The sequence below is a fragment of the Mytilus trossulus genome, chromosome 4 (genome assembly GCF_036588685.1).
Source record: "Mytilus trossulus isolate FHL-02 chromosome 4, PNRI_Mtr1.1.1.hap1, whole genome shotgun sequence".
Classification (NCBI taxonomy): Eukaryota; Metazoa; Mollusca; class Bivalvia; order Mytilida; family Mytilidae; genus Mytilus; species Mytilus trossulus.
Genome location: NC_086376.1, coordinates 39,009,627 through 39,153,805, shown reverse-complemented (window position 1 = coordinate 39,153,805; position 144,179 = coordinate 39,009,627). Strand labels below are relative to the sequence as shown.

Genomic DNA, 144,179 nt, shown 5'->3' with positions numbered 1-144,179 from the left:
ACCTCCATATTTCATTCAATGATTTGAATTTTCCCTAGAAGAACATATTTTTAAATAAAAGATTTTAGGACTTTAACACATATGTACAAGGAGACAGAAATATTACTGTGATAATTTTACTTATCATTATATTCCAATTTAGGGGACCAATGTTTACTAAAACTACAAATTAGAAAAAAAAAGATACTCGTCCAATTACAATTAGTCACAATTTTCTTGATGTCTTTGGTTTTGATGTTGTTAAATGCATACCCCATATCTCTATTGGTCATTCTAACAGCCAACTGTTGTACAAATAAGATGGTCCATATATTTTTTTGTTTTACTTGTACTTGTATACTTTTAAGGTCTTATGCTACCCCACTTCAATAATTAGCAAGAAGTAACGTAGATATTTCGAATGGCGTAAATCATATTCGTAAACTTTGTCAATTTCTTTGAAAATTTAGAGGCAATGATTTAAATTTTAACAAATGAAGTTTCAAGTGACGAATGAAAATTGAAGGATTGATTTTTGGTTGCTTAACCATGTTAACGTCCAGTGGCAAATGTTGCATGCATGTTCAGGAAGAGAACAAGTTTACACCATTTACAATACTAGATAGATTTTGTAATAGGGGCGATCCAGGAAGATGGTTGAGAAAATTTGGACTGACACTGAAAGATGAGGGTATAGTATGCTGTCTGTCCCGTGTAGACTTAGTCTAAAATATTACAAAGCTAGCAGTTTATTTTTAAAATGTTTCCGAAACTATATCGGATTTACTCTGTACAGACCAATGAGATTGTTTACACTTGCATGGAATGTGATTCGGCAACAAAACTAAGTTAAACCACTTTTTTTTTACATTCTATACGTGTTTAAGGCCGTACTTTAACCTATAATGGTTTACTTTTTAAATTGTTATTTGGATGGAGAGTTGTCTCATTGGCACTCACACCACATCTTCCTATATCTATTTACAAACTTTGTTTTTGTATATACAGCCCGTAACAGAGAAGTGATCGAATTCGCGTCTCTTTACCGTCAGAATAAGTTACGTTATCGACAAACTTATTTCAGAAGTGACATAATTTAATTTTCTTCATCGACTAAATATTTCATGTCCAATGTGTAAGTTTTCATTGTTTAGGTCGAAGTTTTTTTTCTTTATATCGTCTATAATCTATACTTTCGTTTCCATGAAAAGGCAAATATAGCTTACGTTTACATACAACAAGAACGATTAGCACTGTACATGCTGTAGTTTTTACATTGTTTCTTTGAAAGTTGTTACTAGTATAAAGAATTATTTGCATCACTTTATCCAGGTTCATTTAATTTTAGAAATCACCGATTACTTATTATACACTGCTTGCACTGTGAATATTTATGGGATTCAACCCTGTAATAGTTTTTCTTTCGTCTGATACAGAATACCCCATATCTTTTCTTTTTCATACCTATTTGTTTATTATGTCCCTGGGATTATGTCAATCATACATTGTTGCAATACCGACATATAAAAAAGAAGATGTGGTATTGATGCCAAGGAGACAACTATCCACAAAAAGACCCAAATGACACAAACATTTACAACTATAGGTATTAACCGTACGGTTATGCTTGTACTTTGTCACAGAAAAAACTGAAATAAATTTCTTTCAAATCGAAGCAAAAAATAAAATGTACCCTTTAACATTCGAAAATTGCTCTTTTTGAAATTTAAACTTCTATAAGATGTGATGTACGGCATTTCATTTTATCATTGGTAATGACCCATATCTGACAGAGAAGAAATATTCATAATTCTCAGAAGGTTTTCGTAAATATTGTTAGATACCACTAATCGTTCTAACAATCAAGACAACAGAGACAAACAGGGAAACAAATATGAAAATGAAAAGATATGACTTAGCATGTTCAGGGAGACGGTATCCAATTTACAAAAAAATAATTGATGTTTTAAGGAACTGTAGAGAACTCCACAGGTTTTCAACAAGGGTAGAATTCAAAACCTTGAATATGAAAGCCTCGAAATCCATGATACTTTTTCTGTGCGGTAGTTATATCTACAAAATCCAATCATGTACACGACATATAATACCTGTATATTCATACATGTATATTTATATATTGGGAATTTATTTTTGTTTCCAAACATAATTATAAGGTTATGTATAAGTGCCTCCGTTCACTATAAATTGTAAATTGTCTTCCTAAAGAACAGCAAAAATAAATGGCACAAGTTCACGTTGTCATAAAAAAAGTCGTATAATTTACATTATCGAACAAAAAATCAGAAATACGGAATATTATAAATGAATGGTTAGGAAATCCGTTTCCCCTACACGTTTTAAAAGTCAAAGAAAAATGTTTTACCTGATACAAACGTTTTAAGAACTAGCTTTGTGTAACCTATAGACAAATTCGACTGTATATAAGGAAGTTAATATGCTTACTCTGATTTGAAACTATCTTATAGAACTTTTTTTAGTAATTGAGAACCTATGTTTATGGGTAATAGGTGAAATGTTGCATGGTCCATCAAAATGACAGCAAGCGCAGTTTTGCAGACGATTTTTATTTGTACACTGCTAAAAACTGTCAGGTCCTGGCCATGGTATATTTTGGAAAAAATATTTATACTGATTTTTACAAAAAAAATATTCTCTGTGTGTGCCATTGCAAGAAATAGTTTTGCTAGTTATTTTGTCATATTAAAAAAAATTCTCAACAAAATTTTCCCGTTAAGACTGTACTAGAAAAAAGTTTGGCATGTGAAACGGACGAAGAAATATTCTAACAGAAGTACAGATACCAGTCATCCCTTTTGTGTCACTGATACATATGAGAAAACATTTCAAAGTTATTGATTGAATTCAAATCCATCACACATAATAAAGGACTTCATTCCTATCAAACACCTTTTTAATTGTTTACCAGTATATTTCTTTTAGTTTTGGGTAAAATTGTAAAGAAAATAATACTATCAAGACGTCCTTCCATAAACCTGTTTTTTTCTGTTCTGACTTTAAAGAAATGACTACTTTTCGCCCAATCGAAATGATGCATGGACATATTTTGTTTCATATTATTAGAATTATTTTCAATATTATCGGTATAAGGCTTGATTATCGACACATGAAAGTTTGTCAGCATTGTCAATCTTTTTAACGTTAAAGTACCAATAGTTCGGTCACTACTCAATTAAGTTTCTCGATAACGTAGCTAATTTTGACGGTAAAGAAACACCGATCCGATCACTTCTCTGTTACGGGCTGTATGTCGTGTACACGTTGCGATTTTGTACAGGTTATAACATGTACAAAAATATTGTACATGTTATAACTTGTATGATGCAAAAATAATAGTTATAACATGTACAAAAGTACCCCATACATGTTATAACCTGTACAAAATATTGCTTAAAAATGGTTTTAACTTGTACAATATTTCAAATAAATCTTAAAGAAGTAAAATATACATTTAAATTCACCAATGCATAAAGAACAACAATAAATAGGCCAGAACGTGTCTTTTTCTGTTGAGGACAATGACCACAAAGTTTCAGAAATATATGTTTCTTGAATAATGTTGGCAAAATGTGTTTTCATGTAATTGTATGTTTTATGCAGTCCATCATAGTTGAAATAAGTGTGAAACTATTTATTAAAAGCTTGCATTCCTCAATGACAATTACATTAGATACTAGTTTCTAAATTCTTCCAACAAATTTAAGAACGATTCTTTATAATTTTGGGAAATACTCCCCCCTCTGATGTTTATAACACGCAAAGACTAAAACAATGTCGTATATGCTTACTCTGTAAAAGCAAGAGAGAGCTGAAATAGTTTTCATTGGACCAGGCTTCATAATCAATATCTTTGGATCTATTCTTCAACATTGTTGGCCTTCAGCATGACTTATGTAAATTAATAACTCTCTTTTTGTTTATAAACTATCATATCATTGCATGAGGCGAATATCATTTTGATGTTTTAAATATATATCTTTACTTTGAAAGCATTTATTTGTAGTCACTTTAAAAGTCAATAAAACCGCATATTTACCTCATCAACAGACAGTAATTCTATATCATTCTTAAAGATTACTTTGTACTTTTGAGATCAACACTGACTGATTCAATATTCATAGGGAGAATAATTTAACGGCTGATTTAAGTAGCGGTAAGTTAACAGGAAAGACATGAACCTCCTGTACGCAGATTCGATTTAGTTTGTAGATAATATGTTTTATACAATGATATAGAAGCTACGATTTTTCGTCATATTTAAGGTTCTTAAAAAGTACCTTTTGCAGATATCAAGCCGATCAGAAAATCGCAAAAAAAACATTTGAATTGTGATTTTCTGACACTGTACGCAGACAAATACCCCCAAAATGGGTCTTAAAACAGTTTAATCTTATCAAAATAGATGTAAGGTGTGTTTATTATTAATGTTCTGAATCACAAATCGACAAGCTTTCATTTAAACCATTACAACTGAAATTTCCATTAGAAATAAAAAAAGTTAGCCTGGGTGTACTGAAAATTCGACATTTTTTTAAAACGACCCATATATCTTAGGACATGTCTTATGATCCTCTTATGCCTATCTATGGACTTATCTTTATTTGATGAATTATAATTGTGAGTGTCCACTTTGAAGGCAATAGTAACATACTTTCATTCTAGTTGACACTCAAAGACATAAGAGGATATCCAGGATAGATGTGTCTACAAATTAAATTAAAAATTGAAATTGGGTATGTGTCTAACGACAACAACCCGCAAATGCAGCAGACAACATCCAAAGACTACAAATAAATGCTTTCAAAGTAAATGATATGTATTTAAAACATCAAAATGACATTCGCCTCATGCAATGATATTATAGTTTAAAAACAAAAAGTGAGTTATAAATTTACATAAGTCATGCTGAAGGCCAACAATGTTGAAGAATAGATCCAAAGATATTGATATAAAGATATATTAGCCTATTTATTGTTGTTCTTTATGCATTGGTGAATTTAAATGTATATTTTACTTCTTTAAGATTTATTTTAGATTTTGTACAAGTTAAAACCATTTTTAAGCAATATTTTGTACAGGTTATAACATGTATGGGGTACTTTTGTACATGTTATAAATTGTATTTTTGCATCATACAAGTTATAACATGTACAATATTTTTGTACATGTTATAACCTGTACAAAATCGCAACTTGTACACGACATATATATATATGAGTTTCAAAGTCTGCTTGTATTGTGCTATCATCCAGATAAATTTCCTTTTTTCATTTTGCCCGAGCATTTTCACACGAATTAATAGTTGGACAAGTCCACGTTTTTTCACACATCATCTTAAGTTTTTTTTAGATAAGATTTCTATTTTCAAAACAAAATTTCGTGGGAATACGGCGTGCAGCATGCAAAAGTATTTATTGCATAACTAGACTAAGAATAAAATAAATGTGATATAACTCAGTCTATTTTGCATAAGAACATAACTTTATAGATGAATCGTGCAGATGCTGAAATATTAAAGAACCAGAATATAAATTAAAAGTAAAGTAATACATTTTTTAAATGGTTAACAATGAGTAGAAAAATTGCCGGAAAACGATGAAAGCAATCTATGATGATCATCTGTCATCATCATCATCGAAAAGTTAAACGTAACGTGCTGCATTAAAACTCTCGCCAAATGTTACCGTTTTAAAAAATGTCACATAGTTAATTTTTATTATTATTTAATCACTTTGTGATTGCAGTCAGAACCTGCTGCGTTGACTTGTAAGTGTGAACGGTATTCGATAACGTCAGGAACGATAACTCGTGGCGTAACGTCATTCGGTATCGTGTTACGGTTGCCGTGAATTATTTCTTTATCTTCTGCTATTAATTTACCTACCAGATATTTTCAATTTTCAACATCAAAATCCCAGTTTTACGTAGGCCAAGATTGAAATACAATATATTTATCTATTCTACTGACTTACATACTTTCTTCCAATGTAATTTTATCCGCTCTGAGGCGTACTAGAAGCTTTAAAAGTTTCGTTGCCATGTCAAGACAACTACATCATTTCGCGGGATTTTCGTTTTGAAAGAAATTTTACCACGAAAAATTGTTTGAAATGGACCGAATTAATTTTTTTTTGCTGTAGGATAGAGATAAATATATTTTATCCGAATCTTGGCCTACGTAAATTGGGTATTTGATGACGAAACTTGAGAATATCTGGTAGTATAAACAGGTTGGTCGTTACGCGGAACAGCCGTTTTTGTGTATTACTGCGTTTGTGCTAAAGGTAGATATATTGTGATTGTACTAGTTGACGATAAAAGAATAATCGAATATAAATGACCAACCCACGGTTAAATGAAAACAAATCTACGGTTGCCGTGAATTATTTCTTTATTTTCTGCTATTAATTGACCTAAAACAAAACCAGTTTGATCAAAATCAATCAAATTTCCAAAAAGTTGTTCTAATCGATTTTGATTAGCAATCACCCCGGATGTTTTGATCCTTTTTAAACTCTTTTTCCCGCCAGATATGAACAAGTCTTTCATGCTAGACAAGTTGCTGGCCATGTTTAACTATCAAACTTACTCGAGTAAGTCATTCTAGCCATGTGAATAGTCAGATTTATTTGTTTTAAAAAGCGTTTGCATTGAAAGTTTGCAACCAATTTGATCAATAAAAAGTTATATGGTACGAATCGATGAAGTTATTAAAAACCAATAGTTCAGAGAACAATTAAAGGTCTTTCCACATAAATTTTCTAAATTATTGATGATAAGCCTCTTCCAGTTTACTCAAAGTTACTTTTGGAATCCAAGGTTAGGTTTCTTCATACTGATTGAATTAATACATGGTTTCTATATAATTTTGGCTGAAGTAAGAGAGATAATTGTCAACTTCCGGTCTCAAATGGTAGGTTAATGAATCACCATTCGAATGTCTATGGTCTCTGTACTTTTTGTGTACTTTTTCATGAAATAAGTACATAATAACTACTTCCGGTTCACTCAATGTCATTTCAGCTGACATTTTTCTGGGTAATATTTCACCCATCATTTTGCAAGGGATCTTATTTACTATATAATAAAGCATTTCAGGTGTTATCACCACTTTAAGATGTCACTGGATTGTTTCAGACCAAATTTAACATATCTTCTAAGTATAACAAACATTCTGCACGAGTTCTTGCATATGTAGCATTAAAAATATCGGAGAAAATGCAAAAACAAGCAAAAGACAAAATTCCGAACATGACCTTAACCTTTGACCTTCACCTCATTTTCTCAGATAGGACCAAATGATCTCAAATAAAAAGACTATAGGTTAATACGGCTTACGGTTTACGAGTTACAAAAACTTTACGACAAATTCATTTCATAAAGGCAGATAACTGCTATATAATTTCACTAGATTGCTTCGATCCAAATCAGTAAAAAAATCCTAAGGATGTAACTAACAAATATGAAAAAAAATTGTCGTTAACTTTTAGGTTACATAGGAGACCCACAAACAAGAAAAACACTGTTGGGGGAGATATAACACTTACAATAAAAAGACTTCGTCTCCACATAAAATATCCAAAAAATCTGAGCGACATCTTGTGAAACAACTTTATACCACAAGAAAAGGGTTTTACAGAAGAAGACAAAAACATAAGAATGATAATTAAAAGCCTATTGTTCAGAGCACAATTGAAGGTTTTTCCACGTCAATATTCAAACTTCTTGATAAGAAGTTAGTTCCGGTTTACTGTTAGTTAAAATTGGCACCAAACCATCAAGTTTCTTCATATTCGCGCGATAAATAAATGGTTTCTATGTTCTTTTTAATGAATTAAGGTTAATGTGCTACCTCCGGTAAAGAAATGTCAATTCCGGTCTCATATAATAGATTGTTTCACAAACAAAACAATGTTTCTATATACTTTTGTTGTAAACCAGTAGATAATTAGCCACCTCCGGTTTATCAAAAGTCATGTTAAGTCTTTAGTATTTAAATTACAAAATATATGGATTCCGAGTATTTTACCATGAAAAAAAGTAATGGTTACTTACGGTTTTCTCAAGGTCAATTCTGGTTGTCATTTCCAAGGTCGTTTATCACACAACCTTTATAAAAGGTCATATTGCTTTATAATGATCCAAGTTGAAGTAATAATCAAAGGCACTTACACCTATAAGATGCATTAAGATTGTTTCAGACCAATTGTAACATATCTTCATAACTAACATGAATATCAACAATGTGGTCATTTTTATAAATTTCCTGTTTACAAAACTTTGAATTTTTCGAAAAAATAAGGATTTTCTTATCCCAGGCATAGATTACCTTAGCCGTATTTGGCACAACTTTTTTGGAATTTTGGATCCTCAATGCTCTTTAACTTTGTACTTGTTTGGGTTTATAAATATTTTTTGATTTGAGCGTCACTGATGAGTCTCATGTAGACGAAACGCGCGTCTGGCGTACTAAATTATATTCCTGGTACCTTTGATAACTATTTACACCACTGGGTCGATGCCACTGCTGGTGGACGTTTCGTCACCGAGGGTATCACCAACCCAGTAGTCAACACTTCGGTACTGACATGAATATCAACAATGTGGTCATTTTTATAAATTTCCTGTTTACAAAACTTTGAATTTTTCGAAAAAATAAGGATTTTCTTATCCCAGGCATAGATTACCTTAGCCGTATTTGGCACAACTTTTTTGGAATTTTGGATCCTCAATGCTCTTTAACTTTGTACTTGTTTGGGTTTATAAATATTTTTTGATTTGAGCGTCACTGATGAGTCTCATGTAGACGAAACGCGCGTCTGGCGTACTAAATTATATTCCTGGTACCGTTGATAACTATTTACACCACTGGGTCGATGCCACTGCTGGTGGACGTTTCGTCACCGAGGGTATCACCAACCCAGTAGTCAACACTTCGGTACTGACATGAATATCAACAATGTGGTCATTTTTATAAATTTCCTGTTCACAAAACTTAGAATTTCTCGAAAAACTAAGGATTTTCTTATCCCAGGCATAGATTACCTTAGCCGTATTTGGCACAACTTTTTGGAATTTTGGATCCGCAATGCTCTTCAACTTTGTACTTGTTTGGGTTTATAAACATTTTTGATTTGAGCGTCACTGATGAGTCTTATGTAGACGAAACGCGCGTCTGGCGTACTAAATTATAATCCTGGTACCTTTGATAACTATGAGTCTTATGTAGACGAAACGCGCGTCTGGCGTACTAAATTATGATCCTGGTACCTTTGATAACTATTTACAATGAAGCAAACATTTTTTACTTGTTCTTATAGATATATATTTAAAAGTGTCGGAGAAAATGCAAAATCAAGAAAAAGTCAAAATTGAAAACTTGACCTTAACCTTTGACCGTGACCTTATTTTCTAAGTTAGGACCTATGGACCTCAAAAAAATATTCCAGGGTTATCCAGTTTTAACGGTTAATGAGTTAAAAATAAACATACCTTCAAATTTATTTAGTAAAGGTAGATAACTCTTATTCAATTTCATTAAACGCGTAGATCTAAATTAGCCAAAATTTTCTGAGGATTGAACGAACAACTTAGTAAAAGAATTTTGTCGATTACTTTTTTGGTAAAAAAGAAGATGCACACACTTGATAAGCAGTTAAAAAGGAGATAACTCTAACAAAACAAATTGTTCGGCTTAACAGGGTAAAATTTAAAAGTGTATAAACTATAAATGTAACAATATGAAAAGTATCTGAACGACATATTGCGAAACAAATATTTATCGCAAGAAAAAAAAAATATTATATTCAACTAGGCTTAGTTTAGCGGCGTTTGACTTATTAATGAATTATGTTTTCATTCCATATATCCCAACAGCGTTTTTAACAAATCTGAGTAACACATAGGTTTAACTGAGATAATGAGATAATGTGCGTATTCATTTGAAAATGCCTGTACCAAGTCAGGAATATGACAGTTGTCCAGTCGTTTTGTATGTGTTTTGTCATTTGAATTTGCCATTTGATTAGGGACTTTTCGATTTGATTTCCTCTGAGTTCTCTCAGTTTTTTTGTGATTTTACTTTTTCTATCTTTTGACAACCACCTCGATTCACATGTATGATGTAAGAAGATCGAAATCGGACATTCAGAATTCTAAAGCCGATGAATATAGACACAAACCACGGATAAAACATTTTTGTTAGTTTAAGGACAATAAACAGCAGAATAATGATTTTCGAAAGAAACATTTACAGGGTTGAAAAAGTAAATTAACGACTAAAAAAGCACAAAAAGACTTGAATTCAAAGTAATACGACGTAATTAATGGAGAAGAGAAGAGTAAACAATTTACTTTCAGAATTCAGAATTGTTAGATACTTCTCCGATTGATACGATTAAAGAAAGCAATGCATCTTACACTTAACTAAACATTTAACTGAAGATACATCTAAAACAGAAACCAGATCTTTAAAATTACTGCAATTTGTTCATCATAGATATTACATATGCAAACAAAAGTTGAACATGAAATGTTGAGTGCCAAAGGTGCTTCTTTGAAATCAACGTTCAAACCTTAGGTGTTATTAGAGGTTTCACGATTTGCTACATATCAGGTAAGGTTTGATTTAACTAGCAACTGCCTCGTATAAAAACACAATCTAACTCGCAACTTTTTTTCAACTCGCAACTTGACTTTTATTTAACTCGACTCGAATGTTATAATTGATCCTCGACTTTTTCACTCGAAATTCTACTTTCACAACTCGTAACTTGAAACTCAACAATAAAAAAGTCAATTTATCTGACAATATATATGATTATTTTGCAGGTTAAATTACATGTCCATCGTTTTTATGTTTTCCTGATTTGAGAACCATGAACATGAAAGTCTCCACAGAATTTTCAATTGATGTCTTTGCAAAGATGTCCGAAGCCGACTTTTTGAGCAATGAATATTTAAAAAAAAAAAAAAAAAAATAGCGTCGGGTCAAAAGAAATTTGAAACATGTTTTTTTTTTTCGAAATAGGAACTATCAAAAAAGAAAAATTATCTTTAATAGCAAAGTGAATATGAATTAACAAGGATAGAGGTAAAGTTTGTAATCTTTCTTTTTAATACTCTTTTGGTTGAGTCGGGGTTTTGGGGTAGGTGTTATCTGTTATTATGTTCAAAATTTTTCAATGTTCCTGTGTTTTAAAAAGACTATTGAATTTATTTTGCAGGTTTGATTGTAAATTTTGAGTTATCGGCACAATGAAAAGACAGGACCTCGAATTAGTATTAAAACAATTTGGACTTACCGATTTTTTTCACGACAAAATAACCTTAAATGATGTTATAAAGAAGTCAATAAAACTTAAGAAATTAGATAAACTAGAAGACATACCATGGGAATACCTGTCACAAATTCTAATGGCTAACCCCGATTCCCGTGACATAGGAATTCAAAAGCAGTATTCTATTTGTAAGCTTAAGGAGCAGGAAAAGAGACTTTCAGTGAGGTTGCCCAGTTGTAAAAGTACAAATACCTCAGATTTAGGTGAAACCGAAAATTCAAGTGATGCCTATGATCCACTGTTTAGCATTGTGTGTAAATCTAGTCAACAAGAAGATCCTGAAAGCTCTGACGAAGTAAGTCCACAAGATATTGTGTTTGCAACTATTTTATGTTGTAGTCCATTTCTCCAACGACTGATTGTCAATAAAATGAATTTATGTCGTCTCGCTCTTCCCTTTATCTTTCGTACACATGAAGAAATCGTAATGTATCTTTTATGGCCATATAGAAGTCTTTTATGCGAGCGTATAGATGGAAATGGATTGAAATATGAGGATACGTTAGTTGATCAACCTAATAAAATTATAACTTTTTTGCGCTTTGGATATTCATCGACATCAAAATCAGAAACAATCAATCGGATTCTTTCCGACAAAACTCAAAACACATTCTATCATCGAAATTGTCCACTAGGATACTCTAAGCGTGTCCTTTGTAATGATGCGGTAGAAATATCTTGGTTCTGTCCAACAGGTCGAGAAATTGATGTTCTCAAAGAAACTTTAGCATTTCTCAATGTAAGAGGGGATGGTTTAAAAAATGAACCGCACATACAGGCTGTGATGGGAGTTTCTAATGTTGTAATTGCATTTATAGACTCTTGTGTTCTACAAAATAATGATGAGATAATAAAAATAATGAGCGTTATTCATGAGAAAAACGTTCCAGTAGTCTTCGCTTTGGATGCAACTAGCCATTCTACCAATGCATTAAAGAATATCATGAAACGCTATAAAGAACAGACTAATGTTAATGATAATTTACTCAGAATAATAAGACTTTCGTCAAAGAAAACTAAAAGAAGTCTTGCTGATATATTGCAGAATTTCAGAGAGATTATATCTGATTTGCTCCAATTAACCAAAATGGGAAAATCAATGATAGATTGCGTGTCTATATTCACAGACTTTAAAATCGAATGTGATGAAGATACCACACACTGTAAAAATGCAGAACAGAAAACATGTCAAATAATGAAAAATGTAGAAAAATTACCAAAAAAAGAAATTCTCCAATTGCAAGATAAATTGTGGACGGAATGGTCTTTAAAACAAAAGGAGTACAACAGAGCAGGAACAAATTTACTGTATAAAGACAAAAATAAAGTAGAAAAAGAAATGCGAAAACTAAGGGAACAACAGAATATTATTCTAAGCAAGATGTCACCAGTATTGGAGAACATTTTTGATAACATTATTAACATATTTGAAGCAAAACAGAAAGACAGTATAAACTATTTTCTATATTATCTCCAACAAAAGCTAGATAAATACTCAAACAAAGTGCTGCCACAACTCAGTAGAGATTATCATTTTAAATGGAATGAATGGAAAACTGCTTGTGAAAATGGAATAAAAAACAATACAATAGAATCACTTAAACAATCAGTTGATAAAGCTGAAATGAAGCTTTCACAGTCAGCTTTCGGAATAGAACACATCATTAGAGAGTTTGGACAAATGTATGAGGCCTCAGAAGAAATCAACAATGCAAATATCCGATGTAAAGCAAATTTTAAAATACAAAAATTACCTGAGGTAGTAGCGCATCTGATATTACAAGGTCTTGCATTTGAGATAATGGATGGCGATGCTGCAAATATTCCCATTTCGTGGATATCCTCCGTGTTTTTGCATCTCCAAAAAATAACTATTAATAAAAAGTTGTTGACAATATCTATTCTTGGAATACAAAGTTCAGGAAAATCAACGTTGTTGAATTGTATGTTTGGTCTTGAGTTCCCTGTTAGAGCTGGTAGATGTACCCGAGGGGTATTCATGCGGTTGATTCCAGCTCCGGAAGATGATTATCCTTTTGATCATATACTTGTTGTTGACACAGAAGGCCTAAGAGCTCCTGAACTAGGAATGCAAAAATACGATCATGACAATGAGCTAGCAACGTTTGTTATTGGTATAGGAGATATAACTATCATAAATATCAAAGGCGAAAACACCAGTGAAGTTCAAGATGTTTTACAAATCGCGGTGCATGCATTTATGAAGTTGGTTTTAGTAAATAGTAGAATACAGCTTCAACAATCTTGTATTTTTGTTCATCAAAATGTATCTGTCACTGATACAAAAAGTAAGTTAGTTCATTCGACACAAAAAACCGTTGAAAGACTGGATAAAATTACTAAAGAAGCCGCTGAAACACTTCATATATCAAATATACAAACTTTCAACCAGGTTATTCAATTTGAAAGCAAAAATGATATATGGTACTTCCCAGACCTATGGTATGGAGATCCTCCCATGGCCTCAACAAATTCAGGATATAGTAAAAAAGTAGAAGATCTACGTTATGCAATTTTAACAAAAGCAGCTAAAAGAAGTGGCCATTTGAATATTTCAGAAACGAGCCAGCGTATACACGATCTTTGGAAAGGAATATTTTCGGAGGATTTCGTGTTTTACTTCAGAAATACTCTTGAAATTAAAGCTTACATCATAGTTGACACTAAATTTCAAGAATTTTCTTCAAAACTCAGAACGATCATGTTTAACTATTATCAAAATGAGGTCAAAGGAAAACTTGCTACATGTCAGGAAACTCATGAACTTGATCTAACGTGCAGGAAATGTATACACGAATTTCGTAAGGTAGTTTTGCATGAACTTCAAATGAATAAGGATGAGCTTGAATCTTATTTTGATAAGAGTCCTCAAAGGGATATTTTAGTTAAGTGGAAAAACACAACACTGAACAAATTGGAAAATTTCACTGAAACTTGTATTTTCAATGAAACTAAAGATATAGAAAAGAAAAAAGAAATGTATCGATTAGATTTGCTTGGTACTAAAACTTCACTTGAAAATGATAAAAAAGAAATCAATCAACGAGCTAAAGAACTCGCTGTGGAGATGAAAGGAAAAATGTTGAAGAAATATCAACTTAAAAAGGAGTTTGACTCGATGATGAAAAAATGGAAAGAAAGACATATTCCCCCAACTGATGAAAATGAGTTAACATTAAATGATCAAGTGAAAGAAATAATGTTTCAGCGATTAAGTACAATAGGGGCATATTTAAAAGAGGTTGACATTATTAAAACAATTTCTTATAAAACCATGGGGTCTTTATCTGAAAGCATCAAACTCGAACATATCCTTGATAAGCACATCAGTATATCAAGCTTTCTGCATAATGGTAGTATGAAAAATAAAGACTTTTCAATTTGCGCAAAGAAAACACTACAAGTTACAGAGAATATTTTTCTTAAGGCTGATGTTTCGGTTGAGAAAAAGGTCGGACTAGATGAAAAGTTCAATGGTGTTTTCATAACTGAACTTTTAGATATCATTGTTGGTGAAATAGATACATTCAACAGTCGTAAAAACAAACACTTTAACATTCTTGATACATACAAAGCGTTCATAGCGGTGCACGTGTGTAACTATGCAAAAACCGTGTACAATCAAATGAACGATAGATATGAAGTAAGGCATGGCTGGAAAGCAAAATTTGAAGAGCACGAAAAAGTTGTCTGGGGTATATTTCAACATACTTTTGATGAGAAAGCCACAGAGTATATTTCCTCTACACTCTTAAAAGACGATCTGGTACAAACAGCAATCAATCAAATATCAGAGGTTATATCAGAAGACGTAAAAAAAATTATTCGAGGTGAAATCGGATCAACAAAGCATGCTTTAATAACCTTAATTCTAGATTCTCTTGCTAACACGGATTCTTTTACATCTATTCGTTCTTATATTCAATCATCAAAAGATTTTGCACAAAAGTGGCTGTTCAACTTTGCAAAAACTAAACTGTTTGAAACAAAATTTGGAAGTGAGAATGGGTATTGTAAAATTGCAAATGAGCATATTCAAAGAATAATGAGAAATTTCTCTGAAAGTATAATATTTGCTACTGAAAACACCAAAAACAACAATGCACATACATGGCTTGCACATTTTTCAAGTAATATGTGTTCCTCGTTACCATCGATCGATCCAGGTTTAAGAAATGTATACGCAGAGCTTTGTCCAAAAAGTAATATAGCAGACTTCGTCGACTTTGTTAAGACAGAGACCAAAACAATGGAAAGGATGATTTTAGCTGAATTCAAGTCTAAAACTCCTAAAAACATTTCATGGTGTGGCGGCAATCCGATAGAGAAATTGTTTACGGAGCTCTGGGGATGTGACAAACATTGTCCGTTTTGTCACGAACCATGTCAGTTTACCATGATAGACCATTTAGATCATACACCACATAAATGTCTTCAGCATAGGCCTCCGGCTCTTGTTGATGTGTACGATGAAGAATCAAAAGAGCTTTTTCTTGAGGTGTGCAATTTTACAATTAAGGATGGAACGAGAACGTTCAATTGCCACACTTGTGAAAAAGAATGTCGAAAATCTGGTCAATGCATAGCAAAAGATGAAGATGACGACGTTTACCATTCATTCAGAGACTACAAAAAGTATATACCTAATTGGGATATTGCACCTGATAGTACATTGCGTTCCTCGGACTATTGGTCATGGGTTATAGCAACTTTTAAAGACAAAATAAACAAACTTGATGACGATTTCAAATTACCAGAAATACCAGAAGCATGGACAAGGTTAACAAAAAAACAAGCGAAAGATTCTCTACGGTATTAATTACGCCTGTTATCTGTTTGCTTGGGATATTTTCTTAACTTGTAAAATGTAACATTGAATGGTCCTCGGGAAATTATTTCTTGAGAAAGGGGAAAAAATATGAAAATGTCTTGATTCTCGTTTTTGAACCTACAAAACAAAAAACCGAAGATGCAAGATTTTCCGTTTTTCGTCTTTAAAATATTTAAAAAAAAAAAAAAAAAAAAATGAGAAACGACTTAAATAGTATTAATCATCTTATCATATTACTAACTAATTAAACTGGGAAAATACTTCTCTTCCCGATTTGAAGTTATATTCAATGCCATATCTGATTCATTAACTTGCTTTTAAATTAGATTTTCCTGAAATTTAATTGGTATATTGAAGGGATTGCAACGTTTGTTTGAAGTTGCAAAAAAAACCTTTTGATTAAGAATATAATTATACACATATATCAAGATGAAACGCACTGAATTAACTGTCTCCTTATTTTTTTATAAGAATGTGCTACACATTATGTATTTATATCCGTGGGGCTTAGAGGTTAAATATTTTATGGGAAAATGTAGGGGAAACATCACAATATACCTGTTTTACAAAAAAAACCATTTCTTCCGTGAGCTTGTTTTACAGTTACAATAGCATTATGATGCTTTGGTTAAATCGTATCAACACCATTAAATTAAGATGATATCCTTAAATGTTACTTTATAAATACTGCTCAATATCTATCATGAAATTTATCCTAAATTTTTTTTTTCATAATAACTTATCCTGATAAATGTATTTCTTTGTTTATTGCCGTGATAATAGAGCTGGTTGAAAAAGGGGCATTATTTCGAGGTGCACTGTATGACTTTCTGACAATTTTTGCTGTAACCCTATTTTTGACACTTTATGTCTAGTTTAGTTCGCACATCGTTGTCAATATAATGGAATTTGATGTGACTATCGTACAAGTGTAAGGTTAAGCTAGCTTGAAAACCAGGTTTAATCCACTATTTCCTACAAAGGAAAATGCCTGTACTATAAACAGGAATATGACAGTTGTTATACATTCGTGTGATGTACTAGAGATTTTTTTTAGATTTGATTAGGAACTTTCCGTTTAGAATTATCCTCGGAGTTCAGTATTGACCAGTATTGTTGTGATTTTACTTTACAATACTTATAACTATTTTTTTTGGGCTGGGTATCTATCTGTTGCGGAAGCTCGTATGACGTCATTATGATTATGGATGTTACAATTCTTTTGAAATGGATGTTTTATTAACATTTCTGAGTGACTCGAGACTGCCGCAAGCCAATTAAAATAACAACGTATTGTAATGAAACATACTTATTTTCTTTCTCAATTTTCTTTTAATATTATTGTCGTTATTTAAAATGTCATGTAGAAATTGGGCATGTAAATTATCTCTGTAAAAAGTTGAATATTATAGCGTAAAGTGGTCGAAAAAGACAAAACTGCGCCTTCATCAAGTTTTTCTCATTTCTTATTCACTTATTAAATGAAACCCTTGTCAATACATTTTATCATACAATAAATGTTTAAGTGTTAGTTTCACTCTGGATAAATACAATATACATGTAACACTGAAATGAGCTGATGAGAGATGCATGTACATGAACAGTTAAGATGGGGTCAGCAACTTTAATTCAATTGTATATATAGATGGTTGTTTGTGTATCAGGATTTAAAGGTGCATGTTTATGGCATATGTATGTGTATATGTGTATGTGTTTTTTTTCTCTCCTTTTTTCTTCAATTGTATTATTGCATGCACCTGTGTTGATAAAAATGCTCTGTTGTTATTATGTTTTTTTGTTTCTTTTTTTTCGTTACTTTACTTTCTTTTATTCAGCATGGGCGTGCTGGGGATTATAAATTAGCATGTTGACTTTTATTATTACACATGTATATGTTATTCTTTGGTATACATTGTCTGAGAATTTGTCTCTCTTAAAAACGAACAATACACAAATTTTAAATTAAAACGTGCAAATTGAGGTACAAATGAAGTTTCACAGAACTTTTTTGATTTATCTTTTAGTTTTACTTTAGCACAAAAATATTTGCTCATTTTATTTTTACTATGATGCTCTCGACACTTTTTTTTTTGGGGGGGGGGGGGGTAGGGGGTAACTCTAAGTAAAAAATTGAAACATTGGGAAAACACTTTTACATATAGATGCACATGTGTATGGTTTGTTGATACTGCTTGGATATATTGGGCTTATAGATATTTATATTTATTATTATTTAAGCTATTTTTGTTTAACCACTTGATAATATTATGTCGACTATAACTATTGGTAGTGTAAACTGCAGGGGTTTATCAGAAACAGTTCAAAGAATTGATATATTTACAAAATATAAGGACTTATATGATATAATCATATTAGTAGACACCCATAGCACATCTGAAAAAGAAAAACAATGGCTGCATGAATGGGGATATGTGGGGAAATTTAGTTCTTTTTCTAGTAAAAGTAGAGGGGTAGCTGTTCTTTTCAGAAATACTTTTGAATTTAAAATCCATGGAGAAACCATAGACTTGTCTGGTAATTTTGTTATATTAGATATCACCATTCAGGACTACCTTATAACTTTGGCAGCAATATATGGAACGAATAATGATGAAACAGCCTTTTTTGACAACATAAAAAACAAAATGTCGCACTTTGGCAACTCGTCAATTGTAGTCGTCTGTGATTGGAATGTTGTTCAAGATTATGAGATGGAGACATTATATTATAGAAATGAAAATAACCCCCAGTCAAAAGCTAAGATACATGAGGTTATGCATGACCTTGATTTATTAGATATATGGCGCCTGCAACACCCTTTTGAAAAGAGGTACTCATGGAGGGGTCCAAATCGCAAACAAAGTCGTTTGGACTACTTAATTCATGATTACCTCTGATATAGAAGCATTTGTAATTTCATCAGATATAGGACTTAGTTATAGATCGGATCATTCTCCAGTACTTATTGATTTAAAATTTTTAAGCCAGATTAGAGGGAAGGGTACATGGAAATTTAATAACAGTCTTTTGAAGGAAACTGAGTTTATTGAAAAGGTTAAAGGGGATATCAAAACTGTCATTGAAGAATATGAGTCTGATCCATCTATTGATATTGAGACAGAGGACAAACAGTTTAATATAAGCTATCAGCTTTTATGGGATATGATTAAGATGAAAGTTCGTGGATCTGCAATCTCGTCTTTTTTTCGTCTTTCCGGAAGAAGGAACAAAATAATAAAGAAAAAGAATTATGATACAAGATATCATTATTAGATAAAAAAAAAAAAAAAACTCATAGAGAATAACTTGCCATCAGTACAACAAGAAAGGGAAGGGTTGGAACTAGAATTAAAAGTAATAAGAAAAACAAAATGTTAAAGGGATAATTACAAGAGCAAAGGCAAGATGGCAAGTAGAGGGGGGGAAGGGAAGTAACTATTTTTGTAATTTGGAAAAAAAACATCATACAGAAAAAATTATTCCCAAACTTATTCTGGAGGACGAATCTGAGATAACGAATCCATGTATTATTAGAAATGAACAAAAACAATTTTATAAAAAATTGTATACTAGTTCTAACCCATTGTTACTTGAAACTCACAGGAGCACATTTCTTCAGCATGATAATCCTTTTATTACAAAACCTATTGAGGAAGAGGTGAAATCATGTGAAGGACCTTTATCAGTACAGGAATGTCTGTCTTCTCTTAAACATATGAAGAACTCTAAATCACCTGGTATAGATGGATTCACTGTTGAGTTTTATAAAAAATTCTGGAATGATATTGAATTTCCACTAGTAAGATGTTTAAATGAGGCTTTAGAGTATGGAAAGTTCTCTATCACTCAAAGACAGGGACTCATTACCTGTATACCAAAGGAGGGTAAGTCAAAGTTTTATCTTAAGAACTGGCAACCTATCACACTGCTGTGTGTAGACTATAAGATAGCTACAGCCAGTCTAGCAAATAGATTTAAAAAGGTCCTGATAAATATAATCAGTCAAACACAAAAAGGGTTTCTTAAAGGTAGGTATATTGGCGAATGTACTATATTTATTTATGATCTGATGGAAAAGATGGAAAAAGACGACATTCCTGGACTTTTACTTTTAGTCGATTTTGAAAAAGCTTTCGACACAGTCGAATGGTCTTTCATATGTGAGGCTTTGTAGTTTTATGGATTTGACCATACATTTATAAATTGGATTAAGGCTTGCTACTGTGATGCTTCTAGTGCTGTGTTGAATAATGGTGCCGCTATTAAAAATGACCCTGAGGTTGCGGGTGTCACAATTAATGACTCTGAATTTCTGTTGAGTCAATACGCTGATGATTCTTCCATAGTCCTAGATGGTGACCAAAAATCCCTAAATCAGTATTTATACTTGTTTGATAAATTTTCAGAATGTGCTGGACTAAGGTGTAATGTTGACAAAACCGAAGCCGTATGGATTGGGTAAAAAAGGGTAGTATGGAAAAACTTTTGCCAGAAAAAAATCTTGTTTGGAACCATTCTGGGAGGTTTAAACTACTAGGTATATGGTTTGAACTTGCTAAAATGGATAAAACTCTATGTAATTTTACAGCCAAGATAAACAGTATCAAGTCATTACTCAATACTTGGGCTTATAGAGAACTGACATATATTGGGAGGGTTGTAGTTATTAAGACTTGAGCACTTCCCATTTTGGTTCAAGTTCTGACTGTCCTTCCTAACCCCCCAGAAGGGGTTTTGAGGGAGATTCAGAATATATTTTTTAACTTTTTATGGAAAGGAAAACCTGATAAAGTGAAAAGGGCAGTGATAATGTCCGAACACTGTGATGGTGGTCTTAAAATGTCCAATATCTATTATTTTTGCTATAGTGTAAAAATGTCTTGGCTGTATAAATTATTAGATCCCCAAAACTACTCTCCTTGGAAAGTCTTGCTACTTAGTTATATACACAAATTTGGGGGGACAAGATTTTACACTTAAGTCAGGAAGGTTTACTTTATTTAGCAGAAAAGGTTAATCCATTTTGGCATGATATCCTGGTAAATTTTTCCAAGTTAAAAAATAAGCTTAAAGCTGAAAACAATACTGAAATTTTGACCAAGTCCATATGGCTGAATCCAAACATCAAAATAGATGGCAAGATGATTTTGAGGTTCAAATATGTTGAAAATAGTATATTCTTCATTAATGAATGATCTTATGTCAGATAATAATACATTATTCTCATATGATGAATTTAAAAAAAAAGTACGATATCAATACTAATTTTGTAGAATTTTATAGTATTTTAAGTGCGATTCCAAAGAGATGGAAAAGTATAATAGAAGGTAGTTCAAAACTGGAAATTATTGAAAATGAATTAATAGATAAAGTTAAAAAGGAACCAAAATCTTGTAAATTTTTCTATACATTATTTTTGGAGGATAATGAAGTGTTATCTTTATCTTCCTGTGAAAAATGGGATAGAGATTTAGATATGCAGATTGAGGATTGGAATGCTATTTATTCCATGCCCTTCATCATAACCAGAAACTCTTTTTTGCAAAACTTCCAATTTAAGATTGTTCATAGGATTCTACCATGTAGTTCATTTTTATTGAAATGTAAATTAAAAGAAACTGAACTTTGTATTTTTTGTTCAGAAATCAAAGAAAATATTTTTCACATTCTTTGGGAATGTAATGTATCACAAAACGTCTTGCTATCCGTTATCGATTGGATTAAAAATTATAGCATTCTCCTGTCTTTCAGTGCAAAAGAAGTCATTTTAGGTGTGTCTGAGGATTTTGTCAACAGTAAAATAGTTAACAATATTTTGTTGTATTTCAAATATTATATATACAAATGTAGCATATACCCCAAAAAATGTGGTGGGTAGAATATTTAAAATATTGGATTAATATAGAAAAATACTCTGTATGTTTCTTAACCTCTGTACAGAAAGTAAAAATGGATCAGAAATGGCAATTGTTAGAAGCAGCTTTTATTTAATTTATTTGATTAATTAACAAAATCTTTTTGTTATATTTTATATATATATCTTATTATATCCATATGACTTAATTGATTTATCAAGTATTACTTTATTTTTAAAATGTGTATCGAATACTGTAGTATGTAATTTCACATGTTTCATCATCAAAAATAAAACAATGACAAAAAAAAAGTTTTTCTATTAGAATGTTTTCAAAATTTCATTAAGATATAGGAAGATGTGGTGTGAGTGCCAATAAGACAACTCGCCTTCCAAATAACAACTTATCAAAGCAAACCATGATAGGTCAATGTACGGCCTTAATTTCAACACGGAGCCTTGGTTCACACCGAACCTAAAGGGCCCCAAAATTAATAGTGTACAACAATTCAAACGAGAAAACTAACGGTATAATACAATGAAAATATTTGTGTAACAGCTATACTTTTCCAATTGCAACCATTGATTTAGATTTCTTTTCAGGGGAAAGTTCGGCAACAGGGTCATGTTCTTTCGAAAGTATTATAAGACGACAAGTCGTTAGATATATCATATAACAGACTTTATGACTTTCTGAGGATTAGTGTTGTTTGTTTTATGTCAGAGGCAAATATATCATGCATATTCAGGACGTGAAGACATTTACAATAAATATATATAAGAAGGGTCTGTGGTCTGTGTATATTATAAAGTTCATTCGTTTTGAGAAAATTAAATACTAAAAAACTAAAAAATGTATCGTGTTAAGCTCACATGGCCCAAAATACGTTTCTTGCATAACAATGTGGAGAAAAGAAAGTTCAAGACATTTAGACAGAAAAAAGGGCGTTCCCTTATATCCCGGTCAACAATACCATACTTGTAAAAGTGGAATTACGTGTTGGAACACAGAAGAAAATATATTATCACTGCATAAAAGAGAAGTAATTATTTCACAACAGCATTCATATATATATATATAAAAACGCGCCTTTGCTGTTTCTATATTTACAGTAGAGATGACAAAATTTAAACAATATGCGAGGGAATGACCTGGTGTTAGGTGACACACCATCTATCAATACACAAAATGAATATATACAGAAGTTTTACTCTTGAAAACCACCTCACTGGTAATGAAAAACAAGCTTTAAATGTTATCAATAAAATTGAGAATGGAAATGGGGAATGTGTCAAACAGACAACAACCCGACCAAATAAAAAACAACAGCAGAAGGTCATCAACAGGTCTTCAATGTAGCGAGAAATTGCCGCACCCGGAGGCGTCCTTCAGCTGGCCCCTAAACAATTATATACTAGTTCAGTGATAATGAACGCCATACTAATTTCCAAATTGTACACAAGAAACTAAAATTAAAATAATACAAGACTAACAAAGGCCAGAGGCTCCTGACATGGGACAGGCGCAAAAATGCGGCGGGGTTATACATGTTTGTGAGTTCTCAAACCTCCCCCTATACCTCTAACCAATGTAGAAAAGTAAACGCATAACAATACGCCCCTTAAAATTCAGTTCAAGAGAAGTCCGAGTCTGATGTCAGAAGATGTAACCAAAGAAAATAAACAAAATGACAATAATACATAAATAACAACCGACTACTAGCAGCTAACTGACATGCCAGCTCCAGACTTCAATTAAACTGACTGAAAGATTATGATTTCATCATATAAACATCAGGCACAATCCTTCCCGTTTGGGGTTTAGTATCATACCATCATAACATATACGAGAAGAACATAACCCGTTTCATACCAACAACTGTTTTTAGAATAAATGTGTTTAGTTCCTTTTTCATTAGCCAAAAAGTACTCCTATTGAACATGATAACAGGAGAGGAAAAATGTGGCACCACCTGTCTAAAAAATACTTCAACATATTTTTGTATGACATTATCAAGATTGCATTTCTTGATATGCTGTTCCAAAAGTATTTACTGTTTTGATTAGGTTAAAAAGTGGATAGTTTAACTTTAACTGGTAACTTTTATTCAATTTTGCAATTTACAAATTCGACATTTTTTTCTAATCCATTACACTACGTTATACTCGAGATATACAAGTTGAATTGCTATATTCAAATTAATACACAGTGAATGCCATCAACCCCAAAGAACGCATATTGGGTTGATGGCATACATGAAAGTAACAAACATAAAACAGAACATCGATTTTATGTTGAAAAACTCAAAGATCAAGGTTTTACTGAACGGACACTTAAAATTTTAAAGATCTATGACAATGAGGTCAAGGTAAGATAAATCGTGTCAGACAGATATATACACCTTACAATTTGTGAATACACAAAATAAAGCTCTTCTATTGTTTATGCTTATTGAAAAACAGACCAAAACAAAAAAACTTAACATTGGCCATTAAACAATAAGAATGAGGTCAAGGTCAAATGATACTTGCCAGACAGAAATGTAGCCTACATCTTAAAATTTAATGTGTTATTTGCGTAAAGGTTGGAAACTTATGAAATCTCTGACTCTAAGATCACATTTCTTGACACTGCAACGCAAGTAAGTAAGAATGGAACCATGTTTACAGATCAGTATTGCAAGCCAACAAACAAACAATCAATATCTGTCTCCTTTGAGTTATCATCCTAAACATTGCACCAAGAGCATTCCATAAACCTATTGACATATTGCTTATACTATAGTACTTGAAAAACAGGCCAAAACACTAAAATATAACATTGACCAAAACACCACGAAAATGGTGTCAAGGTCAGATGAAACCTACCAGACTTGTACCCATTACAATCACTTCATACACTCAATATAGTTGACCTACTGCTTATAGTATTTGAGAAACGGACCTAATCACGTAACTTGAACCTTGATCACTGATCCATGAAATGAGATCGAGGTCAAGTGAATTTTGTCTGGCGGATATGAAGACATCGCAAGGAAGCATTATAACAAATGAAGTTAACCTATTACTCATTATAAGGGAGAAATTCATATGACAAACAAATCTCTTTTTTTTAAGCAGTCGCTGAAAATAAAATCAAGGACAATGGACATAGGATTTACGGAAACTTCGTAGCATAAGGTATCTGCATACAAGATACAAAGCACCTAGTTTTTCTACCTTTCAGAAATATAAAACTTTTAAAAAATAAAGTTTAAACCACCGGCGCCGCCTTCCAAAAACGAATCCTTTCAGTGAACTTGAAGATTTTAATTTCTTTATCAGTATGAATAAATGGAGATGGATATGGGTTATACGTTTAATGGAACAGTAAAACAAAGGACGACATACTACGGGGCGCCGAATGGGACTCTTGTGGTTTTGTACTCAAAATTCAATTTTGTACGGACAAAAGTGACTTTTGTTCAACAAAAATAAGTTCAGTTTATCAAAATTTGTATCATACTACAAATTTAAAATTTTGTCATACAAAATTATCTATCAGCGGACAAAAGTCACTTTTGTCATGACAAAATTCATTTTTGTTACACAGACTTGACTTTTGTTACCTAATTTGAAAAGTGGGCGACAAAAGTCAATTTTGTATTCAAATTAGTTCAGTTTGGTTTCTGTGAACTAATTTGCATACAAAATCGACTTTTGTTACACAAAATTGACTTTTGTCTCAACAAAATTGACTTTTGTCTCAACAAAATTGACAAAATTGACTTTTGTCTCAACAAAATTGACTTTTGTGAGACAAAATTGACCAAGGTGATCAACAAAATTAACAAAATTGACTTTTGTGAGACAAAATTGACCAACGTGAGACAAAATTGATTTTTTACCCAACAAAATTTACAAAATCGAATTTTGTCTCAACAAAATTGACAAAATTGAATTTTGTCTCAACAAAATTGACAAAATTGAATTTTGTCTAACAAAATTGACAAAATTGATTTTTGTCTCACGAAAGTCAATTTTGTCTCATAAAAGTAAATTTTGTTGTTACAAAATTGAATTTTGTTGTCACAAAAATGAATTTTGTCGTTACAAAATTGACTTTTGTCTCAACAAAATTGACAAAATTGACTTTTGTCTCAACAAAATTGACAAAATTGACTTTTGTTTCAACAAAATTAACAAAATTGACTTTTGTCTCAACAAAATTGACAAAATTGATTTTTGTCTCAACAAACTTGACAAAATTGACTTTTGTCTCAAAAAAATTAACAAAATTGACAAAATTGAATTTTGTCTCACAAAAGTCAATTTTGTCTCACAAAAGTCAATTTTGTCTCACAAAAGTCAATTTTGTCTCACAAAAGTCAATTTTGTCTCACAAAAGTCAATTTTGTCTCACAAAAGTTAATTTTGTCTCACAAAAGTCAATTTTGTCTCACAAAATTGAATCTTACCTCACACAATTGACTTTTGTGATTTAATTTCCATATCAGGTAACAAAAGTCAATTTTGTATGCAAATATGTTTATATTTGCATACCTTTTAGACAAAATTGACTTTTGTCATGACAAATATGAATTTTGTCTACACAAATGAATTTTGTCAACACAAAATTGAAGTTCTCACAAAACAAGTCTGTAGCACATAGTTTTGTAAGACAAAACTGATTTTGTTATGACAGAATTAAATTTTGTACAAAACCACAAGATTCCCATTCGGCGCCCCGTACATACGGTCTAAAACAAAAGACATGTGTCTTTACAATGTGTCAACTTTAACAGACAAGCTCCGAGGTTTCTCGTTGAAGGTCTCATATTATGGAAAGCCAACGGGGTCAAAATTCTTAATTCGTAACTTGTCAATTCCGCGTTAATTACTTGTAACTGTGAAATTCATAATGCTTAATTCGTAAATTGTCAATTTGTAACTTGCACCTTTGTAGTTTCAACATTCTTAATCGGTAAATTGTCAGTTTGTTACTTGTAACTGTGCAATTTCATAATGCTTCATTCGTTAATTGTCAATTTGTAACTTGTATCTTTGTATCAAAATTCTTCATTTGTTAATTGTCAATTTGTAACTTGTAGCTTTCATAATTCTTTATTGGTAAATTGTTCTTTTGTATATTGAGGTTTTGTAACTTGTAACATGTGATTTGTCGATTCGTGAATTGTCGATGTGTGAAATGTCGAAGTGTTAAATGTCCTCGTTGTATTATGCTAACGATCATTATGACGACAGATGGCGCTCGGGTTCTTCTTCGATGTATAATCCTCTTGTAAGTAGGAGCACCGCCATATGGAATATATACCAAAGGAGTTTAATTCAATTATGTACAGTGCATACCTATAAAAGATAACAAATAAATAAATACATTGTTTGTTTTATATGGCATGTATAACAGGGACTCGGTTTTATATTTAGGTAACCTCGTATAAACATATTTATTTTTAAAATGTACTGGTCACCAAACATGCAATGAGGTATGTCACTTCCTTCATGAAGGTATACATGGTATATATATAGATGTGTCGCTGGAACGCGCTTCTTTATCAACTTCGCAAATATATGACTGTCACTTGGCAAGAAATTTCTAATTAATATTTAACCGGGTCAAAACAAGACTCAAAACATGAAATATAAGACGGTGCTGGAAAAATACTAATATTGTCCTGGGCCCGCAAATTTTGGACTCAATGTATAATGGCAGAAATGGTTTAACAACCATCATTCATTAATATTATAATCTCAATATTGCAATTTCAGAAAAGAATGTAAATATCTAATGATATGTTTTAATACAAGAAACAAATGAACAGTCTTTATTTAGCTCCTTAGTAATGAACCATGATAGATCAGGAATCTGATGTACAGTAATTGTCGTTTGTTTATGTAATTTATACGTGTTTCTCGTTTCTTGGTGGTTTTTTTATATAGATAAGACTGTTGGTTTTCCCGTTTGAATGGTTTTGCATTGGTAATTTTAGGGCCCTTTATAGCCTTTTGCTCGGTGTGAGCCAAGGCTCCGTGTACAAATCCAGAGAAGTTGGTTGCGTCTCAAACACACTCACCAATCTGAAACTACAAAACATACAGACAAGACGCTCAAATCAAAAGCTAATATTTCTGTACGAGGTGGTCGCAGTGATATAGAACCAGACAATTTGGAAAAAAAAACTCGTCCAAAAAGAACACTAAATTACTGTCAAGGACCCGATTTAACAATAATCAGTCAAAAAATATTGTGAACAAACATGCAGATTAAAAACTACACGAAACGTTTTGAGATCTCAACGAGTAAAATACAACAATATTTACAGATCTATACTAGGAGGTGTGACAATGATCGAGATGAGATGAGAATGGAGATGGGGAATGTGTCAAAGAGACACCAACCCGACCATGGAGCATACAAGAAACGAAGGACGCCAATGGGTATTCAATGCAACGAGAAACTCCCGCACCCGGAGGAGTCCTTCCGCTGGCCCCTAAACAAATATGTATACTAGTTCTGTGATACCGGACGTCATACTGAACTCCGAATTAAACCAAAAAATAAAATTTAAAATAAAAATCATACCAGACTAACAAAGGCCAGTGTTTTTTGGAAATCTCAAACCCCTTCCTAATACTCCCACTTTTAAACAAATTGACGCCCTCTCCCCCTGACTTGTCAGAGAAAAGATCTTGCCATATCGCCGTTTGCATGAAATGGGCAATTATCTCTTATATGCTTACACTAATTATACCCCCACGCAACGAAGTTGCGGAGGGTGTAATGTTTTGACCCGTCCGTAAGAACGTACGTACGTCATTCTATCGGTAGATGTAGATGTATATATCGACAAGAAAGTATAATTTTTTTTTTCTTATACAACTTTTTTTCTAAAAGTTATTTTATTTCTCCAGTGCCATTGTGGGGACGTGGGGCATGTGAGCGCGCTCACTAAGGTTCTTAGAATTTATTACTCCACGAAAATATTTGCACATTATTTGGAGTTTGGCCAAAGGAGTATGTTTTTGGTCATTTTTAGAGTAAAATGATAGCATGGGATTCTGGCTGACTGCTTGACAGAAGAGGCAGGCGGAATACAACCTGGTTTGTCAATAGGATATTAGGATTTTATTGTTACGAATTCATTGCAAATGATTTTTTGTCGAGCCTGCAACTTTTGTTGCAGAAAGCTCGACATAGGGATAGTGATCCGGCGGCGGCGGCGTTAGCTTACTCCTTAAAAGCTTTATATTTTACAATTGCAAGGTCCTCATGCCCATCAGACAGTTTTCACTTGACCTCGACCTTATTTCATGGATCAGTGAATAAGGTTAAGTTTTGGTGGTCAAGTCCATATCTCAGATACTATAAGCAATAGGGCTGGTATATTCGGTGTATGGAAGGACTGTAAGGTGTACATGTCCAACTGGCAGGTGTCATCTGACCTTGACCTCAATTTCATGGTTCAGTGGTTATAGTTAAGTTTTTGTGTTTTCGTCTGTTTTTCTTATAATTTATGCAATAGGTCTACTATATTTGTTGTATGGAATGATTGTAAGATGTACATGTCGAGCAGGCAAATGTCATCTGACCGTGACCTCATTTTCATGGTTCAGTGGTCAAAGTTAAGTTTTTGAGTTTTGGTCTCTTTATCTAATACTATAAACCATTTGTCAACTATATTTGGTGTATAGAAATATTTTATGTATTATGCCAGTGGCGCAGGTTTTTTGACATTGAACTCCGTTTCACGGTTTATTGATCAGTGTTAAGTTTTTGTGTTTTGGCCTATTTTTCTTAAACTTTAAGTAATAGGTCAACTATAATTGTTGTATGGAATCATTGTTAGCTGTATATGTCTGCCTGGCATGGTTCGTCTGACCTTGACCTCATTCTCATGGTTCATTGGTCTTTATTTAGTTATCTTGGTTAAAGTTTAGTTTATGTGACAGTTAAAATTGTAATAAAGCTTTATACTTAGGACTATCAACATAATATCAATGATTTGTAAAGAAGGCGAGACATTTCAGTGTGCACTCTTGTTATTTTATATTTGACATGCAAGTTTAAAAAAAAATAGATTTATTGATTAAAATCGTAAATCATTTCAGTTGATTAACGATTGACAACATGCTAGATTTAGTAAGATTGCCGGGCTATAAGGAGGTGCGGCACCAGGTGGGGTTCATATCGGGAGTACGGGGCATTCAGCAGCTGTTGAGATCGAGGGACTCGTGAATATTTTAGTCTTTTTGGTTGTACATTTTAATTAGGAAATCTGGCAGCGGCAATTTTTAAGCTTCTTGACCAGAAAAATTCAGAAGGCATATATATTAATACATAAAATTGAGAATGGAAATGGGGATTGAGTCAACATGAGAGACAACAACCCGACCATAGAACCGACAACAGCATAAAATATGTCAGCCCTTTCCTGTCAGAATAAAATGGTTCGATATCAGCATTTTATGATTAATAGAAATCGTTTATTACTAGCACCTGGGTTTTCCAGTAATGATGTAGCCTTTAAAGCCGACTATATGGTATTAGGTTTTGTCATTGATGAAGGCCGTAGCCAGGTTGCCTATAGATGCTTACATCGACTTTATTTGTACTTCGCGTTTGTGGATAGCTGTCTCATTGGTAATCATACGGTTTATTAACACATCTCCTTATTGTATATACCTGAATAATCCAGTCGTAATATTCCACTGACCAACGACTATTACATTAACCTCGTAATTAGGAGAGATCAATTACGTTGAGGGACTGAACTAGTCGGGATGGTTTTTTTTCTAAAGTTTACGTTCTCAAACAAAAGTCCACGTTAGTAAACAAAATAAAACTGGGATCCTGTACATTTTTGTTTTACTTTTTTTAGACGCATTTGCTGTAATTAACACATGCCCACCTAAAGCTCTTTTTTTGAGAGCCCAGGTGGTCGTGTGGTCTAGCGGGACGGCTGCAGTGCAGGCGATTTGGTGTCACGATATCACAGTAGCATGGGTTCGAATCCATGGCGAGGGAAGAACCAAAAATTTGCAAAAGCAAATTTACAGATCTAACATTGTTGGGTTGATGTTTAGACGAGTTGTATAATAAGATATAGATATAAATATTACAAAAATATTTTGTTAATTAATCAAATAAATTAAATAATAGCTGCTTCTAACAAATGCCATTTCTGATCCATTTTTACTTTTTGTACAGGTGTTAAGAAACATACAGAGCATTTTTCTCTATAATCCAATATTTTAAACATTATACCCCACCGCATTTTGTGAGGGATATGTTCTTACATCTACATTTGTATATGTTATATTTGAATAGCACCAAAATATTGTTAACTGTTTTACTGTTGACAAAATCCTCAGACACACCTAAAACGACTTCTTTTGCACTGAAAGGCAGGAGAATGCCATAATTTCTAATTCAATCTATAACGGGTAGCCGGAAGTTTTGTGAAACATTACATTCCAAAAAAATGTGAAAAATATTTTCTTTGATTTCTGAACAAAAAGTACAAAGTTCAGTTTCTTGTAATTTACATTTTAATAAAAATGAATTACATGGTAGAATCCTATGAACAGTCTTAAATTGGAAGTTTTGCAAAAAAGAGTTTCTGGTTATAATGAAGGGCATGGAATAAATAGCATTCCAATCCTCAATCTGCATATTTAAATCTCTTTTCCATTTTTCACGGGAAGATAAAGATAACACTTTATTAGCCTCCAAATATAATGTATAGAAAAGTTTACAAGATTTTGGTTCCTTTATAACTTTATCTATCAATTTATTTTCAATAATTTCCAGTTTTGAACTACCTAATATTGTACTTTTACATCTCTTTGGAATCGAACTTAAAATACTATAAAATTCTACAAAATTAGTATTGATATCAAACTTTTTTTTGAATTCATCATATGAAAATAATGTATTATTATCTGACATCAGATCATTAATGAAGAATATATTATTTTCAACATATTTGAACCTCAAAATCATCTTGCCATCCATTTTGATGTTCGGATTCAGCCATATGGACTGGGTCAAAATTTCAGTATTGTTTTCAGCTTTAAGCTTATTTTTTAACTTGGAAACATTTACCAGGATATCATGCCAAAATGGATTAACTTTTTCTGCTTAATAAAGTAAACCTTCTTGACTTAAGTGTAAAATCTCCAAATTCGTATGTTTCTTTAATAAATTCGTTGGACAGGATTAATCAAAAAGGGATCATATTGAAAGCATTTAATTACAGTCAATTTGATTCCACGAAAGGTTCCAAATCTAACATTTAATAAATCCAGCTTATTTAATATTGGTAACATTGATTTGATTCTTTAACAATGAAAAGTTTCGTATAGTAAGCCACCAAAACTATGGCTTTTGATCTTTTAAATTTGATGTTGCATTCACAATCTTTCGTTTTATATTTCTGTATAATTACATTAGATGTAAGTTTCATTATAATACTTTATTTTGATTGGCTAACTGCACATCACGTGTTATTCCGTAAGCAATTGCATCACTCAATAAAACTTTTCATTCGTGATACACGTGGTCCCACAATAAAGTGCACAGGTGAATAAAATTCAAAAAATATAAAATTCGTGTTTTTGTGGTCATAGCTAAAAAAATGTAATTATAAGTATTGAATGCTTCTTTTTGTAACGTTATAGGGTTGTAAAAGCGTTGACCGTGCGCACATTTTTAGTATGAAGCGCTTCCGCGCTTTATACTAAATGTACTTCGGTCAACGCTTTTACACCCCAATAAATTGACAAAAAGAAGCATTCAATTCTTAAATAGAAAAGGGTTCCTCACAAAGATCCTTCCATGCATTACCAATAACGATATCTCTAATTCCTTTTAAAAATCTTAAAACGCTTCTTTAATATATAAATGACACAAAACAATTTAAGTACAGGTTAGGGATTGTAAATGATTTGACAATGCATGGAAATGGATTGATTGATTGGACAGAGGTGTTAGTTTTAACGTCTCTTGTCGCATTATTGCCTAAGTCGATGCGGTCAGTTTTGATTGATGGCGGAAGCATAATATAAAGACTTTCAGAATAAACTGAACAGGGACGTGCCAATTCTAATACGATTAACTTTATATATTATTCCGTTTATATCATTTTGATCAGCAGCGGAACACAATTATTTAAAGTGAGGAGGGGAACTCATATCAAATTTAATTGTTTTAATCAATTTATTAGAACTAGTATGTTGTAAATCTTTGTGTGGGTTCATTATATCCATTTCAAATTTCTTTATATATATTGTAATGTTAAAATTTCGCTGAAGATAAGTTTGAAAATTGACAATTTTGAAACAAAGTGTTTTGACCTCCAGGGACATGTGGTTCTCGTCATCTTCAATAATGATATTATTTTATATAAGCAAAAGTTAATGTAGAATTGTAGAATTGATGTGTAATTCAGTAGCTAATGCTTCTTTGTACAATTAAACGCCAATAGTAAGCCGTCGCAATAAGTTTTATAAAATAATACAATTATTCATTTAAATAGCGTCCGAAAGTTCACTGTTATCACAGAAACTCCTCCACTTTAGCATTTGAAAATCTCCACTGAGGGTTTTTTATTGATGTTAATGGATAGATTGTCCACTCTCTTTCATAAACACTTCGATTTGACACCTGGTAAGTATAATCATCAGTTGATGGTGGAACTTGCCATGTAATTCTGATTGTATATAGTTTGGTTTCTATTACTGACGGTTTGCATGGTATAAGTGGTACTTACGGTTGGTCTGGTCTTAGCTGTCCTGACGCTTGGGCTTGAATTAGCAAATTTGAAAGTTCAACATCTGTTTGTTTGACGTAGGATTGTTAAGTGTAATTCTCTCGTAAGTCATTATTTTTTAGAAATAACATATTGTTCTCCATTTGAAATGTCTTTGTCTTCTTTCGTTCTTCTTATTGGTAAAATATTATTCACCAGGCCTTGTATTTGCAGTGCAGCTGTACAATTATAATCTACTTGTAGGTCTTTTTTTTTAAATTGGGGGAAATCCAAGTTGTGCATCATCATGAAACACTGGATAATTAATGTTCTCTCATATATTTTGATTACTTTCTTTATGGGAAAATAAGATTTTTGTTAACGCATGTGTCAAGATCTTTTATAACTGTTCTCATTTCTAATAAAAGAGAGAAGAATGATGCCAGAGGACAGTCAAACTCATAAATCGAAAATAAACTTATAACGCCATGGCTAAAAATGAAAAAGACAAACAGACAAACAATAGTACACATGACACAACATAGAAAACTAAAGAATAAGCAACACCAACCCCACCAAAAACTAGTAGTGATCTCAGGTGCTCTTATAAGTTGTTTTTCAACTTTTCATTTCTTTTGAAAGACTTGGCGTGGTAATCTACGTGGTTTTGTTCGTTTTCTTTTACGAAATATATTGGTGTAATTGCACGACACTTTCAAAGAGCTGATTATTACGGTTCTGTTCAATTGTTTCAATAATCGTTTGAATTCACTGACGTTTTGACGACAAAATCTCACAACAGATTTCAACACCTGCATCCTGTTTGACGTTTGTTCAATATTGTTGTTTCCTTTTTCAGTACATCTTAAAACGAACTTGTCATTTTTCATAATTATACTTTCAGTATTGTTCCTTAGAGATTCTTCGCGGTGTGCATCTGTTCGACCATTTATACATGTACTTCCTTTTTGAGTGTCACCAACAAAGTTTTCATTAGTGGTAACTCAGCTTCTCCAAAATGCTGAGACACTTTATTTGTTTCGTCCACTTGGGTATTCGACTGACTTTTTTTTTATTGGAAGATGGAATTGTTGTGATGCTTGCGTCAAGAACATTTTTAGTTTTCTCATTTCTAATAAGTTGTTACCTAACTTTTCAGGGCATTTTGATGACTTGTGGTATTCATCTAAGAAATTATCTTCGTTTTCTTGACCTAAATACATTTTGAAATTTTTAGGTTTAAATGTGTTTTATGAATTTATTTCCATCTTAATCCTTAATTTCTTCGTCTGTTCAAATCTTTTAGATTTTTTCTCTGTACCGTTAGTTTTAATAAAGGGGAAATAATACCACTACTAACCGTGTATGAAATAAGTCCCGTCTACCTTCTTACCTACTATGGAATATAAAAGAACGTAACTCCACTACAAACCGTGTTTGAAGTAAGCCCCTCCTCCCTACTAACCTAATTTGAAATATACACGGTTTCTAAGAGGACGCTTTTAACCAAGCATATTCCTTGAAATGTATAGGAGGTAAGATAAATAACAATACATTCATTGGAACACATTTTTCATTTCTTTGTCTAATTTTGTGAGGTAAAGTTTTAAAACCTGTTGCAGTTGTTCTTAAGATTTCAATCAATGTTCAGCACTTGGACTGGAGGAATTTTGAAAACAAGAAAAAATACAGAATATTACAAATTATCTAACCTCTTGTGTAGTAATACACAGTTAGGAAAAAAACTTGAAATTGAAACTCATAATTTTTAATCACCCTCTTTCCCCTCGTTTCTAACAAGTAGGGCTAAATATTTGTGGTATGCATGTATATATTCATAGAAATAGAATCTTCCATAGATTTGATTTCGAATGGTCATAATGGTGAAATATAATCCCTTTTGGGTGTAACCATTTCAACAATATACATTTCTTTGATACAAAATAAAGCAAAAAAGGGGGATGAACACTTCACAAAAGTCTCTAAAATTTGGTCCAACGGAAAATTACACTAACTACAGTGATACCTTTCATGAAACCATAGTTTATATCTATCAAATGGACCAAAAAAATCATATGCATTTCTACTCGTTTTTTCCATAAAATTTAATTGAAAAGATCGAGCGCAAATCTTTGTTGATAAACACCACACTAATTTATGGACCTATGGGCGGTACGGATAGGAAAATACGGACTGTCAAACAGATAAAAGGCCTATAAAACATGCTAAAACAATCTAAATGTTCATTAAAACCCACTACGAAGGTTATATTATTCTTCAATTATCTAAAAAATCATTTTTTTTGCACAAAAACCTTCATATTTAAAAAATTCACCATGACCATAATGCAAAACTAAACTTCTAACTGTGTATTGCTACATTATACATTTCTATGAATATTATTTGCTAAAAACAACTGCGTGGAGACCGTGTATATTCCGTAGAAGCAAGTAGGTTTGTTTCAATACACGGTAAGTCGTGGTGTTACGTCTCTTTATCAAAACAATGCGGTGCTGAAGAAATATCTAACAGGTTTCAACAGACGAAAAACTTGATGATGAACGATTGAAATTAATTCTTAATACACACTTTAAGCAAGCAATTTTTTTTATTTTCGGCATTATTTTTTGTATAGACCAATGAAAGTAGGTTCTTAATACTAACGGCATTAAAGATTTGATCACTTTCAGTTTGAGAAGAACACTAGTCTAAATACCACATGTTAATAGTTATCAAAAATACCAGGATTATAATTTTATACGCCAGACGCGCGTTTCGTCTACATAAGACTCATCCGTGACGCTCAGATCAAAATAGTTAAAAAGCCAAACAAATACAAATTTGAAGAGCATTGAGGACCCAAAATTCCAAAAAGTTGTGCCAAATACGGCTAAGGTAATCTACTCCTGGGGTAAGAAAATCCTTAGTTTTTCGAAAAATTTGTATACAGAAAATTTATAAAAATGACCACAAAATTGATATTCATGTCAACACCGAAGTGCTGTCTACTGGGCTGGTGATAGATAGTCTGTAGGACAAATTCGCTACTTAGTGTGTTAGTGACCTAATACGATATATATATGAGGTCAGTAAATTTAAATTAGCAAAAGGATTTTGAAATGGAATATAGAAGTATGCCACAAAAAAAGAGAAGAATAAGAGGCAAGTTGTGTACAATTTTTACTTCCGACCTGTTTGAAACTCTTATTTAATGGTAAAACTTTTAAATCTAAATGAGAATATGATATCGCTTCAGATTCCATTATTTTTATTTTTCAAACTTAATTTTGGTTTAGAAGCTTTGAGAATTCATCGTTTAGAGATAAATATATCAGTCAAATAAAATGAAGAAGTAATGATCGTGCATTTGATTACCGGTAAGTGAACTAAATATCCCTTCTTTCAAGTTTATTGTCTAAGAAATCATCCCAAATGTGATAAAAAAATATGTAAAGAATTGGTATAGAAGTTTGTGCTAATTTTGAATAGCATCTATTCCAACAAAGTGTGTATTTTCAACGAGCCAAAAAAAATCATTCCGTCGCCCTTCACTGCAATATCCTGAGATAGTACGGTCAGATAGGATTGGTATGTCAGGTAATGTCATTATATTGGAAATCCCTATTACACATATATGAGTCGTACAATTAACTCTTTCTGCGATGGAAGTTTTTAACGACCTTGACTGGTTATTTAACCATTTCAAGGTCGGTAACTTTACGTAAGCCTGGTATATTAAATTATTTACTTCATACTGTTTATTGTTAAATGATCCTATTTTTATTGAAACGTGTGTCAAGTGTTGTCAAATTGGATTTTGATTAAAATGATAAATGTCTGTTTCTCAACATTTTTTACATTTTAAGTTGGAATATTATCTCTATCTTTATTATCATTAAACTCTATCTACTGAGAATTGTGATAAAGTTTTACAAATATTTAGTTAATGTCTCTGAACAATGGCACAAACAAATTAATATCGTTTTAAATAAGTGCCTATTTGGTCTGACATATTGATTCAGAACAACAAAGACACAAATAGCGGTTCTTTTGATCCATTGGTGCATACTTTAAATGATGCTTGAACAGAATTTCCTTAAATTTCGCTTTTCTATCAAATCATGTGGTGAATAAGATTAACTAAACATTATGGTATTTGACTTGCTTAGTACACTGCTACGTTATCGTGTGAAATGTTTTTTTTTTAAATAATCGCAATTAAAGATAGTGGGTTATTTATTATATTTTAACAAATACATGAAGTTTTTCAGGATTTGCAACCACTGGGTCGATGCAACTGCTGGTGGAGATTTATTTCCCCGAGGGTATCACCAGCCCAGTAGTCAGCACTTCTGTGTTGACTTGAGTTATCATTGATATGTTCATAATTATAAATTAACTCTTGAATTTAAAAAAAAAAGGCTTTTCTACCTCAGGCATAGATTACCTTAGCTGTTTTTGGCAAAACTTTTAGAAATATTTGGTCCTCAATGCTCTTCAACTTCGTACTTTATTTGGCCTTTTAAAAATTTGTGAATTCGAGAGTCACAGGTGAGTCTTGTAGACAAAACGTCTGGCATAAATATAAAATTTTAATCCTGGTATCTATGATGAGTTTATCTGAAGTATTTATCTTTTTGTTCAGGGGTTACTGAAACTGAATTCATGGAACTGTGCATAAAGGTGCGTGATTAAAGTTCCATGTTATGGCAATTATACTGATTATGGATTCGTTATGCGTTTGGTACATCCATGGCAGAATACGTTTACCATGTCGACACACCCTGTCTCAATCCCGTTAAAGTGCATGTGGATTTCCGCAGTTTTTGTCAGTACATAATACTGGATCGCTTTATGAGATTTTAACCGCAGATAAACTGTCATAAACGATAAAAAAAAATTAAAAAAACACAAGGAGTGTATTTCTGATTCAAAACCCAGCTTTTATCCGTTGGGAAAAGTTCCAAATAGAAGAAAGAATTAAGTTTAATTCGAAACGTAGCCGGATGAACGTGTCAAAAATTTGATCGACATTTCGAATTTTTCAACTTTTTTATATCGCTGTTATTCCTAACTACCAATGGCTCTTTAACTATCAGACGTCAGTTCCAGATTATTCCATAGTGTTCAGATAATTCTACAAAATAGAAACAAAAAATATTCTCTAGTTAAACTTGAAACGTGCAAATATAATCGTGTATCATGTTTATAAAGAACTTAAAGATTTAACATCTATTCTCGGTAAGAATCAACCAACAGGTGGCCACTTGAAAAATACTGCAACTTGATTTTTTTCTATTTGTACAAGCGCTAGTCGTGTTATATCTAAAAATGGAAAGAAATTTGGCTTTTCCTGGCAACAAGAGCAAAAATCAACTCCAACCTGACACTCTAAGTATGGTTAAACATACGTTTTAATGCAATCAAAGTTATATAAAAACAATTAATATCGATAAATAAGATACCAGATGTTTAGTAAAGGAATACCAAGATACTTTGCAATATGGGATATCTTATTTTAGTAAACATGGCACGAAGTCAGGTTTCGCAGACATAATCCTACACTTTCTGTAAGTAAAAAGTTAAATCACAAAAACAAGGAACTCTGAGTAAACAGTTGAAAATGGGTAGTAAAAATTCAAAAGCTTAATTTATCGAACGAATGAATAACAACTGTCATATTTACTTATTATAATTACAAGCATTTTCTGATGTAGAAAATGGTTGATTACATCTGGTTTAATAGCTTCATTGCATATATTGTTATAATATTGAAGACAGATGTTATGAAAGCATGGAAAACCTCCTCAAATTCTCTGGCTTAACCAATTACTTATTTTGGGAACCTATCAATTATACATTGAACAGTGTCAAAGATGTAAAATACTAAGACTTATCAAGAGAGAAGCAGCTTTTAAATGTTAATATGTCCGACCCTGAACTGATTCATTTTACATATGAACTTCCTCAAAGGAAGTTTCTTTGGTTATTTATAGTTTATGCCATGTCAACTGTACATGTAACAATATCTGACTGTTAATTATTGTCTGCGCCAATGTCAGAACTTAATGGTTTTCACATAACATGCAGAAAGAGCCTGGTGTTATAAAACAAGAACTTTGAAAATATGCATAGTTTTGTAGTGACTATCAGCGTCTATTACATTAAAAAAAATGAATGTAATAATAATAATGAAAAAAGTCATTTAAAATGTTTTCAAAAACAATACAGCTTATAGAATTTACATACAAAAATACAATATCTTATAATATATTTATAATAGCAAAAAGTTTATATCATCGGCGGAGAATGACAACAAATAATATAAATAATGAAATATGAGCATTATATTATGAATAATGATTCCTATCAGCTAAATAAAGATATTAACCTAGATTTTTACGCTCTTTAATGTTATGAACAGACAATACTTATATAAATTTAGAACAAAGATGGTTTTCCAATTAAAATGTTTTATATATGTTTTCCTTATATCAAAATATCTGTCACATACTAAACTATCCTTATTACATGTGTCTTTGATTATTAGAGCGTCCATTGATATACCGGTATTGACAATTATCTTCAATTAGCCAAAAACAAACCCTGTAAGATGCATTATCAAATTAGGTCATCTGACAGGCGTTTAAAAAACACAAAAATATGAAGCACTACAATTGGGACATACCAAATCTATAACGACCAAAATATCTGAAATACAAATTTTGGTGAGTAAATAAACTCATCATAGATACCAGGACTTAATTTAGTATATACGCCAGACGCACGTTTCGTCTACAAAAGACTCATCAGTGACGCTGGAATCCAAAAAAGTTAAAGAGGCCAAAAAAAGTACGAAGTTGAAGAGCATTGATGATCAAAATTCCTAAAAACTTTGCCATATACAGCTAAGGTAATCTATGCCTGAGGTAGTAAAACCTTAGTATTTCAAAATTTCTAAAATTTGTTAAATATAACTATATCAATGACAATTCATGTCAGCACAAAAAGTGCTGACTACTGGGTTTGTGATACCCTCGGGATATAAATCTCCACCAGTAGTGGCATCGACCCAGTGGAGTGGATAAATAATCAAAGATACCAGGACTTAATTTAGTATATACACTAGACTACAAAAGACTCATATGTGACGCTCGAATCCAAAAAAGTTTAAAAGGCCAAATAAAGTACGAAGTTGAAGAGCATTGAGGATCAAAATTCCTAAAAGTTTTGCCAAATACAGCTAAAATAATCTATGCCTGAGGTAGAAAAGCCTTAGTATTTCCTAAATTTTCAAAATTTGTAAACAGTAAATTTATTAATATAACCATATCAATGACAATTCATGTCAGCACAAAAGTGCTGACTACTGGGCTTGTGAACACCATGGAAATTAAACAAGATCCAACAATATAAAGACACACAAGCTCTGTACTATTCTATCAACTGAGAGAGATGAATATTCAATATACAGTCGCTCCTAAAACTTTACTACATTAACATGGAAAGTTTATAATTGAAGGACAGAAACATTTTTTTTTTGTCGTATGATACTGTTCTTTTTTTCCATGATTTGCTTATTGTCCGGTGTTACTTTTTATCCGATAATTTTGGATTTTGTCCGACTCTTTTTGCTTTTTGTCCATTGTTTTTGGTCCGTTTTGATTTTTGTTTCATAATTTTGCCTTCCGTCTGATACTTTTAGTACGGCGGCTTTGTGAAAAATTGTGCACATCCTGCTACAAGCATGAAAATTGGCATAGACCTTCCTCAACTGTTACTCTTTGATTTCAGATAGGGAGGCATTTGAAAAAAATGTCTCACTTCCGGTAAAATTCAAAATGGCGGACATCATACTTAAATCAGCCCAATATCGAAGGCTAGTATGCGAATAGGTGTTATTATCATGCTACTATCATAATATTTAGTAAAAACCTTCGTTTGTTACTACTTTTGGATATATTATATAGATTAGATGTTTTTAAAAACCCTACTTCCTGTGAGATCCAACATGGTTCTAAAATAATCTTATGTTTTAGGGAGGGTAATTACAGTGTGTTTAACGTATTGCTACTATCATTACATTGTACAGGAACCTTTCTTTATTGCTTCTCGTGGATACAATGTTTAAGACGTATATCTTTAAAAGTCTTACTTCCGTTAATATAAAAAAAATTGCGGACATAGAAATATCAATTTATTATTTAAATATTTAACTTTTTTGAACATGTAAAGAAAAAGATGCTTTTGGTGCCTGTCATTAACTTTTGGCTTTAAGTTATCCCAAACCCCACTAATTCTATTTAGCTTTTTGACCGTCGCATTTTGTCCGTTTTGCTCTTTATCCAATTATTTGTCTTAGCGTCCTACACTTCTGCTCTTTGACCGTTGCTATTGGTCCGTTTTGTCTTTTGCCTGTTGCTTTGTGCGATTAACTGTGTTTTAAATGTTTCTGGGTTATATAGATATAAGAAGATGTGGTATGAGTGACAACGAGATTACTTTCAATTCAAGTCACCATTTCTAAAAGTAAACCAGTATTGGTGAAAGTACGGTCTTCAACACGGAGCCTTGACTCACATCGATCAGTAATATTTGCTTAAGTTCCATTTGAACTTCGAAATTTCATGACATCTTTGAAATTTTTTCTCCCTGTAAATGAGTGGTACAAGGAGTATTTGCTTTTCATACTAATCTAATCAATATTTTCTCTTTTTAACGCTGGTTTCTCTTTTTAGACTAATTTTTTTCCTTACATTAATGTCATTCAGACTCTCTCTGGACATAACGTATGAAATGGGAAAAAATCAGGTGTCTCCTAGAAATATTTAAACCTTTCTATAAAATTTTATCAATCGGAAACATGGGTATATAAAGAAAGTGGGAAGATACTTTTTACTTCGAATCATATGTTTCCGATCTGGAGTACGTAGACAAGATAATTAGGATTGGCATATTTGGATAGGCCTTGTACTGATGATTCCGACAACAAAAGCAACCGTGTTATACACCATTGTGTATGCAAATCAGTTTAGATTTTCGGCCTTACAAGTTTTAGTGGGGTTGACATCCGAGAAATCGGCATACAATGAAATTTTGCGAACGGGTGACATTTTTCAAAAATGCAAGTAAAGTACCTAGTGTTATATTAATGTATAATAAAAAAAAATGTTCTGAGACAAGTGCCTGTGGTCTAGACGAGTATTTGTACATCAAAATGAAACATCCAAGATCCAATAAATTTAGTATTAACACGTCATAAACAGACAGCGAAAACATGATCTTGTGCAATAGCAAGATACAGGTATCGAAAGACAGAAGAGCCATGAATGTGCATATGTAAATAACAATAATATCTAGTTTGATTTTAATTCACTGATAACAACATCAATATTAATATCCAATAAATACAATATTAAAAGATCTGATTACAGTATTGAAATTATCATCTTTTCGAATATTTTTATCAGAAATAATGTACATTTTAGTGAATTAAACTATAGAGATGAGATACGATTGCTTAGTTGACAACTTTCAAATAGAGCACACATAACGTTGACTTAAACAATTATATATGTCCGTACGACCTACATTTAAATGAAATTTAAATAAGAAAAGTTAAGTTAGATTAGTGAATAGAACCAAAGGTGGATAACAATAAAAATAAAAGAAATTGAACTGGAAATTGAATTAAAATAGATTATCTGCAAGATTTCAAATAAAGTCGTTCACTAAATATAACTTTTAAAACATAACTGATTACATTGTTGAACTGATTGTGTTTACTCTAATCTCTGAATATAAAAAGACTTGAAAGTCAATTACATTGTACTCTATAAACATCGATAAAAAGGACGGAAACAATTCAATCAATATTTAATATGCGATACACATATCTAACAACCTTTTCAATACAGCATAATGGATCATAACGTACAGGAATTTGTCACTGTTGCATCAAACGTTATTATATTTAGAACCTTTTCAAACTAAGTATTACTAAATACACTCAGTATAGCGCTTTAATCCCTGTTTTCAGAATGGTATTAATCAGTGTTTTTTTTATCATTTTCATTTTACTCTTCTTTTATAATTATTCTAACGTAAGTTAAGTTAATATTGAATGTAAAACTGAAAGTTTGCAAGATTTCAATAAACATTATATTTTATGATGATCTTTGTGATGATAGGGAATAAAAATTAAAATGCACATTTGTTACACAAATTGTGATGACTGTTAAATATATTAGTAATGCTTTGTATTTGTTTATAGTTGTATGTTTTTGTGTGTGCGAAATGAATAAAAACGTATTGAAACACAGACCACAAAACAATCATCTTTTACCATAGAGTTTTGCATTTATGAGTTTTTCAGTTCCAAATGATTTTATGCATGTGCGTTAATCCTCATGAAATGATACAATGCTCTGTCTTAAATGGATCCGAAATTTCGCTGTATTGTCCGAATACACCGTCACTTATGCACCTAACTCTAAAAAAGTAGTTAGTTTCAGAAAACCAACCGTGCTTGGGCCATCTAACGTAAGGATTGCTTAACCGATATGGCCAGACTTTCCAATCTTCGTGGTAACAAGTTTGATATGACACCTCGTAAGAATAATCATTGAGTACATTCGGCGGAACCAGCCATGAAACTTCGATTGTATCATCGTGTCTTCTTATTACTGACGGTTTGCCTGGTCTCAGTGGTATTGAAAGTTCAAAATGATTACTTTCTTTGTCAGTAATTTTTGAAACGAACGTATTTATGTCCTTTTTCACGGTTTTTCTTATACTTGAGATGTTACTCCTTATAGATTGTTTACGCCGTGCAGCAGTACAACTATTATTTTCTTTTATGTCACCAAAAAATTTTTCAATTGGTGGTAATTCAAATTTTCCAATATTCTGTGTATTCGTCTGACCATCGACACTGGAAGATGAAATTTTTCTAACGCATGTGTCAAGAAAACTTATAACTGTTTCCGTTTCTGATAAGTTGTTTTCTAACTTCTCGGGGCTTTTTGGTGAATTGTCGTATTCATCTAAGAGGTTCCTGACGTTTTCCTTCACTAAATCTGTTGATGCTTCAGCGATTACTTCACAAGCGAGCTGACTCTTGAGCATCTGTTCAGAATTTTCAACAGTGGCTTTCATTTCATTTATTTTTTGTCGATATGTCTCATCGTATTCACATGTAGGTCTGACCGTAAGATCGTTGCATTTCATTTTTAGGACTTCTATTTTCTCAAATCTATCCTGAATTTGATTGACAAGTGTCACGCCAATAGGCTTGTTCAAGGTAACTGTCTTATTTGTAAGCTTGTGTAATGGATATAACATTACACTCATGGGAACACAGTTTCCGTTCTTTTTTCTAATTCTTTTAGGTAAAGTTTTAAAAGCTTCAAAAGCTTCTTCATATGATTTAGGTTCGGAATCAAGTGGAATATCGCCATGATAGGTGAAATTTACATTATCCAATAATTTAGTTTTTCCTGTTTCTATATTTGATGCGACTGAAGCTTTCGAGAGAAACTTTACCATTGTTTCGAGTTTTCTGTGAATTTGCAGTTCATCTTCTTCATTAGAAAAGTTTCTGTCAAATATGAATATGGCATCTACCCCGTATAGAATACCAGCTACCACGTGCGTAGCATTTTCTGAATCGAGTACTCCTTGATGCACTTGCTGCTCAGACATTATTTCTTTTATTTGAAGTTCTTTGAAATGAGTTCTACATCTATATTTGAATGTAACTCTCGATTGTTGTGTGAATTTTCGGTGATTTTCTAAGTATTTAGCTGACCCATTGACTTCAATCCAACCACATAGAAGACTTAGCTTAAGATCTGCATTTACATCTAAAAATGATGTTTTCGCAGATATCGTATCCTCTGCAGTAAAGTCAAAATCACATCTAAAAGGGGAAATGGTACAATCAGTATTAAAAATCTTCTATACATTCATTTTAGCCGTCTTTAATGTAAGTCAGAATACATGACATATTGATTTATACAGATAATATTATGATTTAATACACACATATTTAAACTGACCTTGTCAATTGTTAAAGTATGTCTATTCCTAGTCGGGTATATCATTGATGGTTGTGTTTAAAGTTTCTTACTCCCTTTTTTGTATAAAAATGCTAATACTGGTGTAGTCATTCATTTATGGTATTTAGAGTTATCATATAATATCGGCACTTTTTATCATAAAATGCCGTATATAGACATAAGAAGACACAACATACTCGCATTTATAAGAAATGTAGGAGAGTACTTTTTAAACATGAACTGTTTCAATTAAAGAAAAACACTGAAAATAAGATATTTAAGAATTATAGCATTAACTTTAATCTTTTTTTATAACAAAACCACGGATACCTTCTGTTTGTTAAGATTGAAATAAATTCATAAAACATATTTAGATCTAACAAGTTATTTGTGTTGGAAACTGTTTTTGGTAGGATCCATGGAAGTAGTTTCTTAATGCTAACAGCGTTGAAGACTTGTTTATTTTGATAGGTCACTAGCCTTTTCACACGTTAAGATAGTCGGTAAGATAAATTCGTTACATAATGTGCTTGTGACGTAATATGGTATATATGGGATAAGTAAATGTCATATGGGGATTCGAGCTTCGATCTCACCCCATATGGAATTCAATGACCCCATATATACCGTATTAGATCACTTGCACACTATGTAACTAATAATACATATATAGTTATGATACTAGTGAGTAAATTTCAAACATGATTTATGAACTGAATTTTACAAATATCTGTGATACAAGTTATTAGCAAAAATAAACTAATTAACATATTGCTCGAGTTGTAAATATGTGATAAATGTGATAGTCAGTGAAAAAAGTGCTTAAAGTAATATCGCTCCTTATTTCACGGTATACACCTTTCTATACACTAGCCAAATCAAGTAAATGAAAATAAGTACAAAATCATATTTGCTTACAGTATTTGTAATATGATTCAGAAATGTGTCATTTATTAGCAAAGTAAAGCATAAACTTAGTAATTTCACAGAAAAATTATACTAAGTCTTGAAAAAAATAGTGGAAATCCCATTTTTTATTAACACTTTTCATACAATACTCAAATGTAAAAACAAGCATTGAATAAGATTTAGGTGAATTCGGCGTCTTAAAAAAATCCACAGAAATTTTTAATTATTGGCCAAAATTAATTGTATCATGCTTTTTTCCAATAACATAACAAAAAACGGGTCACCGGACTTTTTTTTCACGCTACAGTTTATGCAAAATTGTCAGATGTTGTATACATTAAGCATGGACTATGTAAGTTTGTTTTTAATACAAAGAAATCTACCCTATAGAATTTTAAGACAAAATGTGAGAAGATAGCTCTTATAACATGCTTTCAGATACGAAAATGAAAAAAATGGGGTCACCGTAATTCCACTATTTTGGTCTTTTTTGAACAATTTCTTTCCAGGTTTTTGATTATATCAAGTCCAGAATAAGGTAAAGGTATATTATAGCGAAATCCCTATGGACTTGTTGTACAGTATCATATTGATATATGTGTGATCGACATTTGAATATCACACAATCGGTTATGGTGAAGATTCTTTGATGAGTAAGTGAACAATGACATATAGTATACTCCAAGGACAAAAGTCTTAGGTATTTCTTTTAAAATTCTAGCTGTCGGCCGTATACCTAAAAAGTTGTGTTTAAACCGCGAATTTTCTCAGATTACAGACAATTCTGTACATCTGGGATTGTTTACATTAAATCTTCGGAACCGTTTATCTCCACTTTTAAGTCTTATATTAGTGGTCTTGTACAATTGTATATTTAATATCAAACATGTTCTTGAATTATTTGGAAGAATTGGTTCGACAAAGAATGAAATAGTGAGGTTTTAAGAATACTTTCAATAAATATATTGAAGCTTAAAGTACTTCAGGCCTTGAAGTCATAAAACTTTAGAGTCAGTGTTTTGTACTCATACTCTAAAATCAACCAATCAAAATGCTGGATTTCATGTTTCGAGCATGTTTTTTGTGCTCCGAGCACTGTTCAAAGTCTTATGACTTTAACCCTGGATTTTGGCTAATACTTTTCATACATAATGGGTTTTTCCCTAATCAAGTGCACGATTGCTCTCAATTGGTAGAACGTTAAACCAACTAAATCAGTTTAGAAATCAGTTAAAGTTTACTTACTGAGGCTGAGGATGTGAAGCAGTGTGTAACTCTATGTTTTTTTCATCCGATATTCTGCTATTTATTATCAAATTGTTCGTTCGACAGTCATAGAGCATTCCCAGCTCAAATGGTCTACCTAAGGCCGGAATTTCTTTTCCTTCCATGTTCGTTTATTTCAGCAACTGTTTAGCGCCTACATTAAAAAGAAACTGAATGGGTTTTTTTCAAATTTGTTAACAAGAAAATGTTCATTGTATTTCATACAATGACGAAAAACAATTGTAAAGCATATTTGTACAATATAAATTCAATAAGACTTTGAAAACTTAAATTATGTACAATACTTAATGATAATTTCTGTACAATGAAAGGACGTCATAGCCAGTTTGTTCATATCATATGATCATATATATCATCGAACAATACGACATACCAAGTAATGTTAACCCATAAATAAACTCATCATAGATGCCAGGACTAAATTTAGTATACGCCAGACGCGCGTTTCGTCTACAAAAGACAACTACATATTTAAAAGTTGCAAAGAACACTCTCTAGTAGACGTAGAAATGTCTTATTATTTCTTATTATTTTATTAATGTCTTATATATCTTATTTTATATGCAATAAATTTTATTTCTGTTTTATATAAATATAATGTAGAAAAATCGCGCAAGTAGCATATGAAATGCATTTCGATATCTTCTAAAAAGAGGAATCTTAATGAACTTACAGTGGAGTGCGTAACATTCTTTAAGTGTGCTGTATAAAGGAAGTTTCTTATTCCCTTTTATTTATCTTGAACTTACAAAGAAGTGTCTCATTCCTGTGGTTCAATTTTTCTCTGTGTTAGTATAATTTGTTTTTGGTATTTAAAATATTTGGTTGATTATCTTTCTTTTTAGCGTGCTGTTTGGGGGCCTTAGTTATTTCTTTTGTGCCAGCTTTATGCAGTTTATTTGTATGTGTTTCTTTTGTGCTGTGTTATGTCTTTTGTAATGTATTATATCCATATCTTTTTTTATACAATATGTGCGTATATTATACCTATTTTTTTTATACATATATGTTAACTAAAGCTGCAAAATTATACCATTACTGTTTGATGTTTTCTTTATTTGACAGTCCCCGTAAATTTTCAAGATGTGTACAGCAAGTGTAAGTTTTAAAATCTGGATATCTAAGATAAAAGATATCTTAAACAAAGGCAACAGTAGTATACCGCTGTTCAAAATTCATAAATCGAAAGAGAAAAAAAACAAATCCGGGTTACCGACTTAAACAAAGGTATCAAATAAAAATGTATTTATGATAAAAAGCTTTTTCGTAGAGAAGATAATTTAAGACCAACTGTACTGTACTTAAGAATTAAAACGACCGCACCGGTTATTACGAGATTTAGCAAAATTATAATTTTATCGTTTATAGCTCCGGTGTTAAAAACAAATCTTCTCTATCTATTTTGAAAGTGAGAAAAAAAAGTTTAACATATATGTGGTTGAAATACAATCTGCAACTTAAAAGGCATTATTAAAGATTACAAAATAATGATATATAGATATTCCTCGGTACACACGATTCAATCAAAAATTAAGAACGTTATGGTGGTAATAGTTATCTAAAGTACCAGGCTTAGAATTTCATTCGACAGGCGCTCAGATTAAAATAGGTATATAAAGCCAAACAAGCCAAACGGCTAAGGTAATCTATGCCTGGAAAAAGAAAAGCCTTAGTACTTCGTAAAACTGGTGTTTACCGACATGTGGTTCTTTGTTATTTATAGCCGATAGACATACATGTAACATAAAAATTGCATTAAAATATTGAATACAACACAGTATATTTTTGAATAAAAAAACTGTATTTCATTGCCTAAAACAGTTTGACAATCAACTGCAATTTTTTTTTAATCAACAAAACTATCGTTTGCAATTTCGAACAATACGAATAATTAAAGGTGAATTACTGACATCTAAATTAAAACAAATGGTGGATTATATTTGGTTTTTTAGTTAGCTAAACCTGTCACTTCAGTCGTTAATTTCCATAGTATTGACTACAATGTGTGAAGAAAACAGACATAAGAGATAAACATGTAAATATGTAAATAGGGATTTACAGCAGTCAGATATGTAACATTATCTTCATCACTATAAAAGCAAACAAATAAACCAAAATTGAAAAACAGACAAAGCACAATAACAAAAAAGGAAAAGACAAGAATACAAACATTTGACAAAAACACAATATGAGTGTAAAATTAATCGAAAATATAAACTTTCTTTGCATATATAAAAAATCAAAAATCGCACGGACTTGCGTTTATAATATGACACCAAGTCTTCTTTTCATTTAAAAAAGTCAGATATATTGGCAAAAGTTTTGTTTTTATAGTAAATTTCGATGTCATTCACTGCTTTATTATTTCCTCATTGATTATAATTAAATGTACGCTTAAAACTTACCAACAGGCACACACAGTCAATTTAAAAAAACGCTTTTAAAAGGTAAACATTTAATTTTAATATAATTGTATCCGAAGTATAAAGATTAAATCTTGATAACATATTTCATGCATAATAACAATAGAACTACATATCAACTGTTTTCGTCTGCCATAATTAAGTTTATGTCAAGGATAAAAGCGGGTTCAAAGGTACGTTGTAGTTTGTTAAACATGACGTTGCTAAAGGTACTTGGTCGACAAAACTTTTTATTTGAAAGGTATGCTATGTTATGTTGTGATCATTTATTAATTGAAATCTAAAAATAATATTTTCGTCGTAAAAGATGAAATAAGAAATATTTGGTAAAATATTAGCTAAATTAGATCGGTTCTGTTCAAAAAAAATGTTGACACAAACTGCTCTACTAATTACACATATTGCATTATATAATTAAATAACATCAATTTATCCTAACTTTGTCACATATCCATCATTACAAAATATCATTATCATATTCACTTTGTCAAACATTGTTAAACTTTACTGAAAATTACATTATATATATTATCCCCTTTAGAAATAATTCCGAAACGTTATGTTTTCCCACAATTCTTATGATAAAAAAGTTGGTAGTAAACTAATAAGTAGTCAGCCACAAAAGAAAACGTAATTTCAACTCATTGTCTTCATCAATTTATATGTGCTCATATGATGCATTAAGATATACATTTGTACAGAGCATAGAGCCTAGTATACAAAATATGGGGAAAACAAAATACTATTAAAACAAACCCATTTAAAAGGCAATTATTGCTAAAATATAACTAATAACATTTACTGAGAATGTCATCGACAGTCATGTGACAAACACATTATAAGTGGCGTTGTGTATCTAGTCTTTTTGGACCAAAACTCTCCAGGTTTATCATTGGGAAAAGAAAAAGACTTATTCCTGAAACAATATTTATCACTGCATCATCGGAATTTCAGATTTCACAACAGAATTGCAAGCAAAACTAACTTGATGATACTATAAAAAGTAACAATCACAAAAATACCAAACTCAGAGGAAAATCCAATCGGAAAGTCCATAATCACATGGCGAAATCAAATGACAAAACACATCAAAAACAAATGGCCAAGAACTGTCATATTCCTGACTTGGTACAGGCATTTTTCAATGTAGAAAATGGTGGATTTAACCTGGTTTTAAATCGTTAAACCTCTCAGTTTGATGACAGTCTCATCAAATTCCGTTTTATACATACAACAACTTTATATAAACAGCAGAAAAAAAATAGAATGTTTTCCAATGCCCAAAGTGTCTTTTTGTTTAGAGTTTTTCGGGGTTTTTTTTTAAATTTTAGGTTTTTTTTATAATACTAAATAAATTACAAAATACCAAGCTCGAATAAAGGCAACAGTAGTATACCGCTGTACGAAAGTCATATCAAGCAGGCAAAAACACTAAAGATATTGTCGGATAAGTTCGGACAAGCGAGTTAGAATAATAAACTTTATTCAATTTTGTTGTGTAGGGTATACAAATTCGAATTTATCCTTTTATTCCATATAATTACAGACAATGGATATACTTTTAGTTTTCCCATTGTGAATTTTTCTTTTTGATGTAGGAATATTTCTGTAGAATATTTATTTCGAGCTATTATGATATTAATAGGTGATTACTTCGTTAATTTTCTTGAAAGATACAGCTATTGATGAACGAGTATTGGTGCTTTACGCCACCTACGTACTATTGAATAAACAGTCTATGTTTTGTTTGTTGAAGGTGTCATAGTTCCCAAGGAGAAACACCGACCTCCGACAAAACACTTTAAATATTTGTGTCAGTTGAGGTTGATATTAAACGAATTTGCCACCTAAAGGGGTTCGAAATAACAACATCAGTTTAAAAATCAAAACAACACGTTGTAATTACATGCGTCTGAAACTTGGGTGATAGTTAATGCACTTTTTTCATCGTTTGCCCACCAAAGATTCTTCGGGGCTATTTTAACAAGGGTTCTGAATAGTTACAAATGTTAAATATGGTTCTCTTATAAACTATCTTATCCACTTTGCACTTAGTTGGTTTTTTAACTGTTTTGTTCTGAGCTCCTGAGATACTATGAAACTGTATTGTGATCGTAGGAAACGATCTTAATCATTTTTTTGTAAATCACAGAGTCTTTGTGTGACAAAGGAAGCAAAGTTACATATATTTTAATTTCATTTAGGTATCTATTTTAACCTGAGTATGAATGTATGTATGTGATGAATTCCGAAACAAAGCCTTGTTTTCTGAATTTTCTATTGAAGATGTTATCAAACGATTAAACATGTTTGTTTCTATTCCTGATAATACTCTTTAAATTTTATCATTGTTCAACAGTGCACTATGTAATTATTCGATTTACCAAACTGAAAAATGTCAGTGCAATAAAAAGTTGTATTTGTATAACTATAATAAAGGCATCACACGTTTATTCTTTCATCTTAAGACCTACTGCTTTATACATTAGTGTTGTCCTCTTAATCGCTCTCGTGAGATTGCAATACACTTCCTTGAAAATATTAATTATTTCATTGTATTTCCGAGTGAGGTAAATTTGTGTGCTGTAAATAAATGAGAAACAGCGTTTTTGTTTTACTTTTGGTTATTTCTTCGTTTACCCTTTTAGGGTATAGTCTTCACCTGTTTCACGTATCGTTCTTGGCTTTATGTTTTTTAGTGTGAAATGTAAAATACATTTTGATTTATCAGAAGTACACAAAAAGTAAAATTTGATTCAATCATAATTTTGAAATACTTAATTAAAATCCCAAGTATAGATCCAATGGTTTTTTATACTTGTAGGTGAGGATTTCAAACATGGTGCTGCTTTGAAATAAATTGTATTCAAAATCATAATATGAAGAGTTTCAGATTAAATATGATAAAATGACATTAAACCTTTTTTTATATGACGGACTAAACGTTATGGATGGTTGAGCAAAATAAGAAACACAAACGGTTCGATAAACAAAAAGATTACTTTGTCAACCTTTTATTTGAAGTTTAATAAGTATTAGTTCTGTGTTCCCATATGCATTGTTGTATTACGTTCCAAGCTCAAACAGCCATTGCTGGGCGTCTGCCACATGTAAACAAGTTTATTTGGGGTCTTTCCGGCACGAAAAATATCAATGATCATAAGTATCTTGGAGATATGTTTGTTAATATATTTCCTACATAATGGTTGGTATTTTCAGTTTCTTACTACACAATATTTGGTTATTTATCTACTCAGAATTATTTTCTATAAGGTCGTACATAATTATATCACTATGCGCAGTCAGTTGTGATGCGTTTTGATCTTGCATTGTAAAAACAAATAAACTTTAATAAGTTGAGATATAATTACTTCACCTTATGAATTCGTCTTTATCCTTTCATCATTATTAAATTATTTTACAACATTCTACCTACCATCAAGAAGGTCGGTTTGTTTTACTTTCGCATTTGAGGAAACATATTTCTATATTTAGAGCGCATGTATTTACCAGGTTTTGCTAACATTTAGAAAATATAAGATAAGACAATTTCATATCAGAGAATCGAGTTAAAACTGCTGATTAAGACAGCTGAGTGGTATTGAGTTTTATTTTCATCGCAACTTATGGTTTTTTTATTAGTTAATGACTATAATTGATTATGTAAGTTGTTTTTATTAACCAGATCCTGTTTCGATTTCAACGGAGTATTGACTTCTAAATTTAAATACTTTGATATTTAAAGTTGATATTTACAGAACAGTTGCCAACTTTAATATCGATTGGTTCTTCACAAATGTCTTTGAATATATCAGGTAGTTGTATATTCCGACTTGCTACAATCTAATTATAACAATTGTAAGATCATTATGATCACTTTGCTTTTGTTGGATTATTTGCAATTTATAAAATTTAAAAAAAAAAATTTTTTTCGGTTGTTTCTATTTCCCGTTTAGAGTTGCGTACCCATTTCGAAGATGAATAGAAAAAATATATTTAAAGTGCTCTGCAAGTTTTCTTTCCAATTTTCAGAAAATATGTCGAAGGTTGTTCAGCTAGGTTAAATTGAACCAATCACAGCGCTCGCAAATAGCACGCACACTCATATTCAACTGTCTGTCCGGTTTTAAAACTCCGATAAATATTGAATGCAAGTCCCGTTTTAGTGGAACATGGTTACCAAAAAACTAAATTTGAATAATTTCATAAGATAGTTACTCGGATTAAACAAAAAATTATTGATACTAGGCATACGCACACTCAGGTAAGGAAAATTCATGAAGAAATGGAATTCATTAAATTACAGAATAAGAATTGACGTCATTCACACTGGTGATATTTCAATAATAAACATAACAGATAGAATACGAAAGATTCATTAATGAACAAATGAATCAATGGGTTACTTTTGAAGAAAAAAGTATTCTATTGGACAGCTTACCAAAACTGATAAATAATCTTCTAACTTATACAAATATATCAATCACATATTGATCTCAGCATTCATAATATTATGTTAATGAACCTACCCGTAAAATGGTAAAAGAAATATGATATAATTATGTCAATACTATATATTTTCTAAAATACAGTGACGCCTTTGTAACATTGTCAATATGAGCGTTCATAGGAAGTGGGATGTTAACATGTCGAAATGTAAAATCATATTATTTATTAATGTATTTCTCTTATTATCTTGCCTGAATGTTCTTGCATTAATTTGTTCTGTATTCCTGTCATGTAATGTTGTCAATTCAGTGGTATATTCAACATTGCCACTTTTTTGTTTTCTGGATGCCAAATAAAAGAGCAGTTTTTTCCCATGTTTGCTTTATAATTCTATTGTTTTGTTCTTTTTTTATTCCTTCAAAAGTGCTTTGTCTAATATCAACTTGATGAAAATGATGCTCGAGAAAATCTTCATGAAAAGGCATGATAATAACAATCTTTGATATACCTTAATGCGGTATTATTAACAATAAGACAACTTTCTACAAGATACCAAATGACATAAAATATAATAACTACTAGTATATGTCACCGTATGGCCTTTAACAATGGGCAAAAATTATACTGCATAGTCAGCTATAAATATCCATAGCTTTCACCATGGACATATAAAATGTGACGGGTTAATCATTGTAGCGGGCGCTCAATCCTTCCCTAACCTGGGACAGTGGTGTAACGGTACAACATATGAACAAAATTTAAAAAAAAGTTGAATTGGGTTTTAGCATAATTAGCTTATTGAAAAGTTAGGAATGTTCAATCTGATTCGGAATACTAAAACAAAGTGTAGTTGAGAAAACAGCTAATAAGTTAATGAAGACATTTCACTAAACTCCCGTGATATAACATGAGAATTGTTAAAACAATTATACTGATATAGAATATAACGATGGCATGAACAATGAAAACATTGTAGAATTCGACACAAAGATTCACGTTCAAATAATAAGTTTACATTCCCTTCCTTTGAGTTCAAGTCCCAGAAAATAAATATATTTGAAAATATGAAAATATAGTCCCTAAACTTCTTTCAAAAATATACTTTCTGATTTTACTTCAGAATCTTAAACTTCATCTTAAAATAGAAAAAAAATAAGATCACTGTCTCATTCTGGATTGTTGCTGATCTCAGAAAGATCTATGAACTCGAGTTTTTAATCCGTAAGTGACCATTAGATTTATGAGTTTCACTGTCACTTTGGAATCTTTCGTCCCTCTTTTCTATCAAATGTAGGGTTGTCATAAAAATCTATATAAGACACTAGTCTGGAGGTATTCAATTTCGTTATCGCCCTTGTGTTAACATTCACCGACAAGAAGCGAGCGTCATTTTCTTTAGTGCATAATGCTTAGAATTTGCATAATCCTTCTTACCAACAGGCTCATATAACAGTGAGTCTTTATCACATGGCTTCAGGAACTTTTGATCATTGGTGTACTCAATCAAATCTAAAAATATTCTGCTTGCGGGATTTATATTTTCTGTAAAAGTATTACACTATTTTCATTATCAATGCCGTGTCCATCGACAGCTCGTATTGTACTCGACTTCGTTTATAGTTGTAAATGATATTGTAGTATTGCAAATCCTTTTGAGGGGATTTTACCGCGCACATTTTAACTTCTCCAATTTTGTTACGTCGTTCATTTTCAATTATTGTAGTTAAAGAGTGCGCTTCATACTTCAACGTTTGATCAGATGAAGAACTGATTTTTGTTATTGTTCGAATCATCTAAACTCTTTAAGAATAACAAAAAGTGTCTTTTTTTCGGTTTTGAGTGTGAATTTGCATTGCTATTGGCTCTATATTTGTACATTTAACATTCATGTACTTAAATCTGATGGTTGTTTGTAATTCTGATTGTATATTGTTTTATGTCTTATCGTTTGTGGTTTTATTTCGTGATTACACTGATATAACACCTAATTAAATGCACAATGTGGGTATTCTTTTACCTTTTCTCAATGATTAGATATGATCATCTGTTAGATTTGTGATTCATATAGCATCCGTAGTTTTTTATATATATAATAATTTACATTACCACAAAATCTCGTTCTCATTTTTTCTAACATTTATTAATCTTTTTGAACTTTGTTTTACTGTTAATTATAAATATCGTGGCGGTGTTAGTAGTACTGCTCTCTTGACCATTGTTTAGAATTTGTTTGTATATTTCTATATAAGTATTTAATACCGGAACTGAAATACGATCGCTTATTATCGACATTTTCATCCAGTATTTAGGCTTACACCTGTTCCTTAAGATCTGGTTTAGTTTGCGTGTCGCTAATCGGTGTACTACCTGCAAGTATAATGATTTATTATTTTCTAAAAGTATTCTCACTTTACTGCAATGATCATTTTCATATTTTTTTGCAGCGTTAACATATTCTCCAGTATTGTGATTTTAAGGTTTTACGTTGTTGGATTTAACCTTCATTCTTAAAAATATATTGAAGACCATTGCATCTAGTACTTGTTCCTTTAATAATTTTGATATTTTTGCTTTGTTCTTTTATTACTATGATTCATGTTCCAACACACATTTCAATGCTTGCAAGTATCATGTAGACAATGAAGACTCTTTGGCCGTCGATACCATCTGATATTTGTAAAATATTGGTAATATAAATGAAATTTTGAAAATCGGTAATGTTATGTACGTAGTTCTAATCAAATTACTACATCGTGGTTGACTACTGATTATTATACAAATTAACACTAATATTAAAACCATAAAGACCACCTATTACTATGATTCATGTTCCAACAAATATTTCAATGCCTGCAAGTATCATGTAGACAATGAAGACTCTTTGGCGGTCGATACAGTCGTATTTCTCTTATTTTAAAAGAAGACTAGCCGTCTTAAAATTTTATCAAAATGACGCTCTTCAGAAGACCTTATTTCTTTTAAACGCATTGCCCCTTTTGAGTCTCCTTTATTCTCGATTGAGGATAGCTTGTTTGATTGTGTTTCCAAATTATCAAATTGTTTTTCATCGAACTATTTTTTCCTATAACCAGATTTATTTAGTTGAAGTTAATGCATGTTAATGTATTAAGTTACTAGTAAAGGGCACTTGTACGCGAATCAATGAATGTGTTTGTAGATAGATGTTTTTGTGTTCTGTTGAATTGTTCCTTTTAAAATTGTTACACGATGATGACTGCTGTACCCATATTTTGACTATTTTATTTATTGTGTACCATGTCAGGAATATGACAGTTCTTGTCCATTCGTTTTTGATGTGTTTTGTCATTTGATTTTACCATGTGATTATGGATTTTCCGATTAGATTTTCTTCTGAGTTCAGTATCTTTGTGATTTTACTTTAGCATATGCTGTTAAAGTACAAATAGCAAAAAAAAAAACAGAAATCAAGTAAAAAAGTGGAGCATGTGGATCTAATTTAAGAAAATCAATAAACACTATAACAATGAATTATCTTTAATATATGGTGCCTAGTTAAGGCCATTTTTCGTTTTCGCCCTTCATATTCTATAGGGCGAAAACGCGAAAACGCAAAATCGAAAAGGCAAAAACGCGAATTGCCCGAAATGAACGTGTGTATATAGTTCATCGAAAAAATGCATCTAGAGTATCAGCATCCGCGAAAAGGCGTAGTCGAAGCGGCGAAAAGGCGAAAACGAGTAGTCGAAAAGCGAAAACACACAATATTTTTTCTTCCCGATTTCTCGTTTTCGACTTCGCGATTTTGCCTTTTCAACTTTTCGCGATTTTGCGTTTTCGTCTTTTCACCTTTTCGCGGATGCTGATATTTCTAGATGCATTTTTTCGATGAACTATATACAAACGTTCATTTCGGGCAATTTATTAAATAAATAGTTGTTGGCATTTCATTTTCGGAATGTAATAAACAATTGACTTCTCATTTTTCCTTTTAAGTATCGAGGCATAAATTTCTGGCTCACTGGGAATATACATTAATTTTCATAAATAAAAAGGATTACTTTCAAGCACAAAAGCACATTATCAGTAAACAAGAAAAGGTGAAAACGCGAGATCGCGAAATTAAAAGAAAACGCGGTATCGCGAATTCGCAAAATCTCGAAAACACAAAATTGCAAATAGGCGAAAGAGCGAAAAGGCAAAATCGAGAAAAAGGTGAAAGCGCGAAATCGCGAAATCGTGCAAACGCAAAATTGTAAAAAGGTGAAATCACGAAACGGAGAAATCGCAACATCGCGAAAAAACGAAAACGCGAAGAGGCAAACACGCAAAAAGCGTTTTCGAGTTTCGACTTCGCGTTTTTGCGTTTTCGACTAAGCGATTTCGCGTTTTCGTGTTTTCGCCGTATAAAATATGAAGGGCGAAAACACGAAATGGCCTTACAGTGACCTATAGTTGTCTGTGTCATTTGGTCTCTTCTGGACTGTTGTCTCATTGGCAATCATACCGCATTTTCTTTTTTATATCAACCGGCCACCATAATAATAGCAAATCTATGTACTTTTAACATTACCATCATATTTGTACTGTAATGCCATATCATATTTGTCTATTGTATTTTAAATTGTATATAATCTTTATTTATCATTATTATTTATGCATTGTTTATTTTTATATATAAAGGTGTCGTATAACTTTGAGTGAGACACAATAGACAACAGACAAAATGAAGTGGAAGATGGCAACAGTACATCACCCTATGAAATTCAACAATGAAAACACCCCAACTATATAGCAACCTATAAAAGACCCCAAAACAAATATTGTAATACAACTTAAAAGCCACTTTTCAACGGGCTAATTTATATTTCATCAATAAATAAAAACGTATGTCTATATTGTTGTATATTTCAGAAATAAGCGTCCATCATATAGTTGCTTGTTATTTTTGTCATGCTGTCGACGACACCAATGTGAATCTGGATCCTTCTTTGCAAAAAGCCATTTGTTATGATTTAACATTTCTTATTTAAAGTCCATACAAAGACACAATGGTTACCATATATGTGAGTTTACATAGAATAAAAATATGTCAGTTACATGTACCAACCACTATCACCATAACATATTTGACCACCTAATGTTAATGTTGAAATTATCGCCAATTGACTAACTACTTATCTGTTCAATTTTGCAACAACAAAAAAATTATTTGATTAAGCTCATGAAAATTACATTGATTATAATTAATTAATTGATGAAAACACAGATCAAATTAATCTATAACTTACCATCACAATCTTTAAAAGCAACGTTCACAGATTGAGCAAAATATACAATATGTACATTAATCTCATTGTCAAAACATACTCTTAAAATAAAATGAATATGCAAAAGATAATTTGTGTCTTAACAAATTGCGAAAAAAAAAAGCAATAAAATTTTAACGAAGTGAAGTTTAGAAAAAACTGAAATTGGTTATTCAAATATTATTCTAAAGATAGTAACAAGGACAGGAGATTGGTTAGATATATTTCTATAGATCGTTTGTGTTTACAATGTAGTTTTTGTTTTGCAGAATTGAATGAATATATATCTCCTTCGTGAAAATTACGTTGCCATTTTAAAGACAATTAGAAAAAAATCTATATCATGGATTTTTTTTCAACTAGCAAAATGTTACACGAACCAATTTTCCTGTAATATTTGTATTCGTCTACCCGTCATAAAAACATTAGTCTTTCGATCAAAATATACGTTTACCCTAATTATTTAATACATGTATTCCTTTACGAGAGTTTATCAACCGCATTTACACATGCGAAACATGATAAAATGATAAAAACATTTCCGTATAACTTATGATACATTTGTATGGCTTTAAGATTTTTTGTTAAAAGAGCTCCTAGTATGATTACATACCTTAAACTAAATAATGTGTTTTAGTTTTAGTGTTCACAATGTATAAAATCATGGAAATCGGGCAACTGTTTTACATTGAATTATTTTATGCATTCGTGTGTTTCTATGAAGATAGTAAAAAAGTTACCTGTAGATTGTTTAACTATAAGATACATTTCACTGCTCAGTTTCGCTAGTATGCGTATCATGCATTAATTGTTTTGATTTCTTTACGATTTATTTGCTAGGGGCTAATCAGTGATATTAGTGCTGATGAGTTTAAAGGGAAATTTCGCGATTTTTTACTTGTCATCTAATTATGTTCATCTTAACATAAAAAACACATTTGCAAAGTTTTAAATTTATATTCCTTCTAATAACGGAGAAAATCAAGTATTTGTAACTTTTTTTGGTTGAAATTCTCGAGTGGGTCGTGACGTATTAGCCCGATTTGTTGAATTCTGGAAAAAAATAAAATCTGTTTAACTCTTATAGCTTATCGACAATATACGTAATTAAAAGCGCACAGCTGACGAATGGTCGTAGTTATTAACCACAATATAAAAATGAACGAAAATGAATATGCATATACCATTTTGTATTGATTGAATTGAACTCCTATAAAATTATCTCTAGTAAATGTTTTCGAATACATTTCATTTATTATTGTTGAGATTTTTTCATAAAATATTTATTGAACATTTTTACTGATATTGAACTGAAAATATTTCCGTTCTATTTACCGTTATTGTTTTCATAATCATTTTAATGCAACTAATGTGTGAGCAAAGTGTATATATTATTTTGTAAAGGTCGCTGTATATGTCTCGGCTTGAGGTCAATTCGTTTACCTTGTAGCTATTTAGCCGCAGGTGTGAGTTCAAGCGTACACAGGTATGAAGTTGTTATTTGGAAAGGATAAACAGAAAGGATTAGAAAGCCTGAGTATACACTAAGATTTAATACACGATGAGAATAAAGATACAATAATTAAATTGTGTAAATATTTAAAAAGAAAATAGAATTCAGATTCGTAATTCCGAAAGTGTATAAAAATGAAATGAAACATTTCTTTATTACTTTCTTAGCGGCAATTGGCGTAAAGATTCAAATATGAAGTAAAAAATAGTAGTTTTAATCTTTAATAAAAACTAAATGCAATATTACCCAATTTGATAAGGATATACCATTGCACATCTGTTTGATATCATTGACTTTACCGGAATTTCTTAACATGTATTCAAATCTGACTGTGTTTAAATGCTCGTAAAACTATCGCAATTTTAAAGTTTTTAATTGAAAAAAAATACAACATACAACATGCATGATTTTTTTTTAGTTTCTTTTTAACATTTCATTCTTACATAATTAAATTCATTGAACAATAATTTACACGAACTTTTTGTGAGAAGAATACCAATTATCTAAGCTAAGACATTATTTGGGGGGGGGGGATTTTTGTACATTTTTTTTTAAAATTCTATGATAATATTTGTGAATGTTGAACATGATAGCCGTCATTAATCCAAATAAGTTATACAGTAGATGTATTTAAACTTATATTTTAGTCATCCATAACTGATATTGACGAATTTAGAATAGTTCGTCCCTACATCGTTGTTCTTGAAACAATCATTATTAGTATACATATAAGTTTCCTTACGTATAAGCGCTATTGAGGATGAGCTCCAGATAAAAGCAGACTAGTAGCGTTTCGTAAGTTTGTTTGTTGGGAAAGGAGAGGAAATACAACCACTTGTACAGATAAACGACAGAATTACCATACAAGCATTTAAAGCCAACACAACCAGAAAGAATTCCCATCATTGGACGGGAAATATGAAGGCTTCCAAGAATGAACAAGTGACATGTCTAACTCTGAACAGTTAGAAAACGAAACTATCGACATCGACCGCTTGTTCTTGATATTTGAAACTGCATGCATATATACGTATACGTTTATGATAGTGACGAGTTCTTGCGTCTGACAAAAACTAAATTCCTTCATGGTCATATCTTGCCATACGTTTATATTGGTTTGCTAGGTTATTACTTAAAATCGTTATTTAAACATCCTGTTTGTGATATGTAGATTCATTTCAATACCGAAATTTCGTCTATATATTAAGTTTCACAAGTGTATAACACGGAGAAGCTCTGAAGGTACATTACTCCCATTTTGTTTGGGTGTGAACCATCGATGTTTACAGCAATACCAAAGAATGAGATGATGATGGTAGAAAGAACTATGGGCGTCATGTGGCAAATATATATATTACATGCATATCAAAGATTTCCAATACAACCATATTATTAAGAAGGAATGTTTACATGCTATACTCTCATACTAGTATTACAGGATTCTTGTGGCGTTCACCTGAGACACACATTTTTTTTAACGATGTTTAAAAAAAAAACAGAACCAATTTAATGTCATATTTCCCTATTTTTTTAATATAACTTAAAGTCTTTTATCTGACAAAAATACCCCTATTTAGCGGACAAGCAATTTATTCTTTTTTCTGGTATTGAATACCAAGAAAAAAAATAATCCCGAAATTAATTTGGAACTTTGATATTCAATAGTTTCCCACCAAATATTCACATCCCTTGGGGATAATTAGTGTTCGTCCAGTGGCATATATAACAATTGTGATGACGAATTCCCTCCTTTGTTCGAGAACAATCTTATTGAAATATAAATCTGTGATTTTACTATTTCCACAACTTCGATGAACCAAAGCAAGTTAAACATCGACCTGTATTTAATTCAAATTGGTTCTCTTAATTCTTCTTCTTCGGTCGTCTTCTGCTTTTGGTATACAATAGTTTATCGACATTCGATGATTACATACTGCTGGCATACGTGGACTAGTCTATTTACAAAACTTTTACCTTATTTATTCAAAATATATGTTGTTTTCTTATGTTCAATGTATACATGTATATATTTTAAACTGCGCTATAGTTCCGTAACTTTCTACCACGTCGTATAAACGAGTCGTCGACAAGTGCGTTCATTTTTTTAAATCAATATTTCTGGTATGTTCCAATCTGTCCTTCACTATTTACAACGAGTATATATTACATTTTCCCAAATTCTCCCTTGGAAAAAATATTTAAATAGATTTTAATTTCATCAAATCTTATTTTTTGGGGTATTATTTATATTTTTATGAATTATATTCTTTACACCAGAAATGTTATTTATAAACAAGCGTACGAGGTTAGTAATGACACGTAAGACAGAGTTGTATATTATACACCTGATAGTTCAAAATGGAAAGTTATAAGTTATTGGCCGTGTACAGTCATCATACACTAGTCAATACCTGCAGAAGTGAAACGATGCATGAACCTGCAAGCCTGACAGGAAATCGCTTGAATACCTGGACGTGTCATCTCATACCCCTCACAATACCTTTGGAAGTAATACCTTTAGGCATGCTGGTGATCAGATGAGGGAAGATCAGAATTTATTTGAAAAAGGTTTATTACTTTAAAGAATTATGAACAAATTAGATTTTCGAAAACAATTTTCACGGAACACTTATTTATGATTTCAACTTTGACTTTTTACCTAATTCCAATATTAACAGTTTAAAAACAACAGACCATGGTAATTTAAAAAAAAAAATATTTTCCGTATCAAGTTAGTTAGTCGGATAAAACAACCGTACGATTGACAAGATATCGACACGCAATTACGACTGCATCGGTTACTGTAGTTTTGTTTCTTTGTGGTTTATAGACATATCGTTGTCAGTTATCGGGGAAAGAAGACAAAATGGCTGATCGCAGAGAATTGATACTCTAAATTTAAAATCGATGGTGAACGCTTATCTAACGGAATAAAACTTTAATATCTATGAATTTGAGCATTTTTATACAGGATGAACATAATATCAATTTTTGATTTTTTTGCGAATTTCCCTTTAACATTGATAAAGCCAATAAATAAATAATTTGTTCAGTAAAGTGTCACATATTGATTGCAATAAAAATAATTCCTACAAAATATGCATACATATTAAAACACAATCAATATCCAGCCAAATACAAACTTACGAGAGACTATGTTATACATAATATTTACAAATTAAGATAGCGTAAAAATAAAATATTACAAATAATATACGTCTTTTCTGCAAATAAATAATTCTGAGCTTGAATCTCTAATAATTAGTTATATAAAACATATACTCATTTCACCAAAAAAAATGATATGAAATTCTCAAAGATTTCGATGTATAATGAAATATCAAATTATAAATCACATTGTATAATAAATAGAATAAAAATTTAACTTTTTATAGAATATAAACTTTTAAAAATGTAAAACCCTTTTATTTGTCTTAACTAGGCATAAAAAAAGAAGTTGAATCATTATAAAAAAAAGTTTCTACTGATAAAATATTTGTGTAGACTTTAAGACGCTGGATTTAAGTGCCATTCATTATACTTAAAACTTTGTCATTAATGTTAAGATTGTCAAAATTCGTAATGTGTTGAGAACATTCGTAAAATAAGTCATATCTTAGATCACTATACAAAGGACATTCCAGTAGGATTTTTTTTTTATCTTCAATGGCTCTTGAATCACACAATACACATTATCGTTCCTCTGTAGGCATAGGCGGCCTGGAGTATCTCCCTACTTCAATTGCGAATGGAAGAGAGCCTGAGCGGAAAAGGGCCATAGTTCGTCTTTCCATTCTAGAAATGTTTAATTTAACATATGTTTCAGTTTTCACAGAGTTTTTATACATACGAAACGTCCGAAGCTTATTCCCATTTCGTGTGTTGGGACTGTCATTAAAAAGTTCTGTATACCTTTCTGTATTGCCAAGGTCGACATGTTTATCACTAACCAATCGCATGGCACATTTTGTTGATATAGATAAGTCATTAACCGTATCTTAAACATACAACTGATTAATGGCCTTTTCAACTTCGGAAGTCCACCATTATTTTCGACGTGAAATCCACTTGAAAATTTTATATGATTTTCTCATTTCATCAATACGTGAAAGTCTGCATAAAAGTCGACAAAAGTGTATGCGTTGTTTAGTCCAATACGTGATACAAATTACCGCTTCCGTACATCAATCTCGGTTCTACTGTAGAGGAGTATAGTTTGGTGTATACTTTATGCGTCATACCTCCCGTCTCTACTACTTTTGCAAATAACGTTCCTAGCCCACGACAAGCAGCTTTTGACAATTCTTTTGCGTTTTTTAAAACAGTCAAATGTTCATCAAACCAGACTCCAAGATACTTGTAACTGTCACTATAATCGATTACTTTATCAGAGCATTGGAACACAACATCTGATTTACTGAAGGATTGTGGTCGAAAATGAACAATTTCCACTCTGAACACCAATCTGTCACCACATTGAGAATACTTTGTAAACTTTTCTCATCTGGTACCATCAAAGCTATATCGTCTGCGGACAAGAGAATACTCAATTTGAAAACATCTTTATTCACGCCACAGTTTAGAGGGTTTATAAGTTCAGTCAAATCGTTTATGTGCACAGAAAAAAGTGTGGGTGACAAAATAGTGCCATGTTTCACACCAGCCTCAACTTCGAACCACGGGGTTAGGTTGTCACTAACACGAACAGCATATCTTAAATCGTTATAAAGTAATTGAACGGTGGTTGAATATGACCCTCGTACACCAGCCCTCTGTAGCTTGTACCACAATAAATAATGTTCAACGGTGTCGAACGCCTTCCGCATGTCAATGAAACACACATAAGACGATTTCTTTGATATTTTTTCGGTCCTTTAATACAGAGTGAAGCGAATGTGTGTGCTCCTCACAGCTGCCACCACCTCTAAATCAATTTTGCCCATCGAATAAAATATCATTTTGATCTTGTTTGTTTTGTGTCTAATTGCTGATAGGGTTCAGATGGTCTTATTTATATATATATAAAGGTATTTCAGAAAATCTTTTGAAAGTCCCGAAATATTTAGATTGTTGAACAAATGTAAGCTATGCATGTTGTTGCATTTGTGTAAATTTTTTTTTAGAAAAACATGGTAAACGTATGTGTACTTAGCTAGATGATGTATTTTCTGTTCTATAAAATGAAATTAGAAAAAATACGAATAAAATATGTTCGAAATTATCTTAATTTTTTTAAGAGTACATATGTATCGAGTTACAAGGATTTTGACGTAGAAAGTTGAGTCAAACTGTATTGAATCTTTAGTCTCTTATATTATTTACATATCTTTAAATACTTAAATTGTATTGGTCAATTAGATTTTTTATCGTTTGTTCACACTTCAATAAACCTTGTTACAAAAACTACTTTCGTAACCGTCACTATGATATATTCATGCCGGTTTACATGTTTGCAGGGATCCTGGGATTTTCAACCAATTGAGATTAAAAAACAAATACATAAAGTTGTTTCTATTCTAGTTCATTTATATCAGAAAGAACTTATGCATTTAAGCTTCGGAAATATATAAAATTCAAAATTGAATAAAATTCCGCGAAAATTCATAAATTATTTAGTGAATTTACGTCATCGCAAAACACGAAGTTATACGAATAAAAAAGTTATTATAAGGTAGTTGCTATTTCATTTATATTTTGCTGCATTTATCGAACATTTATTGATTTTAGTAAGTCAATATGGCGGCCAACTCCTTAGTTACGAGCTGTCAATTGTGCATTTGGTGGTAATTGAACTAGCCATTACACAAACAAATCGCGAATATTTGGCCTATGAACTATAAGAATTAATCACATTTTTTCTATTGGTTATTGTTGTGAAAATCGGGTTTCTTACTAATAAATTTGACATAAAATTCCTTGGTAGCAGGTTTCAGTTAAATTGATGGATGTGACTATTGAATATCGGTATACTACTATTGCTTTTATTTGAAAATTTGATTTGAATCAAAACAAATAAAACAAAAACAAAAATGGTCCTTGTAAACAATGAATAGTTATCATTCATTGTTTTAGTCTCCTAAACACCTCATTCCAAGTATGTATTGTGTGTTTTTTCTACCAGACCGTTGTTTCTTCCGCATAGGTTATGGTAGAGATTAGTTGTGAAGATAAAATTAATTGACTGTCCCTCGATGATACTCTTTAGGTTCTGCCATTTTTAAATACTGACTACAATTTGTCAAAATGTCCAATGCCGCTGTCAGAGTAACGTTGCTTACATAGGTTATCAACGGTTTAGTAGTTCTTGATCTAAAGCACCTTGTTTTGATTTTTTTCTATATTATTTGAATAGTGTACAAACATCAAACGTTGGTAAGTTAAGATATAAGACGGCAAAACATGTCGTTACATAGTGGGTTGTGACAAGGATGATATCGATCAACCAATTTGTGATAATGATCCGCCAAAAAAAAAATTAAATGGTCTTTCTATTTACGTGCAGTGGGTTGATATCGCTATTGGTGGACTGCTATCTCCCGAAGATATAATCAGATAAATATATAGTGGACTAATCAACTTTATAAAACATGATTCAAGAAATAGTCATGTTAACCGTTTGTATCCGTATGTGACGAGAAACATTATTTTATTTTCACTTCAATTAGCCTTAGGTGTTTTTGTGATTATATATAGTTCATTTGTCTCAATAAAAAAATGTTCCTTTCAATACAAGGGGTACGTTAATTGAGGTTCGAAAAACTATAAATAAAAAATTAAATAATATTGTCTTTTCAGACGAGCATAAAAAATTGGCTGTGTAATTTGGCAGGAAGAAGAGAAACGACGAATAACAAACATATTATCAAGACGCCCGCGTTAGGAAGGCCTTTCCGACTAGGAATGTTATATGATCGAGTACATGACAACATTATTCCTGGTGAAACTTTGCTAACAATGAAAGATATGGAAAATCATACATACAAAGAAAAGAAAAAAGGGTAAGTTTGATTATATAATCTATCTAATAGATTACTAAAATGCAAATTTATTATAGACGTACTTACTCGAAATACACACATAAAAATATCTTTTCAATGTTGCAATTTAGGGGGAAATAATACGTTTTCCGAGTCTTGGTATCAATACAACGTCGTCTCCTTGGAAACATTAACTAATTGGAGATGTCACTTTTGGTAGGTTTTCTTCAGAAAATCGAAAAAGACCAATAACAGCCTACAATACAAACAATATTAACTACCGAGAGAGTAAGAATAGACCATTGCCCACTCCAAATCTCTTTGTATTGATGTTATACCTTTAAAATAATTGTATAAATCAAAGTTATTTTTTACATGTACATGTTTACAAGTGAAGAATAAATTGATAATATCTACTAATATAAAGCAAACTTTCACAATGCCTGTCTTTTCTCTCGAAAGGGTGTTTCTAAAATTATTTTGTTTAAATCAAAATTATATATACTTTGAGAGACTGATCTGTTTTCGACATTAATTGACAAACGTTTAAGATTATCTTTAGGACTTATTCTACAAAAAATAAAACTTAAGCTATGTATTATTTTCTCTTTTGAATAAACATGATAAATGTATTCAAAATATATTTATTACAGCGAAATTTGAGATATATTTTCATTTTCATATAAACATATTATAATCAGTTTTTGACACACACAAAAAAAAACACATTATAATGATACTAAATAATACTTCTAAATCCATGGAACAAAATTATTAGATTTCTGCCCTCAGGTTTAATGACTATTTTATAAAGGAGCCATTATTTCAAACATGTTCCATGTTATAGAGGTTAAGCCTTTCTTTTACTTTTTGTTCTTGCCTTAGTAACATTGTTATGAGAAGGTAAATATTATTTTACAATCAAGGAGGAAGTTTTCTTCATTGTCCAGCAAGTGAAGTGCAAACATCACTGTCCTTGCTTTATTTGCAAGTTCTTCAAAGCTTTGCAATAAGTTTAGATTGATTTTTTTTCAGAATTTTAAGGAATGAATATTCAGAGACATTTGTCAAATTTTCAGTTTTCTATTTTGTGAAAGATCATTCCACTTTTTCATTATATTGCTGCAGAATAATTGTTTTAGTAATATTAATGTTAAAAGTCAAGAAAACTATAGGAATATGACAGTCGTTGTCCCTTCGTTTTGTGTGTTCGGGCTTTTGATTTTGTCATTTAGTTACGGACTTTTCGTCTTGAATTTTCTTCGGAGTTCGGTATATTGTTATGTTATATATGGAAATATCTTTTTTTTAATCAGCAGTCTCTTTTAGCAAATGCCCATATTAAAACACGAAATAAATTGGCATCTGTGGTCAAACTCTGGCATTATTCATACCTTATAGACTAACTTAAAATGTATGTAAGTTATGGTATTTATCCTAAATAAACCTCAATGTCACATGGATAAAAAAATTTAATCCTTCCAAGTTTCGCGACAACTGTAACAATTGAGCAGGTGTAAAGTTATTAGACAGAATCCAGGTAGAATCTTAAGGAAGGATCGTCCATGTATTCATCAACTCTAAAAATACCAACTGATCAATTGAAATGTCCCAATTCTATTGTCAACAAAAAGTAAAGGTTAACAACAACGACTATAGTCAATTAACAGTAATAGAAGAACAGATCATAAATTTTAACGATTTAGCAGGAAAATGTTTTAGTGGATTGCATACAAGATATAGACGCACTAGTTCAAGCTAATTCAGAAAGAAGAAGAAAGTAGTAGATAGTTTAAACAAAATGGTTCATACGCGTAGCTTTAATGTAAAAAAAAAAATGAAAAAAATATATACTCGTACGAACATAAAGTAAAATGAACATATTTTGAAAGAGAGACTAGAGGATTAAGTGTTTACGAGTTTGACTGTCCCTCTGGTATCTTTTGCCCTTCTTTTGTCATTTCCATTACAATATATTTTAGTAAGACAATCAGTATTGCCGTATCAACTAATAGTTTTGTATTTTAATTATTGTTTTTCAAGGTGTTCATTCAACGTTATATATGGAGATTCTACAGAAGATAAATCAACAGTATTCAAAGGGGATGCAAATCTTGAACTGAATTTTTTGAAAGGAGCAGCGGCAGTCGGCGCATCAGGAAAGTTTCTATCTAACACAAGTTTAAAAAAGAATGAGTTGCGAGTTTCGTTGACAGCTGAATATATTATGTTGTACAAAGAATTAGAAATGAAACCTTTTAAATTGCATATTTCAAGCACCAAGACAACTGCTACTCATATAGTAACTGCTATTGAGTATGGGGCATGTGTGACGTTTACATTTGATAGAACCATTTCTGAAAATGAAGATATACTCGAAATTAGCGGAGAACTAAAAGGAATGGTAGAAAAAATACCGTCCTTGAAAGCATCTGGAAATTTAAAGGGTAGTATGGGGAAATCCGACAAGAATAAAACAGACAAAGTATCCTGCAAATTTTGCGGTGACGTTATACTGCAAGAAAATCCAACTACATACGAAGACGCTGTTAAATGCTACAAAGAGCTTCCATCTTATTTAACAGAAGACGAAGCTGTTCCTGTGACCGTTTGGTTGTACCCTATCCCAAAAATGTCAACACCAGCAACTAACATTTTACAAACAATAAATAAGGAAAAGAAGAAGCATGTCATTATTGCGCTTGAAGATCTGCAAAAAATCAATGTTTCATGTAATGGCTTAATGTGGCAGTATGCTTATACCATGCACTTATTCCAGAAGTTAAATACAAGATCGATCAGTTTATTAAGGATGTTCAATCATTTCAAGAGGACTTCAAAGACGAAGTCCTCACTGAACTTTTGAAGGAGGACAACCCGTCAGAGGATAAAATCTCACCGTGGCTGCTTACAATAGGCAGAATGAAACACTGGATTAATAAAAAAGCGGAAATGGAAATTACTTTCTTAAACACTTTCATACATGTAATCAAGAGAGCGAAAATCGAAATTCTGCCCTCAACAGCTGTTGAAGCAAAACTTGTTGAACATGATCATATGGTCATTCTCAATGTCGTTCTGCCATTTTCTAGCGGGAAATATGTGAAAACAGAACATGATACAAACTCTCATTATCACACTCCTCAGTGGGAGCCTGAGACAAATGATCGATACGATGCCACAGCCGAAACTTCTTCCACAGATGAAAAAGTAACAAGCTGGTTTGTCGATGTAGATATCACAACATCAGTCAGAAAAAGAATTAAGCGATTTCTTTCTTTAAATTCCAAAAAAGCCAGTCGCTTTGAATTCTTTGTTACATTTACAGACAACAACGATACTGAAGACCACGCCAATATACAGTCTGGTGCATATGCAATCTTATATGAAGAAGAAGAAGAAACCAATGGGAACAAGCTCGACTTGTTATCTTCTAAAGCTGAGAAAAAGTTGTGCTCAGGGATTTGATTAAACAAAAGGACTTACATAGAATGTACTTGTGTACGAGTCAGATGTTGTGCGTATTAAAATTGTGTTAGAATATGTTCTAATATCTTGTAAATGATCGAGATCCTCACCCGTAAACCAGATATATTCCTGTTTTTCATGTAACGAAGATTTGAATAATATGGTTCCAACCAGGGTTTCCGCTCCATTTTCGCAATTTGCGAAAAAATAATAATTGTGGCGATTGAATTTGGCGAAACAAAATATATATAAAGATTTATTTTCAGCCATCTTGTTTATTTATATTTTTCGGGTTTCTCTGAATTTACCAATCAGACAATACTCGGAACTCACCTTGAACTCGTTAAGATTTTGACAGAAAATCAATAATCAGCTGATTGCATTCATAGCTATCGACATCAAAAGACTAATTAATAAAGGTGTTGATTGTATGATATGACAATGTGATATGGTTAAATGGCTTCTGTCACAAAAGGGAGTTATTAACCTCTTTGCGACGCACGTGTTTGAAGCAAAATTTTTACGCTTCCTCTCCTTCTTTTAATAATAGTCCAGAAAAGAAAATAGTTCAAAAGCAAGAAAGGTCTCTGATTTAAAACTTTATCATTTAACTTTCATATAGATCATTGATTTGAGTGGGTACTTCAAAGTTGTTTTAGTGTCACACGTGTTTCAAGCATATAGTTTTTACTTATCTACGATGGTCTAGAAAAGAAAACTGTCGTTATGAAGAAAGATATTCAAAAGGTTGGCATGAGTGTAGCCCTTCAATGTAATGACTACACCTTACACGAATGATAAGATGCTTCGTTTTCTTGTAAAACCACTTCATATTTAGGGGGGGTGGGGAAAAAGGCAAATTTTAAAAAAGAAATATATTTGTGTTACTTGGCGAAAAAAATAATAAAGTGGCGAAAGAAAAAAATTTGGCGAAAAAGGTGGCGAAAAAAATAATTGATCCAGGGGAAACCCTGGTTCCAACCACCTTCAATGTTCTAATATCCTGTAAATGGTCGAGATTCCCATCCCAAAACCATATATGTTTCTGTTCTTCATGTCACAAAGATTTGATTGATATATAGGGTCAGTTCCCAGTGGTCACTTCACCCTCTTCCATTTGGGAAAGTTATATTACGTGTAAGTGGTCAAGATCCCCTAGCTAGCAAATGTTTGGGATTGATGAGGACTTCACTTAGAAAGATGTAGCAACTACATACTTTTGTTTTTATATGTATTTAATCAAAAACCAAAATGGGCCAGCTGATTTGTCATACAATATGTGATGCAAATAGGGGTAAAATCTCTGAGGAATGAAATAAATGAAGAAGAAAAAACGAAAACAAAAGTTCATGACAAAATAAGTATGGTATATAAACGTGATAACTCTAGAATCTCTCTAATCTGTATTTTTTATCTTACCTTTATTAACAGACTGCCAATTGCAAATTATGCCAAGTTCTCGTGGTACGATGTGCTTAGACCTATTCATCATACTAGCTGACTTCATTGGCTGATAACGTGATTAGTTCAATGTGACAATCGTTCTTCGTTCAGGTTCTCTCTTTGTTTTATAATTACAATTATTATGTCCATCATAATCTGCTACATGTCAAGAATCAGCTGTCTTTGATTCTTTGATTTTTCCCTTCAGTGTTATTGGTAAGGTAGAAAAACAAATAACATGTAGCACAACTTTCTCAAGTAGATATGTCAGCTCGAAACTTAAGTAATGCTAAATTGTCCATCAAGAGTATAAGGTGCCAATTTTTCATGTTATTTTTTTCTTTCGTGTTCCATTTTCAGTGTCATATTCAGTTCATACATGCGCAAATATGTGTTAGAATAACACTGGTCTTCATTTGTCATTTAAATTTGAGTCTCCTTCAAGCTCATTATTGCACCTTAGCGTTGAGTTATAGAGAAAACAGTGGTAGCAGACAGATAATATGATGCAAGTATGAGACGTCCATTATCACTGTACTATTATGCATATTTTAGGGGCCAGCTGAAGGACACCTACGGGTGCGGGAATTCTCGCTACATTGAAGACCCATTGGTTGCCTTCGGCTGTTGTTTGCTCTATGGTCGGGTGGTTGTCGCTTTGACATATTCACCATTTCCTTTCTCAATTTTACGTTTGTTTGACAGGTTCAAGAGAATACTTTAGTATCACAAGCTGTATACATTCTGGTGAACATCCAGATTTTTTTGCTTTCTCTTACTGTTACTATTTGTTAAAGTTTCTAAACTATTCATTTTAAGAAATGTACATCAATCTGCCATTCTTGTAGAACATGAAATGATTGCAAAAACAACGGCTCATGAGTACTTGAAGTATAGCATGAAGAACAATGTTGCTTAAATATGTTCATCTTCAATGTCTGAAATGTTAGATCTCGTCTTTTGATGTAAAATATAATCATTACGGTTAATATTCAACAAATTTTCTCTGAACGGTACTGGTGATGACTTCAAAGACAGTCATTGCATATAAATTATGAGTCTTGTTAGAGAAACAACATTTCTGCACAAATAAGTTAATGGCGGTGAGTTGTCTCATCTATAAGATTCTGTTGCAATTTTACATATTTATGTACATTCTTTTATGCTTTTGTGTATTAATAAATTCATGACAGAGGACAGAGTTTATTTCTCAATAACAAAATTCTTCCACGATTTGTGTCTCAATGACTATTGGTAAATTGTTTCCGAACATCTATGGTTATATTTGTATTTCCTATATAATTATCAAAGTTATAAGGATATTTACTATCTTCTTTCTTCTAAGTTCCCTAGTAATGGGCTGCTTTGACTCTTTTGCTGCTGTATTTGTTATTTGACAAGTAGTTTCAATCTCATGAATAAATTTCAAACGTTTCTATATCGATAATGATGAAATATCAGTTTCACCGATTTCAGCGGACATGTTTTAATTGTCGTAACTACAGTTCTGATCCCTTTTCATCGAATGAGGCCTACTGAACTAGATTTATTACCGGGGTTGTACTAACAAACGCATCACAGTGGGTTCCACGTGTGGAGCAGGATCCTTCCCTTCGAGAACACCTGAGTTTTGGTGGAGTTCGTATCAGTCTTTAGTTTTCTATATTGTGTTTTGTGTATGGTTATTTGTCTGTTTGTATGTTGGTCTTTTCCTCTTTTTTTAGCCATGGCGTTGTCAGTTTATTTTCGGCTTATGAGTTTGAATGTCCCTTTTGTATCTTTCGCCTTTTTTTTTGGAAAATAAACTACATCACTTGGCTATAAAATTATAGAAGAATCAATTCACCTATATGTCACTGTCATCACAATAACTTAATTGAATTTTTATATAAAGTTATATGACAATTAAAAGGCAGTTAAAAGTCAATTACTTACAGAATATCGGTATTTCTTTATACCTTGGTCATCATCATATTATTCCTTTGCTTTCCATTTTATATTCACATTTATGTACGTAATTTAATCATGTGAAAATATAAATAAAAGCTGCACAGCTGAATCACTGAATGTATTGAAAATATATTTACGTCCTCACTTATTCAGAATATCTCTTCCAATGGTAGATGGCAATGCTAATATGGATAGACTTGATAGCTCACACATGAGATGATTTTTTAAGTGACATGTGTGTTCGACTCCAGTCTTTATCTTATTTCTAAGGGTTTTGTGGTTTTTCTGTCACATATCGATGGTTTTATATGGCAATTCCTCAAGCAATAAAAAACTGACTGTCAAGAAAGAGCCAATATCGTTGAAAGTGGCGTTAAAGACTTCAACAATAGAGTAATATGATAATTAGGAGTCTAGAACCGTCAACCTTCTGCAAGGATTTCATTTACCAAAATACTGTCCTCATTCAAAAGTACATCCTATTTTAGCTATCACTTTTACTTCAAGGTTATGTACACCTTATTCTTTTTAAGATTTAATTAAACTAAAGATATCTTTTAATGCATTTTTGAAATAACAAGCAGGAGTATGGACTGTACAGTATTCTTGATCTAGAGAACATGAACTCACATACTAGTAAATATAATGATACGAATTTCAGCACAGAGGACAATAAACTTAACTCAAGAGTGACAGAGGTACGTCTCACCTTTCTGTTATTTTGATAGTAAAATGCAAATGTTGAATTAAATTAGCAATACTTTTACATGTAAGTTATGCAAAGAATTCAAAGTCAATGAACCATGACTGAAGGTACAGAGTCAAAACTCATGAGAAATGAGATGTGCCAATGCTAATACAACTGCATACCAACATCTTTGACCTACTAATGGTGGTTCCCCGTAAACTGATACTGATCACAAACTAATACGTGTTAAATAAGTAAAAGTTTCAAAGTCAATAGACCATGTCCGAGGGAGCAGGGCCAAATTATCTTGAATGAAATGAGATTTTCCAAAGCTTATACAACTCCATACCAAAGACCACGGACCTATAGCTACAACTAGTGGTTCCCTACAAAACTGACTTAACCACAAACAAATACATTATTGACACTGCAACCGCTTGAAACAGCATAAAATTGAGAATGGCAAAAAGACAACCCAACCAAAGTGCACATAACAGCATATTTATGTCTAGCTTTTTATCTCCAGTGAAACAAAAGTACTCTAAAAAACAAAAGTTTGGAAAGCATCAGTCAAAAACAAACAAGAGCATCAAAATTAAATAGCAACTAAACAGAACTGCCAAAGATGTCTTCATCAATTAAAAGAAACCACCATGATAGAGCCTAGGGTTCTAATAGTGGTGTTGTACACCAACAATCAATCAATTAATAGTATTCAAACATTACCAGTCCTGTATTACATTACACAGATGGTAAAATAAAGAACACCAAGTCCATCATCACCATCACAAATGTATGGTGTTAGTTTCAGTTTTAATTATTTAAAACATTACTGGAATAATGTACCAGGTACACTTGTGACAAAAAAAATCACTGTAAAAAGATTACACAACTTTGTTCATATCATCTGTTTTTATTTTAGACAATTCCTATTGTTGATCATATTTACACAATTACAATTCATTGTAACAATATTTCTTTATACAAAAAATAATTTCAACTTTCATAAACTTTCCCTCTCTCTCTTTCCTCACACATTCCTCCTAACATCCATTTTGTAGATAAATCTTTGGCTGATTTCTGTTTTAATCAACAACAGCACTAGCACTAACAATCTAAGCAACATAAAGGATCAACAGCAAAATAAAATCATTTAAAAAAAACTTACAGTATTTGTTTATTGTTGTAGCACTATATAACAAACAAAATTCCACCCTTTTTCAAGTTGGGTTTTATTATGAGAGAGTGGTTTATCAACAAACTTCTTAATGGGATACCAAAAAACATAATTTTCAACACTCATCACATGTTTTAAGTTAAAACTAAAGAGTGATTTGTTTCTGGTAAAGACTTTGAACTAAAGTTTCCTTATATTTTACTGCTTTTTACTACATATTAACAACACTCTTCAGCTTTTCATGGAAACTAAAATATATGTCAAATGTAATCAAAATAATCTAGTAAAAATTTAGAAAAACAATGTCAAACTTTTGGCTTTTTTGCAATTAACATTTTGTTGAAATAAAATTTATTGAAATGTGTTCTGCCCCCCAAATTGAGGACAAAAAAAAATATATTTTAACTTTTTCTGACTTCTAAAAAATACATTTATTTAATTAGTGGTGTGTAGCTAGAATTGTTTTCTTAGCCAAAGAATAATCTGCTGAAATGTATATCATATATACTGCAGCCTATCACACACTCTATATCACTTTTAGAGCTCAGGTACCCTGCCTGAAACCAATTTTCACATTCAACAAAACATTACACAGTAAAATATATTTTTTGTTCTTCTTTGTATCAAAAGAAAAACATTAGTTATGTACAAATCATAAACATTGTTAAAAGCAACAAATAACAATAATTCAATGATTGTGTGCAATTTATCCAAAATATAAATTCATTAAAAAGTTGAAATGTGTCAACCCTATGTTTTAACATACACTTCAGAAAATCCTGTAATTTCTGGTTTCTTTTTAAACAGCAAATAATAAGTTTTCACAAGTTCATGAAAGAAGAAAAATCATACAACTGAAACAAAAATATTTAAATGCCTCGCTTTAGACTTTAATTGAAATGCAAATTACAAAAAGAAATATTGCACTGCTTTATAAAAATGTATAAAGATTATAAAAAAAGTCAGAAATATGACTGTGCTTGTTATTAAGTTGATTTTTACAATGAAGTTCTCATATCAATAACAGGCAAACTGAGAGAAAAAAATGAACACAATTGGCAATTCTGCTTATTTCTATGACCATTTCCCCCTTTGAACTAGATATTCAACTCTTACTTAAAATCCACATCACTTCATTTTACATAAACCATAAACATGTTAGTTCTTCCTCTGGATTTAACCTCGATTTTTAAAATAAAATTGAAATCATAGGCCAACCCAAATTAACAATGGCTAAATCTAGAGATGGCTAAATGTTAAAAGCATTCAATAAAGAGATGAACTCTAGTCCTTGAGATAGTAGCCAATGGAAATTACAATTCTGTCATGATGTGTTAAATGTTATAATACAAAATGTCACACAACTGATATCACTTTTTCATATACAAACATACTGCAACTCAAAACACTCGTTGAAAGACACAATGGTTTTTCTATCACACATATTAACACTTCATAAACTTTGATGATATAATGTCACATGATAATAATGTTAAGGGTCACATGATATCAATACTATTGTCACATGTAAATGCAAATGTCAAATGATAATTATGTAATGGGTCACATGATATCAATACAAATGTCACATGTAAATGCAAATGTCACATGACATCAATGTTTCAATTGACTGTCATTACTGGATTCAGAATATCCAGATTCAGGATATCCATGTCCTTCTAAACGTGGGTCTTTATGAACACGTGGATCTGATAAATCACTTTTCCTTTTTCTTTCTGGATGAAATTGTGAATAACTGTAAAATAAAACACAACAAATGCAACAGACAATTCATAAGGTTACTGACAGACAATTCATAAGGTTACTGATAGACAATTATTTTTCTCAATCAGTAATATATCATTGTCCAATACGTGTTATTTTGGTGGTTTCTTTTTTTTCATAGAGTTTTCACATGTTTTCCAAATTTTATTTCATAAGTTTTTTTTATTGGCATTGTTCATGCAAGGGAGTTATTATCAATAATGCAAACACCAAAGTATAAACAAGTTTTCTTACCAACTATCAATGGTTTATTATTAGTCCTTTCTATTTAAGACACATCATCAGAATTTAAATCATTTAAACACGGTGTAATTACAAAACTTGAGCAAGAAGTAGGTTCGGATAATCTATGATTATTAATGAACATAAATATAAACATTGACACCATACATTCATAGTTTTCACTATCTCTTACAAGCTTACCTATCATGAGACGATCTGTTATATCCAGAGCCTCCATAATCCCTATGACCAAACTGTCCATAGTCAGATCTATGATGAAAGTCCTGTCCACGCTCTCGATACTCAGGATGGTTATTCCTATAGTTAGGATCATGATCATAACTAGGTCCTGGTCTATGTTCTCTAGAATAGTGGTTACCAGCCCCATACTCTCGTCGGTCATGATTAAGTCTATAAAAAAAAATTATCTCATAAAATAATGTGTAATTTTCATTTACTGTTAGTTTTAAACTTTTTGGGGCAACCATTTAAATGAATAACTGACTAAACTTCACTTCAAAAAGGTTAAGGCAAGCTCTAGTGACATTCATACTCAAATCGACTTAAGTTTAACTATTACAAATTTGAAAATCTTTTTCAATTCTCCAATATTAATATTTGAGGGCTGCAGGGAAGATTAGTTTATTGTAACTAACTGAGTTTACCCTCTTTAAATAAAGAATTTATTATTATTATTATAATATTAGATTCAAATTCAGATTCAAACTGAATCAATAATTTATGAACACAAATCCAAGTATTTTAGTCTGTACAGTTCATACTGTTTTAGACATTATTATCTTTATGGTGGTTCTGCTTCATTGAATTTCATCAATTAGCTTTGCTTTTATTCTTATTCTGGGTAAGAACCTCCTTGCAGGTGATTTTTCACCTGCCACGTTCATGATTTTACAATTCAAAAGACTAACACACAGAGGAATACAACACAAGTTCAAAATCTATCATGTTAGAATAATCATGAGAGAAAACATTTTATGATTGGCTCATTTATTTGAACATGAGAAACACAGAAATTGATTGGCTTAACAAGATCGTCTTCCCTTGGACATAGTTCAAAATCGGAAATAATCATATTTTTCATGTAGATTTTCACAAAATCGTGTTTCAGAGAATTTTTTACAATCACGATCGTGCAATCGTGACAAAGGGTCAAAATCCTGTAGTACACACCTAAATCCTGAAAGTTGGCAGGTATGTGTCTTGACCATAATAATGGCAGTTTGTAATATCAATTGAGGTTATTTGTAGTTCAAAACTTCATTTTTACTTTTAACTGTTATTATTGGTTACTGCATAGCTAAACAAACAAATAATGTTTACAAGTAGTATAATTTGTGATTTATAAACATATATCTGCTAAAATCTGTGTGCTTAATATTAAGGATGTTCGCTGCTCAGTTTCAAAATAGATAACTTTTCATAAACTGGTATGTATTGATAGGGAATAAATTGAGGAATCAAAAAAGCAAAATAAATATAGGGGTCAATGTGCTTGTTTTTGAGATATTAGTCACTAGAATTTTGGGGGGAAATTGTTCTCTCTTGATTTTTCATAGCTTTATCATTGACCAGTAAGAGTTCTCAAACACTATTAAAAAATAAATAAAATTTTATAAGACTTTTACAAATGACTTTTAATTATACATGTACAAGATTAATAAAAAGAACAAGAGGCTCTCAAGAGCCTGAATCGCTCACCTTAATTTTTTGGGTTAAATCTCTCATCAATGATTATTTTGGCTTTTCAATTTATTCAAATGTTCTTTGAATCGCCCTATTTTCTTCAAAAGCAAAAAAAAAATCATTTTCTCCTATGTTCTATTTTAGCCATAGGAGCTATGTTTCTTGACATACAAGGAAATAAAATATAAAATTTATACTAGATACTCTGAAACTCATTTAGCCTAAGTTTGGCTGAAATTGATACAGCAGTTTCAAAGGAGAAGATTTTTTTAAAGTAAGTCAACATGATGAAAAAATTGTGAAAAAAGTCTTTAAAGGGCAATAACTCCTTAAGGGGTCAATTGACAATTTTGGTCAAATAAACTTATTTGTAGATCTTACTTTGCTTAACATTTTTGCTATAAACAGTTTATCTGTATCTATAATAATTTTCAAGATAATAACCAAAAACTGCAAAATTTCTTTAAAATCATCAATTAAAGGGCATTATACCTGAAAAACCAGTTACCCAATTCAACTGAAAATTTCAGGACAGGTAGACCTTGACCTAATAAATATTTCAACTTCTTGTTTTATTTGCCCTAAATGCTGGAGTTTTTGAGATATAAGCCAAAAACTGCATTTTATCCTGTGTTCTATTTTTATCCATGACGGCCATGTTTTTAGACGAAATAGAAAATAAAACACAAACTTAATTTAATACACCCTACTGATCGTTCAGTTGAAGTTTGGTTGAATTTGGTTGAGTAGTTTTAGAGGAGAAGATTTATTAAAGTTAGCAAATATAAACAAATTGTGAAAAATTGTCATTAAAGGACAATAACCCCTTAAGGGGTCAATTGACAATTTTGGTCATATTAACCAATGTAGATCTTACTTTGCTGATCATTTTTGCTGTTTACAGTTTATCTTTATCTATAATAATATTCAAGATAATGACCAAAAACTGCAAAATTTCCTTCAAATAACCAATTAAGTGGCAGCAACCCAACAATGGGTTGTTTGATTCATCTGAAAATTTCAGGGCTGATAGATGTGAACCTATTGAACACTTTTAATTCATGTCAGATTTGCTCTAAATGCTTTCGTTTTTGAGATATAAGCCAAAAACTGCATTTGACCCCTATGTTCTATTTTTAGCAATGGCGACCATGTTTGTTGGTAGATCAAAACTTCGGATACAATTTATAAACTAGATACCCTAAGGAACATTCAGTTAAAGTTTGGAAGTATTTTGCTGGGTAGTTTCAGAGGAGAAGATTTTTGTAAAAGTTAATTAAGATTAACGAAAAATGGTTAAAAATTGACTATAAAGGGCAATAACTCCTAAAGGGGTCAATTGACAATTTTGGTCATATAAACTTATTTGTAGATCTTACTTTGCTGATCATTTTTGATGTTTACAGTTTATCTTTATTGATAATAATATTCAAGATAATGACCAAAAACTGCAAAATTTCCTTAATATTACCAATTAAGTGGCAGCAACCCAACAATGGGTTGTTTGATTCATCTGAAAATTTCAGGGCTGATAGATCTTGACCAAATGAACATTTTTACCCCACATCAGAATTGCTCTAAATGCTTTCGTTTTTGAGATATAAGCCAAAAACTGCATTTGACCGCTATGTTCTATTTTTAGCAATGGCGACCATGTTTATTGATAGATCAAAACTTTGGATACAATTTATAAACTAGATACCCTAAGAAACATTCAGTTAAAATTTGGAAGTATTTGGCCTAGTAGTTTCAGAGGAGAAGATTCTTGAAATAGTTTATGACGACAGACGACGACAGACGACGGACGCCAAGTGATGGCATAAGCTCACTCGGCCCTTCGGGCCAGGTGAGCTAAAAAAGGGGTTCAAGGGGATTTTTTTTAAGGCATTGAAATGGATAAAACCAGAGGATTCTGAAAATCTGACAAATATTCCAAAACATGACAAGCAGACATCCTTAAGTCTAATAATCAACAAACCTGTGATGAGAATGATCTCCCCCACCATATCTTTGGTAGTTATCTGATCTTCTATATGATCCTCCTTTGTCTCCATACCTGTAAATTAAAATCTTCAATGTTAAATCTTCAACTAATCCCTTGACCTCTAACAGCCCCTTCAAATATGCTATCATATTTATTTACTGTATAAAAAATCAAAACTGTATATATATCTATACTTATTCCTAATGCAGAGATTCAACGTTTCTCTGGACCACAAATTCATTACTTTTAACATCATTTTTGAAAGAACTTTTTAATATGTATATGATTTCAATTTTCTTGATTAATATAAAAAAAAATGTGCAACTATGGAAATTTTGTAATGGTAAGCTGTTTTTGTGCTATATTTTCTATTCTATAAAATGGCAGACATGTTTGGAGGCAGGTGAGATTGTCAACAATGAATCCTACAGTGGCTCATGACAACTGGTCCTTTGCAAGATTGTCCAGAACTGTTTAATGAAATTTTAGTAAAATTTTCTATTTCAGGCCAAGTTTGAAGCAGTTGGAGGATAAGGTTAATAATACCCTATTTTTATGGATGATGAAAGTTAAATTTGTGTTCAATGATCAAATTTTTTCAGTGGAAAAGTTTCTTTTATAATTTTTACAAATAGCAACAGATGAAAGATTGTAAAAACCGAGATTCAGTAACTCAATATGCCCCTTTAGTCCAGTTAAGATATATGTTATGTTAAATTCTCCTCAATTACAAAACTACATCAAAGCAAAATGCACTATAGAAAATTAGGAAAAGTTTAAAAAATTAAAAATACAGATATGTCATCTGGTAAAAATGTCCACTAGTATCTACCTGCTTGGAGGAGGACCATCATCTCTCTGTAATGGGCTGGCATGCTGCCATGGACTAGATGAATGTTCTGGACGGTGGTCACGCCCCCTGTTGGACATGTTACTACCAGGTGGATGACGATTATTTACAGTGGAACTAAAAAAATAAAATAATAACTTAAATGTTTGTGTAGAATGTTTTTCATAACTAAACAAGAATGCGTCCATTGGACACATATGCCCCACTCACAATATCCTTTTCTATGTTCAGTGGACTGTGAAATTGGGGTAAAAATTCAAATTTAACATTTGAATTGAAGATCATATCATTCATATCATAGGGAACATGTGTACTAAGTCTTAAGTTGATTGGACTTCAGCTTCATAAAAACTTCCTCTACTATAATAGATGGGGCATAAAAAAGCCTTTAAGAAATATTCTTGAAAAAACAAAAAGCAGGGAACATGCATAGCATTAAAATTTTTAAACTAAAGGTACAAAGTAAAAGAATAATAGAAAAAATAGAGCAACTAGTTGATGGATTGTATATAAAATTACACTCAGCATTTACCAAACTAAAACTTTTACTTACTGTTTAGTGAAATCTCTACCCTGATCATGGTTATGAGAATGTTTGTTATGATCTGATTCTCCTTGATGCTTGTGTGGTTTATGTTTTTCTTGATGTGATGTATTATGATTCTGGGTGTGTGCTTTAGCCTAAAAAAATAACAACATTCCTTTAATGACTTTTATACTTTGTAAATCAATGGATATTTAGATTGAAGCAGCATTAATAAATTATATTCCATAGAAACATTTATGCAATCCCTATTTTAAGAAGACAACACTAGCCAATTTTTTACTTAAATTCAAAGATTGCTGCCATGAGTTTTCTGTGTATACATTTTTATGTCTCGCATTCAAAGACTTTTGTTGCAGCCATACTAAAATGAAGTAGAATTTCAACAAATTTCAGTCCCATTCAGAAAACAATTTAACAATTTTTTAGCACTTAAACGATTCAAAGTTTCATTAGTTTTGAGAAATTTAATTTTTGTTAAAATAACATTATCTGGTATATTCTTTAAACAAATTTCAGAACCAAAGTATATTTTACCTCTTCTCTTTCCTTCTCCTCTTCTCTCTTTCTGTATGCATGTTTGTACAATTTGTGCAACTTTCGTGCATCAAATTCTGTAAACTTTGATACAAAGTTCCATAAATGGCTGTAAAGTAGAAAAATATCTATAAATATATATACATATATAGAGAGATCTAAAAAATATTTTGTTTTGGGGGTTTTCATCTAATAATAATGCATATTTTATACTGTGTCCCATTACTTCTAAAAATATGTGTCATGAAATTTCCTGTTACAAAACCAAATAAGATCAAAAATCTTAAAACTGAATCTTTTTAATTCTTGTAGATTCATTTTGCCACATTGACAGCATATAATTTTTCTTCCAAACCTATTTATTAATTTTTAAAGCATTTTTCTTCAGATTTTCTTCCATGGAAAAGCAATATTTAACTTTCCTATTTATAATTTTTAAATTAACTCTCAGATCATTATAGAATAAAAGATTCATATTTACCCTCTCCATGTCTTGATTTTTTCTGGATCATTCAGTGTTGACAGACATTCTGTAATTCTGTCACCAATCCTTAACAGGCATTGTTTAGTATGAACTACTTGATCCTTCTCCGACATCCCCTCGTCTGGATTGTCTAACTTCCGCAATGCTCTCTTAACTGGTCTCATCATCTCTTTACACTGAAATAAATGAGACATTTACTATATGCATATAATTACAGCTATGATACAATAAACACATATTTTATTCATTATATATTTTAATAGATTTTATGATGAAAGACCAACATTTTACCGACCAGAATAGAAAATTAAGAACAAATAAAAATCTTCAAATAAAAATCTTCAGAAAATTTAGCCTATATCTTTTGTAATAAGACTACAAATTATAGAAATCTGTATAATGCTAACATTTTTTTCATAAGATATATTTCTGAACAAATTTTGCATGTTTCAACAGTTGTTCAATAAACCTCTTTTAATACTCCATTAGCTTCTCTTCATCTACTATCTTATTTTTACCATTAAATAGGTCTATTCAACCATAATAACAAATGCAACATGCTCCTGAATTACATGATGAACCAACCTTTCTAAACACTTCATCAGGAAGTTCAACATCAAAATCTTCAGAGGCCACAGCCACAGGGGTTGTGTTGGCAGTAAAATGCATTGGACCATCTTCCTTCTTAGGTTTCTTCTATAAAAGTATGAATGAATGAATATTTTATTTGCGAAAGCATAAATAATATGCTATGGCAATACATAAACAAGTATATACAATGTGACAAAACAACAGATAGCAGAGAACAATACATAATATAATAAAGGTACAATTAATTCACAATACATGATCTAATTTTCCAAGTATATTTCAGATAGTAACACAGTTTAATTGTGATTGATTTTGATTGAAGTAAATGAAAAAGTTTAAAATTATTTGGCCGAGAACAATAATATTTTGGCAAGTGTTCTGGTCTCACAGTTCTGTAGGCTGCATATACAAGTACGAAGTGGTATTCATTTTCAATACAAGCCATATATTGTTACAATTATTTGTGTCATTTACAAAGCTTCTTTCCAGAAAAAATAGAACAATGTGCTTTCAGAAATGTAAAGATTAATCATTAGTGTTAACACTGAGACTGGAATGGGCTTAAATTATCTAAAATTTTCATCTTTGATGGAATGGGCTTAAATTATCTAAAATTTTCATCTTTGATGGAATGGGCTTAAATTATCTAAATTTTCATCTTTGATGGAATGGGCTTAAATTATCTAAAATTTTCATCTTTGATGGAATGGGCTTAAATTATCTAAAATTTTCATCTTTGATGAGTACAAAGTAAATCGAAGTAAAAAAAAACACTTTAAAGGGTCATTTCAAAAAATGTTCAATTTATCAATTTTCAATTGAATGCATTTTTACCATCTGAATAAACAATTAAATGTACAATGTTCTATACTTGTCAATATTGTTTACATTACAAACCTTTTTCTTCTTTTCTTTCTTTGGTTTATCTCCAGATTTACTTTTCACTTTTGTTTCCACTTCCATCGGATGTTCTTTGGGTTCTACCTTTTCATGTTTTTCCTTCTTTTTCTTGTGATTTTCTGGGAAACTATCCATAGTACTGTCGTCTCTAGCACTAGACTTTACTTTAGCACTATTGTCCGAGTCAGAGGACTCTTTTTCAATAACTTCTGCTTTTGATTTTGGCTTTCTTTTCTTTCTTGGTTTTGCTTCAGAATTATTCTTTACCTGCATTCAATAATAACATGTTTATTTTTTTAACTGGAACTTTAGATAAATATGTCATGATGGACTTATCTACCATGTTGAAAAATTCAGATCAACAAAGATCAACAAAGATTAGTTTTAAACCAATATAATGTCTATGAATTTGTTTCCAGTACTGAAAAATTTAGAGCCATTACTTTTTTTTTACAGTACATTTATCAATGTATGTTCATCTGTTTTTCAATGTCTTTATTCAAACTTATCTATGAAATTGATGGTGATTCACAATTTTTTTTTAATATATTGTTTGCATCCTGTTCTTCATACAATATGTTGTTAATTTGCCACAGCATATCTATGCTTTTGCAATAAAGATTCATTCATTCATTCAACTCATATCATCGAATTTGAAAGTTATTCTCCTAGAAACTTTATTTAACAATCTTACCACAGGAGCAGGTTTATCAGCTTCTGATTTCTTACTCAGCATCTTGAGTAAGTATTCCACACGAGTATGTAAATGTTTGGCTTGTGGCTTCTCATTTTTACCCCCTGGCAAAATCTGAAATACAAAGAAATTTACCAACATGATTATTAAAAAAAATCAATTTTAGTGGGTAGAAGTAAAATTTAGAGAAATATTTCAATGGTACAGCTGCTATGCAAAATCAGCCTGACTTCAATGCTGGTTTAAGTCTAACTGTCACCTTAATCAATCTTGACTTACAGTATAATGTTACAAGTTTCATTTCAGTATAAACAAAACCATACCTTCTCATGTAGGTTAAAATTAGGATCCATTTTGATGGCTTCCCAGTTTCCCATGCCATACTCGTATACTCCTTTCAGCAAGCTACAGTCATCTTCTTCACTCCATTCACAATCCCAATGACAAACTTTTACATGGGTATCTATCTTAAACCTGTTATACAGAAAATTAAAAATAAGACTATTAGAATAGACTCTTTATAGACATTTACTAAAGCTACTCAAAGCATAGAAATTGCTTGTGTTTAAGAAAAGATATTTCATTATACTTAAATTACCAAGTCATTTACGAAATACAAACCAACAACTAAAATAAAATGAAAGAAACTTTGATATTTTCAACACCTGGTTAATGCAAGTGTTTATCAGATTAACATTTTCAATACAAAATCTCATCTTGTTTAGTTCAGTGTAATTGGGTTATATATACTGTTAATTCAGAAATTATTGCGAGGTTTTTATTAATTTAAAAAATGCGACAGAGTTGTAAAGGCATTAATTTAAACTCAGATTTTAAATTTTTATATGAATTAAACAAGATTTTTCTCAAAATCGTAACAATTAAAATCACATTTAAGTCTAAAATTACAAAATCAAAATAACAAATGCACACAATAATTTCTGAATTATCAGTATTAACTTCCATTTTTCATCTTTTTCAAAAATTAATACATTATCTTATCATGCACCAACTCTGTTTCTACATGACAAATTACACAATTGAATGAATTTTTATCTATAGAAACATTCTGTGTGCCTTTAAATCTTTCCTAAATATCATCGTCACTGAAAAATCCTTTTTGGTCCCGATCAAAACAAAATTTGTATTACCTTTTCTTTTCCTCCCTATTTTTAGGTATAAGATCATCTAGTTGTTCCATTTCTTGCATTGCTTTCATGACAGGTTGTACAGCCACCACAACTCCAGATATATTAAATGATGGTCCTTTTTCTCTCTTCTTCTTGGCTATTCATAAAATACATATATAATATTCTTCAAATTGAAATCAAAGGAGACTTATATTACACATTTTTATATGGGATATTTTTTGAATGTCTAAATTTAGCTATGTTCTGGACATAAACAAAATGCTGTAAAATGTCTTTTATTTGAAAACATGTTTATAACAGTTTAGATTTATTCAATTCCGTAATTTTGACATTTTCATAATAAGATTAATAAAATAAAATTAGATTTTAAAATAGACTGAAACAAAAAAGAGCTTTTCAGAATTACCTTTCACAATTACATGCATTATAAGCAGGTGACATTCATTACATTGTGCCAAATGATTCCTTGAACATGACACTACAAAAAAATATTACCTGGAGTATTTATTCCATCAACACTAGCCTCTTCTTCTTGTTTAACTTTATTGTGGTTATGTTCATCCAGACTCTGTTCACAACCAGACATCAATATCTGGGCTAACTTTTTCAGATCTCCCTCAGATTTCTCTTGTAATTCTGCATCACAGGCTATAGCATCAAGTCTGCAATGTCGATAAGCTTTTTATTTTTGAAATTTGATATAAAATATAATTTATATTTATTACTTGCAAAACAGCCAAAATAAGATCACTTAAACAATGTGTTACTACTATTTTTTTATAGGTTCACAAGAGCGTGAAAATAATATATGTCACTATTTTAAACATTGAAAAGGAGAAGTGGCATTTTGGCCCATATGATGAATATACGCCCAAGACCACAGGATTGTGATGTGAAAAACTACAGGATACCATAGACTTCAACAATGAGAAATACCCATACCTTATATATATTATATAGTAAGGTATTAAAGGCTCCTTTATGGCAAAAAAATATACAATTTAAAGAGAAAACTAACAGCTCTATTGTAAAACTAAAACAACAAAGGAAAAAAACAGGACAAGTAGAAATAAACATCAACCACTAGATAACAGACACCTAGAATTTTAACATGGATGTAGAAATTGTAGTTTAGTGACAATTTTAACTGAAATTTTCCTAAATTCAAATACGAGAGACAATATCAAATGATATGTATGCTACTAGGATAACTGTTTCTCTCCAATAAGAATTGAACTTCAAATAACACACTTTGCTCATGGATAGCTTAAGTCATCATTGAAAATATATGCATAAAATGATTATTTACTTCTTAATAGGCTATACTAGCTTTTCTTTATTCTAATATTTTGAGTTCATCTAAATCATAAATGCAAATTCTTACCTAGTCAAAGGTCTGCCAAACTTTTTAAAACTTTTGATAAATCTCCTAATTTCAGCATCAGTGAACCCTCTTATTTTCCCCTTACTGCCACCTGGAGGCCTCCCACGTTTCTTTGGTTCGTCTTCATCCTCCTCCTCATCCTCACTTTCATCATCTTCATCTTCATCATCATCATCCTTTTTCTTCTTCTTCTTTTTCTTCTCATCAGAATCATAATCCACCTGAAGCTGTATAAGAAGTAATGCCACTTTTAATATTTCAACTAGTGAAACATTATTTTTGTTAACCAATTATCTTGCACTTGCAATTTCAATTTGGATTTCATCTACAATTACTTAAATTTTGTTACCTAGAGCACTCAGCTACAATCACAACAATCATTTATACATTAACAGGTGAGAGATATTTTAACATATCTCTAAGTTAAATCATAACTACATTATACTCTTGCAAGAACATTGGATTCCTTGTTTGGTTTAAAATGTAAAATGTTGTGATACATTGCCAAATTTCACTCTTTTTTAAATTATCAGTTACTTCATATGTTTTGATATGCAATGTGTTGTCAGCGTAAGAGTTCATTTATGTTCAGTGCATTTATGCTCAGTGCATTTATGTTCATCGACATTCAACCTCGTACAAGTGTTAACTTATTTCTTGAATCAAATTTTACATGCACTTTTAAACACTTGTTAGACAATGAAATTAATAATCCATCAGTAAAAGAAATTGCTTCACATAACGTCATCTCAAAGTTTCATCTGAACAATTAAGGTTTCCTCAAATGTTTTTTTTTTAAATTAAGACAAAAAGAATTGACAGCTTGGAAGAAAAATTTGGTACAAACTTCAATAATTTAAGTTGCAATTCATTTTTATATTGCATATGCATTGAATGTAGGATTGGCTCTCCATCAGATTCCTACTTTCAGGCAATCATGCTATCACTACTAATTGTTTAAATCAACACTACATAGAAAAGACACACTATAAAAAGACCCTAAAATTCATGAAATTGTATGTAGAACTATCAGTACCTTTGTATCCACATAGATGCCAACCCCTTTTCAGTATTCTTCAAAAATGTGCATTTATCAAATAAATTTCTGACAAATGGCTGCAAAGTGATGTGCAATAATATGTTATCTGTAGTATATATTCCATTCATTAGTTGTTCATAATTGTTTTTTTCTTGTTTTCAGTAGATATCATTTTGTCATGAAGAGGTAGAGAAAGGGGGAAAGCCATTTGATAAAATTCATGTTTTCCTCTTTGGAAGACAGTCAGTTACCAAGCAATTGGTTGATAACTCCCGAAAAACTGGAATCATTACATTGACATTTCCTAAATACCGGACCGGGCCAGAAAAGCAATGATAAAAATCCACGCTTTACAATATTGAACTTCACCTTAACTTTTCGACTATTGACCATAATAGTGTAGTTTTTATCGCAAAATTGTAATGGTTGGCATCTATGTATCCAAGTGCAAATTACCTGTTTAACAGATTTCCTGCTTCTAGGAGGCAAGTTTAATTCCAAAAGTTTTTTTTGCTCTTCTTCTTCTTCAATTTTTCTTCTGTCATTTTCAGGAATAATTGAGTCCCACTCTTTACCTATAAGACAAGAATACAAAAAGATTAGGTTTAAAGTATCTCATCTGAACTAGTATTTATACCTGTAAATCACATAGAATTTATATACTGAATGTTTTGTTTCCAAAAAGGACCACAACATGTGTTTTCCTGTCCCTAGTCAAGATCCAAGACACACATAAAAGTGCCTGTCTCTAGTCAGGAACCTATTAACACAGTTTAAGCTGTCCATAGTCAGAAACCTAATCATTATTTATCATTAGTTTTATCTTAATGTTGTTTTTGCCTATTTAGGAATTTGATGTTGATTATTATAGAATCATTCATTAATCTAATTATCACTTTTCCAATTCACCAAGGGCAATTTAGAGCTTGATTTTTTCTTTTTTCTATCACATGAAAGCCACATAGCCTTTCAATATGTATTTATATATTTGTTTTCAAACAGACTCTTACCTGTATCCTCATCTACCTGTACACTAGGCGGTGGGTCATCTTCTTCCAGATTATCAAAACTGACCACTTTAAACTGAGACAGTAGTTCATCCCCTAACATAGGTTGTTCTGATTCCCTAGTTTCAGCACGATTAAGGATGTCATCAATGTCCACCTGAGGTTCCTCTTCATTCGCCTCGTCTTCCTTGAATAATTCTTCAGCACCAAACTTCAATATAGCTGCCAATTCTTCTTTTTTAAAGGGTGTTGCCGTACTGTAACAACAATGATACAAACTTTATTCATCGTTTACAATTTTTAATAAGCAATCTTCATTTCATGTTTATTTTTATTTTACATTTATTCCCTACAAAATACTGAGGGCTTTTCCAAAATTGATGGCATGGGGGGAAGAAAGGCACTTTTATCAAAATTGATGGGTGGTAATTATTTAAGAAAGATTGCTTGAACATTTAAATGAAATATCCAATTTAAAATGTATGCATGGTGGGGTCAATTAAAAGTTCCTTCCTTCAATATGATAAGGAGTTATTTTTTCTAATGTTATTTAAGGCATTGGATTTCTGTCCCATTTACATAGTAAGGAATTTATATGTTGTTTGTGGTTACCTTGACCATCTTTTTTTCTTGTGAAAATACACCAAGTATTTTTTCTGCTGGTAGGGTTGAAGAAAAACAAAGAATCAACAGCCAAATTCAAAATGAAAAAGCCCTTGGACATTATCCTCTATAATATCAAGTGACTATACCTAGAAGGAACTTGATTTTTGTTCAGCACTGTCCTACCAGTAGTGTCCATTCTCTGTATGATCAGATGATCTAGCACCATTTTACGTTTAGCTCTCTCCACAATATCTTCTTCTACACTGTTCTTTGTCACTAACCTATATACACTAACCTAAATACAAAATATTCGAAATGCATATTAAAAATTTTGCTGTGTGCTTATTTTCTGGAATAAAGTGTATGAACATAAATTTATAAACATTCTTCTTGTTACATTGAAGACCTGTTGGTGACCTTCCGATGTTGTTTTTGCTATGGTCGGGTTGTTGTCTCTTTGATACATTCCCCATTTCCATTCTCAATATTATTTTATAAGCCATTTTAAAAAATAATGGACTCGTCTTTTAAAATAGAAAATAAGTATAAATGACATTTTGAGAGATAAAATTGAGAAAGGAAATGGTCAATGTGTCAAAGCGACAACCACCCAACCATAGAACAGACAACAGCCGAAGGCCACCAATGGGTCTTCAATGTAGCGAGAATTCCCACACCGGTAGGTGTCCTTCAGCTGGCCCCTAAAAAATATGCATACTAGTAAGTACAGTGATAATGGACATCATACTAAACTCCTGATTTGGGACAGGCCCAAAATTGTGGCGGGGTTAAACATGTTTATGAGATCTCAATACTCCCCCTATATCTCTAGCCAATGTATAAAAGTAAACACATAACAATAAGCACATTAAAATTCAGTTCAAGAGAAGTCAGAGTCTGATGTCAAAAGATGTACCAAAAAGAAAATAAACAAAATGACAATAAACAAAATGACAATAATGCATAAATAACAACAGACTACTGGCAGTTAACTGACATGCCAGCTCCAGACCTCAATTAAACTGATTGAAAGACTAACCTAGTTTCGAATTTCTTCAAATATACAAGTAGTCAATTCAATAAGGCTTTGGCAAATTTCAAACTAGTATTCAGAAAATATTTGATACACTAAGCCAAAAACTTTTAAATACATAAATATCTTTTTTGTTCATGAAAATCTTCTTACTACTAAAACAGCTATCTGATGACATAACATTATGCAGACTTCAGAATTAATTTAAAATGTCAATTCTGTGTCAAAACTTTACAAATTAGCAATTTTCTTGCACATTCTCATAAGCATGGTCCTTTAAGCATACATTTTCATTCAGTTTTGTTTATGATATCATTCAGAAGAACTTCAACACTGCATTTGTTGCCAATGTTCAAGCTAATATATCAGCAGTAAGTATTCACATTCTTTCTTTTTGAATTGTGTTTTGTCAAGGGCAATAGTTTTTCATTGTTGAAGAAACGAGGCATTTATCTTTTTTATTTTTTTTACTTCTAAATTATAATATAAGGATTTTTCACACAAACTTCATGATTTTTTTCAAACTGCAATTTTGGGCAATTTTTCACAACAACTACTCTACATCTCATTTTTTTCAATTTGTCAGATATTCGCTGCTTAAAAATATCTTTAATACAATAAACTTTCTTAATAAAATCTGCCCCTACAGTCGGATGTTAAACTGTACCTGTTTTTTCTGCCCTATACGATGAGCTCTAGCTTGAGCTTGGAGATCGTTCTGTGGGTTCCAATCACTATCAAATATTATCACAGTATCAGCAGTGGCCAAATTTACTCCAAGACCACCAGCTCTTGTTGACAACAGGAAACAAAAATCCTAAAAATATTCAATTTTTTCATCAATAAATCAATCCTGTGCATATTTTTAAACAATGACTATTTTCAGAATTTCATGTGCACTTATCATTGGGACTCATCCACGGCCAGCAGAACAATTTAAGATCAGTCAATTTAACTCCTGTATATACTTTAGTAACAATATTATCAGCAAAAAAGCAAGACAAAATTTCATAACCCTGTAACAGTTAACCTAAAAACTAACTTGATTGATTTGCTAGGTAATGCTATTCTTCTTTCATTGTCTTTATTCAGAGAGTATTTTTTCTTGGAAGAAAAGAACTTTACTGATATGCTATATGCAATTGTGTCTTATTTCTTCCTCAGAATCATTTATAGAAATATTATTTCTGAGGTCTTAGATTAATACACATTGAAAATTAAGAAATAATTCATGGGGGCTTGAATATATCGTTATTTTACCACAGGTTGGCCCTTTATGACAAAATATTTTACCCTGAGCGTTAGCAAGGGGTAAAATCTCGGCATAAAGGGACAACCCGTGGTAAAATCTAGATATATTCAAGCCCCCATGAATTATTTGGAATCTAATAGGACAAATACGGCAATTATTTTGGATCAAAGCGCTCTAGGTGGGGGCAAATATTTGCCGTTATCATAAATAAACGCACTATTAAATTGACTTAAAAGAACAGGGCAAACTGAATAAGAAACGTGTTTTAACTATTTATAATAACGTATTAAGATAGTTTTGGAATGAATTTAAATGATAATTTTCTTATATGTCTAACATGTATAAAAAAAAATGGCTTATACCACATTTTAGCATCGTTTGTTTACGTTTCCTTGTTGTGATGATTTTCGGATTCACATGTGTGAATTTTCCCGTAAAATGTTTATTTTCTTACGTCATCTTTCTATGACGTCGGGTTCCTCATTCATTAAAAAACATATGACGTGGGGGTACAATGGGAACAGCCCATGATATATATTCATATTTTACCACGGGTGTGTACTCAAAGCGTTTGAAGGACGTCATATTAGAATGAAAATTAGTAACTAGAACATAATCCTCATGGTTCTTTAGTATATCATGAAATAAAAGTTTTAGTGTAATTGGTGGAAGATTTAAAGTCTTACCGATGATCCTTCAGCATTAAAGTGGTCCAAAGCCTGTTTTCTTATGTCACTTCTGATCCCTCCATCCAACCTCTAAAACAAATAATAATACTTGCTCTTATACATGCTGATTTAGGTAAAACAACCATTAAATTTGTAATTGTATATCTATTATACTATCAGTCACTTTTTGAATAGGAAATCTATATTTTATATACTGTCCTATTTAATTTTAAAACGCAAAAAAAAGCTATGAAAACATGGATATTTTGCCTGATCTATCAACATGATCAAGGTGTTCTAACAACAGAGATTTAACAGAACTTTAAATGGTATATTTGCTGAGGATATCATCAGATTTTTTGTAAGAAGCCCTTCTTTCCAATAGGCCATAAGATAAGATTTTTCGTGTATTTTCCTTTCTATAAATGTAAGACAATATGTCACTGTCTCCCTCCATACTATCATCCTTATTTTTCAAACATTGTTCATAATAAACCAAATCTAACATTACAACTTAATATCCAGTGTTCTCCCCAGGATTTTTTTAAGGCGCAAAATTCAAGGGCGTGTAAATCTTTTTATAGTGAACTTTTGGGATCTGAATCAATCAATCATAAATCATGACATGGAATATGAATTATAATGCTCTTTGTTGAGTGTTAAATAAATTGAATGCAGAGTATTAATGATTTACAAGAATATAGTTATATGAAATAAATTGAAGAAGTCAAAATATAAATATTCATCTCTGTACTCTCTGCTCCTTCTAAGGATATTGTTTAAAGATAGTGTTATTTTGTTGGACAGACTGTTCCTCAATTTTGTCTTTATACTCTTCAGTGTTGAAAACCCCCTCTCACAATAACTTTTGCTTATATCCCCTTTTTATTTCTATGCCATGAAAATTCAGTCAACCACTTGTCATTGAAACCAGAAACATGGTGCTGTTATTACTTGCCAAAACTTTAGCTCAGTTGGGATTAGGAGAAGCATTAACATCTGATTATACTGACAGCTGAGTGTAGAGGGAGGTGTATTCCCCTTTTCATTAGAAGTCATTGGTATGAAAAAAAACCTTCTACTTCCATCATCTGCCTTTTGCTAGGAATTCACCCCTTTGTTATTTGCAGAGAACATGTTCATTCAGAATTAATAAAATCAAATATGGTTAAGTTATTTGGTATACAACTTTTTAAAACAAATATTTTAATGAACAGCTGGACCAGTTTCCGTAGTTTGACATTTTAATATTACGCTTCCGTCATGTCCGTGTACATTATTGTTAAAACCTATCTTTGGCAGGAAGATATCAACAAAACTCAAGATTTAAAAAAAATTAAGATCATTGAAATTATTTACTAGTGACATTATACAGAAGCTACGGCGATTCCGTATCCGTGTTGATTGTCACATATTTCCAGACGAACGGACTCACGATCAATGTTCAATGATCATTTTATATCTAAAAATATGAGTTTGAAACGAATTTACCTTGCAAGCAACATTTTTCACTTTCAAATAAAATAAATCTCTTCTCGCTATCTTAAATCAAATTTTATTTTATTTTTTTCAACTTCAAATACTCTCATTCGTAATTTCAATCGTAAATATCTTAAGCAATGTGTATTCAAATTTATCAAGTGTATTGCACACGTTCATTGGTCGTGTTTAAATAGATTCTTCTCCCAACCAATGAAAAAATTTGTTATATAAATGGTCCAGTAATCACACACATGATGCGTAATACAATGTATTTGCGATCTATTTCTTCAATTTCTGCATTGAAGTTTTTAATTTTCTTTAATTTTCTTCTAAAATATCTATCTTCTTGATGATCATGTACGCTATTACATGATAACATAGTCCGATAAGGCTGAGATAAGCGTGGCCCAGGTAAAACTAATTATCAGTTATTGCGTAACTCTGACCAATCTCTCAGCGGTGATCAGCAACTTGACAATTTTAACCAACATTTATAATGAAAATGTGAAAATTAACACGCTGTGGGTTCAAGTATGACATGTATGATGGGACAGCGGCCAATGAAGACGCTGCGGGAATTGCGAAAATATTATGAAGGCGCTGCGATGCCGCAGCGTCATATCGGCCTTGGGAGAACACTGATATCAATTAGAATGTCTTACCCCTATTTTTGCCATTTTTACCTATTATGTCTGTTTGTTTTGCTCACATATTGTTGTCAATATAATTGAATTTGGTGTGACTGTCATACAAGTGACAGGTTTAGTTAGCATTAAAACCAAGTTTAATCCACCACTTTCTACAGAAAAAAAATGCCTGTACCAAGTCAAAATATCACAGTTATTATCCATTCATTTGATGTGTTTGAGCTTTTGATTTTGCCATTTGATTAGGGACTTTCCTTTTTGAATTTTCATCGCAGTTCAGTATTTTTTGTGATTTTACTTTTACAATCTGGAAAACTTAGAATTTCTAGCACTATAAGAAGGAAGCATAGAACATCTTATAACATAGATATAAGAAGATGTGGTATGAGTGCCAATGAGACAACTCTCTATCCAAGTCACAATTTATAAAAGTAAACCATTACAGGTCAAGGTACAGTCTTCAACACGAAAGCATCTTATGTCTAATAAACCTACCTGGAAAGCATAACGTTTCTGTTGTAAATAATCACTAAGAATATCCAACATCCTAACCATCTGAGAAAATATTAGCACTCTATGTCCTGTCTCTTTCAGACGTGTCAATAATTTGTCTAACAGAATTAATTTCCCACTTCCTTTTATTAACGCTGTGAGTTTGTCCATGCTATCATCTTCAGGTGGACGTGTCAGTGATGTGTGATTACAACATTTTTTAAGTTCCATTATGATATTTACAAAACTAGATGCATTTCCTTTCAGTCCTTTACTAAGTGCTCTATAGTTTTTTGTTAAAATCCATCTGAAACAGAAATTAAAAATTTAAGTTTTATGTTCAATAACTTTAAAAGCAAAACTGTTTTCAGGGATTTATTTATCTTTGTTCTATTTTAAAAATTCCCTTTCTCATTGTTGGAGACTTAATTGTGACGTTTGGATTAAAATTGAGATTAACTTTTGCTGTTGGATAATTCTCCATGATATATTTACCTATAATATGTAATATAATTATTTGTATAAATACAAGTGGTCTTATTAAACATCCCCTTTCATTCATATTACCGATTTAGGGAAGAATGGACCTCCCAATCTTAGTTTTTTATTCTTATGTAAACTTTTTACTCTAGTGTTTTTTCCTATTGGCATATTTCAATTTTGTAGTGCTATTAACTTTAAAGTTGCACTTTTCTGATTGAAGCATAGAACCTTTGTATTGTTAAACTCACTTGTAATACTGTTTCTGTAAAGAAGACATTTCAACTCTAAGAATTTGTTCCGTCTGAAATAAAATACAGTACATGTTATTCAATAGATAATAATATGAACAACTTAAATATTTACTATCATTGCTTTATTTATTAAGGATTTCATACTATATGGTCCTTTTTTTTTTACCCCTTAAGGCAAAGTCACAAGAATAATTTGATCAAAAACAAAACCAGGATATTGTGTAGATACTGAGCATGTTAGATGTTATTCTGATAAGGGGGTTTGTAGATACTGAGCATGTTAGATGTTATTCTGATAAGGGGGTTTGTAGATACTGAGCATGTTAGATGTTATTCTGATAAGGGGGTTTGTAGATACTGAGCATGTTAGATGTTATTCTGATAAGGGGGTTTGTAGATACTGAGCATGTTAGATGTTATTCTGATAAGGGGGTTTGTAGATACTGAGCATGTTAGATGTTATTCTGATAAGGGGGTTTGTAGATACTGAGCATGTTAGATGTTATTCTGATAAGGGGGTTTGTAGATACTGAGCATGTTAGATGTTATTCTGATAAAGGGGTTTGTAGATACTGAGCATGTTAGATGTTATTCTGATAAGGGGGTTTGTAGATACTGAGCATGTTAGATGTTATTCTGATAAGGGGTTTTGTAGATACTGAGCATGTTAGATGTTATTCTGATAAGGGGGTTTGTAGATACTGAGCTTGTTAGATGTTATTCTGATAAAGGGGTTTGTAGATACTGAGCATGTTAGATGTTATTCTGATAAGGGGTTTTGTAGATACTTAGCATGTTAGATGTTATTCTGATAAAGGGGATTTCAGAGAAGAAGCAAATACAACTGTGTATTGTTGAGTGCAGATATGACAATCTCTATGTCATGCCAAAATAACCCCCAAAAACATTCAAATGAAGAGGATTCAAAGACATTTCATTCTGTAAAGGGTTGCACAAAATTCTGTCACACAGTTGTGGTAGAAAAGTGGGACAGATAGACTCTATACCAGACTCCTCAATGACCACTGACTATTTAAGTACACAGGAGATATAATAAATACCAATAAAAGAATACCATCTCAGCAGTTATCATTGAGAGTATAGACATGTGATGGGCCATACATAAAATGTCTGTCTGGATGGTGTGCCAATACCATAGCAAATATTCTGTAATATACCTTTGAAGGGAGAGATTTTTCAACATCTTTCTTGACTCTCCGTAACAGGTACGGTTCTAGTTGTTTGTGAAGTCCTGCAAATCCAACTTTTTCTTGCGATGAATATTTCTCTTCAAAATCTGGCCAATTATCAAATCTGCACAAATAAATGAAAGATATCAATACCTACTTTAATTTTGAACAGTTGCAAATTTTAGAAATGAAGTATCTAATATGTAATGAACAAAAAATAATACAATGTACACTGAATGCAAGAGATATACTGCAGATGAGGTTGTGTTCTTGGCGGTTCTAATTTTCGTGCCTTTCAAAAGTAAAGGTTAACCAAGAATTTTAGCATTCAACAAAATTCAAATTTACAATTATCAAAGTAAAATAATTTTTAAGACAGAAAAAAGACAGAAATAAGCTTCATCAGTCTTTAAGACATTATTAAAGCTCCTAATATGTAACAAATTTCTATATTTCACACTCTTTCAAAATCTATTTACTTTCTTGCATCATTTCAGTAACTATGGTAAATAACATATACTTACTTTTGAGGCATAATGAAATGGAGCAGAGCCCACAGCTCTTTCAATGAGTTCTGTAAAGGGGTACCAGTGATGAGAAGTCGGTGGTTTGTGTTAAATTCAAACAAAGATTTATAAAGAAGTGAATCATCATTCTTCAGTCTGTGGGCTTCATCTACCATCAATGCAGCCCATGAAACCCCTCCTAAAAATGACTGAAAAAACAAACAGACATCATCAATGAAGCCCATGAAACCCCTCCTAAAAATGACTGAAAAAACAAACAGACATCATCAATGAAGCCCATGAACCCCCTCCTGAAAATGACTGAAAGAACAAATAGACATCATCAATGCAGCACATGAAACACCTCCTGAAAATGACTGAAAAAAAACAGACATCATCAATGGAGCCCATGAAACCCCTCCTGAAAATGACTGAAAAAACAAACAGACATCATCAATGCAGCCCATGAAACCCCTCCTAAAAACGACAGAAAAATCAAACAGACATCATCAATGCAGCCCATGAAACCCCTCCTAAAAATGACAGAAAAACAAACAGACATCATAAATGGAGCCCATGAAACCCCTCCTAAAAATGACTGAAAAAACAAACAGACATCATCAATGCAGCCCATGAAACCCCTCCTAAAAATGACTGAAAAAAACAGACATCATCAATGGAGCCCATGAAACACCTCCTGAAAATGACAGAAAAAACAAACAGACATCATAAATAGAGCCCATGAAACCCCTCCTAAAAATGATTGAAAAAACAAACAGACATCATCAATGCAGCCCATGAAACCCCTCCTAAAAATGACAGAAAAAACAAACAGACATCATAAATGGAGCCCATGAAACCCCTCCTAAAATGACTGAAAAAACAAACAGACATCATCAATGGAGCCCATGAAACACCTCCTAAAAATAACAGAAAAAAAACAGACATCATCAATGCAGCCCATGAAACCCCTCCTAAAAATGACAGAAAAAACAAACAGACATCATAAATGGAGTCCATGAAACACCTCCTAAAAATGACTGAAAAAACAAACAGACATCATCAATGGAGCCCATGAAACCCCTCCTAAAAATGACTGAAAAAACAAACAGACATCATCAATGGAGCCCATGAAACCCCTCCTAAAAATGACAGAAAAAACAAACAGACATCATAAATGGAGCCCATGAAACCCCTCCCAAAAATGACTGAAAAAACAAACAGACATCATAAATGGAGCCCATGAAACCCCTCCTAAAAATGACTGAAAAAACAAACAGACATCATAAATGGAGCCCATGAAACACCTCCTAAAAATGACTGAAAAAACAAACAGACATCATAAATGGAGCCCATGAAACACCTCCTGAAAATGACTGAAAAAACAAACAAACATCATCAACGCAGCCCTTGAAACCCCTCCTTATTTAAGTCACTTTTATATGACAAAATATATATACTTTATGATAAAACTTGTATTTATTTACGATCAGAATTATGTTGTTAATTAATTGAGCAGTTCCTATAGTTTTTTAGTCAGATGCTACCAAAATCCATTAATCTCACGAAGTCTCGTTAAGTTAAAGATTTTATCATTTTTTTACTAAAAAGCCTATCAGCTTCATTTCCTGTTAGATATATACTGTTCTCAGTATAAATGAACTAACTTAAATAATTGTATCCATACCTTGTCTTTAAGCAAGATTTCATATGTTGTAAGGATAACATTAAACTTTAACCTTTTATTTCCACCATGCTGCCATTCATACTCTCTTATCTGAAAGACAAAAAGTGAATATATTATGCATTGAAGTCCATCTAAATGATATCTTTTTTGGACTAAGCGTAGTATCTTAATTAGAATGACCATGCCTGTAGAAGGGTGGGAGGGCCGTTTATTTTGTGGGTTATCTGTTATAAGACATGTAACTCAAATAACACACTTATGAACCAAATATTAGCTCATCATATCCAAGTCCAAGCAATTTAAATCTGTGAATAATGCAAAGTGGATATTTAACTCATCATTGTATGAACAGTTGCATCATGGCAGATAAAATAATTGATGATATTTTTAATTGGAAGTTTTAGCAAAAAAATCAAATAAATTGTGCCATGTGTTTAATTGTGAAGAGAAAATTTTAACCACAACATATTCTATAGTCTGTCTGTCCATAGTCAAGAGCCTGTTTTTGAGTGTTTATCATATTTGTTTTTTGTAAATTGATTTGAGCAGTTTGTTTTATATTGTTCTATTGAACCACTGTCCAAGGTTTAAGGGAAGGGTTTATGCACTTGCTAATATGCTTATTTACCATGCCACATTCTAGATCTGTATTTGCCTGACTCAAATCTGGAGCCTAAACTCTGTGGATGTCGTTGTTTATAGTATATACCAGTAGTTCGGTACACAAATCAGGCAGTAAATTTTTCTCATTTGAATTGGGTTTAAATTTTGTTATTTATGGGCCTAATATAGCTTGCTATGTTGCATCGGATTAGCACACTGTTGAAGGTCATACCATGACCTTTAGTTGCTAACTTCTACCTCATTTCTCTCTTGGGGAGAGTTGTTGTCTCATTTGCAATCATACAACATCTTATCACTTTTATATTCACACTACACATCAGCTTTCTCATTAATTAATCATGTTACATTCATATCAGTTTTCTCACTAATAAAAACTTCAGGAGCAGTCAACTTACCATATTACGACTAGAAATATCTCCAAGGTAAGTGACCACATTCATCTCTGGTCCCCAATTTTTGAACTCTCTCTGCCATGCCACTAATGTAGACAAAGGTACTACTACTAAGAAAGGCCCATACAACTGATAATATGTATACATTATCTGTAGAAATGATATGGTCTGAATAGTTTTCCCTAGTCCCATTTCATCTGCTAATATGGAAGAATTAAGCCTGAAAATAAAATCAAGAATTTGCATTCAAACACTGGTGTTGTCTAGTTTTAACATATATACCAAAGAACAAATAAAAATCATTTGACTAACTTACATTAAATCTTTTTTGTTATAAAACTTGTGTACATATCAAATTTCATCACACTAAAATATATGAAATGTATTGAGTGTTGGTGGGTTGCTGTTTCATTGATGGAATGAACCACATCTCTCCTTCATTTCTAATGTTTAAATGGAAGAATTTCCACACTGAACAATAGGGAGTTGTTTACAAATTACATAGGGCTATTTAAAAATTAAATTGTGGTTAACATGGGAGGTACAAGACCAATTTTACTTATAATTCTTACAAAATTTTCAGGAAAATGCTACTACTCAAATTGAATCAGTTTCAGTGAATCCCATCCCCTTACCCAAAACTTTTTGACACATAGCAGCAATTTTCACTATATTGATAACACAAGTTACCTCTACACTCGGTATTTGGTTTACAGTTTTGTCTGAACTTACTTTGACCAAGCATGCATCAACCAATTAACTCCTTCTAATTGATAATCTCGTAAATCTAAATTATCAACTCCACCGATACATGATGGCTGGTCTTTAAATGGCTGATACTTTGGTCTGTACTTTAAACACTACAACAACAAAAACATGCTATATATAAGTCTAATTTACTATTCTCTAAAAGTTTAATTCATTCTGCTCTTCAAAGTTTTTTATCCGGACTAAAGCCAGTTATTTCCAAGAGGGGGTTGGATACAACCCTACTCAACTTTAACAGTGCTTGTTTTCAAATCAGGTATGTTTGACTTGCTATTTTATTCACATTATTTTGCAACAGGACAAGTACACATTTAACCTGATAAACAAACAGATTATCCCATTACTACAAACATGTTCACTATTTATAACAATATCTTACTAATGAAAAAATTTTGGTTGGTTCATGAAACAGAAAAAGCTTATGTTTTACCAATTGTTGGCGTTAGAACTCTCATGAATAGCAAATCAATTCATGAAAATTGATACATATAAAAGCATTGAAACAAGTTGGTTTCTATACATATCATATCTTCATAACCTTTCACAATCTATAGCAACCTAGTAGAGAAAAACTTAAATGATTCAGCTACTGTGAATTCCTTTTTATTCATAAGATACCAATTTTCATGGATTGTGTGGGTTACAGAAAGAATTAAAATGTTCAACAAAAAAACATTTAAAAAAAAAAAGGTTGTATACAGACTGGCAAATCCTTGAAAATATAAGTTAAATACAGTATTCACCAAAATAAACGTATTTACAGTTGACTAAATCTGCATGGACAAGATTACAGAACTTACTTTGGTTAACTTTGACGGAGTTTTTTGAGACTTGTTTCTGGCATGATACTCATCAATGATGGATTGAAATCTCCGAGCCAAGAGTTCACCATCCTCCCATGTACAGTCTGAGTATGGTAATCCCTGCCATTTCACAAAGTAATCAGGGTAGCCATTGTTCTCATTGGCCATTTTCTGATTGGAATGAGCTAAAATAGGCAAATGTATACTTGACACATACATGTTAAAACATCTACATGAGTTTTTAAAGTCACTATGAACGCAGATTAACTATACTTTAGCTAGACTTGCTGTAAAAATGTTCTATCCCCAATGTTTGAATTAGGTTCAAAAGATTATTACTGATAAGGCAAATGATTTATTTCATATTTCATTTGAAGTCTATTACATACAGTTAACATTGATATTTAGGTTGTTATTTTCTATATTTCAATGCATAGACTTTTTGCCCAGGGGTTGAATGTGTGCATTAAAAATAACCTTGTCCTTCATACAAATAGTTCTCCTTTCTTCAACCTTGACTGTATTACTTATGTATTGATGCAAAACTGCAACCCTAAAAACAACATTTAGTTAAGAATGATGTTTAAGGTTTCCTACCTTGTTGAAACATTGGTAATTATAGCTTTACCTGTAAATAACATATATTTTATATTTTATAAGTAAATTCCCAGGCCATGGTTAATATCCTATTAACTTTTTTTCAGTTTATTGAAACATGCATTCTTTTTTTTGTGTTTTAAAACTTATCTATATATTCAACACTTTATTACCTATAATTCTCTCTGCATTTATGTATTGTTCATATAAATCTTCCATCATTTCCTTCTGTAGTTCATAATATTCTACATCCTCAGGAGAAGCTAGTCTCTTCCTAGAAAAACGAAAAGTAAGACTCCTGTAATGTCCTCTTAAATGAAAAATAGCCTACCAAAATAATGCCTAGGTTCTCAAGCTACTTTAGTCTAGTCAGTGAATAATAATAAGAATACCTAATTTTCACATTTTTGTAAGGCACAGACAACTCCTTTAAGTTATTAAAAAAACACAAAATAAATTGAGATGCGACTGGGCCTGAGAAGCTTGTAGGATTTTTATGTGTGGCCTAAATATGTTTTGTCTGTAGTGTAGTTTAACAAGAATTTTTTTTTTGACAATGTAGGATATTCTTCCCCAACTGAGATCAAACTATATTTACTACTAACCAATATCTTTTAGTTTATGCAAATGCCTGAAATTCAGTAATGAAGACAGTAAAACAAATATATGACATTATTTTTTTTAAGGTAAATTAATTCTTTTTTTATCTCCCTTAGACCATGAAATGAAAATAGGTTTTAATTTATTCCTATTTTGTTCCATTATTCAAAAACATTAGGAATTCTCATTACTTTCAGAAAGAAATATATTCTTTCTCACTGACAAAATGATTATTTTAGTTTTCAAATTGTCATACATCCAAGACAACACAGATCATAAACAAATTCTGAAGTTTTTCTTACCATTCATTAATTTCATTTAAATTTTTCAGATAATTTTCTAATTTCTTCAATCCATTAACTTTTTGTTCTTTGAGATTTTCATAAGTTTCCCAAGTATTGTGGATATTTGCCCAGTTCTTCCATTTGATAAGAAACTGCTGTTCCACTTCATTGATGCTAGGATCACAGCCATCATTGGGATCCCCATTCTCCAATACATTGTATATGGTGGTTCTGCTTCCAGTTGCTATGGACATAGGATTTGTATTATTCAAATTCTGTATTGCATATATACCAATTAGAGATACAAGTTTATACTAAGGATCCTAATTAATAAAAAATCATCAACATTCCAAAAAATACCAGTTTGGTTCATTTAGTATTGATGCAAGAGAATATCCAAGTTAAGATTTTTTAGCAAAGATTTATATTTTTCTAAATTAAACAATTTGCCTGTGGAAATTTGTTGATTTACAGTATGTATTTCATACTTGGATTCAGTTTTCATATATACATATATCAGACTCGAGTTTACTATTCTAATCAATCTTATGTTATGCATGTGATTGCCTCTATTTTTTGCTGACTGCCTAAATGTCTAGTGATAAAATTTAAGTATGAGTATGTCTTTTTTACTGTATTTTTATACTTTTCTGTATTGCAAAAACATGTATACGGAATTCTTCTTAGGTTTGTACATTTTGTGATATCATATGATCAGCAAAATTAACTTATTCCTCTATTTCAATGCACACTTATGATATGTGTTTTTCAAGTTTTGACTCATTTCATCTTTTTCCATTGACCTTATCTGTATTGCTCATCAACCCTCACTGAGTTATCCATATATACTTTGCTACATTATAATTTATGCATGTCTAACTGTTTTACCTGCTAATTGGGTATCGTACCTAATTTCTTTCCCATCCTTGTTTTATAAACTCTTTCAACAGTCTCTCTATTTTCAGCTTCAGCATCCTCTTCTTCTTGTGCCACTTCTACGACATCATCTGAATCTGTCACATCATCTGATTCTTCCTTGTAACTGAAGACAAATCAATATTTCATACATCTACCAATATTCAACACTAAAAATTATCAACGATATTCTCACATAAAATAATCAAGGACTATATTTAAAGCATTACCTGTCACAGAATGAACACGTAGACGTTTTTCTTTCTACAGATGCAATATCTGAGAACTTGAAAAATGTACTAGTTATAATCAAACATAAGAAGTACAATTGGAACTTTAATTTATAACTTTAATATCTACAGATACAATATCTGAAAAGTAAAACCAGATGCTCCGCAGGGCGTAGCTTTATACGACCGCAGAGGTTGAACCCTGAACGGTTGGGGCAAGTATGGACATAACATTCAAGCTGGATTCAGCTCTAAATTTGGATTGTGATTAAATAGTTGACACAGCATAGGTTTCTGACACAGAATGAATGTGTTCTAATGAAATTAAAATTTTTGTTTTCTCTTAGAGCAATTCACTATGCTGTTGAATATTATTCCTCTCAAAAAAATGTTTGAAGAAATTTTCTTTTTATTTATGAAATTTCAAATGAGAAAATTGAACCCATTTTTTTTAATCACATCCCCCTTTCCCTTATTCCAAAACTAATCTTAATTAAAATTTCTAATGGAGTTTGCAACAATTACTACTCATTTAAATACATCATAAAATATTAAGATGTAAAAAAACTGCTTGTTATCACTGAATGGTAAAGATTATTTTAATTTATCAGTTGGTAGTAAAAAGTGAATATACATTGTATATTGTATATATAACAAAGATTTAAGTTGATTCTGGACAAAGAAAGATAACTCCAAATAAAAAAAATCTAACAATTAGATATTTCTTGCTTACTATTCTGGACAAAGAAAGATAACTCTAATTTAAAACAAAATTGCTATTTCACAATATTGTGAAATTAGATATTTCTTGCCATTGCACAATACTGTGCAATTGAAAAGACTTGCTATTGCACAATACTTAATATAATAATTTTAGATCCTGATTTGGACCAACTTGAAAACTAGGCCCATAATCAAAAATCTAAGTACATGTTTAGATTCAGCATATCAAAGAGGCCCAAGAATTTGATTTTTGTTAAAATCAAACTTAGTTTAATTTTGGACCCTTTGGACTTTAATGTAGACCAATTTGAAACAAGACCAAAAATGAGGAATCTACATACACAGTTAGATTTGGCATATCAAAGAACCCCATTTATTCAATTTTTGATGAAATCAAACAAAGTTTAATTTTGGACCCCGATTTGGACCAACTTGAAAACTGGGCCGATAATCAAGAATCTAAGTACATTTTTAGATTCAGCATATCAAAGAACCCAACCGATTAATTTTTTGTCAAAATCAAACGAAGTTTAATTTTGGACCCTTTGGACCTTAATGTAGACCAATTTGAAAACAGGACCAAAAGTTAAAAATCTACATACACAGTTAGATTCGGCATATCAAAGAACCCCAATTATTCAATTTTGATGAAATCAAACAAAGTTTAATTTTGGACCTTTTGGGCCCCTTATTCCTAAACTGTTGGGACCAAAACTCCCAAAATCATTACCAACCTTCCTTTTATGGTCATAAACCTTGTGTTTAAATTTCATAGATTTCTATTTACTTATACTAAAGTTATGGTGCGAAAACCAAGAAAATGTTTATTTGGGTCCCTTTTTGGCCCCTAATTCCTAAACTGTTGGGACCTAAACTCCCAAAATCAATACCAACCTTCCTTTTGTGGTCATAAACATTGTGTTTAAATTTCATTATTTTCTATTTACTTAAACTAAAGTTATTGTGCGAAAACCAAGAATAATGCTTATTTGGGCCCTTTTTTGGCCCCTAATTCCTACGCTGTTGTAACCAAAACTCCCAAAATCAATCCCAACCTTTCTTTTGTGGTCATAAACCTTGTGTCAAAATTTCATAGATTTCTATTAACTTAAACTAAAGTTATAGTGCGAAAACCAAGAAAATGCTTATTTGGGCCCTTTTTGGCCCCTAATTCCTAAAATGTTGGGACCAAAACTCCCAAAATCAATACCAACCTTCCTTTTGTGGTCATAAACCTTGTGATAAAATTTGATAGATTTATATTCACTTTTACTAAAGTTAGAGTGCGAAAACTAAAAGTATTCGGACGACGACGACGACGACGACGACGACGACGACGCCAACGTGATAGCAATATACGACGAAAATTTTTTCAAAATTTGCGGTCGTATAAAAAGGGTGGGTTATATTCTTATATTTGTTGTTCTTTTGGGGCTTCAATTTATATTTATTATATATATTCTATTTTACATGTACTTTTTTTATAACCATGAACTGTTAACACATGGAATGGCATTGCTGGTAGCACAATTAGGGCTGTTACATAAAAGCAAACATTGAACCCAGGAAAGACACTTTCAAATCTCAAATATGGGTGGGTGTGATCTATGTACCGGTATTTGCATAGTGGTATTTGCATAGTGGTAATATAAGTGAAATTCTAATTTTCATCTTCATGGGGTTACCATATTATTATCCCTAGGTATCATGTATGTTTTAATTGAACAGTCATTATAAATTCTGGGTTGAAACTATTATCAAATGTAATATTGAGAGTATTCACCTCCTCACAAAGCATTTGATTATATTTAAAGTGATTGTAATATAGCTGCACACTGTTTATTAAGCAAGTATGGTGTTTCTTATCTACAGCCATAGAAATTTAGAATTTCAAAAGTGGCTAGATTGTGCAAAAGTGGCAAAATATGTAAAACTGAGGTCATAAGTAACAAATTCAATTTATAAACTGAATGCAGTCATAGGGGTGTAATCAAATAGGGCAAGAATTTACAGATACATTTATTACAATAACCAATTATATAAAAAAAAAGTCAAATGCAACATGTTTTCAATTTGATTACTCCCATTGCATAAGTTGTGCCAAGGAAGCATACTACTGTTTCAGAAAATGGTGCAGGAAAAAATATTAAATTTAAAAGCAAATAACCCCCCTTCAAACTTAAAAGATGAAATGCATAGTAAAAATAGTTGTGTTATTTTTACTTAATAAAGAAACACAAAAATAAACACTTAAGCAAATGAAGCATTTATAGCAATGTTTGACATGATCGATTATGAATTCTGTTTGTGCTTTACCCTATACACTTTCCTATTATTCCCATGTTTCATTTTAAATATATGTCTAAAAATTGTTGCATTGGACTTTTTGAGTTGATAATAAAAAGGCAATAGAACGTACCAGAGAATCAAAACTTAAAATTTACTAAAATAGAAGATGAAGCAGTGAAAGTTTTTCCAAGATTCCAACTCAAGGTGCGTATTTTATATACTTCTGCAGATATATCTTTGAAAGCCATAAAAAATATCATACATTTCAGATTAATTAAATGCTTTCACAAACAAGAGTTTCTAGAAAAGTATATATATATCCTTTTCTGTATATCTTATTACACACTTAGAAAAACTGACACAGAAAGCAAAATATTAATCTGAATGCAAAACTTAAATGTTGTTAGTCCAGAAAGACATTTCTTAGATTAGTAAAAATTAAATTAAAAATAGACTTGAAGTAACATAAGCATTATGTTTTAACTGTAAGAGATGTGAAATCCCTCACCAGACCCCTCTTCTGGACTGTTTTCTCCCAGATCTAGAACGAGGCTTTTGCCTGTAATTTAACAATAATGCAAAGATCTATATTTTAAAAAGAGAAACAATGTAACTTATACCTATCAAAAATTGCAGGTTAAGAATGGGACATAATTCAGTGTAAAATGCTCTCTTGTCAAAACTAATAAGACTTCGGATAAAGTGAGACCTGTCTCAACCTAAAGTCTATGGCAATTGGTACTCTTTTATCTAGACAGTTCATGAATATTCTCAAGCAAATTAAGCTGTTTAAATACTAGTCTAAAAATGTGAAAAACTTCAGTCCCAAATGAGTTTGTTTTATACAGATTTTACTGTCCATCTCTGATAAAGCTGACAAAAACTGACTATGTATCTTGCTAATCAAATAAAGGCGAGCCCTGTAAACTATTTTTTGACTTTTTCAAAAGTCCCTTTCTTCTGAAGAAAAACACACCATATTTTTCTCTGTGTAGTGACATATCAATTTACTCAATGTACTTAACAATAAGCCAGTTTTAAAGTTGTCTTCTTTACTTCTTCAAAACTATATACCTTATAGTCTAAACAAGTATCTTCACAGAAGACTTAAATTTTCCCCAAAAAATCTCAGTCATTCTCAACCAAAAGAATTCAAGATACTGCCCAAGTTCCAAATAGTACCTGACTTTCTTGGCGGTATTTCTGGTCTCAAATTTCCTAGCATCATCCTCACTCCATGAATCAGAATCAGACAGATGTCCGGTCTTTGGTCTTCCTGCAGATTTTGTCTTCCCAGGTCTACCAGAACGTCTACCCTTTACTGCTCTTCTAGCTGGTCTGTAGAAATATACATCTCTCAAATTATTCAATAATAAAATAGAAATTGTATTAATTATATACTGACGAACAATACTCTGATCAATTCACTATTGATAATGTAAAAACAATAACTTATTAAATTTTCTAAATACATTTTAAAAAAAGCTATAATTCTGACCAATCATTAGTTTACAATAGTTTATGTCTTAGATATTGATTGTTTTTATCTAGCCATTGTAGAACTTCATGGTTTTTTTCACAACATGCAATGCAGAGATCTAGATTACCCCTGAAGGTTACAGTTAATCAATACTACTCACCTATGCTGAACAGCTTTTGGAGGATGATAATCTTCACTTCCACTACTGCTTTCATTACTACCACCACTCTCATTCCAATCACCAGAACTTTAAATTACACGAAAACATAAATTATTTCAAAGAAGTTTGTTCCTGTTCCTCATTTTTGTTGAGGAAGCTAGAGTACCTTGAGAGAAACACTGACCTTTGTTAAGAAACTTACTCCCCTACTCAATTACCATCTGAGTCAAACGCACCTGCCATAATTAGTATTTAAACTCACAACCTCAGTGTTGACAAGATTGGACATTGTTTAAAAAAAACCACTTAAAATTTTAAGAGAGAAAGCACTTATCATACTTATTAATCATCAGATTTTTTACCTGGGGTTGCTCAAATATTTAATTTTATCTTTACATTAATTTTCATCAGTTAAGTTTCTGTTGATCTTATCAACTCCTACTCACAACATTTCACTAAAAGTATCTTCAAAATATTAATGGTTTATCGCTATTTTGTGCATTTTTCCTTTGATCTTTTTTTTTGTGATAATTTTTCATTTCATGCTACTCCCTTGAGATGGAAAATTATCGCTAGAAACTAAGGAGGCATGTGGCATTGCTAATGAAATTGACATGAAATTGACATCGTCTCCATAGGTAAAATAGCGATAAACAGATTATCGTTGGTCATCTCAACTCAATTGTTTTTCTCGCTTTTATCGGCTTAAGTTAGAATATCAATCTCGTTGACATGATCACTGATAATCTATAAATATCTGATACATTTGTAATGCAAAAATAATCTATTCTTTCATGTACAAATTATTGCTACTACAAATTTCCACTTATCAACTGGTTTTTTTTAAAAAGATTTGTGCGTTTCTGAAAAGCTTAAATTTCAAATGAATTTGTTTGCATATATGTTTCTCTTGATATATTTCAAAACTTTGTTCTTTGTTTTACAGCAATTAGAAGTTATATGTACTAGCACACATATTTTAAGGAGATACTGCAATATCTAAAACTTACTTTTTCCTCCTTCTCCCTTTCCGGCTTCTAGGTTCACTATCCTCATCAGAGTCCTGTAATGAAAGTACTTTTTATTAATATCATTCAGGACTTTATATCAGAATCGAAAGGATATTTATTGGGTGAGTGTACATATACAAAACTCCAATAAAATTATATGTGGAAAAAAATCAATATAAAAAAGTAACTTTCATTTGTCTGAAACATCTTGACAGATGCTGAAAGGGCTTTAGGAGGAACTTATGTTTACACATTACAGAATTATCATGAACAGGCTATTGCATTTACTTATGTGTTCCTAAAGTTTGTAGCATTTCCAATATACACTATTTGCATGGCCTAATAAAGTTTTAAAATTTCACCTTATTTCAAATTAACAGATAAAGGTTAACAAGGAACATCCCCTTTTCACAAAAGTATGCACTGCTTAAACCCAGTTTTGTGTACATATAACAATCTGCGCTGTCTGCCCACTAGTCTGATGACCAAGACTAATAAATTGTTATATAGTTTTGTTCAGCCACTTAACAAAACTTTAAAATTTGGTCATTAAACTAGACGATGGAAAAGGTTTTGGTGCCAGTCTGCACAGTTTGGACCAATAAGAAAAATGTCTGAATATTGGTCTCCGGACTAGTAGTTGAAAAAGCTTTTGGTGCAGACTGTGGTGCAGACTGGTGTTTTTTTTATTGGTTTGTCTATTATTTGACCATTGATAAAAATATAATATTTGAAATATTTATATAGTAGTCAACTTTTTTTCATATGAATCAAAAGTCTACAGTATTTACTATCTTAAAAACCACTTCGCCATAGCTGCCTTAAAATGTTCTGAAAAATAAACTTTGACCATACCTGTGCATTGTAACGCACTGGTTCCTGTCTTGCTCTACCAGATCTGCGTAGACCAAACAAATCAGGATTTTCTCTTAAAATCTAAATAGGTAAAAAGTTTTTAAAAAACATGAAAGAATGCCAAATAAACAGCTTTTAAAAATACAATAAATATTCAAAGCCAGTTTTATTAAGTTAAGCAAGTAGTTCAAATTTATTTGCAGTTCACTAATCACATTTCAATGTATCGAAAGCAGTTTTTCTATTCAAATAAAGTCTTTTTTAACTTTTGGGTTATTTTGTTTCATAAAAGTTCTCCAAGAGGATTATTTATAAATTGTCTTTGCATTATTGTATTAAAGTTATTGACCATGTTATCAATATTTTATCTATTTCCAATTAACATAAACAAGAATTTTTGCAAGCGGCGTTGCCTGTTTAAATGCTTGAAGAAAGATATGACAACATACCAGCAAACATTAAGCCAACTTGCCTATTAGTCTTTGCATTGAATTCATAACTCTGGAGAAACAATAAACAGCACTTTCAATATATCATGAGATATATATGATGTTATTAACATTCTGTCTAATCTTTTTATATCATAAACCTGTAGTTTTATTACTTCAAAGCCAATTTTGGACAAATAATTTTGTCTTTCAAAACATCTTTCTTGTTTTTAAAAGATTAATCAAATGTGAGCAGATTTACAATACTGTAAATTCTAGGAAATAAGTTGTGTCTTACTAGCTTATAGACAACCCACTTTAAACAGCCTTTGGATTTAGAAATTAAGAATAAGAAATGAATAGAACCCTAAATGCCAAACTAATAGTACAGATCACATGAAAAATAAAATGTTATTATAAAATTGGTTAGTCATATCAGGCGTTTAGGAGCTTACGAAAAAAAAAAAAATTTTTGTTAGAACTCACAACTTGCCAACAAGGCTTTGTACATGTACTTTGTAACTTACTTCTTTCAGTTCAGTATTACTCTGTCGCTGGGGCCTTCCTCTTTTCCCAGGACTACTCTGCTGAGAGTCTGTATCGTAAGGCATAGGGACATCTGGTCTATTATTATGACCATTGTGATTGTCTGATTCACTCTCAGATTTGGAATTACTCTCAGAACTACTTCCTGATTCAGATGAGGAGCCAGATTTACTGGACCCAGATCCAGATTCTGATCCTGATTCACTTTAAAAAAAATAATAGATAAAACAATATGGAATCAGTAACATCATTTGTGTTGAATTTGCTTGTTAACCCAAGTTCATATCATTAAATTAATCTTTATGTGTCAATTGAATCACTCAAATCTCTCAGCATTTGCAAGTCTGCATTTGGCTATATTTATTTGGTTCTTTTCATTTATACCAGCTCTTCATAGTTTGTATCAGATTCTTTATTCTCAAATATTTTTTTATGACATCACGGGTGACAATAATTGTCATATTGTGGATATGTGCATCTAGTTCAATAAAATAGGTACAGTAAATGTTGTAGTGTTATTTTATATACATTTTTGAAGTTTCAGTGGTAGAGAGAAGAAACCAGACAACATATGGCTACTTCTAAAAAATCATTGAACCATTTCAGTTAATTAAATGCCAGTAAATTACCTAGAATTGTTTCCAGACCCAGAAGCACTTTTTTCTTCTCCTGACTCTGAGCTGTAAGTCAGCTTTGAACTTTTATCAGGTCTTCCAAACAACGGTTTACTAAAGTCATCATCAAGATCACCCTACAAAATATCAGAACATTATAATTCACAAGAGTGCACACACTGAAATGTCTCCCCTTCTTTACTAATAATTGATATTATGTTGATAGACCTAAATATAAAGCTTTATTACAACTGTCACATTAACTCAACATTAACCAAGAAAACGAAACATTGATCAATGAACCATGAAAACGAGACCAAGGTCATATGAAACATGCCAGGCAAACATGTACAGCTAACAAATCTACAATACAACAAATATAGTTGACTTATTGCTTATAAATTAAGAAAAACAGACCAAAACACGAACACTTAACACTTTATAGCAATGGACCGTGAAAATGAGGTCACGGTCAAATAAAACCTGCATAACAGACATATAGATAATAAAATATTTCAGTACACCAAATATAGTTGACTTAATGCATAAAGTATTAGAAAAATAGACCAAAACTCAAAAACTTAACTTTGACCATTAAACCATGATAACGAGGTCAAGGTCAGATGACACCTGTCAGCTAGACATGTACACCTTACAATCATTTCATACACTAAATATAGTAGACCTATTGCATATAATATAAGAAAAACAGACCAAAACACAAAAACTTAACTATAACCACTGAACCATGAAAATGAGGTCAAGGTCAGATGACACCTGCCAGTTAGACAAGTACACCTTACAGTCCTTCCATACACCAAATATACTAGACCCATAGCTTATAGTATCTGAGATATGGACTTGACCACCAAAACTTAACCTTGTTCACTGATCCATGAATTGAGGTCGAGGTCAAGTGAAAACTGTCTGATGGGCATGAGGACCTTGCAAGGTATGCACATACCAAATATAGTTATCCAATTACTTATAATAAGAGAGAATTTAACATTACAAAAATTCTTAACTTTTTTTCAAGTATTAACTGAACCATGAAATGAGGTCAAGGACATTGGACATGTGACTGACGATAGTTCGTAATTTGAGGCATCTATGTACAAAGTATGAAGCATCCAGGTCTTCTACCTTCTAAAATATAAAGCTTTTAAGAAGTTAGCTAACACTGCCGCCGCCGAATCGCTATCCCTATCAGTGGCGTAGCCAGGGTTGGAACGATGTGGATGTGCACATATTTTTTGAGACCTTTTATGCAGAATGGTTTTTTTTATTTAAGCACATGTACATGTACTCCCCCAGAACCCGACACTTGTTAGATTTTTGTTTAAATGTTTAAATTCAAAATACCCAACAATTCATATATTGATATTTTCAACTGACTTTTATTGTTTCCTCAAAACTACAATCATTTAATTCAAAAATATTTGATGTAAAAGTTTCCCACCCAATCTTATATTTGACATATCAAAAACGGACCCCATTTTAGCGGCACTTTTGTCAGTGATATTGTTGGCTTTTGTCAAAACTACCTCTACCCTTTTTTATTGGGAAAATATGTGTAATTTTCATCAAATTGGGAAATTTAGAATAAAACATGAACTTGACTGAAACTTCAACTTACTTACCCCCTTTGAAATAAGACCCCTTTTTGTCAGTAAGGATACATAAATAGACCCTAAAATACTGCACATATAGTCATTTCAGGCATGCCAGATGTATTAATGAGTGTTTTTCAGTTTGTTATCATGCCCACTTACTACTGAGACTGCACTGTTTGTGAAAAAAGTTGTCTTGTTGGGAATAATTTTAAGCCAAATTTTTTTCAAATTGGGATTCTTCTCTAGGGAAAAAAGCCTTTATTCTCCACTAATATAAGGCAAGCAATAGCACTGACTTCTGTATAATAGAGGAACTTCGGAATATAGGAACTGAAGTGACTCCCCTTTCAACTTTTGATTTTTGATTTTTTGATTACTTAGCTAAACGCGTTGCAGGAGACATAAAAATACCGGGCATCTGATCGTCCAGTCTTGTAAGCACTCTCATGTGTACAATTCTTGCCTAGCTTTTTATGTTGGGGCTAGTACATGTAAGGTCAGACTTCATGTGATATGGTTTGCTTTGTAAACATTGCAATGCAAATTAACTTCCTTTTTGACAAGCTGCTTTTTGACTGGTAACAATTATCATACGTTGAACCTATTCTTCAAACACATAAACTCCATGCTCATAAAACCATATGCCGTGCTTAGAACAACGAACTGATCATTTTTGCCCATGCTTGAAGATTTTCTGAGAAAGTGTTCCCTGTTGTAGAGATACAAATGTAGATGTAATAAAAATTACATGCAGTCCTTTTATTTTTTACAGTAAATGTGTATCCCTGCAACAATCTTAGCCATGACAGAAATATCTGAATAAAAGGGTGAAAGTTACCTAAGCTCATAGGTACATTCTCACTCACAAGTCAAAAATAAAATGACATTATTGCAAAAAAAGAATAAAATAAACAGACAAACATCTGTTAAATGACACAACGTAGAAAACCGAAGCCTGAGCAACACCAACCCCACCAAAAACTTTGGGTGATCTCTAGTTATCTGTACCTAACTTAACAGTAAACATAAATTTCTGACACAGAATGAATGCATTTATGTGGTCTTGAAATTTGACATTTAACTGTGTATAATTATAATCCAATATTCATTTAATATTCATATTAATATGGTTAGATTCATCATATCAAAGAACCCAAAAAAATCTATTTTGACGAAATCAAGCCAAGTTCAATTTAGGACCCTTTGGACATCAATGTGGACCAATTCGATACCTTTGACTTAAATCCAAATTCAAACTACACCATTTGATTGAGGTATCTCAAAACACCTTTTGTTCATTTTTTGTTAATTTCAAACAAGGTCAAATTTTAGATCCCATTTGGACCAAATTGTAAAGGGGACCCTAAATTTAAATTCAACTGGTATATACAGTTAGAATCAGATTCAGCGTACCAGAGAATCCCATTAAATTAAATTTGTAACAAATATAGAATATAAAATGCTCCACAGGGCTCAGTATGATATGACCCCAGAGGTCGAACCCTATGGCAAGTATGGGAACAACATTCAAGCTTGATACATCTCTGAATTTGGATTGTGATTAAATATTTGACACAGCATAGGTATACGCAGAATGAATGTGGTCTTATTAGAATTCAAAAATTTTAAATTGGGCATTTACCTTTTATGGTCTAATAACAAAAATCTAAATACATGGATAGATTCAGCAAATAAAAGAATTTTAATGAAATCAAATAATGTTCAATTTTGGACCCTTTAGACCTCAATGTGGACCAATTTGATAGCAGACACAAATATCAAAAATCTAAATACATGGTAAGATTTGGCATATCAAAGAATCCCATTTATTCAATTTTTGTTGAAAAATACAAACAAAAAAGTTAAATTTTTTACCCCCGATTTGGACCAACTTGTACTACATGTAGTAATTTTTGGCCCTTTATAGCTTATTGTTCAGTGTGATCCAATGCTCTGTGTAGAAGGCCATACATTGACTTATAATGGTTTACTTTTATAAATTGTTATTTGGACGGAGAGTTGTCTCATTGGCACTTACACCACATCTTCCTATATCTATAATAAACAAGAATGTGTCCCAAGTACACGGATGCCCCACTCGCACTATCATTTTCCATGTTCAATGGACTGTGAAATTGGGTAGAAAATCTAATTTGGCATTAAAATTAGAAAAATCATACCATATGGAACATGTGTACTTAAAAGTTTCAAGTTGTTAGGTCTTCAACTTCATCAAAAACTACCTTGACCAAAAACTTTAACCTGAAACTTGCACTTTCATTTTCTATGTTCAGTGGACCGTGAAATTGGGGTCAAAAGTCTAAATTGGCTTTAAAATTAAAAAGATGATATCATAAGCAACAAGTGTACTAAGTTTCAAATTAATTGGACTTAAACTTCATCAAAAACTTTCTCGACCAAAAACTTTAACATGGGGCGGGACGAATGAACATTCTATGTTCAGTGGACCGTGAAATTGGGGTCAAATGTCTGATTTGGCTTTAAAATTAGAAAGATGATATCATAAGCAACAAGTGTACTAAGTTTCAAATTGATTGGACTTAAACTTCATCAAAAACTACCTGGACCAAAAAATTTAACCTGGAGCGGGACGAACGAACGGACGAACAGACGGAGGCACAGACCAGAAAACATAATGCCCCTGTACTATCATAGGTGGGGCATAAAAATATAAGTACATGTTTAGATTCAGCATATCAAAGATCTCAAAGAATTCAATTTTTGTTAAAAAACAAGAATGTGTCCTCAGTACAAGAATTCCCCACTCGCACTATCATTTTCTATGTTCAGTGGACCGTGACATTGGGATAAAAACTCTAATTTGGCATTAAAATTAGAAAGGTCATATCATAGGGAACATGTGTACTAAGTTTGAAGTTGATTGGACTTCAACTTCATCAAAAACTACCTTGACCAAAAACTTTAACCCGAAGCGGGACAGACGGATGAACGGATGGACGCACAGACCAGAAAACATAATGCCCCTCTTCTATCGTAGGTGGGGCATAAAAATCAAACAAAGTTCAATTATTGACCCTTTGGACCTTAATCGAGACTAATTTGAAAAGAGGACCAAAAATTAAGAATCTAAATACAGGGTTTGATTCAGCATATCAAAGAACACCAATAATTCAATTTTTGATGAAATCAAACCAAGTTTAATTTTGGACCCTTTTGGCCCCTTATTCCTAAACTGCAAGGACCAAAAACCCCAAAATCAATCCCAACCTTCCTTTAGTGGTTAAAAACATTGTGTTCAAATTTTATTGATTTCTTTGAAGATGCTGTGATACCAATTTCAACCAAAAGTTTTTGAATTTTTGCAGTTGTAGAAAAATTGGACCCAAAATCTAAATATATCCTTAGATTCAGCATATTTTAAAACAATTTAACATGATAAAGGAACCCAAGAATTAAGTACTTTGAATTGCACCATATTGAATTACTGCAGCTGGTAGTCAACAGGCATTAGTAAGATTTAAGACCCCATTTAGAATTTAGTTGTAAACTGTGCTAAAAATTGCATTCATCCAAATAGTCTTCCTTTTTGATTCCATCCTACATATGACTTGTTGGTCACTGATAATTTTAAATCGTAGTTAACCTTTGCTTTACCAATGAATCAACACCAAATGCATTCCCAGTAATATTCAATTGACATTAAAAGAAGAGAGTTCCAGGATAACAGGAATATGGATCAATTTCTTTTTGTTAATTCATCATTACAGCAAGTTCGACCAAAGGGATCAATGTTTGTCCTCCATGTGCCAGGAACCTGGATTATAGACTAATTGAAAATAGCAAACTAATAAGAGATTACAGATAACAAACACAAACGCATTTTTATAGTTTCCTGAAATGGTCCATCTATGACAAGTTTTGAATTGAAGGCTTAAGGTGCTCCAACACATTTTTACAGTGTTTTATAATGAGCATTGAACTGACTTCAATATATTGCATTATGGTAAGACAAAAATGTTACAAGGGGATATTACTCTAGAATGGTAAAGATGATGCCACTAGTATCATTACTTATACAGAAAGAGACCAACACTCCTCTCAGTCACCTAAGTTTCATGGAAAATGCTGATGACATTTTTCCACATTAGAAATGAAATCTAAAATTTATAAAAATCAAAAGTGAGCTTTCCTAAACAGATGTGAACAAATAAACACGAGTTTGATATGAAAATTGGTTAAAATCATTGCAAGAAATTGTTCTTTCAATATTTAAGTTTTAAATATAACATGTAGACAACAGATGGACAGACAATGGTATCCTAATTACCCTGTCCTGTAATTAGCTTATGAAAACTCAATCCACAATGTACATCAAACGGGTTTTTCAATCCAAATTGCCAAAAGAATACATTTGGGCTGAATGTTTTTTGTACTTAATAAACTAATAAAGTTCACTTAAATTAATGTAGATTAAACTTATCAAGATATATTTTTCATGCAGTCAAAATTCATTTAAAGTCATTGGTGAGTAAATTGAAGCAGCATATATATACAAGTTGTGAAAAATATTTATTCAAATTATAGAAAGGCTTATGAAACAGTTATCAATGCATGAACAGTAGAACTGGCTTCTTAAATACGATAAAAACATAGTGTACAATCTAGGGTTTATATTCAGACCATCTGGATGAGAGCCAATAAGCTGATACATGTGATGTAGCTTGATGTTTATATAGAGGTCAATTTTGAGAGAATCAATAACCCAATTGACAATATTTTGACTTCAAGTACATGTAGGCTTTCAGGATTTAATGTATAATGTGTCTATCTTGGAACATCAAATAATAAGGACTTAATTTTCCAGTTTAAGGAATTAGAAATATCAAAACTTTCATAAACTGAATGTTGAAAATTGCCAACATTTGTAATTTGTTAGTCCAAGTAAAAACATTCAAACAAATAATATAACTTCAACAAATGGGTGCTAACATTCATTCATACATTTAGCGAGGAAACATTCAGATAAGTGAATCTTTATAAACTTGAACCAGATATCATGCCCAATACATATTTTTTTTTATTTCTGTATATCTATAGCAGACTAAAGTTATCATAGTAAATATCAGCATTAACTTGTGAAGTTGAACAGGAAGTTTATTTCAACATCTAAATTAAATACTGACATGGTTGATAGGTGGTGCTGAAAAGATTCTTAATCCATAAAGAAATTATAATATTTATCAATATGAACATGCAGTTTTGTTATGCCTTTACTTATCTACATTGGCTAGAGGTACATGTATATGGGAGGGTCGAGATCTCATTAACATGTTTAACCCCGCCGCATGTTTGCACCTGTCCCAAGTTAGAAGCCTCTGGCCTTTGTTAGTCTTGTATTTTTTTATTTTTTGTTTATTGTGTACAATTTGGAGTGTAGTATGGCGTTCATTATCACTGAACTAGTTAAGGGGCCAGCCGAGGGAATTTCTAGCTACATTGAAGACCTGTTGGTGACCTTCTGCTGTTGTTGTCTCTTTGACACATTCCTCATTTCCATTCTCAATTTAAGTATTTGGTAATTACAATGTATATCTGCATGTGTCAACAAGTATAGATTTTTTTAAAGTTTTCTTCTGATAAAATATCCCCCAGCTGTGAACCATATATGAACCTTAGAAGCAAGTGACCAAACCAGCCAAAAAAGTTCACATGGTGACGATCTGGCAGATATTTTACAATAACCACATGTCAAAACTGATATTGTGTTTATTGTTTTATTACTGGTCTTTTTCTCCCTCCACAAGAGTTTCACAATTGAAGAACATCAGCTTGAAAATGTATCCTCACACATTGTGACATCACAGATAAATTTCTGATCAAACATTTTGTTTTTGCCAATATTGTTTGCTAAGTCAAGTCTTAAAGCAGTAAAAGAAAAAAGAAAATGATATAAGGTGATGATTATTGTAATTTCTGTCTATTCAAACAATGTTGATTATTATGTAGTTTGCAGGATCTTTAAAATATTAAATATCTGGACTGTCATTCAAGCACATACCTGTAAGAAATATTCATGACCTGAAAAACATGTTACATTTTGTACTTGTCTTGTAGTTTAACCATGGAGAGTATTTGACATTTGTGGTATACACGTATATAAATGTATGTCATCATAATGCAGAGTATGTTGATCTCGTACATTTGGGCACTTTTAATGCATTTTTTTAGATACAGGTACATGTGGATTTTGACAAATTGTCCTCACGCAATGACAACGGGATTTTTCACAATGGTCATGTTGTATATTTATCATTCAGCTTTTTTCTCAACATGCAATACAGAGTTTTCCATGAAATACATTACAAATCGCAAGATGGAATGGAAATTAAAATGGCCAAAAAAAAAGGTTGCTTTTTGATTATCCATTTATCATACCCTTCATGTGGAATTGTGAGGACCAAAATGGATAATATATTATTCAACATAAACTTTGTGTTTGTGATGCATTAAATAAATGCAAGACAGCTCTTGAACTGAAAACGGTAAAGGAAAAAAGTGTCCTCATTAAAAGTAGAAAAGAGCTTACTATATTTGCATACAATTACATTAGTGAAGTGGCAAAGGGTCTCTTTATGATTATCTGGTGTACAATTTTGGATAATGTATTCAAAGTCCAAGATAACCCAAAGAAGGTGTATTTGGGCATGTACATCATTGAAAAATATGTGAAAGAATCCCCCTTTTTGTTATTAATTGTTATTGTTGAAAGGTATTTGATGTAAACCGTGATTTAAAACAAAGGAGTCATTGATATAACAAAATCTATGTAGGAGAGCATGTTGACCACCAACAGAAGTATTATAAATAATGGTTTCACTACCAGATTGCTCAGATTTTTTTCAAAGTCCAAAAAACAAGTCAAATTTGCAAAAATGGGTCCCAAATAAAAGTTGGAAAATTCAAGGGTAAATGAAGGTTACAAGTGCATAGAACACATTAAAAAGGAAATTACAATGGTTCAAGCTTTATTTCGTATATATTTTGCTTCTGAAGCTTTGCCTGCTGTCTAAGCGAAGTGTCTGAACTGCATCAGAAAACTTTACAAGTCGGTGAATTTTGGTCCAGTTATCCAATAAAAATTTAAAAAAGGCATTATTTAACAAGTTTGATTCCACAAATATACAACTGAAACATTTTAATAAACAAAATAATCTTAAATAAGATCATTATAAGCAAAGTTCCAAGAAAAATTCAAACTCCCGAACAAAGACAAAATTTCACCAAGATGGCGGCGAAAATTTACAAGGACGGCATCGTGTACTGTAGCAAGTTAAATCAACACAAATATACGGGCAGTATTCACAATAAATATAATCTAAAACAATAATTTTGATCAAAATATTTTCAGTGACCAACCTTATCCATTTCACGTGTTCATTGTGTATAAACAATGGGAGCGATGTCTAAGCTGATCTGACTTTCAACCATGTAAAAATTCCTTTCTGATCACGTGATTATAACCACGTCACTGTATATTTGTAAATGAAGGAACATATTTTAACAAAATCCAGCTCGGAGACTATAATTCTTGAAAGCTATGGTGCAGTTATATAGAGTATCCAACGTTCACTTTTTTGCACTATTAAGAATATTTGGAATTCTGCATACATGTGCCCATAAACATCTTAGTTTTGTAATAAATGAAGAATAGATTGTAATCAAATTTGTAGAATTTTGAAAACATTAAGTTTAAAAAATATTGTTTAGTTCCTATTCATCAAAGCACTTCTAGATAGTGTTTATTTTCTATGTCACTCATCCAGTCCAAATACAGTGTCGTCAGACGTATTCAATATGGCTGCCGCCTGCGGAGTGCCCGAGTACAGAGGATTGTGGGTAAGAACAAGCCATTGCAATTTTGCGTTTCAGATGTTTATGATAGGACAAGAAAGCGTTTTTGCTTTGGTTAACATTGAAAACGAGACTTTTGAAACATTGTATACCAAGTGGTAAAACTCGACCAAACTCTTTTTCAGATCATTGTCATCAAGCCATCAAAAGTGGGTTTTTTTAAGTAAAAATTAGGATTAAATGATATGTGAAACATTTTTATTATTCATGAACCAGTACAAACAATTAACAAATAAAACAATAGAAAAAACATTGAATATCAACCATAAGTCGAAAAGTAGACTATGAAAATGCATTTTTTGTCAACATAACTTTTAAGTATTTTTGGTTAAGGTATACATAATCAAACAAAAAAGTAAAGAATTATGGTCAATATGAAAAATGTTTCTAAGTGCAATAGATGGTGTCATAATCAACAAGGCCAGACATTAGTTTCTATTTTTCAAGTAAATTGGGAAGTGCCTTTTTGTTAAACCCAACTAATCAGGGGGAAATACTAAAGATGGAAAAAGTTTTATTCCCACAGACAATGTTCAATCTCCCCAAAAAGAAAGAGCTCCCGGATGATGATTAATCATACATACCACAATTGACCTCTAAAATATAAATCCTATGATGTTTGTCCATGTTTTATGGCATTGCCTAGTTGAATAATTTGCGGGCTTTGCAACAATCATAAAGTTCACCGTATTAAAATTCAACAGTGAGCATTCACAATTGGAAGCATTCCCTTGTATCCATAATTGGATAATTGCTGATTCTCACAACAAATCTAGTAAGGTTTTCTTCATTCCATCATCGTCCGTGTACGCTAATTCAATCCGCCAACCATTGCATCTTGATAATGGGTACAACGTCGATGAAAACAAACGCATAATAGCGTTAGCGCCGTATTAACCACGTCAACGACAGAAACGTTCCAGAACGAATTACTTGCGGAAGCTAAAAACTTTTATCGTTAATATGTATGGTAAAAATCCGACGGCGTTTGTAACTAAGTTCAAATCGAAATATCAAGTTATCGATTTAAATAAAATATCGATAATCAGAATACGTAAACTTATCGATATTTTCGCTTCTAACGATTATCGTAAAAATTATCATTTTAGCGCAAATGCGCAATTTATGCAAACAACAAATCGATATGACAAATGTAAAATATTCTGTTGTGTTCTAGACGTATTGTCCCAATTTTAAAGACTTACATTACATTCTTGAATTTATCCCCAAAGTCACCCGTTATATTAAAATCGCGCAGCAACGCTAACGATAAAGGAAAGATTTAAATTCAATAAAAAACAACTTTTTTTTCTTCTAATATTTGTAAACTTTTGAATAAACTGTTTCATAAAATATGGATTGGTCCATAAAATAAAATTTTGCATGTTCTTGTTTTACCAGTGAAAATGATAAATGTATGTTATCGAATTCAATATGTTTTCTATCTACTATTATATACGTTTACAGGGGAAATCAGATTTTATTTTTATCATCCGATACATACGTTTTTATCGATTCTCCGACGAGGTCAAACACACGTGTGACATATTCTTTTAAAAATTTGGTGTTTGTGATGAATGATTTTATAAAATTCTTGAAAGTAACGCATCCGAGTAAATACAATTATCGAAATTAAAATAATCATTGGCAACTTGCCAACGTCGGACATTTGATATCTCGACAACATAGTCATAAAATTATACCGACGCCATTTATTTATAAATTATCACCGCCAACATTTCCAGCGAATAATGTCGAATAAAATTAGTAAAAATCTTCTTTTCTCTCTGCTAACTTCCAACTTCAGACGATTAAAATGATGATGTAGGAAAAAGGTATCTCTGGATCAGCATAACAAAATCAACAACACTTCGCTTTGCCTTGGCCTTAGAGATCACTGAATTAATTAGAACAGTGACCATCCACGACCAAGGACAAATCTTCAGATTCCTGGACGTTGATATTCATTGCTATTTCGTGTAGGCCGTTTTCTCTTTTCAAATTATGTCGTTTAAAAATAGCGTTCTCGAAAAACTGTCCATATTTTTCTAAAATTCAGGAATTTTCTAAGGACCAGTAATATTCGGTTCACATTATTTATCATATGCAATAATTTCGCGGTTCCGATTCATAACTTTAAACCAGCGACGATACAATGTCTCGATTTTAACCCACTGCAAGTATTCACAATAGACTCGAAAATCGATGTTTCGCATTTAATTAGATGCTTTGTAGATATTGGTGGACGAGAATGAAATGTAAACACGAGCAACTACAAAAAGCGAGATAGTATCTAGAATACTCCTGGCAATGTATCAGTGACCCTTTGACCTTTTTGTAACAAGATTCGGGTTTCGAGCTTCATATTGACAACGTAGTATTCATCAAACGCAATTTCCTTAACCATCTTTTAAGAAAGAATCACAACTACTAGTATTTAAATGACTTTTCACATGTTGCAAGAATAAGACAATTGACCTATTTCAGAGCAACTCGAATAAACGTAGATTAATTGATCATGTTTCAATAGTATAATTGACCCTTAGCGGGTTGCCATTAAATATCGACTATAATGATCAGAAACGAAACGGTTCTGCAAATTATCCTCATCCAATTGAATAGCAAATTGCAGCATCATCTTGTTTCTAACCTTACTATTGGGCGATTAAATTTGAAAGTAGATAGAAAATAATAAGAGTTGGACAGTGACTGCCAAATTGATCAAACAGTAAAGCAATAAAATAAATTATATCACAACTGTCAATCAATATATTGTGAAATTGTGAAATGTAGAAGCACAGGCAGATCCAAGAGGGCCTCCCCCCCTTTTATGTGAAAAATTTGGTCGATTATATAGAGAGGAAGAATGAATAGAGCCCCTAAGGTCAGTCAGCAGCTCCCCCCACCCTTATGAAAAGTTCTGGATCTGCCACGGAGAAAACCAGAACACTATCAAGTATTGCAAACATCTTTGGAGAACTAAACATATGGGTCAGTAAAAAGTGTAACAATTTTTAAACAGATTTATTTAATATGTCAACAAAATATACAAACATCATTTTGAAATGACAAAAAAAACAAACAACAATACCAGTTTTGAAGTATACAGACTTACCTTTATTCTAGGAATGGTACTGTGTGTTGCACCTGTTCTCAAACCTGACAGCAGCATACACAAATGTGTAAAATTTTGAGGACTGAAATGATTTGCTCTACAGTCTGGGACACAAATATTTTTATTCCGACATCTTCTATTTTTATTTTTGTTTATGGTCTATTGCAATTGTGTGATAAAAAAATCAATGTACTGATTATGCCTGTAATGGGTCCACTGTTGGAAATAAAATATATCTTATCTTATAGCAAAAGAATCAAAACAGCATTTTTTTATAATCACTTCGACATTCATGTATGGGTATTTCAATTTTGCAAAAGTCTATGGCAACCATTTGATGGATTTATTCATACAGCAAGCCCTCCAAGATTCTCCATATCTAAAATGTTATATACACGTCTGGCATCTAGTCATTGTACTCAGCAGCTTAACAAAACCATTGTTTGATGTCTTTGTGGTAACTTTTTAGAAAAGAAGTATCCCAATATGACGAGATCTTTCAGAATTTTATGGTGGTATAGATATTACAGACCGATCCATTAACTAGTTTCCAAGGGACCCTTTGCAAGGTTAATATGTGTCCTTATCCAATAAACATTTATTTTCAATTTTAAGATTTCACACCCCTTTACACTGGGTTGATCCTATTAAAGGACCTAGCTATCAGTACCTACATTTATTGAATTCATTAAATTGTAACTTTGTTCTCGTTCTCAACATTTATGAAATAGTTGCAACTGGACATTAAAAGCCAACAAGGAAGATCTGAGAAGCCATTGATTTATCAATAACTTTTTTTCTTTCATATTTTTTTACATTAAAATAATAGAATACCAGTATATTTTTATGATTTTTAAAACATGGATCATAACTTAGCAATTTAAATATTTGGTTTATAACTTTATTTTCACATGCATTGCTTTTTTTAATTGCTCAACAGTTACAATATATTTATAAACAATCCATTTATTAACTTACAATAATTATGAATTATGTTATATGGGGTTAAAGCCTTGTTAACAATTAATCTGTACTTACCTGTCTGAAAACATTTGCAATCACCCTTTAGCAAATTCACCCACAATCGCTAGTTTTAATAACATCAGTGCCATCTCCCCATAACGATTCCAATTAATGGTCGTGTCTTTTACCTAAAACCTGGATCCATTTGAAGTATATTTTACTTCATTTACATGTACATGTATGATAAATTCCTGTTTGTGTCTGCATTTTTCTGGCACATTTACATTTAGTTGGTAAAGGGGGAACATATACCAGGTAATTTATGATCAGAATGGAAATAAATGCAACTCAATTTTTCAAAGGCCATTAAAATAAAATTATAGCTAAAGTCTTCATGGAATGGGTTTCCTTTTACATCATCATATGCAGTAATGCAGCAGCATAAAATCATGAAATCCAAAAAAGAAAATTATAGAATGTAATTTGAAACCTGATTTTAGGGTATGATATCCGTTAATGACGTTCAGTTCCATCTTTAATAAAGGATAACCTTTTTAACAACGTTTTAGCAAGAATAGCAACAACAAAAAAATGAAAAAAGGATTCAAAATGAAGTCTAGCTCATGTGGAAAGTTTGCATTTATAAAGCTCATGTTCCACACTCCAGATTGGTCACAATTTTTGGAAGGAATAAACACAACTTTGTGTATATGGAACTGTTTCAAGTGCAAGGGACAGCTTAGAAGCATATTGTATCAAAAGTGAGATTTACTGCTTTTAAATTGAAATTTGAAAAGTTTAAGACAAGTCTTCCATTAAGAATTTCAAACTGCAAGCTCCAGATGCTTTTTGGTTCTGTGATTTGATCCGTCTGTACAAAAATGCCATTTCTCTGCAACAATGTAAGCACCTTCAACATATTACTTCCATCAATTATTCTGAAACCTCATTACTTACTCAATAGGGACAAATAAACAAAATTGTTAATAGTTGGAAAAAAGGGGGGGGGGGTAATCACCCAGTTTGAGAGTATTAAGAATGTAGTGGAAAACGCGACTTTCAGTGAGCTTCGTTATATATCTCTTAAAGCAGATGTTTCATGTTTTGTTGATTCAATAATGTAAATTCACTCAATAATACTCTTCATATACATGTGCAGTCCTGTCAACTGATGAAATGCATTATTTTGCAATTTGTGGTAAAGAGGCAAGTTCTGAACGCATCATGAAGCCTGACTGGGCTAGATCCTTTCTCATTTCCAAATAAATCCTCACCATCATTTTTGATTGAAATAAAAATGTAAAAACACAAGACTTGTAAGCTGTCCAACCATTAGACACTTTTGAAATGAAATAATTAACATATCTTAGTTCTCTAATTAATATATATACCCTTTAAACACAAAAATTTAGCCTTTCTCAAGAAAAGCAGCATTCCAACACCCTCATATATGATTAAACCATTTAAGGGGCTTGATTAGACTAACATAGAAGACTTTGTAATGAACACAGTGGTCCAGACCAATATTTTGACCTTGATCAAAGTCAAAAGCCGCCATGTTGACTTTGTCGACAGGGAATGGAAAATTTTGCTATATATTTCACCATGATATAATTTAATCTTCAATCGAAACTGTAAGAAAACATTAAATTTCCTTTCAAACATGAATAATTCACTTTCTAACAGTTTTCTCACGAAAAACAAATTATTATTAGCCATATTTTACTCACCTTTCTTTGTTCTCCATGGCTTCGTCTTCAAACTGACATATTTCTTCGTCTTACCATAAATTTAACATTACAAACGTCAAAACACACGACTGTGGACAAATTCTTAAAACTCGCGGCGAGATTTTCCGTTTGGACATAATTTGGGTGTCGTCCGGACGAATTTTAACATCATAATCACAAGCTAACTTACTCACAACCGCTTACGTGGAAATTTCAGGCCGCACTGCGTATAAAGCTTGCCGACAATTTAATGTTTATCATTCAATATGCATCGTCACGTGACTTGCTTGTAAATACACGAATTGAATGGCATAATGTAAAAGAAATTTTACAGCGGGCCTTGGGAAGGCCAAGCTAATATAAATTATTCGCTTAACAATAATATTATATCATCTTTAAATTATACTTTAGGTTTGTACTTATTATACATATCGATGAATTACACACTATTACAGTTTCTGACATTGTGTATTTATAAACAACATTGTATCAAATTAAACTACTGAATAACACAATGTTATTTAATTGAATTACAATGTAATTAATGACAATGTCAAATGTTGTGTAACAGAAAATACTCTCCGCTGTTCTTTTTTTTTTTTTTTAAATAAACGAAAAACTGCGGTAAAATTTAACAATTTAAGTTGAAAACGGATTTGATTCGTGTATGGGAACATTCAATGTCAAAACAAAAAACTCCGAAAAAACGATGGATATACAAACAGGCAAGGATTTGTCACGATACAAATCCTTGAAACAGGATACAAAAAAAACAACACTACATACAAACATACAAACAAACAAATATTTAATTGTAAATCAAAGGCGCTCATCGTTAAAGAGCAGAAATGGAACAGAACAATAAACATTAAATAATACAAAAACTAATAGCTGGGGTGGTATCCCGATGATGTGATCTAGAATGATAACTACTTGCAGATCCTGCTCCAATGGTGCCACATGTCGTGTTGCTCAAGCTAAATACAAATTAGTCGATACATTTCATTCATTTATGAGAGGATTTTGTATATGGCGTATTGTTTTATTGCCTATTAACCTGTTTCTGATTTTTTTACTTTATTATTACTATTATATTGATGTTTTCTTTTTCTTTATAACGTATCATTTATACGAATGATAATCTCATTCTGTGAAGTAACATTCAGCATAACAATTTTCCCGGGATATATTCTTGGTCATCAGTGAATCAGATATTCCATAATCGTGATGGCGTCAGTAAAAAAATCAAGTGGGGAGTAAAACTTTACCACTTGGAATACTTGGCCCGTTCAAAAGCTTTTTTGTAAGCAGCAAATTTTAAGGAAATCATGATAAAAAATACTATAGGATTAAACACATTTTTTCTAGAGGTTATTGATGTGTAAACCGGGGCGGTTAACTCACAAACTTGACATAAAAGAGGACTTTTATGTCAAGTTTGTGAGTTAGAGACCCGGTTTACACATCAATAACCTCTAGAAAAAATGTGTTTAATCCTTGTAATTCTTCATCCAAACATACGCGATTATTAATTTACATTATTACTTTGATGGCTACTATATGTACCATCAAAAGCACAACGGCATGTTGTAACTAAGGAGTACGCCGCCATCTTGACTTTCTAAAATAAACTCAAATGTTCGATAAATGCAACAGAATCTAAAATGAACTAGCACCTACCTCAAAAAATTCATTTTAATTAGATACTATGCGAATTGGAAGCGCACAAGTAACGAAATAATCTTCCGTCTGAAAGTTTTCAATCGTATGACGTCGTGTTTTGCCATGACGTAAATTCGCAAAATCATTCGTGAAATTTCCCGGAAATTTATTTAAATTATATTTTTATACATTTTCGAAGCTTTAGTGCATTTATTTTATTTCTTTTTTTTTGGGTTATATATGCATTAGAATAGAAACAACTGTTATGCAATTGTTTTAAAATCTCAACTTGCTGAAAATCTCAGTATCCCTGCCAAAATGTGTATCGCGCATGAATAGATTACAAAAGTAGTTTCGGAAACATGGTTTATCGAAGTGTAAACCAAAAGAAAAAGTCTACTTGGCCAATCCAATTCAAGTATTTATAGATATGCAAATGATATAAGAATTATAAGCCCTTAAATCTCTTATCGACTGGGTGATATATTCTCCATATGCATGCGCTGCTTTGATGTTGCTTTTGGTTTGTACTTAACAAACCCTAATTGAAAATTGCCTATATGTAATTCCTAATGTATAAGGCAGACTTAACCTTGTAACGTTAACTCTATCTATGTTAACCTTTATTTCAAGTTCGATGGGGTTTATAGATGCGGTTATCATTGTCGAACTCATTGTGAAGTTAAAGGATAACGCTAACTCTTTTATTCTTCACGAGAAGCTCTTGTTTTTGGGAAATTAATATGGTTTACCACGTCGGCAAAAAGAGCCTGAGCACAGTTGATTCCCACAGCAGAGGCGGATTTAGGGGGGGGGGAGCAGGTGGGCCCGCCCCCCTTTTTTAGAAAAAAAATTGGTTGCTTATATAGGGAATCACTGAAGCGTGACTGGAGCGGGCCCCCTCTTATGTCAGTCAGTGGGCCCCCATGCACTTATGAGAATTTCTGGATCCGCCACTGCTGGCACAGGAACACCGATTTTTGTTGAAACAAAATCGTCAATCACATGTAACAAATCAGTGGCGGATCTAAAAAAAAATTAAAAGGGGAGGGGCACTTATTGACCTTATAGGGGTCCGCTCCAGTCATGCTTCAGTGATTCCATCATTTTCCCCCACAAAATGGTGGGCCGGTCCACCCGGATCCCCCCTTTGGTCTGCTTATGCAAATATATTGCCACTATAAATATCAGGCATATAAATGATGTCCGACTCAAATAGTTGTTTTTTGAATCAGTGGTTTTACATTAATAATGTAGCATGAATCAATCATACGTATACACAAATAATGAATGTATGTTCGTGTTGATACCAGTTTCCGATATACCTCTCAAACAATAGTGTAAAATGTAAAAATTAAAAAGCTTGTTTTTCAGCATATGAGAAATTAACGTTAAAAGTAAAAAAAATTTGACGCAATGAAATTTTTTGATTATCAGACTAGGTACAACAAATTCATACACAGACAATTGTTACCCACGATTTGAATTTATGATAATTCCCTGTTGATGTTAAAATAGATTGGAATATTCAAAGAGTTTACAGAGATAATGTAAGAAATATAGAGTATTTAACGCAGACTATCACTTCTTTCTATAATTGTGATATGAATTTGCTTAAGCGTGCAGATATTCTGCTTAACTATATAAGGTATCATCATTTCACGAACTTGAAGGTTTGATAAAGATATAATAGTGTTTTAAAGATTTACCCAATAGACTGCATATATAGGTTTAAAGGGAAACTTCGCAAAAAAATCAAAAATAGATATTATGTCCATTCTGTATAAAAATGCTCAAATTTATAAATATTAAAGTTTTATTCCGCTAGATAAGAGATCACCATCGATTTTAAATTTTGAGTATCAGTTCTCGGCCTTCCGCCATTTTGTTATCTTGTCCAAATAAAAATCACGATATGTCTATAAACCACAAAGAAACAAAACTACAGTAACCGATGTAGTCTTAATTACGTGTCGATATCTTGTCGATCGTACGGTTGTTTTATCTGACTAACTTACTTGATACAGACAATGTTCTTATTTTTTTAATAACCATATAGTCTGTTATTTTTAAACTGTTAATATTGGAATCGGTTAAAAAGTCAAAGTTCAAATCATAAATAAGTGTTCCGTGAAAATTGTTTTCGTTCATAATTCTTTAAAGTAATATACTTTATTCAAATAAATTAGGATCTTCGCTCCACTGATCATCCGCATGGCTTAAGGTATTACTCCCAAAGGTATTGTCAGGGGTGTAAGGTGACACATCCAGGTATTCAAGCGATTTCCTGTCGGGCTTGCAAGTTCATGCATCGTTTCACTTCTGTAGGTATTGATCAGTGTACACGGCCGATAACTTATAACTGAACTATCAGGTGCATGTATAATATACATCCCTGTCTTGCGTGTCCGAAAGTGATATAATATACTGTTACGGCCAGAAATCGCCTTTAAATTGTAGCCAACAAAAGACACAAATCAATAGTAAAATTTAACAATATTTAATATACAAAAGTTTACAAAAGGTATTACACAAATATTACTGTTAACTTAACTGTCAAAATATGAGTCCAATCTGTTATCTTTATCTGTATCCGGAAATCTTTCGGAATCCAATTTGAATATTACGTTCACTACTAATGTCACAATCCAGTATGATGTTGTTTGTAGAATAAAAGTGTCAATCCAAATGCTGTGAATACTAATGTCTATCAATGTCTATGTCCAAGTTTAATTATGAGAGTTTAACTTTAGTGTCTGTATATATAGTGTTGTCATGGAATATTCTGGAACACTCTATAATGGAACATTGTGGAAATTCCTGGAAAGTTACAACGGAAGTTTCTGGAATAACGTAGAAGTTTAAATTACGCATCTTTTATAAGGATCATTCTAGAAAGTTCCAATCATTCTGTGATTGTTCCAGTGATTCCTAAACTGCACAGTTATAAGATTATTTGGTAAACAACTATCAGGCCATACAACACAAATTAGGCCAACATAAATAAAAATAATAATTACAATATCATAACACCTCCCCCCTTAAAAGAAGTTTTAGTGTAACAAAAACTTATCATGAATAATATGAACAAAAATACATAATATATACAAAGTGACTTAATAAGCTCTAGATAAAGCATCAGCTATTACATTATCTTTACCCTTAATATGTTTTACAATTACATCATATTCCTGTAACAATAAACTCCACCTAGTCAACCTCTGATTCTTGTTTCTCATTTTATGCATGAAGGTGAGAGGATTATGATCAGTATAAACAAGAATAGGATATACAGTGGGATTCAAATATACATCAAAATGTTGAAGTGCTGACAGCATTGCAAAACACTCTTTTTCAATAGTTGAATAATTTTTCTGATGTTTATCTAATTTCTTAGAAAAATATGATATAGGTTTTTCAACATTATCATCTGTCTCTTGATATAAAACAGCTCCTATTCCTACATCGCTTGCATCAACGGCAAGTTTAAATTGTTTTTCAAAGTCTGGAGTAATCAGAACTGGACTATTAATTAAAAGTGATTTGCTATTTTCAAAAGCTTTTTGACAATTTTCACTCCAGATAAATTTAGAGTCTTTTCGTAAAAGATGAGTCAATGGTTGAACAACAGTAGCAAAATTTGAACAAAATTTCCTGTAAAATCCAATCATGCCTAAATATCTCATAAGTTGTTTTCTATTTGTAGGAGGAGGAAATTTGGAAATAGCTTCCACTTTAGCCATTATAGGTTTTACTTGACCTTGGCCAACTGTATGCCCTAAATAATCAACAGTGGCCTGACAAAATTCACTTTTACCAAGATTAACAGTCAAATTTGATTTTGACAATCTATCAAAAGTATCATACAAATGTGTTAAATGCTGTTCCCAGCTATCACTACATACAATAAGATCATCAATATAAGCATAACAACAGTCTAAATTTTTTATAACATTATTGATCATTCTTTGAAATGTAGCTGGAGCACTTTTCATGCCAAATGGCATTACAGTATATTGAAATAAGCCATCTGGTGTAACAAAAGCTGATATTTCACGAGCTCTCTGTGTCAATGGAACTTGCCAATAACCTTTCAATAAATCAAATTTGCTCACAAATTTTGCTTGACCAATATTGTCAATACAATCGTCTATCCTTGGAATCGGATAGGAATCAGATTTTGAGACTAAATTTACTTTTCTGAAATCAGTCACGAAACGAAAGGTTTTATCTGGTTTTGGCACAAGGAGACAAGGAGAGCTCCATTCACTGTTACTCGGCTCAATAATATCATTGTCAAGCATATATTTAATTTCTTTTCTCATAACTTCAAGTTTGAGTGGATTGAGCCTGTAAGGATGTTGCTTAATTGGAGAAGCATCTCCGACATCAACATCATGACAAACAGCAGTGGTTTTGTTTGGCACATCTGGAAAAAGATTTTTAAAAGAAAATACCAAAGTTTTTATTTCTTCTCTACGATCAAAAGACAGATGTGCAAGTTTTGAATCTAAATTTGACAAAATTTCTGAATTTTTCAATCTAACTGTCTCTTCCATAGTTTTACAACTAAAAGTTGGTTCAATTACATCTGGTTTGTCATGATTGTTTTCACATTTAACCATGCCTAAAGTGGCAACTGGTTTACTATCACATAGTACATTAGTACGCTCAAAATATGGTTTTAACATATTAATATGACACACTCTATTTTGTTTGCGCCGACCTGGAGTTTTTACAATATAATTCAAATCATTAATTTTACTCTCTATTGTATAAGGACCACAATATTTAGCCTGTAAAGGATGTCCAGGGACTGGCAAAAACACAAGTACCTTATCACCAGGCTCAAATACTCTGTCCCTGGCATCTTTATCATACCATATTTTCATTTTGTCTTGTACATTTTTCAAGTTTTTCTGAGCAATTTGACAAGCAGTATACAGTTTTTCTTTAAATCTAGATACATAGTCTAAAAGATTCAAGTCAGTATGTTCAGTAAGCCACTTTTCCTTAATCAATTTTAACGGTCCTCTTACAGTATGACCAAATACCAATTCAAAGGGACTAAATCCAAGGGATTCTTGAACAGCCTCTCGAACCGCAAAAAGTAGAAAGTGAACTCCATCATCCCAGTCTCTGTCAAATTGAAGACAAAAAGTTCTAATCATGTTCTTCAATGTTTGATGAAAACGTTCTAAGGCACCTTGAGATTCTGGATGATAAGCACTTGATCTGTACTGAGCAATCCCTAACTGGTATACGACTTGCTGAAATAAACCTGACATGAAATTTGATCCCTGGTCGGACTGTATAGACTTAGGAAGTCCTACTAATGTGAAAAATTTGATCAAAGCTTTGACGATAGTAGGTGTCTTGATATTTCTGAGCGGAATAGCTTCAGGAAAGCGAGTAGATGTACACATGATCGTCAATAAATACGCATTTCCAGTCTTGGTCTTTGGTAAAGGTCCAACGCAGTCAATTAGAACTCTGCTGAAAGGTTCGTCAAAGGCTGGAATAGGCAGAAGAGGTGCTGGTGGTATTTTCTGGTTAGGTTTACCAACAACCTGGCATATATGACATGATTTGCAGTATTCTGCAACATCATTTCTAAGTTTAGGCCAGTAGAAATGCTGCAAGATCTTAAGGCAAGTCTTCCTGATACCTAAGTGTCCAGCCAAGGGGGTGTCATGGGCAAGACCAATAATTTCTTGCCTATAAACTTTAGGCACCACCACTTGGTACACCACTCTCCATTCCTCCTCTGGGGTAGCATCAGGAGGCCTCCACTTTCTCATTAAAATGCCGTCCTGATGGTAATAGCATTCGGCCACTTTGTCTGCTTCCTCATGTGGTTGAGCTCTCTGGCTGAGCTGAAGAACCTCAGGGTCTTCATGTTGTTCTTCAGATAAATTCTTTCGGTCTAATGAATGGCTGTTAACGTCTGGCCATGGCATAATAACATTCTTGTTAACACTAGGTGGTTTTGTAATGGCCTTTTCTGAGCTACCAGGACCTTCAATGTCAGCTATAAAAGTGTCAGAAAGGTCCATGTAATCAAACTTGTCTTTTTGCAAATTCTCATTTTGTTGTTTTCTAGCCATCGCCCTAGTAACAACACAAGCTGGATACAATTCAGCATCATCTTCAGGTGATTTAACATCCACCACCGGTTCACTGGTAACAATTGGTTCAGCAACCACTTTGTTCCTAGCTAGATCATTTCCTAGCAATAATGTAACACCCTCAACAGGGAGATTAGGACGAACACCCACAATAACTGGTCCAGTTATCAAATCTGACTTCAGATAAATTCGATGGAGAGGAACATCTATACAACCTAACTCTACACCTTGTAACAAAACGGAGGCACCAACAGAAGTGTTCTCGGACAAAGGCAACACACCTTCTAACAATAAAGTCTGAGAAGCTCCAGTGTCCCGTAAAATCTTAATAGGATGAAGAGTGGTATCATCAACAATAGAAACAAACCCATCAGACATAAAGGGTTTATATTCCTCCATGTAATCACAAAAACTGGACTTAAAAGCCTGACGCGCAGGACATTCCAATGTACTGGTAATATAAGGTGTCGTACAAGCACTGGTCTTTGGCTTAATATCTCGTTCATTCTTCTTCTGGAGTCTAAAACAATCAGCCATCAGGTGACCAATCTTCTTACAATAAGCACAAGTCAGTGACTTCTTCTCAAAAGTATCAAATTTTGAACTAGACATATTATAACTGGATTGACTCTTATTCTGTGGAACAGGCTTACTATCAGTATGCTCAGTGCTTCTGTTTTTGTAATTTCCACTGGAAGTATTATAATTTTGACCCTTGAAACTTCTTTTATGTGAAAGAGTATAATTATCTGATATAACAGCTGCATCATGTATTGACTCAACAGTTTTGTCGTCTAAATGTGTTTTTAATTCTGAATGAACACATTGTTTGAACTCTTCTAATAACATCAATTGTCTTAGGTGATCAAAATTGTTATTTGTTTTCTTTGAAGTAAGCCATTTATCAAATAGATCTTCTTTTTCCCGAGCAAATTCCACATAGGTTTGCGAATCAAACTTTTTATAAGATCTAAATTTCTGTCTATATGCTTCTGGTACTAGCTCATAGGCTTTCAAAACTTCCTGTTTCACCGTGTCATAATTAGAACTTTTTTCTGATGGAAGTGCAGCGTATATTTCAGCGGCCTTACCCTCAAAAACACTTTGCAACATGGTAGTCCAATACGGCATTGGCCATTTCAAATTATTAGCAATTTTCTCAAACTGTGGAAAATATTTATCAACTGTTTTTTCACAAAATTTTGGAACCAAACGTATATTTTTTGCTGCATCAAAATAATCTGATTTTGACTGGACTTTAGTGTTGCTTTCTTCTTTGACCATTTCAATTTTCAGTTTTTCCATCTCTAGCCTTTCCCTCATTTCAAGTTCTGCCTGTTTTAATTTAAGTTCATCTTGTTTTAATTTGAATTCATCTTCTTTTTCTTTTTCTTGTTTATCCATTTCCAATCTTTCCTTCATTTCCAGTTCTTTTAATCTAAGTTCATGTTCTAATTCAAGCTGTTTTAATTTAAAGGCGTCAACATTTTCGACCTTAAGTTCAAGAGCCTCTTCACCTAAAATTTCTGCGTCAACTAGTTTGTCTATAACCAAATTTTTTATAATTTGTTTTCTCATAGATACTTTAAAAACTAATTTCAGTTGTTTAGCAAGCAACACTAATTCCTCTTTCTTTAAATTATCAAAACTCTCCAGGTCTGGCGTTTTCAAAAATTTACCAGCATCAAATGCCATTTTGTAGAATTTTGTTGGCTAGTTATAATAAAATATTAAACAAATTTTGAATAAAATATGTTCAGTCTCCCGGACGAGCCCCCAATTTCTGTTACGGCCAGAAATCGCCTTTAAATTGTAGCCAACAAAAGACACAAATCAATAGTAAAATTTAACAATATTTAATATACAAAAGTTTACAAAAGGTATTACACAAATATTACTGTTAACTTAACTGTCAAAATATGAGTCCAATCTGTTATCTTTATCTGTATCCGGAAATCTTTCGGAATCCAATTTGAATATTACGTTCACTACTAATGTCACAATCCAGTATGATGTTGTTTGTAGAATAAAAGTGTCAATCCAAATGCTGTGAATACTAATGTCTATCAATGTCTATGTCCAAGTTTAATTATGAGAGTTTAACTTTAGTGTCTGTATATATAGTGTTGTCATGGAATATTCTGGAACACTCTATAATGGAACATTGTGGAAATTCCTGGAAAGTTACAACGGAAGTTTCTGGAATAACGTAGAAGTTTAAATTACGCATCTTTTATAAGGATCATTCTAGAAAGTTCCAATCATTCTGTGATTGTTCCAGTGATTCCTAAACTGCACAGTTATAAGATTATTTGGTAAACAACTATCAGGCCATACAACACAAATTAGGCCAACATAAATAAAAATAATAATTACAATATCATAACAATACTAGTCATTACTTAACTCATACGCTTGTTTATAAATAAAATTTCTGGTGTAAAGAATATTATTTATAAAAAAAAAATGATACAAAAAAAAAAAAAAAAAAAATTGAAGATATATACAAATATACGTATTTTTTCCAAGGGTAAATTTGGGAAAATCAGAGACATATAATTGTATTATATGTCTCTGGGAAAATGTTATATTTACTCGTTGTCAATAGTAAAGGACATAGTTGGATCGGTAAACGGACAGAAAGTCACAGGACATAAAGTTACAAATTTGATAGGACGAAAAGTCACAGGACAAAAAGTCGCAATTATTTTTTTGACAATTGTTTGAATATATAAGAGAAAGATCTTGAAATATTTTCTTTTTATTACATCTATTTATTTTTCAGCGGTACGTCTAAACACTGCTAAGGACTCCTTAGTGCACTAAGGACTATATAATGCCACTAAGGACTAGAAGGACTACTGTTATACGTGTTATTTTTACATATTATGTTAAAGATTGATATTTAATGCATAAATTTCAAATTTTATAGAAAAATAATCATAGATAAAAAAGATATTCAACATTTTCTAGACACGTGCCTATTTTTCTTTGATATACCGAAAATCAATGATCCGATTGACACGTGCCAAATAATATAACCACTGATTAAACAATCATATTCTTTAATTTAAGCAATTAACAATTTTATCGAAAAGATTAATTCTTGATTATTATAATAAAATGTGTTGTTCTTATTTGAGAATAAAGATAAAGATATATATATTCAAAAGTTAAAATGATTAAAAGGACAAATAATTTTGCTTTTGTTTCATTTATTTCCCGACACAGTTATTTGCCATAGATTTTAATGTTGATGTGCGCCAACTAATAAGTAAGAGTGTGGTCAGCTTGGTAAAATGTTTATGTAAGAGACATGAAGACAAAATGGATATATATATTTATAACTTTTTTGTTTTATTTTAATTCCGACAAAGATGCGTTACAAATGGCTTCACTAAAACATGAGTAAATTCCGAAAAAAAAAAAAACTATAAATCATGATTTTTATTTGTCCACTTTCTATTACTGCTTTATACGTACTAGTACGAAAAAACGTTTGAATTGATAAAAAATCATGTGGCGTCCTTGGGATTTATCAAAAACCACTAGTTTTCAACCAGTTTGATATCAGTTTACAAAGGCGGTACTTATTAATTTGAAATTGTTAGACATTTGTTTTTTTTCTTCTAAAAGTAAAAGAAGTTTAAAATAATCATTTCACGAATTTTAGTCAGATTAGGTTTTATTTCAAATATATGAAAGAGATAAATGTTTTTCAAAATGTTCCACAGTGTTTAGTACATTATTTACGAATAATTTCCTGCATTTGTTAATTTAAAGTTAAAGATGTAATGTTGACAAAAAAAGAGAGTGCTTTGTAAAAATTACTCACTGTTGAAGGCCGTATGGGTAACTTATAATTATTAATTTCTGTGTCATTTTGTCTCTTGTGAATAGTTGTCTCATCACCAACGCTACCACATCATTTTTTATATTGGTTGCAAAAAAATATTATCGTATTGAACTCGTTCTTGCATCCACAAAACATATTGCTCAAACGTGTTCTTCATATGATAATAAAATTTCTGTCTAAATCCGTCTGTTTACTTGTAGCTTGCATTAAACAAGTTTGGTTACATCAGATACATATAATACAATTATATATATTTCTCTGGTTCATGTAGTAAATAATTTTTATCAGATGGATTTTTTTTGTCCTCAAAAACATTGCTCAAATGTCTTCATATGTAAATTAAAAAAAAGATAAAATTATGAAAAAGTACCATAGCAAACGCACAAGGGTGGTTGCATGTAGTAAAAAGTTTATTATCTTATTGATTACGTGTTGTCCAGTAATACATTGCTTAACGTCTCCATATAAGAAAATAAATTTTGAAAAGTGCACCACAAGAAACAAAATAATGTGTTTCGGCTCCATACCTGTTCGAACGCATGTCCGTCGTCGCCCGTATTCTGTCATTTATTAATACGAACATCAAATTAAAAAACAATCATTAGATAAAAATAAAATATATTGTTCTGGAGACAAATTTATTATTTACAAGAAATAATTATAAAATACACTTGAGAAAAAATACTTCTTCATTCTAAAAAAAAACCCACATTAATAGTATTTCAAGAACAATTCATTTTTTTTTAAAGTATCCAACTTTACCAATCTTGTCTATTAAACACAACAAATAGCATGATTCCCGTGTAATCAGTTATGTAATTTGACACGTGTCAAACGGTTCATTGATTTTCGGCACATAAAAGAAATACGGGCACGTGTCTAAATAATGTTGAATATCTTATTCATCTATGATTATTTTTCTACAAAAATTGAAATTTATGCATTAAATATCATTCTCTACAATAATATGAAAAGAAATTGCATGTTACAGCACCCCATCTAGTCCTTAGTGGCATGTTATAAGTCCTTAGTGCACTAAGGACTCCTTAGCAGTGTTTAGACGCACCCATTTTTCAGTGTAGGACATTGTTCATAAGCTTTGTTAAATGAAAAGTTATCAAATTTTAATCATGCAAAGGGGACATTTCTTGGCACCATGAAGCCATTTAAGTACAAAGTCACTTTGACATTTTGTTTTCAGAACAATTATTTGTTCATCATTGATATTTATTGAATAAATTTTAATTACAAAGTTGCTTTATATATAAGAGTTCAAGAAAAAAA

At 31.8% G+C, this 144,179-nt stretch overlaps 3 protein-coding genes across 4 annotated transcripts; 2 read left to right on the top strand and 1 right to left on the bottom strand.

Moving 5' to 3' along the window:
- The first annotated feature begins 11,274 nt into the window (after positions 1–11,274).
- LOC134716599 (interferon-induced very large GTPase 1-like) lies at positions 11,275–16,197 on the top strand. Its single transcript, XM_063579610.1, has one exon. It carries the CDS (start codon positions 11,275–11,277, stop codon positions 16,195–16,197), a length of 4,923 nt encoding a protein of 1,640 aa, XP_063435680.1.
- A 52,345-nt stretch (positions 16,198–68,542) lies between these two features.
- Positions 68,543–71,584, top strand: LOC134716598 (stonustoxin subunit alpha-like). The gene is made up of 2 exons (XM_063579609.1): positions 68,543–68,739; positions 70,762–71,584. The coding sequence occupies exons 1-2, from the start codon at positions 68,642–68,644 to the stop codon at positions 71,582–71,584; spliced, it is 921 nt and encodes a 306-aa protein (XP_063435679.1). The 5' UTR covers positions 68,543–68,641.
- A 5,593-nt stretch (positions 71,585–77,177) lies between these two features.
- LOC134715272 (chromodomain-helicase-DNA-binding protein 1-like) lies at positions 77,178–125,403 on the bottom strand. Of its 2 annotated transcripts, XM_063577351.1 has the most exons (38): positions 124,947–125,403; positions 115,951–116,072; positions 115,303–115,525; positions 114,348–114,428; positions 113,493–113,545; positions 112,483–112,569; positions 112,025–112,180; positions 111,351–111,401; positions 107,594–107,727; positions 106,704–106,929; positions 105,975–106,075; positions 105,202–105,389; positions 104,366–104,493; positions 103,637–103,853; positions 102,618–102,707; positions 100,949–101,139; positions 100,413–100,548; positions 99,232–99,284; positions 98,504–98,807; positions 95,898–95,969; positions 94,627–94,776; positions 93,073–93,221; positions 92,324–92,577; positions 91,770–91,888; positions 90,275–90,501; positions 89,386–89,552; positions 88,891–89,026; positions 88,063–88,213; positions 87,740–87,853; positions 87,043–87,312; positions 86,140–86,250; positions 85,552–85,730; positions 85,071–85,179; positions 84,543–84,670; positions 83,972–84,106; positions 83,134–83,211; positions 79,653–79,862; positions 77,178–79,200 (listed from the first exon to the last, which is right to left on the bottom strand). In XM_063577351.1, the coding sequence occupies exons 1-38, from the start codon at positions 124,953–124,955 to the stop codon at positions 79,059–79,061; spliced, it is 5,451 nt and encodes a 1,816-aa protein (XP_063433421.1). In that variant the 5' UTR covers positions 124,956–125,403; the 3' UTR covers positions 77,178–79,058. The 2 variants fall into 2 exon arrangements, with proteins under 2 accessions (XP_063433421.1, XP_063433422.1); XM_063577352.1 differs by lacking the exon at positions 111,351–111,401.
- Positions 125,404–144,179: the final 18,776 nt, after the last annotated feature.

Excerpts from the sequence above, each read along its gene's own strand:
- LOC134716599 (XM_063579610.1), top strand. The coding sequence starts at position 11,275 with ATGAAAAGACAGGACCTCGAATTAGTATTAAAACAATTTGGACTTACC.
- LOC134716598 (XM_063579609.1), top strand. The coding sequence starts at position 68,642 with ATGTTATATGATCGAGTACATGACAACATTATTCCTGGTGAAACTTTG. Across the intron at positions 68,740-70,761 it reads TACAAAGAAAAGAAAAAAGG|GTGTTCATTCAACGTTATAT; the intron begins GTAAGTTTGATT and ends TTGTTTTTCAAG.
- LOC134715272 (XM_063577351.1), bottom strand. Across the intron at positions 92,578-93,072 it reads AAAAATCAAGTTCCTTCTAG|TACGGCAACACCCTTTAAAA; the intron begins GTATAGTCACTT and ends TTGTTGTTACAG. Across the intron at positions 88,214-88,890 it reads AATAGGGAGGAAAAGAAAAG|GTTTAAGATAGATACCCATG; the intron begins GTAATACAAATT and ends TCTGTATAACAG.